At 40.3% G+C, this 138,363-nt stretch overlaps 1 protein-coding gene, 1 non-coding gene and 1 pseudogene across 14 annotated transcripts; all 3 read right to left on the bottom strand.

The window, feature by feature from the left end:
• Window positions 1-28,558: 28,558 nt before the first annotated feature.
• N4BP2 (NEDD4 binding protein 2) lies at window positions 28,559-134,581 on the bottom strand. Of its 13 annotated transcripts, none has more exons than XM_054553830.2 (19): window positions 117,940-118,032; window positions 105,657-105,789; window positions 95,762-95,841; window positions 93,805-94,147; window positions 88,138-89,281; window positions 84,620-84,744; window positions 79,411-79,499; window positions 78,054-78,130; window positions 73,464-73,619; window positions 69,194-71,571; window positions 68,291-68,376; window positions 67,286-67,331; window positions 65,198-65,394; window positions 59,545-59,663; window positions 54,958-55,096; window positions 50,822-51,010; window positions 48,884-49,052; window positions 42,398-42,521; window positions 28,559-41,108 (listed from the first exon to the last, which is right to left on the bottom strand). In XM_054553830.2, the coding sequence occupies exons 4-19, from the start codon at window positions 94,031-94,033 to the stop codon at window positions 41,063-41,065; spliced, it is 5,313 nt and encodes a 1,770-aa protein (XP_054409805.1). In that variant the 5' UTR covers window positions 94,034-94,147; window positions 95,762-95,841; window positions 105,657-105,789; window positions 117,940-118,032; the 3' UTR covers window positions 28,559-41,062. The 13 variants fall into 13 exon arrangements, with proteins under 13 accessions (XP_054409805.1, XP_054409806.1, XP_054409808.1 ...); XM_054553831.2 differs by lacking the exon at window positions 105,657-105,789 and adding an exon at window positions 99,659-99,777 and having other exon boundaries at window positions 117,940-118,020; XM_054553833.2 differs by lacking the exon at window positions 105,657-105,789 and adding an exon at window positions 99,527-99,615 and having other exon boundaries at window positions 117,940-118,018.
• On the bottom strand, window positions 108,506-108,631 carry LOC112133276 (small nucleolar RNA SNORA51). The gene has a single exon (XR_002914946.1). It is a non-coding gene; the product is annotated as a small nucleolar RNA SNORA51 (small nucleolar RNA).
• On the bottom strand, window positions 113,468-113,566 carry LOC112133208 (U6 spliceosomal RNA; annotated as a pseudogene).
• Window positions 134,582-138,363: the final 3,782 nt, after the last annotated feature.

Genomic DNA, 138,363 nt, shown 5'->3' with positions numbered 1-138,363 from the left:
CCTGAGCAACATAGCGAGACCCAGTCTCTAAAATAACAATAACAATAATAATAGGCCGAGTGCTATGGCTCACGCCTACAATCTTAAAACTTTGGGAGGCCGAGGAGGGCGGATCTCTTGAGGTCAGGAGTTCAAGACCAGCCTGGCCAACATGGTGAAACCTCGTCTCTACTAAAAATACAAAAATTAGCCGGGCACGGTAGCTCATGCCTGTAATCCCAGCTACTCGAGAGGTTGAGGCAGGATAATTGCTTGAACCCAGTAGGCAGAGGTTGTAGTGAGCCGAGATCACACCACTGCACTCCAGCCTGGGCAGCAGAGTGAGACTTCAACCTAAAAAACAACAATAATAATAATAATAATAAAGAAAAATGATTTCAGATATGCTTCAGAAAATTCAGGATAAAAAGTTTGTCTCATCCAAGTTTCTAAAAGATTTAAAGGGGCAAAGAGTTCAAAATTGGTTGCCCCTCCAACAAGAGATCCAGTGTCCTTTAAGGGGGACACTGTCTCCCCTTCAGAAAGCAGAGGAGTCAGACAAGGACAGCTGCCTGTATGGACAGACCCCCTCCATCTCCTAAGTAGAAGGGGAGATGAAGCTCTGCCGTTTGGGAAACAAAGCAAGAAACGCCACCAGCATGATTTATAACGAGCTACAGGCCTCAGGCCTTGTACTATTTTCTGCACGAAAGTGGAGACGTACTCCAGAGTCAGGATGGACTGGGTGTGTCCCACCCCATCCTGGAAAGGACTAGGAAGGGCATTGTCATACCGGGCTGCGAGACCCCTGTCCCTTTCACCCCCTGGCTGACCACCCTTCTGCTTCTGAAGAACTGGTTTTCTGTGCCTGGAATTGCCAGTTTTAGATGATCTGGTACAGTCCAGTGTTGGGTTTCCTCCTGCTCCTGACTTACACGCCTCTAATCTTCACACACTTTAATCTCAGAGAGGATTTTCTTAGGGGGAGGGGACAGGGGGTTGCTATCTAATTTTCTTCCTTCCTTGAAAATGTCTTTTTGGTGTTTCTCTCTTTCTCTCTCTCTCTCTCCCCACTCCCCTCCTCCCCCACACCACCCCTCCTCTCCTCTCTCTCTCTCTCTTGCTCTCGTTCTTTTAACAGACTTTTAACCGACAGGGGTAGTGGTGAGGGGAGGAAGCAAACGCTGAAAATACATGCAAACATTCACAGACACACAAGCACCCAAGCCCCAGGGCGTGTCCCTTCTGACACTGTGCAGTCTGTCCTTGGGATGGGGTCGGGGGAAATCCTGGGGACTTCAGAGTGGCAGGAGGAAGGAAACCATGGGTCCACAGTTCATAACTGGGAATCAGAGTCCCCCTCTGAACCATCTTCCAGGAAGCCATCTGTAGCCACCACCCACCTCCACTGCAAGCCCAGTGAGGTGCCCTCCCAAGGGCTCCATAGCACGTCGTGTTAACACGGCCGGAGCACTCACCAAATGGCCCTGCAGTGTTCACTTCAGAGGTTCCAGGGCTCAGAGTCCAGCCTTGCCCACTCAGAAATCCAAGGTACTGAACAACCACTTTCTGATCAATAGATTGATGCTCCCATCTCACAGCTTCACAGCTGCCCTTTATGGTAAACACTTTAAACCCTATTTTAACAGCCAAGGAAACAGAGACTTCAGCTGGTTAAATGATTTGCATAAGACCCTATGGCCTAAGAAAACCAGAACCAAGATTCACCCCATTCATCTGTCCTGGCTGTCACTCCCGCTGCCTCCCCACAGAGAGAACTGAACCACCGTGGGCAAGGAGGAGCAGCCAGAGCCCCAAGGCCCAAGGCCCATTTTCTTGGCCCTAAACATGCCCCCTCCAGGATTCCCTGTGCAAACGGTCTCCTTCAGGTCAAGGTGAAAAAGCAAAGACTTACTTTCTCAAAACCACCTTCATCAAAAATGTTCTCTGATATGGCAAAAGAACAGCTTACTTTTATTTTAATAGTCTCCTGTGAACAAAGACCTCTTTTACTGAGGTTTTTTAAATAATATGACAACTACTTGTGTACCCTGAACTCATGCATAAGTACTATGTTTGCTCATTGCAAAGGTGTTGTGCCACTTACGCCAGCAAAAACTCTTAATGACAATTGTAATTGTATGAATAGTAAATCTTAGAAACCTTGAGACTTGAACCATCTACTAAATTATTTCAACGCTGGGTTAGTAAGATGCCTTTCCCTCCCCCTTGCTATTAGCATATTAACTGAAATGATTTAGATTCAGTGGGTAGCTTTTAATGTTTACACAGACCCTCATTTATGCCACCTAATAAAATATTTCAGTGAGTTGTGAAGATAGGTAATAAGTACTAAAACCTTGTCTGAAGGCTTTGAATTTCAAACTCAGGCCGTTAGTCGTATTGCAATTATTCTCACCCAGCTCCCCACTGGATGATGAACAACTGTATTAAAACAAAATATCCTTTCTTTCTGATTGAGAGATTTCATGATGGGAACTATAAAATGTTAAGAGAATGATCTTAATTCTGATGTAACTTTTAGTGTAAAAATACATTCATATAAAATACTTTTTAAATTCTGAATATTGAAATAGCTTCAAAATGCCACAGGCTAGAAATCTCATGGGTGATTTCCTCTTTATGCATTTTAATTCATTATTAAAAAAAAAAAAAACAGCCTCCCTAACCAGATAATAGCATCTGAAACATCTTCTAGCTTCCCTCTTATTGCCACAACCATAAAAACATCATTTCCCCTGCTGTTATTCTCATCATTTATTTTCTCTTTAAATATGTTAATGTATCATAACATATTGCTTTTTGTTTCAGTGAATATTTGGTTCTCAGGATTCTTAACTGCCATGTTTATTCTGGTTTGTTTGCCCTGGATTACTGTGTTGATCTAGCAAACATTCACATCCTGGTTCCTTTTATTGCAGAGCCATAATTCATAAGAAGACAGGGTCTTGTTGCGGAAGATGATAACACCCAAAGTAATAATTCAAGCTGTGGCTCTAAAGTTATGATACAACTTTTTTTAAAAAGCCTGTCAGAGCAGAGCAAATGTAGTCAAATGACCGTTTCCCTTCAAAGCAGTCCCTCGATAGCTGATGCACTTTTGCAACATCACAGACATTAGTCAAAGTGCATTTAGACCCTTTTTACAATATCCTTGAGAGACAGCTTAATAAACTACAAAACAAAACCAATATCTGCATTCTGTTCACAACTTGTTTTTGACTCAAAATAGTACACGGCTTTTTAACCCACCTTATTCACTGGATGTAGCTCCGAATGGCTGTCTCCTAAAATCAAATCCACTCTATAAGGAAAAAGATTTTGCCATCGTTGACAAAGTTTTTAAAGATTGTGTGGCAGGCTCTGAGAGTGAGTCCAGAGGAGGAGTTTAAAATGTGGTGTTAGTAAGAGCGGTATCTTTGGGTCAAGGGCCCGAGCTCCTAGGGAATGACTGCAAAGCACAGGACATGCACAGTGATGTAGAAATTGATCAGCGTGAAGAGTGAAGAAGAAGGTCATCATTGCTTCTTCTCAAACTCTTGTCTTACTCGTTGCATTGATAGGGATCTTCAGTTTGAGCACAAACATCACAGGGTAACTGCAACCCAGCACATCTGCTCACAGCGGGCGTTGCAAACATTTCAGTTGTAAGGCAGGGCAGACCGAGTGTTAATTTGCCATCTTTTCAAAATAACAGATCTCCTCACTGTTCTGTAAGGAACAGGTTGAAGCTTACACTGAAAGGCAATCTGAAATTTTGGAGAAAGTATACATTTGGATTCAGACAAAGCAAGATTCGAATCCCGGCTCTGCTTATTACTAAGGATGAGGCCCTGGTCTGCCCAACTGCAAAACAGGTATAATATCTAACTTGGAAGAGTTCTATTTAAAAAAAAAAAAAAAAAAAAAAAAATCTGACTCGTGGTTGGAATACAGTGAGTGCTCAATACATAGTGGCTGTTATTAGCCACTCCTGTTTTGGATTTTTGCTTTCTGGAGTTTTTTCCCCCTCCATCCCTCTTTAAATAACAACTGTTGAATTGAAAAATTTGAGAAGCTTTGGCAGGGCCCGAATTCACGTGGAATAAAGTCACAGAAGCTCACATATCACTCAGAGGATTCTAATGTCATGTGTTTATTGTCACAATGAGTTAAAAGGATACAGAAAATTTAAAATCAAATTGTTAATGATATTTTATTCCTTTTGCATAATCTGAGCAATGCAGAATCTTCAGAGGTGCCTCCTGAAGCCATCTGGTTGCCCCATTACAAATGCCCTAAGATAAATGAGAATTTATCCTTTCATTCAACAAATATTTACTGAACACTTGCTATAATACTTATTGAGCACTGGGCTAGGTGCTAGGGAGATAGCAGCGAACAACAAGAACAAAAATAGCCTGCTCGCCTGAGTTTATATCTACGTATTAGGAAGACAAGCAATGAATACGAAACTCTAGTAGCAGAATATGTTACAGTGAGCTAATTACTAAGAAGAAAAGCAAAGTAAGGAAGGGGGATAGAAAACTTGGAGGGTGCATATTTAAAAAGGATGGTCAGGAACGTCCTTGATAGAAAGATGAAAAATGTGAAGTCTTTTAAAAAATATCCTAAAGCCATTTTAATGTTCAATGGTCTTATTTTTTGTGTGTGTGTGTGTGTGTGTATCTGTGTGTGTGTGTGTGTGTATGTGTGTTTGAGACAGACTCTCCCCCTGTCGCCCAGGCTGGAGTGCAGCGGCACAATCTCTGCTCACTGCAACCTCCACCTCCCGGGTTCAAGCGATTCTCCTGCCTCAGCCTCCTAAGTAGCTGGGATTACAGGGGCCTACCACCATGCCCCTGTAATTTTTGTATTTTTAGTAGAGATGGGGTTTCAGCATGTTGGCCAGACTGGTCTCAAACTCCTGACCTTAGGTGATCTGCCCCCCTTGGCCTCCCAAAGTGCTGGGATTACAGGCGTGAGCCACCGCGCCTGGCCTATTTATGTTTTTTGAGACGAAGTTTTTGCTCTGTTGCCCAGGCTGGAGTGCAGTGGTGCCATCTCAGCTCACTGCAACCCCTACCTCCCGGGTTCAAGCGATTCTCTTGCCTCAGCCTCCTGAGTAGCTGAGATTACAGGAGCCCGCCACTACGCTGGGCTAATTTTTATATTTTTAATAGAGACAGGGTTTCACCCTGTTGGCCAGGCTTGTCTGGAACTCCTGACCTCAGGTGATCCACCCCCCTCGCCCCCCCAAAGTGCTGGGATTACAGGTGTGAGCCACCACAGCCCGCCATAATGTTCAATGGTCTTTATCATCGGCATAAATCCGTAGGTTTAATGATCATCAGGTATCACCAAGTCCTGGCTCCTCCTTGCTGATGCACAGTCCACTTCCTGTTCTGCCCATACCTGCGAGCGGGAGAAGCTGACCATGCAGCTTTACCCGGGGGCCAAGTTGGTGCTCATCTTTCAGCCCCATTCCTCCACTTCACTGCTCAGTCTTCCACCTTTCTGAGTCCTTTCTGAGTCTCTTCTCTGAATCCTTGAAAGTCTTTTCCATCACAGACTGCCATGGAGAGAACTATAACCAGAGCCAAGTACCTAGTGGAAAATTCCAGGGTTGTAGGATTGTAGGAGCTTTTTCAAGACGCAGCACCACCATGCTGCCTTCTTCTTCAGCTTGTTATTCTCTGTTCCCTTGATGGTGTTTTGTTTTGTTTTGGTTTGGTTTGGTTTGGTTTTTGAGACGGAGTCCCGCTCTGGCGCCAGGCTGGAGTGCAGTGGCACGATCTTGGCTCACTGCAACCTCCGCCTCCCAGGTTCAAGCAATTCTCTTGCCTCAGCCTCCTGAGTAGCTGGAATTACAGGCACACACCACCATGCCCAGCTAATTTTTTTGTATTTTTAGTAGAGACGGGGTTTTGCCATATTGGCCAGGCTGGTCTCAAACTCCTGACCTCAGGTGATCCACCCACCTCGGCCTCCCAAAGTGCTGGGATTACAGGCATGAGCCACCGCACCCAGCCTCCCTTGATCTTTGTAATCAGGGCATACTGATAATTTCATAATAATGGTCACACTGGCTTACCATTTATTAGGCACTACATTAGTCAGTTAAGCACTTTTTTTTTTTTTTCTGAGACAGTCTCACTCTGTCACCCAGGCCCGAGTGCACTGGCGCCATCTCAGCTGACTGCAACCTGCGCCTCCCAGGCTCAGGTGATCCTCCCAACCTCAGCCTCCTGAGTAGCTGGGATCACAGGCACACACCACCCCGCCCAGCTAATTTTTGTACTTTTTGTAGACTGGGGTTTCCCTATATTGCCCAGGCTGGTCGGAAAATCCTGGGCTCAAGGGATCCACCTGCCTCAGCCTCCCAAAGTGCTGGGATTGCAGGCGTGAGCCACTGCATCCGGCCCAGTTAAGCACTTTATATGCATTTTCCCACTTAATCATCCCAATAATTATTGGGCAGGTACCATTGTTATCTCCATTTGCAAAGGAGGAAACTGAGGCACAGAGAGATTAAGTATCTTGTTCAGGGCCATATGGGCAATAAACAGCACAGCCTGATTCCATAGTCTACCTTTGCACATCTTCATGGTGGTAGCCAGTTGACTTCTGCCAATATCTTTGGTATCCTTGACTTCAGGCTGCAGCTACATCATTTAAATATTACTTGTTAGGTCTCTCCACTAAGTGAGTACCCCAACCACTCAAGCTAGTTTGCCTGATCCTGAATTCCAAATGGCTTATTGACAAAGATCAATTTTCAACTTCAAAGGCTACTATTATTCTCATCCAAAAGAGAAGAAACATTTTCTTTTGTTGTTGTTGTTGTTGTTTTTTCCTCCCTCCTCCAGAAGAAACATTTTCCTTTGCCCTCTCTCTGTTCCTTGCATTTTTAAAGAATGGTTCTTTGCCTCTTTTTGTCTTTTTATTCCTAAGATGCCTGTAATTTCCTGGGTTAGCGCAAGTTTTAGACATTCATTTTTAAATACCATTTTTATTAGCTATCACCATCATACAACTAAGCAAAAGGAATTCCACCCACTAACGCACAGTTTCTGCTGATAATGTGAACGACATGTGTGAGAATGGCTTTCATCTGCCCTCCTGAGTTTTGGAAGATGTTACAGACAAATGCTGATTTATAGATGAGATGTGTGATTGTCTTCTGAAAGTCACTCAAAACTAGAATTGATATGACTTGTCAATTCATAATCTGAACAGGTTAGCTCTCTTAAGTGAATAAAATGCATCTTAAGCTGGGCACAGTGGCTCACGCTTGTAATCCTAGTGCTTTGGGAGGCCAAGGTGGGAGGATCACTTGAGCCCAGGAGTTTGAGACCAGCCTGGGCAACATAGCAAGATCCCATCTCTGCAAAAAATAGAACAATTTTAAAAATAAATAAATAACTGCGTCATATAGTGACATATAACCAACACAAGGAAGTCAGGTATGTCCTGAGTTGGAAAGTAAATGACCAGTGTCATTTTAATTACACGTAGCCATTTAAATTTTTTTTGCACAAATGTCCAGAATGTGTACAGATTTTTGGTTTTGGGTGAATGTAGGTTTTGTTTGTTTGTTTTTGGAGATTCCATTTACAGTATTAAATTGGTTGAGAAAATCAGCTTACCAGAACACAGCACACTCCTTAAGTTTTCCTTACTTCAAGAGAAATTTTATATTTGACCTGTCGGCAAATCAGGAATAATCTGGCTAAAGCTTTGGGAAGCCAGATTCAGATTAGCATATCCCTTCTTCCTCACCAATTAATTTCTTGTCTTGGAGGTATTCCCTGCTCAAGATAAATGATAAATGTTGAGTCAGTTAAGTAAAATTGTGAATTTCATTCACTTTATTACTGATGCAATTATCATGAAAAGAACCAGCTTAAAATATCTGTGTGAAAATGCGTACTTATTTATAAATTGCAATTGGGCCCATAGATAAAAAACAACAACAATGACAACAACAAAATATGTCATCCAGATGAGACTTGACACCAGTTGGCATGACTTATCAGGAAAAATAGTCATGGGCTCAATGAAAGAGAGACAAGTATGGGCACGAGTCAACCATGTTCTTCTTGAAGGCAATGATTTCCTTTCTTTGCTCCTCGTGGCTCAGTCCCAGGAGGCAGACAATATCAGCTCACTGCAAATCAAAAAATCTTTAATGACATGGGAACATGCTCACAATATACTGTTAAGTGAAAAAAGCAGGTTACAAAACAAATTTGGATTCAACTTGTTACACACACACATGCCAGTGTTTATAGAGGCAACCTGTAGGTCAGGGGTCCCCAATCCTGGGGCTGCAGACCAGTACCCATCTGTGGCCTGTTAGGAACTGGGCCCCACAGAAGGAGGTGAGCTGTGGGCAAGCGAGTATTTCAGGCATGAGCCATGCTGCCCAGCCACATATTTCCCAAATGTTCTATAATGAGCATCTATCATTTAGATTAACCAGATGAAAAGTTGTTGTTCCTTTTTTATTTTTCTTAACTTCATTGAGCAAGTCTACCTAAGTTTTCTCTATAAACCCTTGTCATTGCTTCGGTCACAATGTTTTACATAATAATCAGTGATTTTTATAGCAGTTGATTCTCAGGGGAGAATCACTGAACCACAGCTAAGCATAGCAAAGTCATCTTCCTCATTACTCAGCTTACACAAGTTCATATTTAGAGGATTCCAACCCGATGCCAATTCAAACTTCCAGACAGACTCCAAAAACAAGGGATTCCAGAGGCTTTTGCATCAAACCTCTTAGAAGCCCTGTCTTAACTTTCCCTTAAAATGGAAATGATACCTGGGAAACACATCCTGGGCAATCTCAGTAGCTTTCTCTTCTCATGGGAAGATAAAGGAGTACTCAAAAATAAAAAAGTGAGGTTTCCGGGAAATTAACTCAGTGTCTGTGCTCAAAAAGAAAGAGGTAGTGGGAAATGCTTGAGGCTCATTAGAGGAAAACATGTTTGTGACAAGTGCAGTCAAGGATTGCAAGGTCTGGTTTCAAACTAAGCCTGCTGCGTTCTCATTATTATTATTATTACCTAAATTATTGTAGCTGTGCATTTTTTTAATCATTTAAAAGAAAAGGAAGTATTTTTGTAATTTCTCCTAAATGAGTACCTTCCTGCTTAAATGACATTTTAAATTATACATACAATTTCAAGATTCATCATAAACAAATGTTTTTTGCTTTTTTTAAAACCACATAAACCTTTTAAAAAGTAAAATTTCTATTAAAATGTTTTTTCCAAACAATAAATTTAAGTTCTCAAATGTTTACCAAAAACAAAACAAGCTTTACAATTTTGAGCAAACCTATCTCTATAGTATTTATTATTCGAAATAGAAAATAAAATTGTTTTTGTTCTCTAATTCTTGTCTTTTAATCTTCTAAATATAAAATAATGAGATCTCTAAAAATACTTTGAAAGGATATTCACATTACTAAGTTTTCTTTTAACTTTAAATTTTTGTCTTTCAAATTCAATTTACAATATCCTTTTATATTATCATTTATCACAAGAAAACCATAAAACAGCAAAAACCACTATTACTATTATTACAACATCTTCACTTTATAAATGAGAAAAGTGAAGTTCAGAAAGGTTAAGCAACTTACATAGGGCCACACAGCCAATGAGTAAGGGGACTCCCTGAATCAATTTACTTCTACAGTATTTCCCCTTACAGAAGACAAATTACTTTTCAAATTAATTCATTATAGTACAACAAGAGGTACACATCAAATGGAAGGGAAACATGCAAAAAATAGAGAACAACTGTTATTTTTAAAGGGACATAGATTTATTATTACAAAAGTAAGCTATAAAATTAAACTATCTGTACAGTGAAATCTCAATTTATTTTTTATTTTATTTATTTATTTATTTATTTTTTGAAACAGAGTCTCACTCTGTTGCCCAGGCTGGAGTGCAGTGGCAAAATCTCGGCTCACTGCAACCTCCACCTCCCAGGTTCAAGCGACTCTTATGCCTCAGCCTCCCGAGTAGCTGGGATTACAAGTGTGTGCCACCACGCCCAGATAATTTTTGTGTTTTCAGTACAGATGGGGTTTCGCCATGTTGGCCAGGCTAGTCTCGAACTCCTGATCTTAGATGATCCACCCGCCTCGGCCTCCCAAAGTGCTGGGATTACAGGCATGAGCCACCACGTCAGCCCAAATCCCAATTTAATATGAAACAAATTTTTCACATGTCTGAAAGGCAACAAATAATTAGACCCAATAGTAATAGTGACTGTCTCTGAATGGTAAAATTGGAGACAATTTTTTTCACTTTTTTCTTTAATTTTTTGTACTCTGCAGATTTTTAATGATCAGTAAGGATTAACTCTATAATCAGAAAAATAAACATTACAATCTATTTTTAATAAAGAGCTGTACTCATATAGTTTATTCTCTTCAGTGATTCTCTAATGCATTTGGTTTCACTTCAGTTTTTTGCTTTGCTGGGAATTTTTTATTTAAAAAAAAAAAGGCAGATGAAGTTTCATTGTAAAGAAAAAAAAAATAATGTGAAGTCCAGGGCTGCATTTTGAGGGCTTGTTTCTCCATTCTAGCCCATGCAGCAATACAGGGCAGATTCTGAGAACTTAATCTGAAAACCATTTTTGTGGTTTTCTTTGTCTCCACAGTAAGTCCCACGTTTAACATAGATGACTACCTGCCCGATAGTCATGTCTTCTTCCTTGCTAAAGAACCTCTATTTTGAGATAGACAAAATGTTCTGTTCCAGGGGATGAATCATGATGTCTAAGACTGAAAAAGAATCTTCTGATTCCTGCTTCTCAGCTTCCCCTGCAGCTATGAGTGGCTGTGTGACCCAGTCCTCATCAATGAAATGTTCGGGAAAGTCTTGCTTGCTCCTGGGAGAGGTGCTCCTCAACAGTTAGATTAAGTAGACACGGGCAGGAGCACCCGTCTTCCTTACATGCTTTGGGTGTAGTCGTGGGAGAATTAGATGCCTTGAGGGTTACAGCAGCCCTGAGGACAAGCAAAGAAACCCAAAAAACTGCAAAGAGACACAGCAGAAGCCTGGCATTGTTGACTCACTTACCACCTCTTACTTTTTATTATGTGAGATAAATGTCTTACCTAAGCCACGGTTCGTTACTCTAATACTTGAATGTCTTCTAATGATATAGTAACAAATAACAAAAAGCTTATGACATTGAAGCTATCAACCTCTTACAAAATGTAAAAAGTAGGCCAGTCACAGTGGCTCAAGCCTGTAATCCCAGCACTTTTGGGAGGCCAAGGCGGGCGGATCACGAGGTCAGGAGATTGAGACCATCCTGGCTAACATGGTGAAACCTCGTCTCTACTAAAAATACAAAAAAATTAGCCAGGCATGGTGGTGGGTGCCTGTAGTCCCAGCTACTCGGGAGGCTGAGGCAGGAGAATGGCGTGAACCCGGGAGGCGGAGCTTGCAGTGAGCAGAGATCGCGCCACTGCACTCCAGCCTGGGCAACAGAGCGAGACTCCGTCTCCAAAAAAATTAAAAAAGGTAAAAAGTAGTTTAGCCAATACCCAACCTAAATGGCCAAAAATCTAGAATACTGTATAGAAATGATTGGTAGATTATCTTACTGGGATGTTACACACGGTCATTTGAAAATAGTATTTGGGAAGATCATGTGACCACATAAGGAGATGCTCATGATACAAGGTTATGTGCAAAAAGAGAAACAGGACTTGGGATTGTATCTGTGCATTATGACTACAATAGTGTTTCCAAAGACTATGAGGAAACAAAGCCAAACCACTAACAGGAATTGTCTTGGGGTAACATGGTTGGTTTTATACATTCCTCTATTTTCTAAATGTTGGGACTTACACAATTTTTATATTAAAAAATATAAAATGGGGCCAGGCATGGTGGCTCATGCCTGTAATCCCAGCACATTGGGAGGCTGAGGTCGGTGGATCACCTGAGGTCAGAAGTTCAAGACAGCCTGGCCAACATGGTGAAACCCCATCTCTACTAAAAATGCAAACATTAGCTGGGCGTGGTGACAGGTACCTGTAATCCCAGCTACTTGGGAGGCTGAGACAGGAGAATCGCTTGACCCTGAGAGGCAGAGGTTCCATTGAGCTGAGATCCAACCACTACACTCCAGCCTGGGCAACAGAGCAAGACTCTGTCTCTCTATACATATGTATATATATAAAATGGACCAGCCTGGGCAACATGGTGAAACCCCGTCTCTACAAAAAAAAAAAAAAAAATTGGGGCACTGAGGTGGGAGGATCACTTGAGCCTGGGAGGTGGAGGCTGCAGTGAGCTGTGTTCCCGCCACTGCACTCCAGCCTGAGTGACAAAGTGAGACCCTGTCTCAAAATAAATAAGTAAAAAAAATGAACTCAGACAAGCTGTTAGCTTAAATCCCTGGAAGGATTTATACCAAATACAAGGTTCTATTTGGCTTCCTACTGCCTACAGGACAAAAGCAAACTTCTCAGCCTGACCCTCAAAGCCTTTCCTAACGTGGCATCTGCCTCTCTTTCTAGCCTGACCTTTCACCCATGTCCTGTTTGAGGCACATGAACACATTTTCCTGTCTCTGCACATGTTCTTGTACCAGCCTGAAAAGCCTTTCCTGTGTGCAAGGTAAAACACTGTTAGTTGTGTTAGAGACTGCTGACTATCCCCCAAAATCCGCTTCCTTAGCAACAGAACATAATTTTCAACTGAGCACTGTAGCCAATAATAAAGGTTATTTTTCCCAATCTTCTTTTCAGCTGAATGTAGTCATGTGGCTAAGTCCTGGCTAATGGGGTGTAAGCAACCTCCAGGCAATCCCAGGAACGTCTTTGATGGGAAGAAGTACTCTCTTCTTTGTCCCTTCTCTTTTTTTGGAGACAGAGTCTTGCTCTGTTGCACAGGCTAGAGTGCAGTAGCATGATCTCAGCTCACTGCAACCTCCGCCACCTGGGTTCAAGCGATTCTCATGCCTCAGCCTCCAGAGTAGTTGGGACTACTGATGTGTGCCACCATGCCCGGCTAATTTTTGTATTTTTTAGTAGAGACGGGGTTTCACCATGTTGGCCAGGCTGGTCTTGAACTCCTGACCTCAGGTGATCCGCCTGCGTCAGCCTCCCAAAGTGCTGGGACTAACAGGCGTGAGCCACCGCGCCCGGACTTCTTCTTTGTCTTTTCCTTCTTAGGGGCTTACTTAAGTTTGAACAGCCAACTTGAACTATGAAATGAAAGCCGCGAGTTGAGCTCGGAGGAAAAAGAGAGAAGAAAGCCGAGTGCCGGTGTCTTTGTGAAATACTCAGCCTTAGAAGCCAGTAGATCCTACTCTACATGTGAAGTAGGATCTACTCCCTTCAGTATGTGAGCATCAAGACCCTGATTCTGCAGTGGAGTCTGCAGTCCCCTGCTGTATCAGACTCATTCCCTCAAGGGAGAATGAATGGCCTTCAGTTTGTTATGTCACAATTGACACGTGTAGCACATTTGAGTACCTCTTTAGTTATTGACCTAGATTTATGTCCAATCATGTCAAGCTTGCTCGCCTGGGTGAATCACAAGGTCACATTCCCAGTGGGTCATTTGACTGTGTCACAAAAAAAAAAAAGCATTCATTTGTCATTACGTACCTCTCCTAAAGTTCACCTTTGATAGGCTAAAACATGGCCCACAAACAGCTTTAAGGGTGGTTTCTTAAATGTTTGTCTGTGGTTTACTAAAGTCCTATTACTCAAATGAAAAAAAAAAAAAAAAAGAAAGCCGAGTCCCTGAAGATGACATTGCTGCCATACCAGCCTTGGAGCACCTACCTCTCAGTTTCATTTGCACAGTAGGGAAAAATCAACTTCTATCTTGCACAGCCCACCATTGCTTGGGGGTTTTCTGTCACATACAGTTTAACCTAATCCTAATTGATATATTAATCTACAAGACGAGCTAGTATCGAAAATGTTTTGAGAAGAAGGGATGACAACAGTAGCACTGAATTGCTATCCGGAAGAAATGAACAGAAAGTTGGGGAAGTTTCAAGCTTGCTTGAAAAAGAAAACAGAGACAAGAAGAGACAGTGGGTTAGCAATATGGTGACAAGCTAGAGCCACCAATGACTATTTTAGGGGAGGGAACGAGGGCAAAGATTTGGCTAACATATATATATTTTTTTCTGAGACGGACTCTCGCTCTGTCACCCAGGCTGGAGTGTAATGGCGAGATCTCAGCTCAATGCAACCTCTGCCTCCCGGGTTCAAGCAATTCTCCTGTCTCAGCCTCCTGAGTAGCTGGGACTACAGGCACATGCCACCACGCCCGGCTAATTTTTGTATTTTTAGTACAGATGAGGTTTCACCATCTTGGTCAGGCTGGTCTCGGACTCCTGACCTCATGATCCACCCACCTCAGCCTCCCAAAGTGCTGGGATTACAGGTGTGAGCCACCGTGCCTGGCCTACAGTTTTTCTTTATCATGGTAGACATATTGTTTTGCAACTTATTTTTGTTTTGTTTTGACCAATCAATATAGCAAGGACAAGAAGTCTGGAAAATAGATTAACCTCACCCTTTAATAGCAACATAATATTCCATTGTATGGAAGTACCATAATTAATTTAACTAGCCCATCTTGATGTATTTCACTTTTTTGCTATTACCAACAGTGCTATACTTGTACAAAACGATGTAACACATGTTTTGTAATTATGAACTGAATTGATTGTACATGAATGAATTGTGCATGAGTAATTAAGTATTCCTGTGGAATAATGACAAGAACTGACTTTGCAGGTTTCAGACTAGATTTTTTTTTTATTGTAGTAGATATTGCCAAATCCACTCCAGGGAAGTCCACCAGTGATGTATGAGAGTGACTATCTGCCTGCATTATCACAAAACCAGATGTTAGAAATCTTTTTAGATTTTATTAGAAATTTTTTTAGTTTTTTAGTTGAAAAGTGGTGTCTTGCTAATTAATTATTATTGAGATTCAATATCTTTTCACATATTTACTGGCCATTTGTATTTCTCCTCTAAAATGGCATATTTATATCTTGTGCCCATTTTTTTCTATTGATTATTGTCATATCAGTTTAGAAAAGTTGTTTGTATATGAAAGATATCAATAATCTGTCTATATGTTACAGACATTGTCTCTCAGTCATTTTTCTTTTATTTATGGTGTCTTTTGCCATGCCCAAGTTTTTAAGTTTAGCAATTGCTTAGAAAGGTTTTACCACTCTAGGCCAGGCGCGGTGGCTCATGCCTGTAATCCCAGCACTTTGGGAGGCCAAGGTGGGCAGATCACCTGAGGTCAGGAGTTCAAGACCAGCCTGACCAACATGGAGAAACCCTGTCTCTACTAAAAATACAAGAGTAGCCGGGCGCGGTGGCGCATGCCTGTTAATTCCAGCTACTCGGGAGGCAGAGGCAGGAGAATGGCTTGAACCCAGGAGGTGGAGGTTGTGGTGAGCCCAGATCACGCCACTGCACTCCAGCCTGGGCAACAAGAGTGAAACTCCATCTCAAAAAAAAAAAAAAAAGAAAGGCTTTACCACTCTAAAATGTAAACAATATTTTCCTATAATTCATGATTTATCATTCTTTCAAAATTACACTGCAATAATATAATGGTTAAGAGCACAGTCTCTGGCACCAATCTGCCCGAGTTTAAATCTTGATTATGCTGTGTAACCTCAGGAAAATTATTTAATTTCCATGTGCCTCAGTTTCCTCAACTGTTAAATGGGGATAATAATAGCCTCTACACCTCTTATGGCTGTTGTGAGGATTAAATGAATTAGTACATACCAACTGCTTAGCACTCTCTTGCAACACAGAAGATTTCAATAAACATTAGCTACTATTAGTTTTGCTGTGACTCAATAGTAGTTTTCCAAAATGTTTTTCGTTTGTTTGTTTGTTTGTTTGTTTGTTGAGATGGAGTCTCACTCTGTCGCCCAGGCTGGAGTGCAGTGGCTCGATCTCGGCTCACTGCAAGCTCCGCCTCCCGGGTTCATGCCATTCTCCTGCCTCAGCCTCCCAAGTAGCTGGGACTACAGGCGTCAGCCACCACCCAGCTAATTTTTTTTGTACTTTTAGTAGAGTCGGGGTTTCACTATGTTAGCTAGGATGGTCTCGATCTCCTGACCTTGTGATCTGCCCGCCTCGGCCTCCCAAAGTGCTGGGATTACAGGCATGAGCCACTGCGCCCAGCCTCCAAAATGTTTTAATATCTACTAGGACCCATAAATAAATGCTCCACAAATACATCCATTCCTTATAATGGTCTTATGCTTTCTGCCACCTGCTGCTATCAATAAAAATGAAAATCGGCAACCACAAAGACAGAAAATGAGAAGGGCAGTGTCACACTGCAAATCAAATAGAAATACCAACTGCAAAAACTCAGCCAGCTTTAAGCAAATAGAAGAACATGAGGCAGGGAGTTTCAACTGTGAGTCTTGCCCTGACAGAGCTCTCCGACAGCAGCTGCACTAAGCATGTCTTATCCCATGGAAGGCAAATGTGTGCTCATATTCAAAGGAAGCTCATTCCCTACACATTTCGCATGTCTCAAGGAAACTGTGCAGGCAGAGTCTGTTCAAACCTTTCCAAATCTTTATTTTGTCCTGGGCAACTTATTTAGTTATCTAGAGAGCTGGATATTGTCCTTGTTAAGCATGGTAGCTGGAAGACCAAGAGTGGTGATTGTTTTTTACAATGATAAAGTATGCCCACGTTAATAATCATTGAAATCTACCAGAAAGGTACGTGCTGCCCCAGTACCACTAGTTACAATTCTTCAATCTCTTTCATATCTGTGAGTACCTTTCTTGTGCCTAAAGATGAATGTTTTTCTTTTCTGTTCTTTTTTTTTTTTTTTTTTTGGTGGCGGGGCGGGGGAGTAGTCTTGCCGGAGGTTTTCCTACAACATTTATATATCTTAAAGGAACAACTTTTGATTTTACTTGCTAACTCTTGCTATATCATTATTTTCCAATTTATTCATTTCTGATTCTATCCCATTTGTGTTGACACTGACAGTTAAGAGAAAGATAAAGATTGTTTTTAGATTGTACAGATTTCTGAGCAAAGAATTCATCCTACTGTTTTGTTTTGTTTTGTTGAGTTCTTTGTTTGTTTGTTTGTTAGACCCAGTCTCGCTCTGTCACCCAGGCTGAAGTGCAGTGGCATGATCTCGGCTCACTTTTTTTGTTTTCGTTTTTTTCTGGTTGCTTAAGTTAAATGCCTCATCTTTCTGTTTTCTGTTGCTCTCATTTCATAACAAAAGCATTTATTTGAGACAATTTTATTCAAAGGACAGAGTGACCCCATGCAAGCACCTGGGCTATGTAAGATTTGTGAAAATAAAGTTGCTCTCCCTTAAAGAGCCCTGCATGTGAGATGACTGCAGAGAAGATGGAAGAACATTAGAGCTGGGAGCAGCCGTAAGGAGAGCCAAAGCCTTACACTCTACAAATGAGGGATCTGACACTAGAAAATAAGAGCATTTGATACTGAAAACCAGGTATCCTCACACGGAGCCTGTGCTCTAGTTGAGGTAGAAGTCTTTATTTTTTTTCTTCTTATTTATTTTATTTTTTGAGACAGAGTCTTGCTCTGTCACCCAGGCTGGAGTGCAGTGGCTTGATCTCAGCTCACTGCAATCTCTGCCTCCGGGGTTTAAGCAATTCTCCTGCCTCATCCTCCAGAGTAGTTGGGATTACAGGCACCTGCCACCATGCCCAGCTAATTTTTGTATTTTTAGTAGAAACGGGGTTTCACCATGTTGGCCAAGCTAATCTCGAACTCCTGACCTCAGGTGATCCGCCTGCTTCGGCCTCCCAAAGTGCTGGTATTACAGGCGTTAGCCACCGTGCCGGGCCCAGGAAGAAGTATTTAAAAAGCAAAACAACTACAAATTCCCTTTCCCTCTCTTCCTTCCCTCTGCATGGTACCAGATCACCTGTTATCTCCCAAAGAACCTAGTTATCTGTTTCCTTTCATAACCAATAGAAACATGAAATACTGTGTGAATTCTGTGTTCAGAGTTGAGCTTTAGCTAGGCACGACCCCCTCCAGGTTGGTCATTGGAGGAAAGTTCTGGAAGACAGAGGAGCAGGCTAGCTTTCCACTGCTGTCTGCTGCAAAAATACTCTTGGTTAATGTTGCAGGACTTTTCCTTAATTCCGCTAAAGAGGGGGTTCTTGTCCGTCCCATAGCCATCAAAATGTAGGCTTGCAGACGGTTTAAAGGATGAGAAAAGGCTGTTACTGGATGAAAAGGGAAAAAAGCGGGGGAAACAGGGATCCCCCGAAAGGCCAGTCTCCTGCTAGAGCGCTTCCAGCCCGCAGTTTGAATCCCAGGTTCCACCCAGGAAGAGGAGGGGCCAGGTTCCTCCCCGCTGCAAACATCATGAACTTCCCGAGGCTCCACCTCAGTGGGCAGGTTGGGTGGAGTTTCTCCAGGGACCCTCTCCCACATGGCTGTCTCAGGGACATCTGCTTTGACTGTGAATTCTAGCACAGGGAGTTTGAATAATTAACTCGGTGAGAAAAGAGTATCACAATTATTCAGGCATTTGTTACGGTTACTGTTCTCGTGTTTTCTCCCAGTCGTCACAGAGTGACTTCAATGCCTTAATCCTACATTTCTTAACTGGAGTTGGGGGAGAGGGAGGTGTGCTTATCAGAATCACCTCGGGAGTATTTTTGTCAAAACTATACACTCTCCACTCCTTGGATAATGAACAATGATCTAATCAAAGAAAGGGAGATATAAGGGACAAAAATTAATCTAAGAATCTACTTTTGGAAATAAAAATAAGGATAGATGTTCATATTCTTAGTGATGAAGATTTTGATCAGCATAAATGTTCAACAACAGGAAAATAAATTATGTTATTATTATATGTTTGTAACTATTTCTTTTTAGAACATCAGAAAAGATGAATGGTTTAACTTTTTCATCTTGCAAAATCATTGCAAGATGAAAAATCATTTTTCATCATTGCAAAGATACATATTTATAAAATATGATCACAACTATTTAAATGTTTATATACACAGCAGAGAGGCTGGATAGGAAAATCACCAAAATGTTTTTTTTCTTTCTCTTTTTTTTTTTTTTGAGACGGAGCCTCGCTCTGCCGCCCAGGCTGGATTGCAGTGGCCCTATCTCAACTCACTGCAACCTCCGCCTCCCGGGTTCACGCCATTCTCCTGGCTCAGCCTCCCGAGTAGCTGGGACTACAGGCGCCCACCACCACACCCGGCTAGTTTTTTGTATTCTTAGTAGAGACGGGGTTTCACCGTGTTAGCCAAGATGGTCTCGATCTCCTGACCTCGTGATCCATCCACCTCGGCCTCCCAAAGTGCTGGGAATACAGGCCTTTTTTTTTTTTTTTTTTTTTTTCTTGAGACAGAGTCTCTGTTGCTCAGGCTGGAGTGCAGGGGTGCAATCTCGGCTCACTGCAACCTCCGTTACCTGAGTTTGAGAGCGATTCTCGTGCCTCAGCCTCCCGAGTGGCTGGGACCACAGGCGCCCGCTACCACATCCTGCTACTTTTTGTATTTTTTGGTAGAAACAGGGTTTTGCCTTGTTGCCCAGGCTGGTCTCAGGAGAGCCGCCCACCTTGGCCTCCCAAAGTGCTGGGATTACAGGCATGAGCCTCAGCAACGATGGGCCAGTTGTTTTTCTTTTGAATACAATACATTATTATTACCTACTGTTCTCATGTTTTGCATCAGATCTCTAGACTGGTTCATCCTAGGTATCTGCTACTTTGTATCCCCCCATCCTCTATCTCCCTACTTCCTACCTCCTGCCCTGCCCCAGGTAATCACTATTTTATTGTCTCTGTATATTCGGCTTTTTTTTTCTATATTTCACATACTCACTTTTTTTTCTATATTTCACACAGGTTTGTGGCTCATGCCTATAATCCTAGCACTTTGGGAAGCTGACGCACATATGGCCAGGAGTTCAAAACCTGCCTGGGTAACATGGGTAACACACCGAGACCGTCTTTACCATAAAAAAAAAAACTTAGCCAGGCACGGTGGCATGCGCCTATAGTCCCAGCTACTAGGGAGGCTGAGACAGAAGGATTGCTTGAGGCCAGGAATTCTAGGCTGCAGTGAGTTCTCATTGTGCCACTGCACTCCAGTTTGGGCAACAGAATGAGACTGTCTTTGAAAAAAGAAAAAACAAAAAAAATTTTCACATACAAGTGAGACCAAGCAGTATTTTTCTTTCTGTGACTGGCTTATTTTACTTAACATAATGTCCTTCAGGTTCACACATGTGGCAGCAAATGGCAGGATCTCCTTTTTTTTTTTTTTTTTTTAAGCTGAATAATATCCCAGAGTCTATCTATAGCACAGTTTCTTTTCTTTTTTTCCTCCCAAACTGCTGTGAACACTAAGCAGTTTTGTTTGTTTGTGACAGCGTCTCACTCTGTCACCCAGACTGGAGTGCAGTGGCGCAATCTCCACTCACTGCAACCTCTGCCTCCCAGGCTCAAGCGATTCGCCTGCCTCAGCCTCCCGACTAAGTGGGATTACAGGTGTGCACCACTACACCGGCTAATTTTTGCATTTTTAGTAGAGACAGGGTTTCACCATGTTGGCCAGGCTGGTCTCGAACTCCTGACCTCAAATGATCCACCCACCTCGGCCTCCCAAAGTTCTGGGATTACAGGCGTGAGCCACCGCACCTGGCCAGCACAGTTTTTTTAATCCATTCTTCCTTCAACACACACTTAGGTTGTTTCCACATCCTGGCTATTGTAAGTAACGCTGCAATGAACATGGAGTCCAGATATATTTATGAGGTGGTAATTTCATTTTCTTTGGGTATATGCCTAGAAGAGGGATTGCTGACTCATCTAGTAATTCTATTTTTAATTTCTTTAAATGATCACGGCTCACTGCAGCCTCCATCTCCTAGGCTCAAGTGATTCTCCTGCCTCAGCCTCCCAAGTAGCTGGGACTACAGGCATGCACTACCACACCAGGTTAATTTTTTTATTTTTTGTAGAGACAGTGTCTTGCTATGTTGCCCAGGCTGGTCTCGAACTCCTAGACTCAAGCAATCCTCCTGCCTCAGCCTCCCAAAGTGCTGGAATTAGGCATGAGCCACTGTACCCAGCCTCTCGTCTTTTTGATAATAGCTATCCAGTTGTTTGTTTCCAGTGAGATTAATAAAGGCTTCAAATTTCTTCTGCTTTATACCTTTTTTTTGTAGTTTTAGTGTTTTTTTTCTCACAAGCATTATTACTTTTATAATCAAAAATAAGCCCAGAAAAGTTTATGAGTAAAACTTCAAATCCGTACTTTCTATTTCTTGCCATCTGTTCAGGAAAAAGAAAAAAAGAAATGAGAAAAGAAAAGGGAGGTAAAAGGAGAGGACAGGGGAGCAGAGAGAGGAAAGAGAAAGTGATAACGCAGAGAAAAGGAAATACTAGTTTGCCAATAGAGGTGATATGCAAAATATTTAACAAGAGTTTGGCCCAGGCTCTCTGCAGTGAGAACACAGTTTGACTTTGACTGTGACTAACTGGTCCACTTGCACTGGTGTATATCCACTGACTCTCAGCCTGTTTTCAGGCTCACTTTACAAGGAAGGGTGTGTTTGGGAATACACTGTTAACCTTGCACAGAGCATATTTCCCTTCACCTCCATCCGATGCTCATCACCATGAACCTTACTTGGCTGCCCCAGTCAAAATGAACTTCTTCCTCTGTTCCCTCATACCTCTCACATAGTGTGTACTACAAACGCTGCCTCCTAGTATAGCAATGAGTGCCCTATTTTCTTTCCTGCTATTGTGTAAACCCTTGAGGACAGGGGTTGTATTCCCACAGCATCTAACTTGCCAGGGATCACATTCTCATCTTCATCCAATTATATTCAAGCAAAAACTATTTGTGATCATGGGGTGCTTTCCAGGGAGTTCCTGCATTTAGGGTAATCAGCTACCTTTTGCAATTTTGGGTGGCCAATTAGTCCATACCCAGGATCTGAGCAATTTGCTGAGGTGGGAGAACAGAGGTTTCCTAAACTAGCCCCTCTAAGGGCACACGGGGTTCAAGGGGAAGTTGGCCTGATGCGCAAGAGATGTCCTCTACTGATGGTGATAGTAGAGTTAGATGACCACAAAGATCCTTTTTTGTTCTGGGCTGGGGGTAGAGGGATGGGGACAATGGGAGGGGAAGTTAGGGGAGCAAACTGTCAACAGCAAGGCAGTGTCAACTGGACATAATTTCAAAGACACCTACAGGGAATACTGGGTGGTGCTTTTGCAAAAAAAAAGCAAAAAAGTTCGTAGATTCAATGTAACCATTCCTTTGTTTATTTAACAAACAGTAATATTACTTTAGCCAGGCATGTGCTGGAGATTCGGAGATTTTAAGATATCATAAAACACATTGTTGGGAAGATTGCAGTGAAATGGTCATTCACAGATTTAAACACGCTGCTGAGTTGAACTGATCCAACCTCACTGTATTAGTTTGCTAGGGCTACAGTAGCAAAGTGCCACAGAACGGGTGGCTTCAGAGAAATGTATCATCTCATAGTTCTGGAGGCTAAATTCCAAAATCAAAGTGTCAGCAGGACTAGTGCCTTCTGAGGGTTGTGAGGGAGGGAGCTGTTCCAGGCCTCTCTCCTTGCCTGTCTTCTTCTGGTGTTCCAGGCCTCTCTCCTTGCCTGTCTTCTTCTTGTGTCTCTTCACATCATCTTCCCTCTGTGGTTATCTCTGTGTCCAAATTTCTCCTTTTTATAAGGACACCAGTCACATTGGATTAGGGTCCACCCAAATTACCCCCATTTTAACTTGTGTGGTGGTTAATATTGAGTGTCAACTTGATTGGCTTGAAGGATGCAAAGTGTCGTTCCTGGGGGTGTCTGTGAGGATGTTGCCAAAGGAAATTAAAATTTGAGTCAGTGCACTGGGAAAGGCAGACTCACCCTCAATCTGGGTGGGCACAATCTAATCAGCTGCCAATCTAATCTGCCTGCCAGAATAAATGCAGGCAGAAGAATGTGAAAAGACTAGATTGTTGGCAGGGCTTGATGGCTCACACCAGTAATTCCAGCATTTGGGGAGGCCAAGGTGGGCGGATCACTTGAGGTCAGGAGTTCAAGACTGAGACTAGTCTGGCCAACATCATGAAACCCCATCTCTACTAAAAATACAAAAAATTAGCCAGGTGTGGTGGCGCATGCCTATAATCCCAGCTACTGAGGAGGCTGAGGCATGAGAATCACTTGAACCCAGGAGGTGGAGGTTGCAGTGAGCCAAGATCGTGCCTACTGCACTCCAGCCTGGGCGACAGAGCGAGACTCCATCTCAGAAAAAGACTAGACTGGCTTAGTCTCCCGGCCTCCATCTTTCTCCTGTGCTGGATGCTTCCTGCCCTCAAACATCAGACTCCATGTCCATCAGCTTTGGGACTCTTGGACCTTTGACTACAGACAGAAGGCTGCACTGTCGGCTTCCCTACTTTTGAGGTTTTGGAACTCGGACTGGCTTCCTTGTTCCTCAGCTTGCAGATGGCCTATTGTGGGACCTTACCTTGTGATCGTATGAGTCAATACTCCTTATAAACTCCCCTTTATGTATATATATGTATCCTATTAGTTCTGTCCCTCTAGAGAACCCTGACTAATGCAACTTGATTACTTCTGTAAAGACCTTACCTCCAATTAAGATCACATTCAGGAGTACTGGGGGTTAGGACTTCAACATATGAATTTTGGGGGAACATAATTCAAGCCATAACACCCAGCCACATCATAGGGGATGATCCAAAGCTGAACCTAAGTGTCATCAGACAACACTGAAATGCTTCTCTGGCCATGTTGCATGGGAATCACCACACAGCATTACCCTGGGAAGCAAAGGTAGCACCAACACCAGGCTCAACAGCAATAAGTAGAAAACAAGATGGCACTTTCTTTCTGCCAATGGTATTGGCAGCCTTCTCCTAGAGCTCGGCTCCTGGTTTCCTGGCTAGTTTTTGGCAGAAGGGATGGACAAACAATGAAAGTGACAGCATGCCCTGGCACTTCACACTGGAAGAAGTTGCAAAGGGCAGAAGATAGACTGAGAAAAGTGGAAGCCCAGTCCTTTAAATATGCAACCTAGCAAGATAGGCTAAATATACCTAAATGCCTTGACCAAACTCCAATATAACTGATACAATCATTAAACTGGGCATCCCTAAATAAAATATACACCAATCTGCTTTTGCTGAAATATTAAAACTGTATTCTCAAACAAGTTGCCAACAAAGTAAATAAATCTCTCAATCATAAACATGTAAAAGCCTTTTCCATATCACTTATCTCCTAGTTTCAGTCCCTTTCCAACATATCAAAGAGGAACCAAAATAGAAAATACATCATTGAGCAAAATGAGGATATGTGAAATACAATTGCACTGCCTTAAATGGCCCATGACATATTAACTCAATCATTTAAGTTAATGCATAAGCTGATAGAGCTATTGAACAGGAAATGATCTCATTTGGTAACATCTGGCCAAAAAGATACAGCTGAAAAAAGGTAGTCAACAATTTCCAATTAGAACACAAAAATGGATGAGGTCTGCTGAGCTCCTGCATGTGCTTTTTTTTGGGGACAGGGTCTCACTTGGTCACCCAGGATGGAGTTCAGTGGCACCACTTGGCTCACTGCAGCCTCAACCTCCCAGATTCAAGTGATCCTCCTGTCTCAGTGCCCCCCCAGGTAGAGCGGGACTGTGGTGGCGCATGGGACTAAAGGCACGCGCCACCACACCCGGCTAATTTTTGTATTTTTTGTAGAGACAGGGTGTCGTCATGTTGCTGAGGCTGGTCTTCAACTCCTAAACTCAAGTGATCTGCCTGCGTCAGTCTCCGAAAGTGCTGGCATTACAGGTGTGAGCCACCGCACCCGGCCATCCTGCATGTGCTCTTATTAGACAACTACCTAGTTCATTTTCTTTTTTATTTGTAATCTTTAAATATATTACCACAATGGACTCTTAAGTTGGGATGACCAGTGTACATAGTAAGTAGGCCCCCTAAAAAAACTGAATGATTGAGGGTATATATCTTGAAATTTATGTTTTTATTTCCATGAGAATTATGACAGAATTATTGAGTTAAATGTATATTTTATTTTTTAGAAGCTTTTTACCCTCAAGTTCATAAGATGTTTCTCTTTTTTCAGAGATTTTTTATCTTTTCTAAATTTCATTAATATGAGTCTTTTATTAATTTCGTCCTCTATTTTCTTTTATGGTTATTTTACTTTTTTTTTTTTTTTCGAGATTGAGTCTTGCTCTGTCACCCAGGCTGGAGTGCAATGGTGCAATCTCAGCTCACTGAAACCTCTGCCTCCCAGGTTCAAGCAATTCTCTGCCTCAGCCTCCCAAGTAGCTCAGATTACAGACGCCTGCCACCATGCCCAGCTAATTTTTGTATTTTCAGTAGAGATGGGGTTCACCATGTTGGTCACGCTGGTCTCGAACACCTGACCTCAGGTGATCCCACCTCGGCCTCCCAAAGTGCCGGGATTACAAGCGTGAGCCACCACACCCAGCTTCCTTTTTTTTGTTTGAGCACTGAATTTCCAATCTTTATGTACTTTATGTACAGCTCTTGCTGGGTTTTGTAGGTTTGGTTATGTGGAGTTTCCCTTTTTTCCTTTACAAAGTTTGTAATTTCAGTTTAGTTTCTAATTTGATCCAATGATTATTTAGGAGGGTGGTCTCAAATTTCAAATAATTATTTTTAAATCTTTTATATATTTCTAATTTCATTAATTTACTTCTAATTTCATCAAATAATGTGAAATTTAAAAATCTCTATTTTTTTTTTTTTTTGAGACAGAGCCTTGCTCTGTTTTGCTGGCTGGAGTGCAGTGGAGCGATCTCAGCTCACTGCAACCTCCGCCCGCTGGGTTCAAGCAATTCTCGTGCCTCAGACACCCAAGTAGCTGGGATTGTAGGTGTGCGCCACCACGCCAGGCTTTTTTTGGTATTTTTAGTAAAGGTGGGGTTTCTCTACGTTGGCCAGGCTAGTTTCAAACTCTTGACCTCAGATGATCCCCCTGCCTTGGCCTCCCAAAGTGCTAGGATTACAGGCGAGAGCCACCATGACCAGCCCTTTATTTTTTATTTTTGTGGCCAAGTTTATGATAAATTTTTGTAACTAGTTAGCAGCCATTTAGAAATATATATATATTTGGCCAGGCGCAGTGGCTTAAGCCTGTAATCCCAGCACTTTGGGAGGCAGAGGTGGGCGGATCACCTGAGGTCAGGAGTTCAAGACCAACCTGGCTAACATGGTGAAACCTCATCTCTACTAAAAATACAAAAAATTAGCCAGGTGTGGTGGTGCGCACTTGTAATCCCAGCTACTCGGGAGGCTGAGGCAGGAGAATCACTTGAACCCAGGAGGCGGAGGTTGCAGTGAGCCAAGATCGCATCATTGCACTCCAGCTTGGGCAACAAGAGCAAAACTCCATCTCAAAAAAAAAAAAAGAAGAAAAAAAGGAAAATACGTATTTATTCACTGACGAATGTATAATTCCTTATATATTTATTAAAGCAAGTGGGTCAGTTGGTTTCTCTATGGTCTTCTATTTTTTGTCTACTAGATCTGTCTAGTTCTGAAAAAGGTGTAGTAAAATCCACAAATTTCATTTTTATGATGTTATCCTTATATTTATAACAATCTTCTGATTTATATGTTTATGATATTGTTCAGTGCTTATCTTCATATATTGTCTTTTATAGGTACTGTTCTTCTCCCTGTTTAGTTCATTAATAGCTTGTCCCACCTTTTCTGATATTAATATTGCCTCTCCTAATTTTTAATTTCTTTATATATCTGTAGTATTGCTTTTCCAATTGCTTTAAATATTTCTTTATCACTCTAAGTGTGTTTCTTGTAAACAACATATTCACTGGGTTTGTTTTTAATCCATTCTGATAGTCTCTGTCTGTTGATAGGAAAATTGGGCTCATTTACATTTAATATAATCACTGATATTCTTCATTTTATTCCGTCTCTCTTGCTTATATTTACTATTAAACTTACCTCATTAATTTTCTTTTTTCCTTTTCTTTGTATATACTGGTATGATCAAGTTACAATTTATTCCTTTGTTTCCTCTTATAATTTCAAAATGACACTATGCTTTCCCACTCCACTAGTGGTTATGTTTTTTTAATACACATCCTCAAACACATATTTTATTACTATTATGTAAGAATATACTATTTCCCCACCAAGTTACTCTATTCTTTGATGCTTTCCCTCCACCCAATAAGATAAAACTTAGAATGTTTTCACTTTTTCCTCCCTTTCCTCCAATACCACCTCTTAGGTTTTGCTGAGAAAAATTGTAACTTTTACTCCCAGGCTCTAGTTAGATGAGTCTCATTTATCTTAAAGAGTCTTTATTTAACACATATATTACACATTTTCAGTCATTTCATCATCATCCAAGTACATTAACATACATACCCATGTATATTACAAGGCTTATTGTTCACTCATCATTTTCCCTTTCTACTTTACCTTCTCATTTCTTGAAGTCTCTATTCTCATTAATTTGTTATTTAGTTACAGTCCTCTTTTCAGTTTCTTCAGATGGGGATATGCAGATGATAGATTCTTGGAATCCTTTCTGCATCTTTTTCACTCTGGCAGGTGAATGATGCTTGGCTGGAAAGAGACTTCTTGGGTTACTTTCCTTTTCTCTTAACAGGTATACATATGATTCCACTGTCTGATACCAGTCCAATTCTATTCCCATTGCAAATCACTTCTTTCTGTCTGGAATCTTATATATATTTTTCTCTTTAACTTTGAGATTCAGGAATTCTGTCAGAGTATGTTTAGGTGTATGCCTTTTCTCATCAATCCTGCCTAGAATTTAGTGAACACTTTCAACCTGCAAATATAAGGCTTTATTCAGCTCAGGAAATTTACTTCTATTAAATCTGGCTTTTCTCTTGTATTTCACTCTGGAACTCCCATTATACACAAATTAGATCTCTTGGATCTGTCCTCCCTTCTTCCAGCAGTTGTATCAATTTAAGAGTTTAAAAAGGCAGATTAATGCTTTTCCTGATAATATCAGATCATCACAAACACCAGGTCAATTATCTGATTATAACATTTGGTACTAGAAGGCAGCCTAAAGAGAAACATATTAAAATACATATAATTTGTACACTGAATAATTCACTCTAATATCAAGTATGACATTTTCACTATGTTTAAAAATGTGAAAGTGTAGTTAGAATGAATAAGATCTAGTATTTAATAGCATAAAGGAGTGACTACAGTCAACAATGATTTAGTGTACATTTTAAAATAACTATAAACAACTGAATTGTTTGTAACACAAAGGATAAATGCTTGAGGGGATGGATATCCCATTTACCCTGATGTGATTAATATGCATTGCATGCATGTATCAAAAATATCTTATGTACCCCATAAATGTATACACCTACTATGTACCCACAAAATTTTAAAATAAAAAGTACATCTATTAATTATCTTTTTTTTTTTTTTTTTTTTTTTTTTTAGACAGAGTTTCACTGTTGTTGCCTAGGCTGGAGTGCAATGGCGTGATCTTGGCTCACCACAAACTCCGCCTCCTGGGTTCAAGTGATTCTCCTGCCTCAACCTCCCAAGTAGCTGGGATGACAGGCATGCACCACCATGCCCGGCTAATTTTGTATTTTTAGTAGAGACGGGGGTTTCTCCATGTTGGTCAGGCTGGTCTTGAACTCCCGACCTCAGGTGATCCACCTGCCGCAGCCTCCCAAAGTGCTGGGATTACAGACGTAAGCCACCGCGCCCAGCCAATTATCTCTATTTTTTAATGACTTTCTAATAGTAATATATACAGTTTTAAAACAAAAACAGTTCAGACAATGAAAGCAAAATCTCATTCTCCTACCTCTGACCCCACAGGCCTATCCTGCAAGATAACCTGCTGTTCAGTTTCTTACAGAATCCTTCAGAAATTCTTCATGTGAAACAGGGAAAAAACTTATTACTGTGGGGGTATTTGTAGTTTCCTTCCTCCTGCCTACTAACAAAGAAAAAAATTCCAATATTTGCATCCTGACCACTTCCCACTGGCTACACCCCCACCTTCCATTGTCTTATTGTGTAGATAAAATAAATGGGAGGGAGGTGTGTCCTATGAGAAGAACCAAGGAAGCTGAGATGAGAGATTTATATGCAAAAGGCCCAGAACTATTCACTAGGCAGAAGAAAATAGAAAGAAAATAGGAAGGGAGATAGATAAGGCCTAGTAGTGGTAGAGACATCAGGGAGGGTTTTGGTGAAAGGAGGAGAGGAAGAAATACAGAGACAGAGGCTTTGGGGTATCTACGGAATATGAGAATGGGATACAGAAAGAATATGAAGGGAAAACTAATTTCAACTTGTGCTATATAAAACACAAATGTTTCCTATAAGTTCTTTGGGGAACACTGACTTCTGAACATCACATCCTCTGAAACTGAGTCATAAGGGGCCCAGAATCTATTTTATTCACTCTATGTGTGGGTTTGCATTTATATATACATATACACACACACATATGTACATAGAGATGTATAGTATATCAGTGGATCTATCTACACATATCCTTTTAAAAAACACACTAATGGATCATCCTGTGAGTACCCTTTTGCACCTTGCTTCTTTTTCTCTTAAAAGTAGAGACAGTGGCTCACACCTGTAATCCCAGCACTTTGGGAGACCGAAGCAGGTAGATCACTTGAGGCCAGGAGTTCAAGCCCAGCCTGGCCAACATGGCAAAACCCCATCTCTACTACAAAAATTCGCCAGACATGGTGCCGCACACCTGTAGTTCTAGCTACTCAGGAGACTGCGGCACGAGGATTGCTTGAGCCCAGGAAGCAGAGGTTGCACTGGGCTGTGATTGCGTCACTGCATTCCAGCCTGGGTGACAGAGCAAGTCAAAAAAAAAATACAGATTGATTTTTATCCTATTTCCAAAAAAAGATTTGAGTTAGCTTACAATAAAATCACAGGAATACGACCTAAAACTATTAACATGACTCTAAGGACAGGAACCAAGAAATATAAGAGACAAGGAAGAAACTATATTCAGATATTCTAGCTAATGATTCCATGAAGGTAACATAAAATTAATACGGTACTTTAAAAATAGATTCCTATGTAATCCACTGCCAAAAATTATTTTTGAAAGAAAAAATTAATTTTATCTAAGAAAGGACAGAACAATGAAAAGAAAAATGTAGCCCAGAGCTTAAGAAGACAGTGAGCTCTTCTTACTCTACAGCTCAGCAAAGAGATCACCAGAGTCTTCAGAGTCTCAGCAAAGAGATCAGCAGAGTTGCCTGTAATTGTTTAAATAAATAGGGAAACCACAATAATCTGAAATAATGGGCAATATGTAAGCCTATTTTGTTGGTTTTCCTAAATTCAGATGGATTAAATAAATAGGCAAGAAGCAACTTCAAACAAAACAGTGAGGTCCCGCTGCAAAGAACTGTTTCAGAAAGACCTAGGAAACTCCATTTCTCATGACTCTCTCCTTTCAGCCCCTCCCAGTGACCCCATCTATCTCATCTCTCCAGTCTTGGCAAAGTAGCAGATTAAAACAGAATAATCCTTATAATTCTTTCTTCAACATGGGGCTGTGTTGAGTCAGATCCTATCCGTCTGAAGAATGGAGACCACGCAAATAAATAAAACATTTTCATTTCACCCAGACATCTAGCAGACTGGCTTTCAATCTTCCTCTCTACTGCACTGCCTGTCACTTTTCTAGGTAATATGTACACAAAGTGGATGATCCAGAAATTTGGTGTCAATTCTATGACCTTCTCCACTCCGACTGCCATCATCTCCACAAATCAAACTCCCTTAGGAACAAATACCCACATCCCAATCTCCCGAACTCTGAAGTTCTCTCCCTTCCTACAACTTCCTTCCACTTCCCCTCCCTCTCAAACTTTCTGAATCTGTTCTTTCCTCAACTATACCTTCACTGCTCACCTCCACTATTCCAGTCTATCAGCCCCCTCTGGATTCCACTTGACTCCTTACCAGCCTGTATCTCACAGTCAAGCTTTTCAACCTTACACATACAGCATCGTGAATTTTGTCTCCTTTCCTTCCCACACTGAACCCTTCCTATACCTGTCCGCCAATCACTACCTCTGCTGAAACCAACTGATGTCTGTTTCTCCTCTCTGATTCCTGAGAATTGCTGGAGAAAAGTCACTTAACTGATAAAAGACCAGGTGCTTAGAACATAGACATCTCAGTCTGAAACCCAGCTCTGCTATTATTAGCCGGGAAAGTTTTCGCAAATTCTATAATCTCTCTGAACATGTTTCCTAGTCTGTAAAACGGTGTATATCAAATCATTAGGATGCTTCCAGGTGTAACACAAAACCCAAACAAAGGTAGCTTATTGTCTCTCATAACAAGGCCACTAAAGGTCAGTTCCAGGGTTAGTTAATTCAGGGGCTCAATGACATCATCAAGAACAGAGGGTTTTTCTTCTCTACACTCGCCATCCTTAGCACATTGGCTTGGGCCTTAGGTTTGTCTCTTCATGGTTTCAAAAAGGCAACTGCAATTCCAGACATCACATACAGACACAAAGTCTTGCTGAACAAGAGTGCATTTCTTCCTATGTGTTTCTCCGTATTCGTGAGGAAAACCTTTCCTAGAACCAATCTAGCAGAATTCTTGTTGGTATGATCATATATCCATCCTCCAACTAATCACTGGCAAGGGGAAATGGCATTGCCACGATTGGCTTTTCCACCAATCAAAACTCACCTGCAGGAGCTACAGAGGGGTTGATCTTCCCTGAGCACACTGCCTGAACAAAAAGAGCTGTAATAGAAGGAATAACTATTGGGTAGGACAACAACGTCTGCCATGTGGGCAATAATACCTACCCCAGTGGGTGGTTATGATTATACTGGGTACATCTGCAAAGTACCTAGTGGTGCCTAGTTCATAGTAAACATAATGGCTTCCAAATACATACACAAATCCCTTGATATTGTATCCTTCAAAAGGTAGAGCTAATTCTCCTGTGCTTCCAAGTTAGCTGAATTTAATGGCTTGGTTCTAACAAACAGAATTTGGCAGATAACTGCAAAAAACTTCCAATACTAAGTCATAGAAGGTACTGCAGTTTCTGTTTTGCTCACTTGGATTACCCGTTCTGGGGAAACCAGCCACCATGTTGTAAGGACACTCAAGCAGCCTTTGGAGAGGCCCACATGGGGTCCTCTCCCCCTGGATTTTGAGAACTTCACACTTGGACTGAAAGATACCATCAGCTTCCCTGGCTCTGTGGCCTTCAGACTTGTACTGGGCCATGCTACTGGCTTCCCTGGTTCTCCTGCTTGCAGATGGCCTGGAATGGAACGTCTCAGCCTCCAGAATTACAAGAGCCAATTCTCCTGATAAATCCCCTATCTCCTATTCATTCTGGAGAACCTTAATACATATACCAATAAGCTACATTAAATAATAATGTGTATTATTTGCCATTGAGTAAAACCAATGCTCCTGAAATATATCCTAAGCTTATCCTGGACTTGGGGTACTCCGTGGCATACCTCTAAATATCCCAGTTGACATGCAATGCTTTTGTGACTAATATGTCAAGCCATTTTATCTCTATACCTGGTTAGACAAGTATCATCGGTGTAGCAAATATGAACATTTGATAGTCATCCTCCAGCTCTACTACTTCTTCTTTTTTGAGACAGAGTCTCGCTCTGTCACCCAGGATGGAGTGCAGTGGTGCTATCTTGGCTCACTGCAACCTCCACCTCCTGGTTTCGAGCAAGTCTCCTACCTCAGCCTCCTGAGTAGCTGAGATTACAGGCACATGCCACCACACCTGCTAATTTTTGTGTTTTTAGTAGAGACAGGGTTTCACTATGTTGGCCAGGCTGGTCTTGAACTCCCGACCTCAAGTGATCTGACTGCCTTGGCCCCCCAAAGTGTTGGGATTACAGGCATAAGCCCCCACACCCAGCCCCAGCTCTACTTCTAATGAGCCTTTCCGTAAAGTTTAAAACAACATTTCCCAGATCTTTTATGAAGGTAAAATTCTCTATATATTAGAATACAATAGTTTCTACCAATTAGATACACTCCAACGAGATTTGGGAGGCATAAGTAAGGTGGAGGCCATCTACCCACTGGTACGGCTCATTCTGCTCAAAAGGCAAATGATGGAGACCCTACAACACTTTTCTGGTGCCTAGTCACCAGCTTTGAGAATGGTTAAGAGACAGCTGTGGCAACAGTGCCATGGTGGCCTCCTGATTCCTCACCTTTAAATTACGGCAGAGGTAGTAGCTACTATGCAGGTTAATTCTGCAGCATTCTGGAATTCATCCCCAGAGCCAGGTCTAGAATCCACTTCTCCAGCTCTTCCACCAACTTTTTTAAAATGCTTTTTTATAGAGCTTTGAATATATTCAAAAGTAGACATTCTAGTATAATAAACATCTATCTTTCCCATTTACAAACTTATGGGCAATCTTGTTTCCTAAGTACCCACACCCACTTCCTCCATCTTATTTTGAAGTAAATTGCTAACATTCTATCATTTTACGTACATATTTCAGCATGTATCTCTTTTTTAAAAATAGAGATCCTTTCAAAAATACAACCACATCATTCCTGAAAAACAATTGTTCTTTAATTATCGAGTCAATGTTCACATTGCCAACTGTCGTGTGATTGTCAAGTTTTTCTGCTGAACCAGTACCCGAAAAAGGTCCAAAAATTGCAACTGGTATATGCCTCTTTTGTTTCAATGGGTAAGTTCTCCCTCCACCTGTGTGGTTTTATCTTCAACTTATTTAAAGAAATTGTGTTGTCAGTTTCCCAAAGTCTATCCTGGTAATTGCATCCCAATGGTGATGTCTCACATATTCCTCTGTCCTCTGTAACCCCTATAAATTGGTTGTTGGATCTACAGCCTTGATCAGATCTAATTCTCCAAGATGAGGGTGCATTCTCTCCGAGAAAATTTGCGTTTGCCTTTGTCAGGCAGCTAGTGGCGGCATTATCAGGCCAAGACCTCTACCAATTCAATTCTCGACTTGTCATTTTTTTTGACTACTCTAGGTGTTATGACTTCGGGCTGTTATTCTGTGAGGGCCAGTTGTGATTTTAACTTGTCAGGATTGATTGATTGATTTTTTGGTCTCTTCTGCTCATGCCAAGACAATATTCCTTGCAGTCCTTCTGGAGGTGGGAAGGAGGGCGAAATTGTTTTATTCATCCCCATCCCCACTGAGGATAAAGCTCTGTGGGGTGTTAGCTTTATGGAGTGTCTTAGTCTTTAAGTCTGCTGTCCTTTGTCATCTGTCCTTCCATCCCAAAACTGAAAACTAAAACTTAACATGCGTCAGGAGCAGAGGCACCTTTTGCAAAAGTGCTTCTAATATTCTCACTTAGATTTCTGACCTAAGCCCCTTTATCAACTATGCAGTGTTTTTAGTGTGTGTTTAGTATTTTCATCCAGAATCTTTTGTTTCCCCAACTCTCCCAGTTAGGGGGTCAGTCTGAGTTTTCTAACTAAGAAATGCACGTGAAATAAAGATGTTCCTCAACTTACAATGGGGTCACTTATGTAATAAACTCACTGTAAGTTGAAAATATTTTAAGTGAAAAATGCATCCAATACCCCTAAGCTACTGAACATCATAGCTTAGCCTAGCCTACCTTAAATGTGCTTAGGAAAGTTAACGTTAGCGTGGCTGACTAGGAGCTGCAGCTCGCTGCCACTGCCCAACATCACAGGAGAGTATTGCACCACATATCATTAGCCCATCACCAACACAAGAAAAATCAACATTCAAGCTTTGAAGGATGGTTTCTACTAAACGCATACGGCATTCACACCATCACAAAATCAAAAAGTAAGTCAAACCATCCTAAGTGGGAGACCATCTGTACATATATCCTATATTAAATAGGGCGGGCTAATGTAGCAATGCCAAAAACATGTTTTGACTAACATACTTCCTGCCATTAGCACTTATTAAGCTAGTCCGTGTCATTTAGTTTTTTCCTATTTGAGGCTAGAACAGGATCATATACAGCAATCCTCCCTGAATAAAATTCCCTGGCTGGGTGTGATTGTTCACACCTGTAATCCCAGCACTTTGGGAAGCTGAGGTGGGTGGATCACCTAATGTCAGGAATTCGAGACCAGCCTGGCCAACATGGTGAAACCCCGTCTCTACTAAAAATACAAAAATGAGCCAGGCATGGTGGTGGGTGCCTGTAATCACAGCTACTCGGGAGACTGCACTCCAGCCTGGGTGACAGAGTGAGAATCCATCTCAAAAAAAAAAACAAAAAAAAAACAAAAAAAAAACTGTGATTTCCTTTTTTTGATTCCTAACACTCAGAAGTCATCAATGTATCAAGAACTAATTTTTCACATTATTTGCATATAATGATAAAAAATGATGTGGCAGAGACTGCTATTCATTCTCCTAATATCCGTTCTCTTTCCTCCAAGAGAATACCAAATTTCAGCAGAACATGGCAGTCTGAAATAGAAAATTTCCCAGCCTCCCTTGCAGCTAGATATGACATGACTAGGTTCTGGCCAATAGGACGTAAGTAGAAGTGTCCTACGGCAGCTTCCAAAAACCATCTTTAAGACCACTGGCACTTGCCTTTTGCTCCCTTTTTCTTTGTCTTTCCTCCAGCAGAATACAGATGTGACAGTTAGAGAGGTAGCCACCCACCCTGGCCTAGGAAAATGAGGGCCATTATCTTGGGTATGGCAGAATGATGAACTTTCCTGGATTCCCAAAATCGTCAAGTAAAAGAAGATTCCCAGCAGTCCTGGAATTTTTATCCCTGGGATTTTACAGGAAGAAAGAAATAAACTTTTACCTTTTGCCATTAGTATTTTGGGTTTTTCCAAAGTACCAGCTTTCGTATAAAGGAAGAAGGCAGAATCATAAATGGCAGGTTTTCAAAGACATATACTGTGGAGCCACAACTCTCTGGAGAGAACAGTAGAATATTATCTCTTTATAAGTAACTATTCTCTCTTAGGACAAATGCAGCTGCTCCTTATTAGGAGTCAGAGAATGTGGTTCAAGTTATATGTCTGACATTAAACAGCAAACCAGTTAACTTCTGTAAGTCTATGTGGTTTTATTCATTAAATTGGGATAGCACTACCTATGTAATAAAATTCTCTTGAGATTTAAAATATAACATATACGAGAGTATCCCATAGTATAAGTCACTATATACATAGTAGTTGATAAGAATAATGATAACTCTGGATAAAAGCTCTATCGCATTTACACTGTAACCCCAGTAACAAGTGCTCTAAATATTTGTTAGATAAATGTTTTTAAGTCCTTGCAAAATGAGTGAATTCTGCTTTGGACTCAAATATAAAGTCCAAAGGTCATTAATATTATTTAAAGCATTACTTGAGTCTCTAAGAGATTCTTTTTTTTTTTTGGGATGGTCTCGCTCTGTTGCCCAGGCTGGAGCTCAGTGGCACAATCTCGCCTCATCACAACCTCCACCTCCCAGGCTCAAGCAATTCTCGTGCCTGAGATTACAGGCATGTGCCACCATGCCTGGCTAATTTTTTGTACTTTTTGTAGAGACAGAGTTTCACCATGTTGGCCAGGCTGGTCTCAAACTCCTGACCTCAAGCAACCTGACCGTCTCAGCCTCCTGAAGTGCTGGGATTACAAGCATAAGCCACCATGCCCGGCCTCAGTCAAAAGATACAGGGTGTGAGGAGAGAAACCATAGCTAATCCATTTATCTGGTTCAAAAGCAGACTCTTATTTGCTACAGAAAACTTAAACTAGAAGAAAAGTTGTGGTACAGAAATAAAATTTTTATGACACTTTCCCCCTGAAATTACAAAGTTAGACATAAAAATATGTTAAAATATTTAAACCACTAACCCTAATACATCAAATGAAGGATTTCCTCACACTGGACTGTGGCTAAAGTATTTTATTAAATTAAGTATGTAATTTGAAAATGGCTTCATAAGAAAATTTAAAAGCAAATTTAGAAAACATTTTCAATTTAAAAAGTACAGAGTTAACAGCAAAATTACATTTTCTTTACAGTACAAATAAAAACATTTTTCTGATATACTGTCTGAAAATTTTATAATATATTCTCCAACTGATAGCTGCAATATTGTATTTTAATGAGAAGCCTCACAGTTAATTCAATCATTTATTAATAATAAGTTCATCATTGGACCATAAAAGTCAATTGCTCAACTTTAAGGAAAATAATGAACTTTGTCATCATATAATATGAAGTTATAAACGGCTCTTCAGGATGTAGATGTGTTCTAGCCTTGTTTCTCTATTAAATTCTGTAAAGAAGCATTAAGTAATACTGTAAACTTGAATTACATTTTAAAAATAAGCACCATGAACATACATTCTACATAAACTTATTTTACCTTTTAAATGACACTTTTTGGCCACATAAACATTTAAATCTGTTTTCTTTACATGTAAATAAAATGAGCAATATTTAACTACTACACAGAAAAATTACCAAACTTCACCTCATTGCACAATGGAAAAGCACTTAGAAAAAGCACTTGGAAAAAACAGCACACGTTATTTTTGTCTTTTTTATACATTTAGTCAATTTTCTTAAATTGAGAGCAGTTAAAACATTGTCAGAGCAATTTCCTGAGTTTCGAAAGTTTCCAATTTCCAGCTCAGAAATAACCAATCTCGCTATTATACATGTCCACTTTCTAAGCATACAAAACACTTGAATTCAAAAAAGAAAAGACCTAAATAAAGGATGGAAACCATCCAGAAGAGCAGTATAGCTTTTCTTCTCAAAATATACTACTCAAGAGGATTTAAAGTCAAAATTTCTACTATATAATATGTCCTATACTTAAAGGCCATAAAATTGCAAATAGTATGGAAATACTAACAAATTGAAGAAACTGCAAATTAAAAATAATGTAGAGAAATATGAAGAGCCAATAAATGTGAAAAAAAAAATACTTCCATATCTCACATTGGAATAAAGAGATGGACAGACTGAAAATACTGTTAAGTGTCTAATATCTGCCTGGTCCAACTGGACACCCTCTGGGGTTTCCACATTAGTCCTCTTTTTCCATCTGAGAGAGAATGGTAAGAGACTACTGAATGAAAATAATTATTACTGAAACCTTCCAAACTACAGAAGTGCTGTACTTTTAAAATATTAAGTTTACAATGAATCATTCTAATGAGTCATGTATTAGCACAAATATACAGGTTGAGTGAGTATCCCCTACTTAAAATGCTTAGGACCAGAAGTGTTTTGGATTGCTGGGGTTTGGGGGGAAGTTTTAGAACATGTGCATTATATTTACTTGTTGAGCATCGCTAACCTACAAATGTAAAATACTCCATGAGTATTTCCTTTGAGCATCATGTCTGTGCTCGAAAAGTTTCAGATTTTGAAGCATTTCAGATTTTGAATTTTCTCATTAGGGATATTCAACCTACACCAATACATGAAAATTTTTATAATCTCCAAACTATCTTTGACATACAGGATTTAGAAATGGGTAATAGAGAAAACTTTTAAAATCCTCAAACTATCTTTACCGCGGGCATACAGGATTTAGAAATGGGCAAAAAAAAGAAAGGAGGGATTATAAACTTTTCTTTCAAAATTATGTGTTGCTTAAACTGTGCTAGATAGTGGGGTGGGAGGCAATTTGGAATTAAGCAGCTTCATAAAAATACATATGATGCTCAAACTTTGCCTGTATATTTATCAACAATGATTAAGATATACTATTTGATTTATCAAAATAAGGCATAATATTAACATTGATATAGTAAACAAGTAAACAATATAGCTTTTTTCATTTGACTTCTGCCCATGGAATACCACACCTCTACTTCTGACTGCTCCTTCATTAATCATAATTATAATATTGAAATAAGTCTAGCTGAAGTGCCCAAAAGTGATGATTTTTAAAACTAGGTAAGGAAATATAAAAACACAGAAAGTGAGTATGCAGCTGCACACATTCCAATAACTCCACATTTTAGCACTGTTTTTCATACTCTTAAATCATACTAATTTATACATAGGAATATCTTATTTCATTAACAATTATAGTTTTATAGTAAGTTGTTTAAAGGAACTGCTTTATTTTTAATGGTTATTTTTAACGTATAGAACTGTTCTAGAGATTACAAAAGTGTGCTAAACTGTTGGCATTCTTTAAATAAATTATTACAAACATAAGTGTGAATAATACTTCAATACCAGTCACTAACCATTTCTAAATAATAAACATGTATTTTCATTTTTATGGAACTAAAATTCAATGATAAGCCTCCTTATTTTAAAAGCATGCAATCATGATATATAAAAAAATGTTTTGGGGTTTTATTTTCATTGAAATGTCTGCTCTTTTGGAAAACCATTCTGTACTTCAGGATTCTTTTGGTACCAGCTCAATCCTATAATTTCTGATCCAAATATTTTTTTTAAGCTTAACAAAAAGCAACAAAACTGTTTGTTAAAATTATATATGTTGAAAACATTCTCCATCTCCAAAGGCAAATTTAAGCCATTGTCTCATATTGGAAAATTATATTTTACCACATTATAACCTCCTTTACACAGGTTTAACTTGCATACTAACAGAATTTATTAGCTAACCAAACAACAGAAGTTAATGAAAGCTTCTTTTGAGAAAGTTGGCTCTTTTTCAAAATAAAAGTGAAAATATTTTAAATTGTAAGGATTCTTCTTATGATTATAACCAAAATATTTTCTTTTTTTTTTCTTTTTTTGGAGACGGAGTCTTGCTCTGTCACCCAGGCTGAATGCAGTGGTGTGATCTCGATCTCGGGTCACTACAACCTCCGCCTCCCAGGTTTAAGCAGTTCTCCTGCCTCAGCCTCTCAAATAGCTGGGATTACAGGCACACGCCACCATACCCAGCTAATTTTTGTATTTTTAATACAGACAGGGATTCACCATGTTGGCCAGGCTGGTCTCGAACTTCTGACCTCGGTGATCACCTACCTTGGCCTCCCAAAGTGCTGGGATTACAGGCATGGGCCACCACACCAGGCCAATTATAACCAAAATATTTTCTATATTTAATAGAATTTTAAACTACTGCAGTTTTAAAATTACATGCCTCAAAAATAAAATATAAGTATTTAGTACTGTCTGAAATACCACTTATACAGACAGTTCTAGAAGCATTTCGATAAGGCAGCAACATCTGGAAGATATTTAACCATTTCTTTTTCTCTGAAAACTGTTCTGTCTATAGATAAAGTATAAAATCACAATATCATCTCAGACCCAACTTTCTTTCCATAAAATGCACACAGAAGAACAGAACAAAAGGTAAAAGATCAAGGTCATATACAAAGCAGAAGAAAGGGCAAAAGCATGTTTTCCTTCCTGTAGGATATGGCAAAATAAAGCATTTTATGTGTTTAGTTTTGAAAATAAAAAATATTCAAGTGTTTTTGTTAGATCTTTTTTTCTTTACTACCCACTACTATGTCCTTTTTCTTCTTTTAATACCACCCTTTGAGGGGCATGAATCAGGTCTCAAAGCACTTTAAATACCTCTCACAAAAGACTTTTAGGACATTACTAAATGTCACACAACAATTAATACAAAGGTAACCTTTTCTGAGAAACAATCAGAGCATTTTAAACTTTAAAACTGTAGCTGATAATTTTCTTACATATTTTGTAATCAATAAAATTTCTCTGTAATATCTTTAACAGGTAACATTTGCATTTGATTCAGTAAAAAAAAAAAAAATCAAACCTCACTTGGATTTTGAAAAACATCATAATTTTTTTGTTTCATAACTGAATATTATTTATAAGAAAACACATCTTTAGGGTAGAATTGACTGATTACTGCAAATAAAAGTAATTTTAACCTACAAACCTTCATACTTCTAATTCAAGGACGTTTATTTTACTTTAGCATGACTTTCAAGCACCCTGGTTTAATTTCAGAGAACCTGCAGAAATGAGAAAAGAGTTATTTTAAAGATGAAAATTTCAAATTAGCTAAGGAATATACCTTGTAATCAATTCCAAGTACCTACGCTTAATATAATATTTACTACCAAAGTATTGACCCTTATTAAGTCAATATCCAAGACCAACATCTAGGTTTATGTTCCTTTTACCTACGGTCAAAACAAATACAATCTTAAAGCTGGGGGTTGCTCTTGACTTAGTAGTTAGTATAACTTAAGATGTGTCAAAACCTGTGAGGCCTGAATTTTACCTTTATGAAAAAGAGTATGCTGTAGGAAGAATAAAGTCCTTGGTGTATCATGAAAGCACCAAGAAGAAATCTCTGATATATCAGGTCGATTAATCTGGCCATGCAATGCTTTCAACTCTATCCATAGAGAATTTAAAGGAAGACTAGTCTCTAAAATAGATAATTAATCTCAACATAATGTTACAGTCTAACTACTCCTTTTATAAAAATAACCCTGATGTCACCTGTTTTATGCTCATAACTTATGCTACCATTTTCGATAACGTAGCCAAATAACATCTTATTACATGGCATAAAATAAATATGCTACGCTGAAATTGATGGGTAGGAGTTAATGATACACATCTGCAGGAAATCTATCCATCAACAGATATTTCATCTTTGACTTTCTTGTCATTTTCTGTTATTAAATAATTATCACTTAATGAAAAAGAACATTTCATGTTTGTCAACACAGGTCATTAATGGCATTTAACTTATGAAAACACAAATAAATTCATATTAACTGGAACATTTCTGCTAAAGTTTAAACGTACCTAAATTATAACTACATTTCAACAGAAGCCACCCAGTTCCATCCAAAATCCACAAAGTTATTTCCTTTCAAAAGAATAATAGCAAATCTTAAAGTATGATACATATTACCTAATTATTTTGCATATTATCAAAGAAACAAATATATTTACTTTCTTTTAAAACTTTAACTTCATGATAGAAAGTTTTATCAGATGATTATTGGCAACAAACACATTTTTCCTTATTTCTGGTTTACCAGACAACAAAAATCCAGCAGGGAAAGTTATATCATAATTTAAGCATGAATCTGTGGCTGAAATCAGATGATTAAATTTAGTTAACTATTTTAACAGATTGTTCTGAGTATGCTATTAGTGTTTGTTTACCTAGCTATATTAGGGCTATTGCTATTATCAATAACAGAAATCTATACTCACAGAAATACCTGATATAGCTCTATATGGGCAGTTGCCATTATCAATAACAGAAATCTACACTCACCTGAAGCTATGGCTTATGAGGTACTTAATGACAGCTGGTTTGATGCGAGCAACTCCTCCCTGGCTGTGGTTTCCTCTCCCCGTAATCACAGACAAATAGGGCTTCCCACCATTCTGCTTAAATTCTGTTACAACAGAAATTAGGGGAGTTAAAATTCATTTATCTTACATTCTCAATAGAAAACATAAACCTTAACTACTCAAGCACATGAAATTGTTTTCATGAGGATTTTGGGGTTTGCTATCTCAAAACAGTAATAGTAAGATAGAGTTGCTATCTCAAAAAGCCCCCAAATTAATGTTTTAAGATGTATGTTTTAAAACACATAGCCTCATTGTAATCTATCCATCAAAAGATTTGATGGGTCTTCTTCCTTTATGGGGGAAGAGATTTCTGTGCACTACCAGAAGTTCTCCCTGAAATAATGATAATGGCAATAATAACATTAATGATACTTAACAATTACTATACAAAAGTAGTCAAGTACTGCTTTAAGTGGCTTATATTTATTAACTAAGAATCTTCACAACAACCCTGTTAATTAAATATTCTAAAGCCATCAAGCTTTGTTCTGAATCATAGCTCTGCCACTAAATGACTGTGTGACCATGGACAAGTTACTTAGTTTCTTTTGTGCCTATTTTCTCATCAGGAAAAAGGGATAATGATAGCAACTAGTTTATAGATTATCTTCCAGTAATAGCTATTAGCAAATCCACTAATCACAGCTGGATTGCAGTCTTACTATTAAAGATAATCAGTTGTTAACAAACTTTTCCTGATAGATAGTTCTTAAAACATCAAAGGAGTCTGAGCCTCCTAAAATACTGAAGTTCCATTTTGGAAATGACCTTGTGAAAATCAAGGGTATAAATCCTGAAAACTAATAAAAGCTGTAGCAGAATAACAACAACAAAAAAACCTATTAATGAGATGAATTAATAAATTTAAAACATACACAAAATATAAACATTCCACAGTCTGCTTATTAAATTGTCCTAATACTCCTAATAGAATACAAACAAATGGTTTTTCAAATATCATATCTCCAAGATGATATTCAGCCTGGAATTTTAAAAGAATATGTTGCTCTTCCATTTCTAATTACTTGTCTGTTTATGATCTCCATCTCTAATCCACATCCATTACTTCAAGCAATATGTTGCTCAAAATTCAACTGAGTGCTAGTTTCACAAAGGTATTCACAGTGCACAAAATTCTAGGTATATAGTGTAAAACCTTTTTATGAACTTTTTACAAAGTTTTTGCACTATATACCTATAATTTTGGGCACTGTTCTTTACATATGTTATATTACATATAAAAGTTTACTTTGGCCAGGCACAGTGGCTCACGCCTGTAATCTCAGCACTTTGGGAGGCTAAGGAAGGTGGACCACTTGAGCTCAGGAGTTCAAGACCAGCCTGGGCAACATGGCAAAACCCCATCTCTACTGAAAATACAAAAATTAGCTGGGCATGGTGAGGCGCACCTGTAGACCCAGCTACTTGGGAAGCTGAGGTAGGAGGATGGGTTGCACCTGGGAGGTGGAGGTTGCAGTGAACCGAGGTCACAACCAACTGCACTCCAGCCTGGGCAACAGAGCCAGACTCCCATCTCAAAAAGAAAAAGTTTACTTACAAAAAAAGCCCAACTAAATCTCTAACCATAACTCACGCTCTTCACTATGGCTCCCCTTATCACTTAGGTCAGTCATTTATACCATTATCACCTGCTAATAGTTCACTTATTGCTCTGAAAATATTCTCTAGTTGATTCACATGCCTCAAGTAAGAGTTCAAAGGATGTTTGCTGCATGAATTAATGTATATGTTTTGTTTCCCAAATACAGGCTGTTCTGGCTGTTTAACAACTTTGAAAGGACTGTTTAACTCATTTTTCAGCACACTCCAGATTTCTTATTTCAACTGCAAATATTTCAGTACATACCTCATAAAAGATAAGGACTCCTTTAAAAACCATAACTACAATGGCACCATCATACCTTATAAAATTAATAAAAGTTCCTTAATATCATTAGTTTCCAAAAATTTCCCCCAATTATCTCAAAAATATGTTTTTACAGTGATTTGTTGGTATCAAGATTGAAATAAGTCTTTACATTCTATTTGATTGATATATTCCTTAAGTAACAAGGTTTCCCCTCCCCTGGTGTTTTTCTTTACAATTTATTGAAAAAAATTGGATCATTTATCCTAGACTTCCTCTTTTTTTTTTCCTGAGACAGAGTCTCACTCTGTTGCCCAGGATGAAGTGCAGTGGGACAATCTCGGTTCACTGCAGCCTCTGACTCCTGGGTTCAAGCAATTCTTCTGCCTCAGTTTCCCAAGTGGATGGGATTACAGGCCTGAGACATCATGCCCAGCTAATATTTTTGTATTGTTAGTGGAGACGGGGTTTCACCATGTTGGCCAGGCTGGTCTCAAACTCCTGACTCAAGTGATCTGACTGCCTCGGCCTTCCAAAGTGCTGGAATTACAGGCATGAGCCATCACACCCAGCCTATCCTAGATTTTCACAATCTGAATTTTGCTGACTGTATCCCCATGGTGTTGTTTAACACGTTCCTCTGTCCCCTGTAAATCCCTATAAAATAGTAGTCAGTTCTAAAGGTTTGATCTGCTCCTAGTTTGATTTGGGGGCAAAAATGATTCATAGGTAACAGTGTATATTTCAACCAGAAGGGACATAAGGTCCAGATGTCTCTATTTTTTAAAAAATTCATCTCCGATTTTAACACTCCTTAATCTTATGACAAAAAGCAATGCAGGTTAGAGCCACAAATCTTCCACTGGATTCATTTCTATTCAACAATACTGCCACCTGGTGGTGACTGACAGTAACTACAGACTACCACAGGTGGTGCATGCACTAGAGATGGGCTTTGGCTTCCAGAAAAGATCTGCATCTTGGATCTTGACCAAGTGTTACCTTGGGCAAATTACTTAGCTCTTTTTTCTTTCCTTTTTTTTTTTTTTTGAGATGGAGTCTCGCTCTGTCACCCAGGCTGGAGTGCAGTGGCTCGATCTCGGCTCACTGCAAGCTTCGCCTCCCTGGTTCACAGCATTCTCCTGCCTCAGCCTCCCAAGTAGCTGGGACTACAGGCACCTGCCACCACACCCGGCTAATTTTTTTTGTATTTTTAGTAGAGACAGGGTTTCACTGTGTTAGCCAGGATGGTCTTGATCTCCTGACTTCGTGATCCGCCAGCCTTGGCCTACCAAAGTGCTGGGATTACAGGCGTGAGCCACCGCGCCTGGCCTCTTTTTTTCTTCTTACAATTTTTTTAATTGAGATAAAATTAACATAAAACTAACCATTTTAAAATATGCAATTAAGCGGTTTTTAGCATATTCATCATGTTGTGCAACCACCACCAATTCCAGAACATTCCATCATTTCACAAAGAAATTCTGTGCCTCATAGCAGTCACTGCCCATATTCTTGCCATTCCAGTCCCAGCAACCACTAATCAAATTTTTGTCTCTCTAGATTTACATACTCGGAACATTTGGTAAAAATGAAATCATACAACATAAGGCTTTTTATCTGCCTTCATCTTTCACAAAGAATAATGTTTACAAGGTCCATCCATGCTGTAGCATGTATCAGTACTTCATTTCTCTACATGGCTAAATTAAATTTCATTGTATAGATTTACCACATTTTGTTTCTCTATTCATCAGTTAATGAACTTTTAGGTTACTACCACTTTTTGGCTGTTGCAGACATTCATATTCAAGTTTCTGTAAAGACATATTGTGTTTTTATTTCTCTTGGGTACATAGTTAGGGGCAGAATTACTGAGTCATATGGTTAATTATATGTTTAACCTTTCAAAGAACTAGTGAAATTTTCCACAGTGGCTACACTAGCAATATATGAGGGCTCCAATTTATCCACATCCTTAACAATACTGATTACTTTCCATTTCATTTTTCTGTTTTTCAATTTTTCAATTTTTTTTTTTCTTAGAGAGTCTCACTCTGTCATCCAGGCTGCAGTGAAACAACCTAATTGTCCATCGATGGATAAATTGATTTAAAAAAATTTGACATAGACACAATGAGATATTACTCAACAATAAAAAGGCGACCAGGCACAGTGGCTCAGGCCAGGCGTGGTGGCTCACATCTGCAATCTCAGCACTTTGGAAGGCCAAGGTGGGAGGATCACTTGAGCCCAGGAGTTCGAGACCAATCTAGGCAACTCACTGACACCTCCTATTTCTTTTAAATGAAAATAAAAATAAAAATTTAATTAAAAATTTTTTTAAAGGGGAAAATCCTGCCATGTGCAACAATACAGATGTGGCTGGAGGGCATTATACTAAGTGAAATAAGCCAGACACAGAAAGACAAATCCTGTATGATCTCACTTATATGTGGAACCTAAAAAAGCCAAACACATAGAAACATAATAGAATGGTAGTTGCCAGGGGCCAGAATAGAGAGGAGGAAATGAAATGCTGGTCAAAGGGTACAAGCTTTTAGTTCTAAAAAGAATACATTCTGCTGAGCTAATGTGTAGCATGGTAATAATATTTAATAGCACTATATCATATACTTGAAATTTGCTATGAGCGTAAGTCATAGGTGTTCTCATCTCACACACACAAAATGGTAACAATAATAGGTGATGTATGTGCTAAAGTACTTCATTGTGGTAATCACTTTACAATGTGTACATTTATCAAATCATTACATTGCATACTTTCAATATAAACAATCTTATTTGTCAAAAAAAATAAGAGTAATACCTACCATTATTTAGCCATTTATTCAAAAACTTTTTGAGTGTTGAAGAAAAAGCATGATCATCACTGGCTCAATTCTTGGCCAAAAAGACAGATATTTAATAACCAATTATACAATAAGCTTTTTATAAACACTGTGAGAGGTAGGAGTTCTGTGAGAAGTTATTAACAGGGGGCCTAACTAGTATGGGGGTCAAGACTGACAGTGTAGTTAAATATACAGAAAAGGAGAAAAAAACACAGGATGAGACTGGAGAGGTAAGCAAGAGATATTATGCAGGGATTTTAGAATTTATCCTAAATACAACTTGTATTTTCTTGTTTTCTTTTATTTATTTATTTATTTATTTTTGAGAAAGAGTCTCGCTCTGTCACCCAGGCTGGAGGGCAGTGGCGTGATCTTGGCTCACTGCAATCTCCGCCACCAGGGTTCAAGTAATTCTCCCTGCCTCAGCCTCCCAAGTGGCTGGGATTACAGGTGCACGCCACCATCCTGGCTAATTTTTGTATTTTTAGTAGAGACGGGGTTTCACCATGTTGGCCAAGCTGGTCTCGAACTCCAGACCTCAGGTGATCCGCCCACCTCAGCCTCTGAAGTGCTGGGATTACCAGCATGAGCCACTACACCCGGCCACAACTTGTATTTTCTTATCACAATACTAATTACTTACGTAACTATTTGTTCACTGTTATCTACCCTACTAGATGGTATACCCCACCAGACAATAAACTCCAATAAAGGATTGTGTGTCTTTTTCACTACCTTATCCTTGATGCCTAGAATACAGAAGATAACCAAATATTTATTGAGTAAAACACTATTAATTCATCCTCTATAGAGAGAATATTTTCTCATAACACTTCTATATACTTGAAGAGTTTTCTTCTCTCTGGATTAAATAATAATGTATCTAAATGGCTCTTAAAGTTTCTCTTTTCTAATCTTTACTGTTTTCTAGATTTTCTGCAAGATTTCCAAAATTCCATTTAAAAACTACTGGGGTCAGGCTAGGTGCAGTAGCTCACTTTGGGAAGCCAAGGCTGGTGGATCGCTTGAGGCCAGGAGTTCAAGACCAGCCTGGCCAACATGGTAAAACCCTGTCTCCACTAAAAATACAAAAACTAGCTAGGCTTGGTGACACCCGCCTGTAATCCCAGCTACTTGGGAGGCTGAGGTACGAGAATGGCTTGAACCCAGGAGACAGAGGTTGCAGTGAACCGAGATGGCACCACTGCACTCCAGCCCGGGCAACAGAGTAAGATTATGTCTCAAAAAAAGAAACAACAACAAAAAACTACTGGAGTGGAAGAATCATATCACCTTATTTACTTCTGTATTTTATCAAACATCTACTGAAAAACTGAAATCCAAGAAATATCAATTAAGTTTAATAAACGTCTATTGGACAAAGATATGTAATATTCCTGAAAGGTCTCATTTATAAGTCACAGAGAGGATTCGCAGATTACACCATGCCCTCCCGTTAATAAATACAGCACAGGAATACAAACGAAGAAAATGTTAATTATCATACCAATGAGGATTCTTTCCCAAGAAGGTTCTCTTGAAGAATGAGTAACACAAACATTTACAAATGTTACATAGATATTCTCAGCCTGCATATTCAGACTCTCCTGAATTTGCAAGCTATACCAATATAAGCAAAGACATATATTCTATTGAAAACTTGTGATTACCACAGTCCTACCTTCAGTCTTCTTCTCTAAAACTCTCATCAAATGTTCTAGAGCTTCATCCACATGCAGCCCATGGAGGTCTAAAACATTCTGTGGCAGCAGCGAAGCATTGACTTTCTCAAAGATCTCTATGGCAGCAAGGTGATTGGCTTCTTTCATCTTCTGCTCATGAAGAGTACCCTAAATCATAAACATATCACCAAGGGACAGTTTTGCTATTTGCTACTTGGGTGATGAGGAAGTTAATAGTGCCCCAAATAAAAGGTAGGGGGAAAAAAGGGAATAATAAATCTAAAATCTTAAATAATGAAATGAGTTTAATATATAAGAATGCACCAAAATTTAGGTAAATTTCAGTGAATTAATAATGTAGTCCTTAAACTACTGAGTCATTCTTTCTAACATTTTCTGAACCAAAAGTCGTAAAAGTGGGAAACTTAACTAAATACGATCCTCACATGTGATGGTTAATTTTAGGTATCAATTTGACTGGACTGAGGGATACCTAGATGGCTGGTGAAGCATTGTTTCTGTGTGTGTCTGTTGAGGGTGTTTCCAGAGAAGACTGACCTGCATGTCAGTGGACAGAAAGAAGACCTCCCCTCCATGCAGGCAGGCACCAACCACGTGGGCAGCCGGGGGCTGGCTAAGACAAACAGGCAGATGTTCTCCTCCTGCCTTTGGAATTCAGACTCCACATTCTTCAGCTTTTAGACTGTGAGACCTGCACCAGCTGCCTCTCAGTGGCTCTTGAGCCTTTGACCCTGGACTGGGGTCTGCAGTCAGTATCCCTGGTCCTGAGGCTTTGAACTTCGACTGCGCTACACTCCTGGCTTTAAGCTATGCTATCGAATTCTTTGGTTCTCTAGCTTACAGCTGGCCTATTATGGGACTTCTCCACCTCTGTGACTGTGAGAGCCAATTCCCCCTAATAAATTGTCTTTCATATATCCTACTGGGCTGTCTCTCTAGAGAACTCTAATACACCATCTCAAGAAGGAACCACTGGTTTATTCTTTGTGTATCCTTTAATAATGCTGGGTCTCATCTTGGCGTTCACCTTCAACATTTTGTAGTTACCTACCCCAGAAGCTATCCCCCAAGGACTACTGTTAGGGCTCACAGGCCTATAGCAGTTTGATACTCTTCTCTGCTCAATCACAAAGAAGTAACCCATATGGAAACACAAACATAAAAAGTTAAGCAGATTCCTGGCCAGAAGTAGTACCTTGCACTTGTAATCCCAGCACTTTGGGAGGCTGAGATGCGAGGATTACTTGAGCTCAGGAGTTCACAACCAGCCTGGACAACATGGTAAGACCCCATACAAAAATTAGCTGGGCCTGCTGGCGCGTGCCTGTAGTCTCAGCTATTTGGGAAGCTGACGTGGGAGGATCACCTGAGCCTGGGAGGTCAAGGCTGCAGTGAGCCGAGATTGCACCACTATACTCCAGCCTGGGCAACAGAGCAAGACCTTATCTTTAAAAAAAAAAAAAAAAAAAAAAAAGCAAGTTCCTTATAATATGTTAAATGAGCCCAGGTAGAAATTTTACTTCCCTAAAAAAATTAGTTATTTTTCTACTATGAAAGTGATATATTACCAAAAATTCAAACATGATAGAAGGCACAAACCCCCTTTAATCTCACTCTGAGATGGCCAATATTAATATTCTGCTGCCAGAAATATGGACTGTCGAAATAAACTGTAATTCACATAAGCAGTAAATGCAAAAGCAACCACAGAAACTGAGCATTTCAAATGCTCAAAACAGCAGGAGATGAAATTCTCAGAACCATACATTCCTTAGGATACCTTATTTGTATCACTTATATAACTACTACATTCCCCAGAATAACTTAATCTAGTCACAATATGGGTGACTTATCTGCTTCAAGAGTATTTAGCTATTATAACTGACAAAAAATATATAATCAGTTTTCCACTTTACCTGCTGGGCATAAAAGGTGGCGACATTTTTTTTCCCTATCCGATAAGCTTCTTTGGCCTTGCTGTAGCACTCCATCCTCTTCTGTTGGTGAAGGAAAGCCTCTGCTCTGTAGTCGTCATAATCTGGGTACTCAAAGTCCTGGAAAGACAGTTCGCTTGGTGTTTCTTCAGTCTCTTTTAATTTCTTTGGCTATAAGATATTAAACAATAAGTAACACACACAGAAAGTTAAAAAAAACTCATGCCTTACACCTTCACAAAACGCACATGAAAACTGGGCTGTGGTATATTTTCATCTCTCTCCTCAGGAAACTCCGCAGCGTCTACCTTGTAAGTCAGGCATTTATCGACTATCATTAACTTTTCTATGCCGCTAAGGTTACCCTTTCTTTAACCACTCTTAGGAGATGTTGAAGAGTTCTCTAAAATTATCAAAATACAATTAGGGATATTGAACTCCAAGTTGGAAGAGGCGAGTCCAGTCTCAAAATGGAGGTAAAACCACCACCCGGTCACCCCCAGCCCAACTCCAGCCGTCACCACCACCACCAGGGAGAGGAGGGCCATGATCCAAAGGAACCAGAGCAGTTGAAAAGACTGTTCATTGGTGGTCTGGGTTTTGAAACTACAGATGATAATTTAAGAGAATAAGTGCAAAAATAATTTCCAGAATAATTTAAAGTTTACATTTTGGCCAAGGTTTACATAACTCACAAAAACTCTCTTTCTGATGACATTTCCAATCATCTCCCACTTTGAGCAAGCACACCTTCTTATCACCCCCATTACCATAATGACTCACAGTGCCTTGCATATTATCAGGAGGGAGAAGTAACTTTATTGCCAATTTGGCCCATAAGGTCTCATAATCATCTTGTGTACACTCACTGCATTTTTATAATATGCTGCATCTATCTATCCATGACAGCATGTTTTCTAGGTGGGCAGAGGCATCAGTGGTAGCACTAACAGATCATATGAAAATCAAAATTACCTAAGTCCTAAATACCAACTAACTGACAATGAAACATTCAAAGAAAAAAGGGAGCATATAATTTACCCGAGTGGTCTTATTAATAAGAATTGCAGGATGATAAGATTCTGTAAAATAAAATAAAATAATAAGGCTGGGCGTGGTGGCTCATGCCTGTAATCCCAGCACTTTGGGAGGCCGAGATGGATCACTTGAGCCCAGAAGTTCGAGACCAGCCTAGGCAACCAAAACCCTATCTCTAAAAAAATACAAAAATTAGCCAGGTGTGGTGGTTCATGCCTGTAGTCCCAGCTACTCAGGAGGGGGAGATGGGTGGATCACTTGAGCTGTGATCCTGCCACTGCACTCCAGCCTGAGCAACACAGTGAAATCCTGTCTCAAAAAAAAAAAAAAAGAAGAAAAAAATGTAAAAAAAAAAAAAAGCCTAATGCTACACCTGGCGCGGTGGCTCATGCCTGTAATCCCAGCACTTTGGGAAGTCAAGGTGGGTGGACCACGAGGTCAGGAGTTCAAGACCAGCCTGGCCAAGATGGTGAAACCCCGTCTCTACTAAAAATACAAAAAATTAGCTGGGCGCGGTGGCAGGCACCTGTAATCCCAGCTACCCGGGAGGCTGAGGCAGGAGAATCGCTTGAACTCAGAGGGCACAGGTTGCAGTGAGCCGAGATCGTGCCACTGCACTCCAGCCTGGGCGACAGAGTGAGTCTCTGTCTCAAAAAAAAAAAAAAAAGCCTAATGCTGATACAAAATTAATACAAAAAAACCCAACTGCATGTCTATGTATTTGTAATAAACAATCCAAAAATAAAATTAATGCATAATTCCAGGCCAGGTGAGGTGGCTCAAGCCTGTAATCCTAGCACTTTGGGAGGCTGAGGCGGGCGGATTGCTTGAGCCCAGGAGTTGAAACTAGTCTGGGCAACATAGCAAGACCCTCGTCTCTTTTCAATTTAAAAGTAATATCAAAAAATAAACTTTTAAAAAGGACATAATTCCAGACCAGAAAGAAACAAAACAAACAAAAGAAATAATTCCATTTACATTTACAATAGCATGAAAAAGAATAAAATACTGTATTTAGAAATAAACTTAACAAAAGATGTGTAAAATTTATACTCTGAAAACTATAGCTCATTGTTGAAGGAAATTAAAGAAGACCTAAATAAACTGAAAGATACTCCATTTCATGAATTGAAAATCTTAATATTGTTAATTGGCAATACTCCTCAAATTGGTCTACATATTCAACACGAACCGCATCAAAATTCTAGCTGGCTTCTTTGCAGAAATTCACAAACTAATCCTAAAATTCACATGGAAATCCAAGGGCACCAGAATAGCCAAAATCTCTTAAAATAAATAAATAAATAAAAAGAACATAGTTGGAAAACTCACACTTCCCAATTTCAAAACTTACTACAAAGCCACAGTAATCAAGACAAGTGGTACTGGCAATAGGATAGACATACAGATCAATGGAAGAGAATTAGGAGTCCAGCAATAAATCCTTACAACTATGGCCAATTCATTTTCAACAAGAGTGCCAAGAAAATTCAATGGGGAAAGAATAGTCTTTGCAACAAATGGTACAAGACAACTGGATATCCACATGCGAAAGAATCAACTTAAACTTCTATCTCACAACATATACAAAAATTAACTCAAAATGGATTAAAGACCTAAATGAAAGGCCTGAAACTATAAGACTCCTACAGAAAATACAGGAGGAAAGTTCATGACATTGGATTTGGCAATGAAGCACAGGCAACATAGCAAAAGTAGACAAACTAGACTACATCAAATTTAAAAGACTTCAGTGTCACAACAGAAACAACAGAGTGAAAAGGCAACCTATGGAAAGGACAGAATGTCTGCAAATCACATGTCTGATTGGGGACTTGTATCTAGAATATATAAAGAACACTTACAACTCAACAATAAAAACAAATAACCCAATTTAAAAACAGGCAAAGGATATGAACATTCTTCCAAAGATGTACAAATGACCAATAGCACATAAAAAGATGCTCAACATCAATAGTCATCAAGGAAATGCAAATCAAAACCACAATAAGACACCACTTCTGTATTAACCATGTCTTTTATTTTCTGTATTCTGGCACTGGCATTTTTGCAGCCTTCATGACACCAGAGAGGCTGCTCCCTCTGCCCCCTCATTCCATCCACTCTCACAACCCCCTCAGGTTTAGCTAATTCCTAGAGATAACAAACACCTGTCTGGGAGCACGCCTTTCATTTGGAAACCAACCAATCCAGAAACTATGCCTCCAACTTCCTCCTTTAATGGAGTTCTCCCACTCCAGGGCACTATCCACCTGCCCCCGAGTATCAGACAACCAGGGGAAGTCCCTATGCCCCAGAGCCTGCTGAAATTATTTAAACTAGCCAATCCTAAACCTGCTTACCCTGCCTTACCCACACCTTCCCATAGAAACCAAAATACAGGCTTTTGCCCACATTTCCCCCCTACTCCTTCTGCCTCCTGACCAATCCTGCTGGCTCCCCATGTGGCCTTGGGTAGCAAGCCATACCTCCTGTTTCCAGAACTCTGTGAGTATGATAAACTTCCTTCACGACACTTCCATGTCTGCACGTCTTACCATACCTGATTAAAACAAATCCTCGGTATTCTTAAAACAACTTTCCACTCACTACAATGGTTATAATAAAAAGACAGGTGTTAAATAATAATATATGTCCGTGAAGATGTGGAAAAATTGTAACCCTCATATAGTTCTAGTGGAAATATAAAATGGTAGAGCCACTTTGGGAAAAAATTTGGCACTTTCCCAAAAGCCTAAATATTTCTGCCCACATGTTTATATTTAAGACCCATCATATTACTGCTATTCAATTAAACCACATACTCTACTGTGTCAGAGTATACAGAAGTTGCAGAAATTCAAGTGTCTGTTTATCATGCACACGAAGAAAAAAATCAGCTATAAATTCATTATTTTGAGTGCACAGATATTATAAGCCAAATATGCCATTGGTGGTTAAATTTCCAGTCTAGTCAAAATGGTGAGAAATAATCATTAAATTATTATACTCAATGAACCAATTATATTTTTATGTGCAATTATCTACCCTTGTAGAAAAAAAAATTAGTAACTCCGTACCTTTTTCTCTTTAGCCTTCTGGCCAGTATGAGATGTGACATTCTCATTTTGGTGAACAAACTCTTGGGCTACAACTGTTTTTACAGGGTCCCCTTCAAGAACACAGTTAAGAAATTGTACTGTGTGTTCTAATGAATAGCTGTAGAAAATTTAAGTAGAAACATAATGTCAATAAATGAAAATAAGTTGTGTGGAGACATTAACACAAGCAATCTTCAAATATCTTACACGAATATGAAAAACTGGCTTACTTTTAAGTTTTCAACCTTGAAATTAAATGCTCATGGTATATCTAAAAAAAATCAAGAATAATCAGAAGGAAACTATCAAATAATAGGTTCTCAAAAGCTAATTTTCAAAAAATGAATGCCAAAAGATAGTATATTGGTAATTCAGCCAGGCACAGTAGCTCATGCCTGTAATCCCAGCACTTCGGGGGGCCGAGGTGGGTGGATCACTTGAGGTCAAGAGTTAAGAGACTAGCCTAGCCAACATGGTGAAACCCCGTCTCTACAAAAAATCCAAACATTAGCTGGGTGTGGTGACACACGCCTGTAATCCCAGCTACTCGGGAGGCTGAGAGGCATGAGAATCGCTTGAACCCGGAAGGCAGAGGTTGCAGTGGGCTGAGATAGTGCTACTGCACTCCAGCCTGGGCGACAGAGCAAGACTTTGTCTCAAAAAAAAGATGATGGATAGATAGATAGAGATTAGATAGATAGATGATAGATAGATTAGATAGATAGATAGATAGATTAGATAGATAGATGATAGACAGATTAGATAGATAGATTGATAGATAGATAGACAGATAGATAGATAGATAGATAGATAGATAGATAGATAGATAATTCAATTTCTAATCCTTTATTCCAGGCAGATTAGCCACAACAAATCTTTCTTTCATTTTATCACCTATTCTTCTTAAATCCTCTGTTGGATTTATACTTCATTTCCTTCAAACATCAAACACAGACAATAGACCTTTAAGCTGACATTTTTACTGTGTCAAATTCTACGTTTACTTTTACCATGGGATTTTAGTCAAATTCTAAGCGGGGATACAGAAAAGAAAAAGTTAAGCACTACCCTACCTCTCATCCCTGCATTACTCAGTCATATCTTGAGGTTGATACTATATTATCTGTAGAATGAAATTCTGCAAATCAACAAATGTCTGATACACTCACGTTCCAATATCTAAAGAAAATCATTCAAAAAGATTATATGCTGCTCAGTATTTCACACTATTTATGTCTCTCACCTCTTCCATTGACCAGATACTGAGGAACTGACCATATACGAATATTTTTTGAAATGTGGTTAACTAGGCCAGGCACGGTGGCTCAAGCCTGTAATCCCAACACTTTGGGAGGCCGAGGCAGGTGGATCACCTGAGGTCAGGAGTTCAAGATCAGCCTGGCCAACATGGTGAAACCCTGTCTCTACTAAAAATACAAAAATAAATTAGCCGGGCATGGTGGCGGGTGCCTGTAATCCTAACTACTTGGGAGGCTGAGGCAGAATTGCCTGAACCCAGGAGGCAGAGGTTGCGGTGAGCCGAGATGGTGCCACTGCACTCCAGCCTGAACAACAAGAGCAAAACTCTGTGAAAGAAAGAAAGAGAGAGAGAGAGAGAGAGAGAGAGAGAGAGAGAGAGAAAGAAAGAGGGAAAGAAATTTGGTAAACTATTTATCCAAAATAATGTGGTATTTTGCTATTCTTCAATTTATTAAAGACAACCCTTGAAGGGAAGCCATGTGCAACTACCAGTTCCACTTCCCCTCTCATCTTGCTGCCTCAGATATGCTCAACAAAAAGGATATCAGTATCAGGGGCTGGATGCTACCAACAATTATCCACATCCTTTCTAGGCCTTAAAATCACCCACCTGCTGGAAGTCAGTCTCCAGCCCTGATGTTGTTTGAGGCAAACAGCCCTAGAAGATTACACCTCAAGCACATACTGTAGTAACTGAGCCCACCTACCCTTCTTACCAGGATGAAGCTGAACCTACTGCTAGCTGAGAGAATCAGCCAACCGTTGGCAGACAAATGGAGGCAATCAGCCACCTAACATGAGGGGCCTGGCTGACCAATCACTGGCCATCCCCAGAAAGGACATACCCAGCCCCCTCCTTTGCCTGGGGAAGCACAACTCTGAGCTATTTCACCTCAGGCCTCTTGCCCTAGGTACTCATAGAACAGGAGTGGCCATATGCTAGCATCACCCTCTGGCATCTGGGAGATTTTAACACAAAACTCTCAGAAAATAGCAAGTTAGGTAGCAAAAATAAATAAGAAAATTAGGGATTGGAATACTACCTTTAAAGATTTGATTTAGGTGACATATTTAGAACTCAGCACACTCAGCAGAGAACAAATATTCTTAAGTATAGACTGGGCTGGGCACGGTGGTTCACACCTGTAATCCCAGAACTTTGGGAGGCCAAGAGAGGGAGAATCCCTTGAGCTCAGGAGTTCAAGACCAGCCTGGGCAACATGGTGAAACTCCATCTCTACAAAAAATATACAAAAACTAGCCAGGCGTGGTGGCACATGTCTATAGTCCCAGCTACTTGGGAGGCAGAGGTGGGAGGATCACTTGAGCTCAGGAGGTCAAGGCTGCAATGAGCCAAGATCATGCCACTGCACTCCAGCCTGAGCAACAGCAAGATCCTGTCTCACACAAACACACACACACAAAAAAAAGTATATGTTGACTACTCCTCATCTGAAACACTTGGAATCAGAAGTGGCTGAGATTTCAGATCTTTCCAAATTTTGGAATATCTGTATATACATAATGAGGTATCTTGGGAATGGGGGCCAAGTCTAAACATAAAATTCACTCATGTTTTTATATGCCTTAAAAATTGGCCAGGCAAGGTGGCTCACGCCTGTAATCCCAGCACTTTGGGAGGCCAAGGTGGGTGGATCAGCTGAGGTCAGGAGTTCGAGACCAGCCTGGCCAACATGGTGAAACCTTGTCTCTACTAAAAATACAAAAATTAGCCAGGCGTAGTGGTGTGCACCTGTAATCCCTGCTACTCAGGAGGCTGAGGCAGGAGAATCACTTGAACCCGGGAGGCGGAGGCTGCAGTGAGCCGCGATGGTACCACTGCACTCCAGCCTGGGAGACAAAGTGAGACTCTGTTTCAAAAAAAAAGAGAAAGAAATTCCAGGGTAAATAGAAAATCAAACTAAAATTTGAGATTTAGAAAATAATGAAAATTAAAATATGTATCAAAATCAAAACATATAGAGAAAAATTCATACCTTAAATGTATGTTATTAAAGACTGAAAGGAAATAAACTAACCAGAGTTGAAAATACACTAAAAATTTTAAGAGAAAGATATCAGTAAAAATAAATGATAAGACAGCATAAAATAGACTTTGACCAATAAACCAAGATTCTCTCTCTGAGAAGGTACAAGCCCAGAACCCTCAAAGTACTAAGTTCTTTAAACTTTCCATAGCAGAGGGAAAAATGGCGGGCTGCCAGTTTGTTTTATTAAGCCTGACACCAAATAAAACACTGAAACCAAAATCTGACAAAAATAGCCCAGGAACAGAAAAAAAATCACAGACCATCACCATTTCACTACTATTGTAAAAATCCCAATGAATTAGTCAATCAATTCCTACCTGCATTAAAGGAAAAAAAAAATCTGAAAGTAAAGTAGGTTTTATTCCAGAAATCCATTATTGTGATTGATATGAAATATATTAATAAACTAAAGATCAAAATCTATATTAGATTCTCAAAAGATTCTCAAAAAGTACCTATTTAAAACAAGCTCTTGTGAAGAATTTAAGAAAGATACATGATCAAAAGTATGTATTTTTCAAACCAGAGCATTCCTGATATAACTAACATAACACTACAATAATTAAAACAACATGGTGGCAACTCAGGATCTAACAAATAGCTCAATGGAATTAAAGTCCTCAAAATATATATTTGGGAATGTAGTATTACTGGTTATGTTTTATATAAGTGGGCAAAGATGATCCATTCATTTGGTTAGTCATTTGGAAAGACAAGTTAAATCTCTAGCTCATTTATAAATCTCTACCTCATACCACATACATAAAAAGGTAGACATTTAAAATAATAAAGAAAAACTTTTATAATATTAGGACATAACAGACTCCCTAAATAAAACATAAAACTCAGAAACAATAATGGTAAAGATTTTCTGTCCTGCAACCAATCTCCCAGATACTGAAGGACAACTGTATTTTGAGACACAGAGAGAGAGACCATGTTTACATAACTTATATTACAATATATTGTTATAATGGTTCTATTTTATTGTTAGTTATAGTTGTTAATTTTTTACTGTGCCTAATTTGTAAATCAATTCTTATTTACAGGAAAAAAACATAGTATATAGAGGGTATATATAGGGTTTAGTTATATTCATGGTCTCATGCATTCACTGTGGGTCTTGGAATAATACCCACAGATTAGGAGAGACTACTGTAGACTTAACATTATTTTTGTTATCAGAAAAATAAACATGGCATATGCTTTCAGTGACATCAGAGTAGAAACTACAGACAATCCTTCTAGCACTCACTTGTGGTCCTTGAAAATGTCCACCAGAAAATTTTGGTTAATGGCTGGAAATATCTTAAAGAGCTGCTTCTCCTTTAGTTTAGTAGCACAATCTTTTTCAAACATAAGGGTCTCCCTTTTCTAAAACAAAAACACAAAAATCATGTTCAAGATGAAATGTATAATACTAGAAACACTGACCAAAGGCATGGTTAACTTGTTGCAAAACTACTGATGATTTAAAAGCAATCACAGACTTTCTTTACTGATTAAAGGCTGAAATTAGTAATATGAGTACTCTTGCACTATTTATTTATATCCCATTTTTTGCAAAGTATTTGAAGTTGCTCATAAATATACACACACACACACAATCACATGTATACATGTATGTGTGGGCATCTGTATGTAAATATATATACACATACTGTCACACATGCATATCCAACACATTGAATCATTAAAAGGATGAAGATATAGAGGCATATATATACATACACACACATAAACAGGATATAAATAAATGAAGTCTGAGAAAATAAAGATAAAATATAAGATAAGGCTAGCAGTATTAGTATATAAATGCATGCCACAAAATCCTGTACAATTGCTAAAAGTAGGCCACAAATTTAGTTCTGAGACTCTTAGTGCCCAAAGCAAAGGGGAAAACAAAGATTCTCAGTGTCCATAAAATAAAAACAAACCAGTTGCTCAGGAAAAGTACAGCTTTTTCTGGTACTGAGACCTGAGAGAAATTTCCCCATGGGTCCTCATAAAAGTGACACTGTGTGATGCTGCGAACATCGTCCTCAAAACATATTCTCCTCAATGGGCAGAAACTAGTGTACAAACAAGCTGCAAATTCAGATTGACAGAAATCTTGGAATTCACAATTGTTTTTTCAGTTTTTCACAAATATATTTACTCCAAAATAACTGTATAAGAATTATATTATTACTCACATTTCATATTTGGATCTGCTCTAAACTGTCAGACCAAAAGAACTTTCCTAAAAACATGCTATTTTAATTCTAACCAAAGATGATAATAAATATTCTTAAAGTGGCAATTTGTCAACATTGTGATGCAACAAAATAATTTTGTTTGCTACAAAAATGCTGATGTCTGAAAAATAACTTCCTATACAATTTCAAAGGCAATAAAATGACTGAAAATTCCTAAATTTAAAAATTACAATAGCTGAGGTAGGAGGATTCCTTGAACCCAGGAGATCAAGACCAACCTGGCAACATAGCAAGACCCTATCTCTACATAAAATTGTTTTTTAAAAACTGGCCAGGTGTGATGGCAAGAGTCCCTGCTGGGGTGGGAGGATGGCTTGAGCCCAGGAGGTCAAGGCTAGAGTGAGCTCAGATCAAGTCACTGCACTCCAGGCTGGACAACAGAGTGATACCCTGTATCAAAAATAAATAAACAAAATAATCTGGGAAAATGCTAGAATTGTTATTTATTTTAAAGCTTAACCATACTTAGGCCATTTATAACACCAAACAGCAATAAAAGAGGAACCACAAGAGGTGACAATATGACTAAAAAGGAGTGATAAAGCTGAACATACAACAGGAGTGATGGAAACAAGCTACCTGAAGAATTTAAAATATTTCTGGCTGGGTGCAGTGGCTCATGTCTATAATCCTAGCACTTTGGAAGGCCAAGGTGGGCAGATTGCTTGAGCCCAGGAGTTCGAGACCAGCCTGGGCAACATGGCAAAACCCCATCTATACTAAAAATATATTTTATTTTTAGCCAGGCGTGGTGATGTGTGCTTCTGGTCCCAGCTACTTGAGGGGCTGAGGTGACAGAATTGCTTGAGCCCAGGAGACTGCGCCACTGCACATTCCAATATGGGCAACAGAGTGAAACCCAGTCTCAAAAAAAAAATTAATTAAAATATTTCACATTTTACTTAAGATATGCATGTAATCTAAACTTACTAAAAAATTCAATAATCAGATTTTCTACCAATCTATCGGGTCATAGTTTCTAAACTATAAATTCTGAGGTTTCATCAATGAACTAAAACCTTGTAACCTTAATCATCTTAAAATTAATTATTCTATTCATATATTATGTCTCAAGTTACATTTTTGCTTTAAAAAATATATACAAAGTATATTTCTCCTTTGGGGACAAAGAGTGAGGACAGCATTAGGCAATTATCTGGCTGAGTGCAGTGTCATTTACACTTACAATCCCAGCACTTTCAGAGGCCAAGGTAGAAGAACTGCTTGAAGCCAGGAGTTCGAGACCAGCCTGGGCAACATTGCAAGACCTCATCTCTATTCGAGAAAAAAAAGAAAGAAAAAAATTATCTTTCCGAGGCTGCATGTAAAGGTAAAGGTGGGTATCCTTGGGACAAAGCCAACCAGCTTCTATTATATTACCCAATCTATAGAAAAACAAGCAAAGGCCAGGTGTGGTAGCTCATACCTATAATCCCAGCACTTTGGGAGGCCGAGGCAGGTGAATTGCTTGAGCTCAGGAGTTTGAGAACAGCCTGGCCAACATGGTGAAACCCTATCTCTTCTAAAAATACAAAAATTAGCCAGGCGTGGTGGCAGACACCTGTAATTCCTGCTACTTGGGAGGCTGAGGCAGGAGAATCGCTTGAACCTGGGAAGTGGAGGTTGCGGTGAGCCAAGACTGTGCCACTGCACTCCAGCCTGGGCAACACAGCGAGACTCTGTCTCAAACAAAACAAAACAAAACAAAACAAAAACTAGCAGGGCATCATGACTCGCACCTGTAGTCCCAGCTACTTGGGAGGCTGAGGTGGGAGGATGGCTTGAGCCCAAAAGGCAAAGTTGCAGTGAGCTGAGATGGTGCCACCGCACTCCAGCCTGTAACAAAGCCAGACTGTGTCTCAAAAAAAAAAACAAAAAGAAAAACAAGCAAAAATCACTGATAGCAAAAAAAAGGAGTAAGTTGTGAAGTCAAAAGATGCTCATTTGTTCACCTATTACATCAAGATATTAAAGGGAGGGTAGAATTGTAAAGACAAGTTTTAATAGTGGAAAATGGCATTTCAATAGAAAGTATCACACTATTTAAGCCTAAGTGTTAGGCTTTCCTTATTTTATTTATTTATTTATTTATTTTAAGAAAATCCATTGCTGGCTGGGCGCTGTGGCTCATGCCTGTAATCCCAACACTCTGGGAGGCCGAATCACTTGAGGTCAGGAGTTCAAGACCAGCCTGGCCAACATGGTGAAACCCCATCTCTACTAAAATTACAAAAATTAGCTGGGTATGGTGGCACATGCCTGTAATCCCAGCTACTTGGGAAGCTGAGGTAGGAGAATCACTCGAACCCAGGAGGTGGAGGTTGTAGTGTGCCAAGAACGCACCACTGCACTCCAGCCTGGGTGACAGAACGAGACTCAAAAAAAAAAAAAACAAACAAAAAAAAAAACAGAAAGAAAAAAGAAAATTCATTGCCTCAAATTAATACATATATTACATATATTAATTGAAGAGGCTATTTGACAGGACACTAAAATTTTAAGATCTACTAAAGAGGTTATTCCTTGGATTGCGTTAGGATACAAAGATGGGAATGGCAGTATATTTCTAATTTAGTTAACCAAGATAAATTTAAAAAATAAATATGAAGGAATAGGAATCCCCATGCCTTAACTGGATGTATTACAGCCAAATATAAAGGTGCTCCTTTGTGCAGTCAAACGAATAAGAAAGTGTTAAAATGTTTTAAGAATACCATCTAAGAATTATTTTTTTCCCTTGAGAATTAGACTAAATAACCTCTAAGATGTTTTCCCTTTTGACCTGGAATTCTTTAATACTAATTTTCAGAATTCCAGAAAAGAGTAAGATGAAATCCAAACGAAATCTACTGCACGTATGGCTTCATATATTTAGATATTTTGAAATAAAGACCAAAAATAAAATTCAAAGTAAAGTGAAGGTTCTATTTGAAAAGGAAGAGTAATTTTTTTATTCAAACTCATACGTTTCTAAAATTTTTCTCTAAAAAATTTTGTTTTGGCCAGGCATGGTGGCTCACACCTGTAATCCCAGCACTCTGGGAGGCCGAGGCGGGTGGATCACAAGGTCAGGAGATCGAGACCATCCTGGCTAACACGGTGAAACTCGGTCTCTACTAAAAAATACAAAAAATTAGCTGGGCGTGGTGGCAGGCACCTGTAGTTCCAGCTACTCAGGAGGCTGAGGCAGGAGAATGGCATGAACCCGGGAGGCAGAGCTTGCAGTGAGCCAAGATCGCACCACTGCACTCCAGCCTGGGTGACACAGCGAGACTCCGTCTCAAAAAAAAAAAAAATTTTCTCAAAGATAGACATCTTTAATAGTAAGACAGACATTTCTTATTACTAATATATATAATTATCTTTAAATAAGATTTCTTTCCTGTTTTTTATAGAAATAAAAAAATAGAGGTAAATATTAAAAGCTGAAAAAGATGCAGCTGGCTGAGCGTGGTGGTTCGTGTTAGTAATCCCAGCACTTTGGGAAGCTGAGGCAGGAGGATCACTTGAGCCCAGGAGTGCAAGACCAGCTTGGGCAACATGGCAAGACCCCCTCTCTACAAAAATAAAAGTAGCCAGGCATGGTGGCACGTGCCTGTGGTTCCACCTACTTGAGAGGCTAAGACAGGAGGCTCACTTAAACCCAGGAGGTTGAGTTGAGGCTGCAGTGAGCCTTATTGTACCATTGTACCATTGCACTCCAGCCTGGGCAACAGAGCAAGACCCTGTTTCAAACAAATAAAATTAAAAAAAAAAAAAAGAAGAAGAAGATGCAGCTGGTCAGGCACAGTGGCTCATGCCTTTAATTCCAGCACTTTGGGAGGGCAAGGCAGGTGAATCACTGACCCCAGAACTCAAGACCAGGCTGGGCAACATGGCAAAATTGTCTCTATAATAAATTCAAAAATTCGCGGGCATGGTGGCTCATGCATGTAATCCCAGTACTTTAGGAGGCTGAGGCAGGTGGATCACTTGAGGTCAGGAGTTCGAGACCAGCCTGGCCAACATGGTGAAACCCCATCTCTACTAAAATTACTAAAAATTAGCCAGGAATGGTGGCACACATCTGTAGTCCCTGATTCTTGGGAGGCTGAGGCAGGAGAATCACTTGAACCCGAAAGATGGAGGTTGCAGTGAGCCAAGATTACACCACTGCACTCCAGCCTGGGCAACAGAGCGAGACTCCATCTCAAAAAAAAAAAAAAAAAAAAAAAAAAAATACCCAGGCATGGTAGTCCCTGTTACTCAGGAGGCTGAGGTAGGAGGATTGCTTGAGCCCTAGAGGTCAAGTCTTCCATGAGCTGTGATCACACCACTGTAGTCTAGTGTAGGCAACAGAGCCAAGACCATGTATCAAAAAAAAAAAAAAGGTAAAGAAAAAGAAAGATGCAGCTCAATCACCTATAAAGTTAAATCTAAAACAACACAAACTTAACATGGATGGCTTATAGTTGAGTATTAACTAATTTCCCTGAAGCAAAAACCTCCAGCTTCAAATTATACTTAAAATAGTTTTCAATTTTAACATTAAATTCCATCAGGTTAAATATGGATTCTAGACTAGAAAATACTTTGAAAAAAATCACAAAGTAAACATACACAATAAACCAGAATCAGAGACAGTAGCTTAATATTTATATTAATTCATACCAAATTATGTTTTTCCTGTAAGGCAATTTCTTCTGACATTATTTCTCTGAGTGATACTTTTTTAGTTTGAGTATTCCAATGATCCAATAAAGGTAGCATTTCAGATGCTGTTAAAGTCTTCAGTAATTTTTTGCCTGTTCTCTGAGATGATTTTTGTTCGGAATTATCAAGCCCAGTATGTCCAACCAAGGAAGGATCTACAAAGTAGTATAAATACTGTCATACTCTCAACAATAAATGTATAAATTAAACATTATTCACTCTGTTACATTTACCTCAGAGACCAAGGGAACAGTTTTTTAATTTTCAGTTTGTAAATATAACACAACTCTGAAATTGTAAAATACATCTTCGCGTCATTGCAAGAAATAGTATGTGTTAATGTAGCAATATTTTAAAAGAGTAATGATCTGTGTATAATTTTTTTTTTTTTTTTGAGACGGAGTCTTGCTCTATCGCCCAGGCTGGAGTGCAATGGCGCAATCTTGGCTCACTGCAACCTCTGCCTCCCAGGTTCAAGCGATTCTCCTGCCTCAGCCTCCCAAGTAGCTGGGATTACAGGCGCCCGCCACCATGCCCGGCTAATTTTTGTATTTTTAGTAGAGACGGGGTTTCACCATGTTGGCCAGGCTGGTCTTGAACTCCTGACCTCAGGTGATCCGCCCTCCTCGGCCTCCCAAAGTGCTGGGATTACAGGCGTGAGCCACCGCACCCAGCCAGTCTGTGTATAATTTTAAACTGACTCAATGCTTCCCACTCTTTTTCATATCATATCAACCCAAAATATAGTGACATGTATACAGGACACTGGTAAACAGAGGAAGTTATAGCCAGCTGGAAGTGAGCAACCATAACAGCTACAGTCAGCTCTGGCCACCCATTCTAAGGACCAAGAATATCGATTACTTTGGCAAACCTGTAACTCAGTGAAGGCACACAATAAAGAGTAGGCAAATGATATTCAAAATAAGGAACTGAACATTCTACGAAGTTCACAACAACAGAATTTAATGTGTAACATTTCAACTTCTCAGAGGAGTATCAACACATTCTGATACATTCCTCTGCTGTCCTAGAGAGTGAAGAAACAATAGATACTGGCATTTGCACACCATCCTTTCGGCACCTCTATCCCTACATCAGCTGTAGCTCTTGAGGCTATGACATGAGCACAGGTGTGGATCCTAAGAATCTTCAAGGTGGAACTCCTTGCCTTGGTCCCAGTGTGCAGTGGACAACAGAGGCCTGTGGAGGAACTCAGGCACAAAAGGAGGATGCTTAATAACAGGTCTGCCACCCTGCAACAGTCACTGAAGACAACACTATCTAAGAGAAGTCATCTGGAATCAAATATTTTCAAGTTGGCAGGATGTACCAAAAAGCAGGTTGGGTTTTGTGGTCTAACAATACTGACATCAATAAAAACTTTGAATAACCAAGTAATATTTCAATGATGTTCTTCATCAAACACATGAACACTCTATTGCTCTCAAACCAAAAGTTTTCTTTCATGCAGAGCAAAACCTCAACAGGAAATGTTTTGAGAGCATACCCTAGGTGTTCCACAGCACTCATGAAAGTTCAATATATATTATAGGGGCTTTTTTCCCCTTTAAGTTTTATTGTATTTCATATCAATAAAATACTAAATATTTTTAAAGAACTGGCTGGGCGTGGTGGCTCATGCCTGTAACCCCAGCACTTTGGGAGACCGAGGTGGGCGGATCACCTGAGGTCAGGAGTTCAAGACCAGCCTGACCAATATGGTGAAACCCCATCTCTACTAAAAATACAAAAATTAGCCAGCTGTGGTGGCGCGCACCTGTAGTCCCAGCTACTTGGAAGGCTGAGGCAGGAGAATTGCTTGAACCCAGGAGGCAGAGGTTGCAGTAAGACAAAATGGCACCACTGCACTCTAGCCTGGGCGACAGAGCAAGACTCCGTCTCTAAATAAATAAATAAAACTTTTATTTGCAAATCAAAATTTGTGGGTACCGTATTTTGTGGAAGTAATTTAGAATGAGTTAAAATTCAAACACACACCAAATTTCAACATTAAGACATTAGAAATAAAAACACGTGCTTTACCTTGCATAAACCTGCCACAAGACACCTCTTCTTGTCTTTGTCGCTCCTAAACACAAAAGCCAGGCAAGAGATTGGCAAACAGGGAGTGCATTAGTAAACAAGGATACAAGGTTATATTATTTTTCTCTAGAAATCATTTCTCCTTGTATAACTGTAAACCATTCTTACTCAATCTAAGTAAAACAATAAAGTTAGATAATAAAAATTATGTAGTATGACTACAGCTACATATTTTTTCCACTTCTAGAATGGTAAAAATACTGCATTTTTTAAAAAAATTTCTTGTTATGAAGAACGGTCTGAAAAAAAATTTTTAAATAAATTAAAAACTGTCTTTGAAATTTAACCAATCAGCATTGAAGTCTTTAATTCTGGGAGTGAAAAACTCACTGTTTATAATTTTTTTTCTTAAAAAAATAAACAGGTCAGGCACAGTGGCTCATGCCTATAATCCCAACACTTTGGGAGGCCAAGGCAGGAGGATCACTTAAAGCCAGGAATTCAAAACCAACCTGGGCAACATAGTGAGACCTCACCTCCACAAAGAAAAAAAAAAAAAAAAAAAAAGTTACCTAGGTCTGGTGGCAGGCACCTGTATAGTCCTACCTACTCTGGAGGCTAAGGCAGGAGGATCGTGTGCCCAGTAGTTCAAGGCTGCAGTGAGCTATGACTGTGCCACTGCACTCAACCAGGGCAACGGAGCTAGACACTGTCTCTAAAATAGAAAAAAGATTTTAAAAAATCAACAATCAAATGAGCTCCATTGCTAATTATATAATTTGGCTGTCTGGAAATATTTAAACTACTGAAAAGAGAGAAAAAAAAGACAGTAATCTGTTCAGTGGTACAAGTTCATTCTCTCTCAAAGTCGAAATTCAATAGAACTCTTCCATCTCAATGTCAAAATTCAATAGAACTCCTTAATATTATGTGGTAGATTTTACTGAAATTCAGAGGTTCAAAATGGACAAAAAAGGAGCTCTTTATAGAAAGAAGCCTACCAACCATTACAGATTCTTTCCATTTCTCATGAATCACTTTCGCCAGATTCAGATCTATATGAACCACACAATCTTCAACTGTTAGAGACCCTTGTGGGGGAAGGGGGAGGGAAGAAAATGTAATCATTACTCATTATATATTTGCAGAAAACATACTAAACCACCTCATGCATCACAAAACTAACTTGTATTATTAATTCCTAACTTATGCTTCTATTTACTAAATCTTAGAGTATTTTTATTTATGTTATATGCTATGTTACTGTCTTCACACTTCTTGACTACTGCAGTAATACAAAGCTTCACAGTAAATCTAAGTTATTCCTTTCCATGAGTCTAAATATGTTTACTTTATTCATTTCTATTCGTCAAGACTTTTCAATAAATATGTTCTAAAAAATTAATCTTGTCTTAAATGCATCTGGAGTAGCACCAAAGGATTTTAAAAGGTTCATCTGTACAATTAAGTGTGAAGTAAATACCAGAGAAAACGTTCAAACTATGTATGGGATAAATACAAACTCCATATAAATATTCTCTATTTCTTCCTATTGTATTTTTTAAAGTCCTCCAGAAATGTGTCAAAAATAAGGCACCATGTGAAGTTAGGCAACATAAAATTACTTTTGCATTTCAGTTAACATAGAATATAATTTTACAATCAAAATAGAACTCTCTAGCCAGGTATGGTGGCACATGCCTATAATCCCAGCTACTCTGGAGGCTGAGGCAGGAGAATCACTTGAGCCCGGGAGGCAGAGGTTGCAGTAAGCCGAGATTGAGGCACTGCACTCCAGCCTGGGCAACAGAGCGAGACTCCCCATCTCAGAAAAAAAAAAAACAAAATAGAACCCTCTGTAGTCTAGTCACACAAAGACACACACATGGTCATTTACTTTTTCCTTACCTGAATCAATACCAACAGGACCAAATAATTCATTAAGTTGAAAAGCCAGTTCAGGAGGTAATGCCAATTCCAGACAGTCTATGGTCAGAGATTTGGCCATCGCTGGAGTGGGATTCAATATCTCGGTTTTATCTTCCCCACTAACTCCAGCTGATAAACTACTTCCCGCCATTAGAATTTCCTTCATTTCCTTCTCATCTTCATTCATAAATTCTTCTTCATCTGAAAATTTCACATAATCCTTTGGAAAATTTTCATTTCTCTTTATTTCAAGAGAATCAGTAAAATAAATTTCTTCATTTAATTCAAGATTTGAAGTACTAGATACAAAGTTAAAAATATCAGAGAAATGTGAAGGAGAACGTATGTTGTCTCCAGTCTCTGTGACTACTAGGTTTTTTTCTGTTTCACTCATATCTTTAGGAGTAGTAGCTTTTACAATACCTGGAAAGGACTGCTTACTGCTATATAAAAGTTCTTCCTGGCTGTTAGGAAGTATGTCATTATTATTCTTTAGACCCACAGCAGCACTGGGAAATATACTTGTCATTGATTCATGGTTTTCAGGAGTGACAGCTCTCATTTCCGCCTGCTCTGAGTTTCTTCTTTCTGCATCACAAGTAGACTGTGAGTCAGCGTTACTAATGCCAATCCCATGGCTAAACTCTGGCACAGGAGAATTAGAATTCTCTAAAGTTCCTCTTTGGCTAATAATTTCTTTCAAATTCAACCCCAGAGAAAAAGGCCCTATTTGTGATCCATCACACGATTTTTGGAAATTCTCAAACTCTGTATCCTCACATAACTTAGTTTCAGAATCCAACAAAAGGCTTGTGGCCCAAATAATATCTTTATTACACCTCTCATATAAGTCTTTCAGGGCTTCTAATGAAAAGGATCCAAACAGTTTACAAAGAATGTTAAGATTTTCAGATTCATCTGCACTGGTAAGCTCACTTTCTTCAACAAACGTGCTTTTATCATACATTACTCTATATGGAATTGCTTCTTGAACGTCTGATTTTGTGTTAATATTGAAAACTTTTGGCTTAAATCCATCTAATCTTCCTGTTAATACTTTGATAGAATCTGAAATGCTAATTTTATTCTTTTCTATTTTCCATAAAAGAGCAAAATCCTGTGGTTCAGTCTGGGTGCACACGCCTACTTCTTTTCCAGGGTCTCTCTTAGGCATTTGCTCTTGACATTCAGCTAACGTTTGTGGTTCTACTACTCCAGAAACAGTTGGTGCACTATTGGTAAAAGTAAGAGGCAATGATGTGTGTTGCCCATGACTCTTTTTACTTAGACAAGTCTGACTCTCACAGGTCATTTCACTGAGTAGCATTTCAGAACTTCCTAGATTGGAGCTACCCAATGTCTTTAGTTTTTGAGAGCTTGTGCCCCAACAGGCCTCATGTGCTATAGATAAGGATATTTCATTCATTTTGTCATTTGTTCCAATTTCTAGGTTGGGCTCACTTAAACCAGTCTTTGGCATTCTTGATCTGTGTTCCCTCTGAGCTAAAGAATCAGATGAAGGCCAGTCACCCATAATGTTGAATGAGTTTTTTTCAATATTTTTATAAGCATCATATTTATAGCTATCGAGTGGCTCTGAAGCATCATCACACTGTGACTTTCTGCCATCCTCTACACTTTCATGTGGAGATCCTCGTTGCTGGACACAATCTATATTCACAGATACACTGTTAACTAATTTGTGTGACTGAGGGTAATTATACTTTTTGTCACTTTGTACGGATGAAGTTTTTTCAGTTTTTCTGTTCCTTTTTGTCCTCTGACCAATAGTCTTATCAACTGGCCAGTCACCAACAAAATTTGATAGCTCATGTCTTGGGAACTTTTCCAAAGTCGATCTGCTTTTTTGTTTCCCAAAGGCTTTTTTCTTTACTGTTGCTCTTTCTTCCACTATTTCACCAGGTGAGGATTTTTCATTTTGAAGTGGTCCAGTATTTGCAAGATCACAGTCTTCTTGATTATTTTCACTACAGCAAATACTAGGTGACACTCTCTCCATAGAACTATCTGTGTCAGTTTTACTATACCCTTTTACAGCCACCATTTCTATTTGCTCTTCTTCACTTTTGTCTGTTGCCTGTAGTTTGCTTTCAGAGTCAGAAAAATATATGTGTGGAGTTTCCAGAATAAAAGCACTTTGAATGCTAGGATTCGTATCACTTATTTCTTTTCTTCTTTTGTTTAAATCTGCATTAGAGAGATACGTAACATTCTCAGGTAACACTGTTTCTTTGGTTACATCAAGATTCTTCTCTTCAATGAACTCTAGATGCTTCAGAGATGAAGATAAAATATTTTCTTCTTTTTCAGAGATAATATCTTCATTGTCTCTTGGGCTGTAAGATTATTTTAAAGAGTATCATGAGAAAGTCTCTTAATGTTGCCATCAATACTATGATTTAAAGAAGCATTAATTGACAGACAGGGCACTTAACAGTTATTCTGAAAATTTTATAAATAAACTACATTAAAATTATAAAAGCTAATTCTGATCTTTCTCTAATACACTATGAACACATTACACTGTTGTAACCCCATTACCTAGCATGATGCTTGGCATATATGAAGCACTCAAACTTTTTTTTTAATTGAATAGTACATATGAGACTTTCAGTTTAGGTGTTAATTATGCATTAAAGTTAAAGCTCTGAATTTGTTCCCAGGAGAGGACACCACTTTCCTGGCTTCTTTCTGACCTTAGTTTTACATAGCTAAGCATATGTAAAATAGGTCTGATACAGAGGAAGCTTCATTTACAAAGTCACAAAGGGCCAACCAATGCTATTTGCCCGATTAAGAGAAATTAGAGAAAAAGAGCTTTCATTTGAAATGTCATTTGGTAAGATATTTTAAAGCCATATTTAATGTTAATTTCAGACTCAAAGCACTTGTGCAAATCATTATATTCTCAACTTTAGTTAATTTTTCCTGATTAAATTTGTCAACACATTTCCTTTTTTTTTTAACTTCAGGAGTGCTCGAAGTCCCAACTCTCGCAGGATGCCTTCCTAAGTGAAATCATACCTAACGCTGAGTTTTCTATGTGTTAGATGATGCTACTTTAAGTCCCTCGCATGTACTAATTCATAATCCTTATAAGATTTTTATGAGCAGTGTTATTACTGGCATTTTAGAAATGAAGAGCTGAAGTACAGAAAGATTTTGTAACTTGTCAGAGATTACAAAGCTTTGGGACTTTTTGAACCCAGAAAATATAGCTCAAGAGTCCATGCTCTTAACCACTTTGCAACACTGTTTCTCAATAAAAAAAAGCATTTATAAATTTTCTCTTCCCCATTCCCAACTCCTTTTTAACAGAGCCTCTCTATCCCTTACCATCATAACATATGGATAACTCAGACCTCTGGTTTCTTCTTTACTCTGTCAATTAATGCTGTTTTTATTTATTCAATTGTTTATGTGTCTTCGTTGCTAAACAGAATCAGTGCTACCTTGGATTGCAAACTGTCAGAAGGCCATGACTTGTATTACTTGGTAAAAGTGTACCGTTAATGATTTTTATAACAGTAGCTTGAAAGAGTATTTTCATTAAAACTTAAGGAAATTAAGAAGTGATTTGAGTGGATACAAAATAATAACAGCGAGAAGATAAGGGAAATACTGGATTAGCAGCGAGCGTCACATAAAACTGGCAGGAGAATTCATAGCATAATCATGGACTCACAAAACTGAGGACAATAAAAGAACTGTCATGTCATCTCTCATATGAACTTGTACTTCTCTTGATAACTACATATATCCCACCCCAGGTAAGACTATAAGTAAATCCTTAAAAATAACAAAAGTCCACCTTATTTATTTATTTTTTTATTTTTTGAGATAGAGTTTCGCTCTTGTTGCCAGGGTGGAATGCAATGGTGCGATCTCGGCTCACCGCAACCTCTGCCTCCCAGGTTCAAGCAATTCTCCTATCTCAGCCTCCCAAGCAGCTGAGATTACAGGCATGCACCACTAGCCCGGCTAATTTTGTACTTTTAGTGGAGACGGGTTTCTCCATGTTGGTCAGGCTGGTATCGAACTCCTGACCTCAGGTGATCCACCTCCCTCGGCCTCCCAAACTGCTGGGATTACAGGTGTGAGCCACCACACCCAGCCAAGTCCACCTTATTTTTAAAGTTTATCAGCAATGATTCCACAAGCTCCAAAATTATACTTTTTAAAAATTATATTTCAAATTGAATTTCATACATAAGGCATTTTAACCTACCTAGTGCTTCTATCCTCACAAGAATATGCACACAACTCAATACGTTCAATTTTCTCTGGAACCGAAGAACTCATAATAATTGGCACTGAAACAAAACGTTGATAATGTTCCAACATTCTTGTTATTTTTTCTTTGCTTACCCCATGAATGTTACGCCTGAAAATTCCAGGGGAGAAAAGGGTTGAAGGAATATTGATAATTAAGTTTTTAAAAATCAGAACATATGTCTAGAAAAACAATAATATATTTCTAATAGATAAGAATATCAAAGCTGCTTTATTGTGACCACAATATATACAATTTGATTCTAATTTTCATTTCATTAAGGATTTCTTAAATTATACACTTTAAGTTCAAACAAAGAAAAAAAATTCTAGTATTTGAAGTTTCTACATGTTCAAATATGAAGTTAGTTGTTTGTGTTTTCACTCATGGTGCCTTTTTCAAAAATGTTTTTTATTGTAAGCTCATATTTGGTTGAACTTAATATATGAGAATTCTGAGGCCTTCAACTCCGAGTACTTTCACACAGCATCTAGGTTTATACCTGCCAGGAGGCCAGATGTTATGCTTTAGCCCCTCAAAGGTTTGGTCTTAATGAAAACATCTCAATTGCAACTTTTCCTGTCTTGGGTTGAATTCAAGGCTTTGTGACTGGATCCCAGGGATAATATATGCATTTGCCAGTTGGGCAAATCTGGCTTTCATATTTACCTACCTCGATCTTGTCTGGTTTCAGATCACAGAGAAGCAAAGAGATAGAAAATATGAAAGAGAGGTTAAGAGTCATAAGAGCCAGAGCCAAAAGTTCTAGTAAACATCTAATCTAAGTCCCAGAAAGAGAAGAGAATGCATGGGACGGAAGCAATGTAAAGAAAAATGCTGAGAATTTTCCAGAAATGATGAAAAACACCAATTCCTTAATTTCAGAAGCCAACAAATGCCAGACAAGATAAAAAATAAGAAATCCATAACTAGAAACATAGTACTGAAATTGTCATTCACCAAAGACAAAGAGATCATATTAAAAGCAACCAGAAATTTTAAAAAATCATTTTAAAACTAGTTATCTACAAAGAAACAATTAGAATGACAGCTGACTTAACAACAATAATAATGTAAGTCAGAAGGGGGTCAAGTGTTATCTTCAACAACAGAAAATAACTGTCAGTATAGAATATACATATCCAGCAAAAGTATCTTACAAGAATGAGGGCAATAAAAAGATTTGCAGATTTTAAAAAAAGAATTTGACACCAAGCAGACCCTTACTGTAAACAAAATTCTCAAAGATGAACATCAGGCAGAAGGAAATTCCCAGATGAAAGGTATATGATGCAAGAAAAAAATGAAGCAGAAAGCAATAACTAGATGAATAAGTGAAAACAAACACTACCTGTATATTCTGGACAATGAGAGCATGTAAATTGAGAGGGAGGCAAGTGTCAGAATTAAAATGTTTTAAAGTCTTTGTATGCGTGAGGAGGAAAGCCAAGAAAATGCTCTGACTTTAGATTTAAAGTCTGCATGATAAAACTTGCAAGGTAACCACTAAAAGAACAAAAATAGTATATACGATTTTCAAATTAGTAGAGAAGAAAAAAATTTAATACAAAAATTTGGGAACAATTTTTAAAATTTTAAATAAGGCATGATAGGAAAAAAATCCAACTACATCATTTTCTATAATAGAAGAACAATCACAGAAAAGGTGAGATGAACAAAAAGCACAGAATGAGACAAGATCAATTATATGAATAATTGTAAGAAACAAGATCAATTATATGAATAACCAAAATAGCCATAAAAGAACTAAGTTTATCAGTTAAAAGTCAAGGTGGACAGAGTGGATTTCGAAAAATCCAGCCATCAAGCTTACAAGAGATACATCGAACATAAAAATACTCAAAGTAAAAGTATGAAAAAAGAAATAACAAATACTAACTAAAAGGAAGCTGATGTAGGTCTATCAATATTAGATAAATTACACTTTACAACAAAAATCACTACTAAAGACAAAAGAAAATCACTAGAAAATAATAAAAGGTTCAATTAATTAGGGTAATATAAAAATCTTAAGCTTGTATACATTTCAAAAACTACCCTCCAAATATATAAAGCAAACATAGGCAGAATTATAAGGAGAAACCACAAGTTCAACATAATAAAGGGAGATTTCAACATTCATCTCTCAAATACAGGAGATATGAGTAACAATAAGCATGATTTAATGGATATATTAACACATTGTAATCATGTACATTCTTATCAAGCAAATGTGAAATGTATTAAAAATCAACACTTAACTAGGCCAAAAAAATCTTAAAAATATCAGTGAATTAGTATCATACAAACTACACCACCTGACCTACTGTAGTTAAGTTGAAAACCAATTTTTATAAAAGACAAAACACTCATCTGTTCAGAAATTTAAAAACACAGTACTAAATAACCCAAGAGTTAAAGAACGAAATTAATCATAATGCAAACTAGAAAATAACTAAAAAAGACAAAAAATAAAGTATTATATATTAAAATTCTGAGAGCAGCTAAAATAATACATAGGAAAATTTTATTTTACTGGGAGACAGAGTCTCACTCTGTTGCCCAGGCTGGAGTGCAAATGGCACCATCACAGCTCATCACAGCCTCGACCTCCCAGGCTACAGCAATCCTGCCACCTCAGCATCTGAGTACCTGGGACCACAGGCGCACGCCACCATACCCAGCTAATTTTTTTATTTTTTGTAGAGTCAGGGTCCCACTCTGTTGCCCAGACTAGTCTCAAACTCCTGGGCTCAAGAAATCCTCCTGCTTCAGCCTCCCAAAGTACTGAGATCACAGGCAGGAGCCACCACACCTGGCATACATAGGGAAATTTTAACATCAAATGTCATATTAGAAAATGACCTAAACCTTCAAGTAGAGAAGTTTAAAACACAAGAGAATAAAAAAAGCAAAATTGATTTTTTAAAGCAATAAAGGTAGAATAATGAGAAGCAGAAATTAATTAAACATTAAAAAACTTACAATGGAGTTCAAATAAAGCTGAGACTTGTTTATCTGAAAAGGCTAATTAAAAAATCTGATCTCTGATGAGAATAATAAAGAAAAAAGAAGGAAGATAATATAAACATACTAAGATTGCAGGAGGGAACTTAACTGCTAACACAGTAGATGTGTAAACAGTAAGAGACTACTATAATTGCTTTAATAAAGTCTTAATAAATTTGGAAATGTTGCTATAATGGAAAAATTCCAACTAAACATTCTCACAAAGAAAACATCAGATCCAAAGAATTTTTAAAGTAAATTCTAACATTCAAACTAGATAAACCTAGAAAAGAAGAAAAGAGAAGATACTTCCCAATTAATTTCATGATCCTAAAACTATGATATCACAGTCAGGCAAGACAAGTTAAGGAATAAAAAAACTGTAGGTCAATCTCATTTATTTATAAAGATGCAAAAATTCTAAATGAAATATCAGAAAACCAAACTCAGTAATCTATCAAAAGGAAATGAAAAGGAAATAGTGACACATGCTACAACATGGATGAGCCTTAAAAACATTATGCTAAGTGAAAAGATTCCAGACACAAACAGCCACATATTGTATGTTCCATTTATATGCAGTATACACAACAGGAAAACCCATAAATACAGAACACACATTAGTGGTTCCCAAGAGGAGGGGGGAACCGGAGTAACTGCTTGTAGGTATAGGGCTTCTTTGGAGGAAATGGAAAAGTTCTGAAATTACATAGGGGTGATGATCACACAACACTGTGAATACACTAAAATTAGGTTGTCCTTTAGTACTAAAATTAGTTGAAATTGCCAAGAAAAAAAAAATAGCCTAACCAAAATGAAGTTAGGGCTATCTCTATGGAAGTACAGAACACAAAGCAAAACACAGTGTATGTTCATGCCTTGACTAACATTTTTATTCAAGTCAAGCAACTGAATAAAGAAAAAAGTATAGCCATAGTGGGAGGCAGGCATGGAGTGAGATATCTGGACAGCTGGATAATTTGCTACCTTTGCCATCTCTATATCTGTACTACCTTCCAGTGCTCTAAATCACTAAGCAGTTACAACAATCCGCCCCTCCCAGTAGCACATAGTTCAGGTGTGCCAAATCCTAGGGTCTGTTCTAGTTTTAGATATTAACATATGATTCAAAGTAATAAAGTACAGGCTGGGCATGGTGGCTCACACCTGTGGTCCCAGCACTTTGGGAGGCAGAGGCAGGAGGATCACTTGAGGCCAGGAGTTCAAGACCAGCCTGGGTAACATGGCAAGACCCTGTCTCTATATTTAAATAAATAAACAAATAAATAAATAAATAAAACTCAAAAAAGGTAATAAGATACTGAGTATATAATACAAGGGGAATTTTTACTGTAAATTAACTCAATTTTAGAAAGACAAAGAAACTCTTCATAAAACTGGACAAAAAGCTGTAAGCAATAGAAATTAAGTTACAATCTAATCAATTCATTCATCATTTACAAGGGGAAAAATCTAGACGGACCTTGTCTGTCTGCCGTTATATAAAAAGCATGTTAGGTAGCCTCCAAGTTTTACCTTGCAAGTTCCTTTGGTTTAAACTTCCACCATGTGTCTGGTTCCCGAAAAAGGACTTTATATTTGTGTTTCTGAGACTACATACAACAAAGACAAAAACATTTTAAAATAGGTATTTCCAAGAAATTAAAATTATTGTTTCCAAATTTATAGCATATAAAATGTAAAGATTATCTAATCTTGATGAGTGTGTTAAAATGGCAAAATATACAATCACTTTAACCCAGCAATTAACTATTAGAAATTTATGCTACTGATAAATACTTATATAAGAGCATTTATTTATATAATACATACATTAGATATATGCCAGGATAGCCAGTTTTCCAGTATTTGTAACAGCAAAAGAATACAAATAACTACGTGGCTATTAATATAGAACTGACTAAATAAGTGAAGGTATAACCACAAGATGAAAATACTACACAGTAATTTTTTAAATTCTACATGTGCTAATGACAATGTTCTTAAAAAAAAATGTTAAGAAAGGAAGATAAAGAATTTTCGGCCAGACATGGTGGCTCACGCCTGTAATCCCAACACTTTTAGAGGCGGAGGTGGGTGGATTAACTGAGGTCAGGAGTTCGAGACCAGCCTGGCCACCATGGTGAAATCCTGTCTATACTAAAAATATAAACAATTAGCTGGGCATGGTGGCGGGCACCTGTAATCCCAGTTTCTCAGTTTCTGAGGCAGGAGAATTGCTTGAACCCAGGAGGCGGAGGTTGCAGTAAGCCGAGATCACACCATTGCACTCCAGCCTGGGCAACAAGAGCGAAACTCCATCTCAAAAAAAAAAAAAAAAAAAAAAAAAAGAAAGAAAAAAAAAGGTGGACAAAAAAGAGCAAGAAGGGCAAGAGGATTAGGTATAGGTCAGGTAAAGGGAAAGGACTTAAACATTAAAAGAAATCTGGCAAATTCAAAGAAAATAGCTGAGTTTACAGAATGCTGAATTTCTCAGAACAGCAAAATTTCAAAAGAAATTTGGGGAAAAACAAAGGACCAACAAATTTTGATTCTGCCAAGTATGAGGAAAAGGAAATAAATATATATAACATATGTAAAAACAAAAAAATAAAATTATAATTTAGTACCACTACCTTTTCATAAAAGACCCCAAAAAACAAAACAATCTTAGAGTTCAAAAATTGAATTTCAGAATTTAAAACTCTACCTTTATGGAAAAACTCAGCTAAATGGCCTAATTTCCTCATTTTGCTGAAGACCATCGAAAGCTCATTTACAGACTATCCAAGGTTCTGAGATTCTTAAGTGCTTCAGATTCACTTTCATAATTAATGTTCCCCAATAATTGCATACAAACTGTTAGAAACTTATGACAACTTATGGTACTAACCAAAGCAACATATGGTTTCATTTCCCATGCCTGTAGGTTTGTATTATCTATAATTATAGGAGATATCTTCTTCTCAAACGCTTCTTTTGCTGAAAAACATAACATAATTAAAAATCATTTTTTAAACAACAATATTAAGTATTATGATTTTCAAAAAATCTGATCTTTTCATAATTTGAAAAACACAATGTGCTTTTACTCACTGCTCAACTTCTAAATATCCCTTTGAGGACATAAAAATTAAGTAAGTATGGGTTGGCTGGGCATGGTGGCTCATGCCCATAATCCCAGCACTCTGGGAAGCCAAAGCAGGCAGATCACTTGAGGCCAGGAGTTTGAGACCAGCCTGGCCAACATGGTGAAATCCCGTCTCTACTAAAAATACAAAAATTATTTGGGCGTGGTGGTACCCACCTGTAGTCCCAGCTACTCAGGAGGCTGAGATAAGAGAATCACTTGAAACCAGGAGGCAGATGTTGCAGTGAGCCAAGATCAGGCCACTGCACTCCAGCCTGGGCAACAGAGTGAGACTCTGCCTAAAAAATACAAAACAAGGCCAGGAGCGATGGCTCACGCCTGTAATCCCAGCACTTTGGGAGGCCAAGGCAGGCGGATCATGAGGTCAGCAGTTCGAGACCAACCTGGCCAACATATTGAAACCCTGTCTCTACTAAAAATACAAAAATTAGCCAGGTGTGGTGGCACACGCCTGTAGTCCCAACTACTTAGGAGACTGAGGCGGGAGAATCACTTGAACCCGGTATGCAGAGGTTGCAGTGAGCTGAGACGATGCCATTGCACTCCAGCCTGGGTGACAGAGTAAGACTCCATCTCAAAAAAACCCCCACATATTAAGACTGTCAAGCAAGAGAGAAAGACCTTGAGTAGAAAAATTAAAATCAAACTATAGTCTTGAGTTTAGTTAGTAACAATAAAACAATTTCTTAGTTTTGACAAATGTATCCTCGTTATATTAGATGTTAACACGAAGGATAAATGAGTGAAGGGTATACAGAAGCTTTCCATAGTATCTCTGCAACTTTTCCATAAATCTAATATTCAAAAATAAAGTTTAAAAACAAACAACAAAAACAAATGGACAAATATACACACACACAATGTAATGATCTGAAATAAAGAAAACATAATACACCATTGCACAAGGGATTGTCTTACCTTTCTTCCAAAGGAATTAGACCATACAGGAAATTAATGATGTACCACAACAAGTAAGTCTTACAAGTAATTTATTTGGAAGTTTTCAAAGTTCTGCCCAGTCTCTAACAACTCACTAATGAAGAAACAAAGAACCAATTTAAAAATGGGCAAAGGAGGCTGGGCACAGTACCTCACACCTATGATCTCAGCACTTTGGGATACTGAGGCAGGCAGATCACCTGAGGTCAGGAGCTCGAGACCATCCCGGCCAACACAGTGAAACCCCGTCTCTACTAAAAATACAAAAATTAGCCAGGCGTAGTGGCCTGCACCTGTAATCTCAGCTACTTGGGAGGCTGAGGCACGAGAATCACTTGAACCAAGGAGGCGGAGGTTGCAATGAGCCAAGATCGTGCCACTGCACTCCAGTCTAAGTGACGGAGCAAATATGAATAGACATTTCTCCAGAGAAGACATACAAACGGTCAATAAACACACAAAAAGATGTTCCACATCATTAGCCATCAGAGAAAAGCAAATTGAAACCACAATGAGATACCACTTCACACCTACCAGAATAGGAATAATCAAAAAAACGGACAATAACAAGTGTTGGTGAGGATGTAGAAAAGTTGAAACCCTCATAAATTATTAGAGGAAACATAAAAAGGTGTGATTGCTTTGGAAAACAGCATGGCAGTTCCTAAAAAGGTTAGACATAAACATGTGTGTTTGTTTATAGCAGCACTGTTCTTAATAGCCAAAAAGTGAAAACAACTCAAATGTCTATTAACTGATGAATAGATTAATAAAATGTGATATATCCACCCAATGGAATCTTACTCATCCATAAAAAGGAATGAAACACATGCTACAACATGGATGAAGATTGAAAACATTATACTAAGTGAAAGAAGACAATCACAAAAGTCCACATGTTGTAGGAAATATCCAGAACAGGCAAATTATCTATAGGGACAAAACACAGACTGGAGAGAAATGAAGAGTGACTGCTAATAGGTACAGAATCTTTCTGAGACGACAAAAATGTTCTAAAATTTAGCGTGTTCTAAAAGTTGCAGCAAAGCCAAATTAAATAGAGTGTATTAACGAATGCACAGCCCTGAATATTAAGTTCTAAAAACTATTGAATTATACAATTTAAATGGATTATTTGTATGGCACATGAATTTTGTCTTAACAAAGCAGTTTTAAAATGAATTCTGCCTATTAACATATATTATTGTTGCTGTTGTAAGGGCATGCTGAACCATGCTAACACTTTTTTTTTTTTTTTTTTTTTTTTTTTGAGACAGTCTTGCCCTGTCACCCAGGCTGGAGTGCAGTGGTGGGATCTTGGCTCACTGAAATCTCCACCTCCCAGGTTCAAGCAATTCTCCTGCCTCAGCCTCCCAAGTAGCTGGGACTACAGGTGTGCACCACCATGCCCGGTTAATTTTTGTATTTTTAGTAGAGATGGGGTAACGCCATGTTAGCCAGGGTGGTCTCAAACTCCTGACCTCAGGTGATCCATCTGCCTAAGCCTCCCAAAGTGCTGGAATTACAGGCACGAGCCACCGTGCCCAGCCAATGTTAACACTTTTTACCTTCATTTAACTTTCACAACAATCCTGGGAGTTAAGTATTATTATTCCCTTTTACAAAGGGGACACTAGGACTTGGAAAGTATAAATAACTTGCACAAGATCATATAGCTAGTAACTGGTGAATCCAAGGGTGATCTTCATCACCAAATCATACTGCCTCCTTTGGTTTTAGTTATGTTGGCATTTTCAGATTCCTGAATTCTTAATCTCTAGTTCAAAAAAGAATATATAAAAATTTAACAATGTCTGAAGATGGCAAACCCAAGAATCACCTTTACAGTACACTTATCATAAAAGACTGAGAGCCAGGTGCAGTGGCTCATGCCTGTAATCCCAGCACTTTGGGAGGCCGAGATAGACGGATCACGAAGTCAAGAGATCGAGATCATCCTGGCCAACATGCTGAAACCCTGTCTCTACTAAAAATGCAAAAATCAGCTGGGCGTGGTGGCATATGCCTGTAGTCCCAGCTACTCAGGAGGCTGAGGCAGGAGAATCGCTTAAACCCAGAAGGCAGACATTGCAGTGAGCCGCGATCGCGCCACTGCACTCCAGCCTGGCGACAGAGCAGGACTCTGTCTCCAAAAAAAAAAAAAAAAAAAAAAAAAACCTGAGGAAAATACAGTCCCTATATCTTAATAAATTTCTCCATAGAAAATTCAAACTATGCAAATAAACATTTAATGATAAAACTATCTTCACTGAATAGACAGTTATGCTAGCCAGGAAACTAAATTTTTACCTATGATGTCCCCACAGATTCAGTTTAGAGAGTCGTTTTTATTCTCACACTATCTTCCATAAAAAAGTAAACCAATCGCCAGGCGTAGTGGCTCATGCCTGTAATCCCAGCACTTTGGGAGGCCAAGGCAGATGAATCACAAGGTCAGGTGTTCAAGACCAGCCTGGCCAACATGGTGAAATCCCGTCTCTACTAAAAATACAAAAATTAGCCAGGCATGGTGGCACGCGCCTGTAATCCCAGCTACTCAGGAGGAGGCTGAGGCAGGAGAATCGCTTGAACCCAGGAGGCAGAGGTTGCACGGAGCCGAGATCGCGCCACTGCACTCCAGCAGCCTGGGCAACAGAGCAAGACTTCATCTCAAAAAAAAAAAAAAAAAAAAAAAAAAGAGTAAACCAATCTAAGGAAAACCAGTGGTTAACTGGTCAAATTCCATTTCTTGTGGTTCAAATTCCATTTTAGAAAGCAGTAACCAGGCTGGGCATGGTGGCTCAAACCTGTAATCCCAGGACTTTCGGAGGCCGAGGTAGGCAGACCACTTCAGGCCAAGAGTTTGAGACAAGCCTGGCCCTGGCCAATGTGGCAAAACCCCATCGCTACTAAAAATACAAAAATTAGCCCGGCATGGTGTCACACGCCTATAGTCCCAACTACTCAGGCTGGGAGGCTGAGGCATGAGAATCCCCTGAACGTGGGAGACGGAGGTTGCAGTGAGCCGAGATCACACCACTGCACTGCAGCCAGGGTGACAGAGCAAGATACTGTGTCAAAAAAAAAAAAAAAAAAAAAAAAAAAAAGACACATAGGAAACAACTGCAATTTCCTTACAGCTATTCTGAGACCCAAGCAGAAAATTAGATTTATTTCTCAAAAGATCCCTACTGATAACTTAAATATGCCACACAATATTCTAACTACCTTACAAAAATTAACTCTTTGAATCCTTATAACAACCCTGTAAGACAAACTCACCTCTAACTATGTAACATAAGAATTAATGTTAATGATAGTTAAAATTTTATATATACTATACAGTTATAGGCCACGCACGGTGGCTCACACCTGTAATCTCAGCACTTTGGGAGGCCAAGGCAGGCGGATCACCTAAGGTCAGGAGTTCGAGACCAGCCTGGCCAACATGGGGAAACCCCGTCTCTACAAAAAATACAAATATTAGCCAGGTGTGGTGGCATGCACCTGTAATCCCAGCTACTCAGGAAGCTGAGGCAGGAGAATCACTTGAACCCAGGAGGCAGAGGTTGCAGTGAACCCAGATTGCACCACTGTACTACAGCCTGGGCGCAAAGTGAGACTCCATCTCGAAAAAAAAAAAAAAATACTAAGCCAATTTAACTGGGCACAGTGGCTCACTTCTGCAAATTCAGCACTTTGGGAGGTTGAGAGAGGCAGATTGCTTGAGCCCAGAAGTTCAAGACCAGGCTGGACAACAAAAAATACAAAAATTAGCCAGGCATGGTGGCACATCTGTGGTCCCAGCCACTTGGGAGGCTAAGGTGGGAGGATCACCTGAACCCAGAAGTCAAGGCTGCAGTGAGCCAAGATCATGCCACTGCACTGTAGCCTGTGCAACATAGCGAGACCCTGTCTCAAAAAACAAAAACAAACACACAAACAAATACTAAGTGAATTTTTTCTTTATATTACTCATAACGTTACCCAGAATCTGACTATCTGTTCTTACCACGATTCTGGTTCCATTCATGTGCTTCTCCTAAGTACTTTATATCAAACTGGTACTGTCCATTTATATAAAAATAATCATCAGTACTAAGAATGACTCCACTTGGATTATCCTCTTGCAAAGTCCTGTGAAAGACAAATGAAACAATTTTCATTATTTTTTCTTCTAAATTTTCTCTCCTAATTTTTCCAAAGTCATAAACAAAATAAATTATTCAAGTACTATCATTTTGCGGATCACTTGAGGCCAGGAGTTCAAGGCCAGCCTGGCCAACATGGTAAAACCCCATCTCTACTAAACATACAAAAATTAGCCAGGTATGGTGGCATGCGCCTATAGTCTCAGCTACTAGGGAGGCTGAGGCATGAGAATTGCTAGAACCCAGGAGGCAGAGGTTGCAGTGAGCTGAGATTGCGCCACTGTACTCCAGCCTGGGCAACAGAGCGAGACTGTGTCTCAAAAAAATAAATAAATAAAATAAAAGAGTAAAAATCAGCCTCGGCAACATAGCAAGAACCCAACTATACAAAAAAGACAAAAATTAGGCAGGTGTGGTAGTGTGCACCTACAGTCCCAGCTGCTTGGGAAGCTAAGTTGAGAGGATCACTCGAACCCAGGAGGTTTAGGTTACAGTGAGCCAAGGTTGCACCACTGCACTCCTGCCTGGGTGACAGAATAAGACCCTCTCTCAAAAAAAAAAAAAAGAAAAAAAATTAAACACAAATAGATAAATAAAAGAATAAACATATTGTAATATTCAAACAGATCATACTGCAAATACTCTAAGCAGAAGTTTAATTCCAAAAAAAATCTGACCTAAGGCAGGTCTATTTTGCTTTATGTAAATTAATATTCAGAAACTTGTTTTTAATGTTACAAAGACCTTTTATCCTTAACTATAAAATCTTTATAAGGGTTAGAAGATTAACAAATTTTTAATTATCCTTTTCTGAAAATATATGTCCCTTTCTGTAGCATCTGTTAAGTGCCAGGCACTGTTTTAAGCACTGAGCATACATCAATGAACAAAAAAAGACAAAAAAGCTTGCACTCATGGAGCTTACATTCTAGTGAATGCTCATTTGATCCCAATTCCTATGTTTATCCTCTTCTCTTTGTAGCTTTCCCTTCTCTGACACTTCCTTTCTTACCATTAAACATGTATATATCTCAGCTATCTTTAAAAATTCTAACTAGGCTGGGTATGGTAGCTCATGCCTATAGTCCCAGCACTTTGGGAGGCTGAGGTGGGAAGACTGCTTGAGCCCAGGAGTTTGAGATGAGCCTGGGCAAGCTGGCAAGACTGTCTCTACAAAAAATTTAAAAATGAGCAGGTGTGGTGGCCCATGCCTGTAGTCCTAGCTACTCGGGAGGTCAAGGCAGGAGGATTGCTTGAACCCAGGAATTCAAGGCAACAATGAGCTATGAACATGCCACTGCACTCCAGCCTGGGTGACAAAGCAAGACCGTCTCTTTAAAAAAAAAAAAAAAAAAAAAAAAGTTTGAGACCAGCCTGGCCAACACGGTGAAACCCTGTCTCTACTAAAAATATAAAAATTAGCTGGGGGTGGCAGCAGGTACCTGTAATCCCAGCTACTCAGGAGACTGAGGCTGGAGAATCTCATAAACCTGGGAAAGTGGAGGTTGCAGTAAGCTGAGATCACACCACTCCACAAGAGCCTGGGCAACAGAGTCAGACTCTGACCAAAAAAAAAAAATTGTAACTACACTTTGGGACCCCTTTCAACTACTACCCAACTTCTCTCCTTCCTTTAACTCCATCATCAGAGCTTGTTAAACCCTTTTGTCCTTACAGGACAACAAAATTGTTTCTCAGATATCCATTCATGACCTTCTTTCCAATAAATTGAAAAGGCTTTTTGCATCCATCGTTTTCCTTTGGTTTGAATACTAGACCATTCTCTTCAAGACAACGCAGGTTCTATGTCTCAACACTCGCCCTGTTATTTCTCTCTCTTCATTCAAAAAATATTAAGTTTCTACCTTGTGAAAAGCACATTTTTCTTTACCCACACTGTAGCTGCCTCTGATTCTAAAGGCCCCTGAAACCTAGTTCTTCAAACTTGTCTCACAGCTCAACTGCCTTCTAAGGTACCACCTTTCAGTCCAATCTCTTTCATGAAACACACTGCCATGACTGACAGTAACATCTATAATATTAAATTGTTTTATGTTGTTGTTGCTATTAAGTCAGTTAGAAAAGCCTACATGTCTACTGAAAAATATGCTTATAAGCGTATCAGCAGAATATGTGGAAATTTACCAGCAGAGAAACCCAGACACAGAAAAGATATCAAAAAAAACTAAAAATAAGTTTATGAAGGACATTCTCCAGTTATCTATGCATATTCATTAAGACTAGACTAGATACACCCAGGATCAAATAGAGACCCAACTGATAATGTTAGAAGGCTAATGGTTAAAATTTGGAAGAAGAAAAAGAAAAAGAACTAGCAGGCCGGGCGCGGTGGCTCATGCCTGTAATCCCAGCACTTAGGGAGGCCGAGGCGGGTGGATCACGAGGTCAGGAGATCGAGACCATCCTGGCCAACACAGTGAAACCCCGTCTCTATTAAAAATACAAAAAAGTAGCTGGGCGTGGTGGTGGGCGCCTGTAGTCCCAGCTGCTCGGGAAGCTGAGGCAGGAGAATGGCATGAACCTGGGAGGCGGAGGTTGCAGTGAGCCGAGATCGTGCCACTGCATTCCAGCCTGGGCAACAGAGCAAGACTCCGTCTCAAAAAAAAAAAAAAGAACTAGCATATAAAATAGATTAGGTGAAATCTTCTGGAATTTAAAGGTTAAGCAGGGATAGAGAGGGACTATGAAAACAATACTCTTCAAGGAGTGCCACTGAAACCATTACAAAGCTGCCTCTAACACTGACTCCTGTCTCCCAGATTAAGGCACTCACAGCCTACCTTAACTACGGAAGGGATAAAGGTGTATATATGAGATCAAATAACTGATGGTACTCTATTTTGGAACAGAAAAGTCCCTGAAAACTTGAAGTTCTCTGACTACCAGTTGTCATCCTATACTTTCTTCCTTCAAATCACACATTTCTAAAAGCATTATTTAACAACATTCTATAATCCTGAATTTCCAACTACCAGTAAAATTAATGTATTTAAGACTTCCATTCCATGAAATCAAGATCAATGATATCTCTTTAACTCTGTGATCAAAGCTGAACTCATCTTTCTCCCACTCAAATTAGCTCTCTTCTACTACATCAATGGCTCACAATTTTGGAATTGTCTTTAATTTTTTCTTCTGTCTTTCAAAGAGATATTCCAAGATGAAGGGATTCAATAAAAAAAACTTCCAGAGAAAACAGTGTTATTAGCTACACAAAGTTAGGAAACCTTAGTAAAAAGAAAACATTTTAGGGGTTACTAAAGATCTCTACTAAGCAAAGCATTTTGCCTATTTATTCACACTTGTGTTCAAATTCAGACATTATACTATTTTTTTAAAACCCAATTAAACCTCATACCTTGCCAAAAAAGATTTTCCAGATCCCGGAAGACCTCTCAGAAGAACAAGAACTAGTCCAACGTAAGATGTCTTCTTTCTTACAACCTGAGAAACTGGGGTTTCTTGTACTTGATAAGCACTTGTTCCATCTTTATTTCTCCATACTTTTGTTGGGGAAGTGTGAGAAATAACTGAGGGTGGAAATGTGTAGTTGACAGATCTCCAGTGTGCAGCTGTGGTTACAACAGGAGCTACAAAGCCATGATTTCCTTGGAAGAGGTCAAAAGCAGGAATCATTGGATTCCACATCGGTGGAGGTGGCGGAGGAGGCAACAGTAAGGGGAGAGGAGCAAGTACCGGGCAGTAACTCACATCCTTCCCCTTAGTTGGCAGTTCAGGATGTTTGTGTGGCTTGAAGTTGAACCCTTCGGAAGGTAGAAACAGATCAGAGACCCGAGTAGATTTCTGATCCCCACCTGTACCTGGTAAATCAAGCCCTTGAAGGTTTAAACAAGCCTGAGGTTCACTGGCATCCAAATCTACAGGAGCTTCAGAGAATTGAGCCTCAACGCACTCAGATTCTAAAAGTTCTTTCTGTTTTCGATTGAGACTGCTACAACCTGTGATGGAGTCACTTGCTACATTTAAAGAACTACTGAGAAGAGAATCTTCTGGGTAGTTACTTTCCAAAGCCAATGTGTTATCCTTTATAAAACACTTGGACTCGTTCAAAGCTGAATGTGAAGGTAATGGGTTTAAACTTAAAGTAGAACCAGAATTCTCTAAATTTTCACTGTTCAAATTCATATTTTGTGTAGAAAAAATGGGAGTCATATTACTTGAATCGGGATTTATAAACTCACTCGAGTCATTAAAACTATTAACATCTTGTGAAGGCAAAAATGAGTATACTTGGTCATCAGGAGAAGAGTTCAATTTCTCAAAAGCATTCTGTATTAAGGAATCCAGGTCTTCAGTTAGCTGCATGTCCAAAAATGAATCCATTTTTGAATCTTCACTCTCTTCTTCAGGACGTTTTTCCATTATTTCACTTTCTGCTGCACCTACTTGGTTCTCAGAAGCAACGAAACTTTGTGAAGATGATTCGTCTATCTTGGTATCAGTGGCAGATAATTCTAATAGACAATCCATAGCATTTTCAACTGTACAACAACAAGAATAATAACAACAACAAAAATATAGACAGAGAAAACAGACTTAATAATTTTATTAAAATCCAGCTAAAATTATATTGGATTTTGCATTGAACAGAATTTAAATGTACAATATTCATGTTATTTTTTAAAAATTAATATTTTACTAACATACCAAAGTCTGTAGTAGCAAAAAGTCTGAATGATGGAGACATGCAATCCTATTCTTTCAGGAAAACAGTAATAAACCAAGCTAATAAACTGTCATCAAATAAATATTATTTGCTGAATTGAGTAAATACATAAATATCTGTAATTGGACATATTAGGCTTATTTATAAAAGTCCTAAAGCCTGTTGTTTAACAACTACTTACCTATTACATGCATGCTTTTAAATATTAAGTATTTTATGTATTTTCTTAGTAAATCTAACTTATTTACATGATCCACGCTATGAATTTCACTTACTACAAAGAATATTTGAGCATGTACTGCATATCAGAAATATTTTGTAAAAAAAAATCTTTAATATGCTCAAAGAACTTTGCAATCTAATAGAGATTTAAAACAATTATATTAGAGACAATTACATTGTAATATAATACAGATTAAATAATGCACACTTTTTGGCGCGGTGGCTCATGCCTGTAATCCCAGCACTTTGGGAGGCTGAGGCAGGTGGATCACCTGAGGTCAGGAGTTAGAGACCAGCCTAGCCAACGTGGCGAAACCCCATCTCTACTAAAAATATAAAAATTAGCTGGGCATAGTGGTGGCGCACGCCTGTAATCCCAGCTACTCAGGAGCCTGAGGTGAGAGAATCTCTTGAACCCGGGAGGCAGAGGTGGTAGTGAGCAGAGATTGCGCCACTGCACTCCAGCCTTGGTGACAGAGCGAGACTCCCTCTCAACAATAAATAAAAAAATAAATAATGCACACTTTTGATAATGTACAAATGCCATAGAAGCACAAAGGAGAATAAGAAAAGATTTCACATAAGGTGATATGTGAACTGGGACTTGAAGATTAAAAAGTAACTTGCCAGACACAAGAGAAAAAAGGGTAAACCCAGGCTTGGCTCTCCCTAGAGGGAGGTTGATTGGGCGAAATTGGGAGGAGTCCTGTATGTCATGTTAAGAAATATTAATTTCATTTTCGAAGGGAACTTGAAGGAAACTACTAGTCATAGCATTTGAGCTAGAAGTTTTATACACATCACCTCACTGAATCCTCAAATACTACCATGAGGTATATTATTCCTAGCAAACAGATGAAGAAATGAAGTTAAAAAGTACATTAACTTGACCCAAGTCACACAGATAGTGACAGAGCCAGGACTGGTGTATCTGACTCCAATGCTGAGCTCTTTCTGTTATAACACAAATAGGGAGCCATTAGAAATTTTAAGGCTAGGTGTGGCAGCTCATGCCTATAATCCTAACATTTTGGAAGGCTGAGGCAGGTAGATCGCTTGAGCCCAGGAGTTCGAGACCAGCCTGGGCAACATGGAAAAACCCTGTCTCTACAAAAATTAGCCAGTGTGGTAGCATGTGCGTATAGTACCAGCCACACAGGAGGCTGAGGTAGGAGAATCACTTCAGCCCATGAGGTCAAGGCCACAGTGAGCCTCTAGTGAAAGTGATTACTGCGCTCCAGCCTGGGTGACTGAGTGAGGCCCTATCTCAAAAAAAAAGGAAACTAAAAAACAAAAACAAAATAAGAATTTTCAAGCATCTGAAGTTTGGAGGGAGGCGTTGTTTATTTTGTGTTTTGTCTTGCTGTTTTAAGAAAGATAAGTCTGGAAACAGCACAGCAGAGTAGGTAACAGCTCTGGTCTAGAGTCAGAACACCAACATTTAAATCTCTACTGCTGGCTATGACACTTTCAACAAGTTAACTTTCCTAAACCTCGATTTTCTCATTTGTAATATGGGGATAATAAAAGCACCTACCTCATAGGTTGTTGTGAGGATTAAATGAGATAATCCATGAAAAAGTGCTGTGCACAAGAACTGGCACCTAGTAAGCACCCAATTAATGTTCCCTTAAGAAGAAAAACAAAGAGGGATTGGAGGGGGCAAGCCTGGCAGAGACCAATTAGGAGATCATAGCAATACTACAAAGGACAGAAAACCTAAAAATGGAAGAAAAAAAAAAAGGTGGGGGGGGGGGGGGGCAGGGATGGGGGAAAAAAAAGAAAGCAAACATAAGGAGTATTTCTATGAAAAAAATCTACATGACAGTAAAGTGACAGTAAAACCAGAAAAGATCAACTAAAAATTTAATGTCTATACAATGAAAAATTACACTAAGTAAAAGTAAATTAAAGATCAAGATGGATAGGTACTTATCACATAAAAAAAAAAGTCCTTATACAGATTGCTGGGAAAAATTAAAACCATGGTATAAAAAAAATTTTTTTTCAATGAATGAACAATTTACACAACAATACAAGAATAAACAAACGTACAAAAATGTTCGACATTCCTCTTTATTAAAAAAACACAAATTAAGAAAAATGCAATTTTATTCCTATTAAAATCTTAAAACACGGGCCGGGTGCGATGGCTCACGCCTGTAATCCTAGCACTTTGGGAGGCTGAGGCACGTGGATCACCTGAGGTCAGGAGTTCGAGACCAGCCTGGCCAACATGATGAAACCCCATTCTCTACTAAAAATACAAAAAAAAAAATTAGCCGGGCACGGTGGCGGACGCCTGTAATCCCAGCTACTTCAGAGCCTGAGGCAGGAGAATCACTTTAACGCGGGAGGCCGAGGTTGCCATGAGCCAAGATGGCACCACCGCACTCCAGCCTGGGCAGCAAGAGCGAAACTCCGTCTCAAAAAAAAAAATCTTAAAACACTACTACACAATGTTGAAAAGGCTGAAGTGAAACCACTACACTTATGCAAGCCTGGTGGAATTACAAGTCAGCACACCTCATTGGTAGACAATTCAGCAGTATGCTTCCAAGAGCCAAAGCAGTTCTTACCCTGTGACGCAAGAAAATAAAATTTTGGAACTAAGAAAAAAAGCCAAAAGAAAGAAAAATATATTTTTACCAAGATGTTTTCTGCAATATTAATTGTTCACGAAAAACGTAGATATAATTAAATAAACTATAGCACAACTCAGTAGAATATTAGAAACCCATTAAAAATATAGATTACAGCAACATAGACAAATGCTTATGTTAAGTTAAAAATGCATAATAAAATTCCACCACTCAAATCTCAAATGCTTATGAACAAGGTCTATAGAAGATTCTGGAAAACAAAAAAGTTGTTTTGTATGGTATAGGATGATGTGGATTTCTTGTAATTCCTCATTGCTGTATTAGTTTATATGCAACAATTAAATTTTAAACACATCAAAATTAGGAAATGTCAAAGTAACTTACAAAACTCAATATACTATCATTTCTGAGCATCATGCATTGCTGACAACCGGTTTTCTGCATGCATAACTGGACAAGATATGCTCACATCACAGACCACACGATGACTGAAACTGGAAGTTTATAACACATTACCAAAACTTCCCAAATCCAGAATAATTTTATCTTATACTAATCATGGCTAGTAACAATACTAAGCATCAACATTTAATTTACTCATCTAGCCAACTTATATAAACTCCCTTCTGTCTACATACTTCTAAACAATGTATAACAAGTTATTAATAACCTACCATACTGAAGACTTTACCAAAAACAAAAAACTAAAACTCAATCCTCACCAAAAAAAAGTCCTATGAGGCACATACTGTTATATTTCTGCCTAACAGATTAGAAAACTGAGACTCAGAGAGATTAAGTGGCAGAGCTGGAAATCCAACCCACATTTCTTGACTCCAAAGTCAATGTTTTGAAATTATACTATTCTGCTAGCCTCAACTCTTAATCAGCTCTTATTTGCATAATTATAATTACCTAGTTGCTTAAGAGATATTTACTCAGCTCCTATTATGAGTCAGTTGCTATGTTATGGGCTGAAGACACAGGAGTAAAACAAAGTTTTTAAAAACTCTGTCTTTATGGAGCTTACATTCTAGGAGAGTGGTTCTCAACCAGGTACAATTTTGCCTTCCAAGGGACAAATGACAATACATGGAGACATTTTTTATTGTCACAACTGGGTGGTAAGGAGCTATTGGCATCTTGTGTGTACAGGCCAGGGATGCTGCTAAACCTACAACGCATAGGAGAGCCACTCAAAATAAAGGATTATGTAGCCTAAAGTGTCAATAGTGCCAGTCTGTTCTAGAGTGAAGATGAAAGAGATAGAATATGCTATCTATACAAATACCTTACACCTAGAACTGCACATTTCTTAAGAGCAGAAAATATGTTTTATTCTTCATATCCCAAATACCAACTCAAATACCAACCTTAGTAACTTGCCAACAGCAGATGATTAATAAATGAATAAAATAGAAACAAGACATTTTTCTATATTACTATTAATCATGGCATAGTACACAAAGTCTTCTTATAAGACGGACAGGGTTCAAACTAAACTTTTTCTCACCTTTGAAATCACATTCAGAAAGCATCAAATACACTACATCAGGATCCAGATCAGAAAATATCTCTGAGATACTGGTGAAGAGTTCTTCCTGATCAACTTTTGTCTCACCCATGGAAGGCAGAGTAGTGGTTGGCTCCTCACGACTAGCAACACTGGATACGACAACTTCCTTAGGGTTTGCAGTCTTCCGAAAAGGATTTCCCCCAAGATTTTTCCTTCTCCTTGGCATTCTGACTTCCAAAACTAAAATGTTTCCCTTTTCTTAGTTAAGATGTTTGATATTTAAGTCATAATTCAAACAAAATAGGGTTAAATATCTTGCACAATCCAGCAGTAAAAAGACCTAAAATAGAAAGCAATTAAAAATACTCAGACTATATATATTTCCATTTCTAAAATCGGAATGACATCTTTATTTAGCTCTAAGAAAGTACCATCAACTCTAACAGCAGAGCTAAAAAGTAGTCAATTTCTCTCTCTTCAAAATATGCAGGTTTTGCCAGGATTGAACATGTTAAAAATTAAGATGCTAACAATATATATTTCAGAACAATGAATACACTATTTCAATACATTTTTTCATTTTTAAAAATATGAAAGTCTTCATAAATATAATTAGAATGCGTACTGAACACCTACACTCAGATGTCCAATAGGCATTGTAAATTTAACATGTCCAAAACAGCTCCTCATCACCCCCTTCAAACCTGCTTTTCCCAGTCTTTCCCATCTCAGCGCAACTATATCCTTCCAATGACTCGGGCCAAAATCTTAGAATAATCCTTGACTCCTCTCATCCCACATCCAACTGGTAAGCCAATTTTGTCAGTGCAACTCCCAAAACATATCCAGAATACTATCATTCCTCACTGCCACCACCTAGACTTAGCTACCACAGCCTCTTGCCTGAATTACTATAAGTCTCCTATCTCTTGGTTTCCACCCTTGCCGCTTCAGTCTATTTGGCACCAAAGCCAGCGTGACTCAATTAAACCACATGTTGGATCATGCCTTTCTTCTACTAAACTATTCACTAGCTCCCTAACTCAGGATAAAAGCCAGAGCCCTTAAAATGGCCCATAACCTGGACACTAGTTACCTCTGTACTGTCCTTTCCCTTAGCCACACTTAAGTCTCCTCGCTCTTCTTCAAACACACCAGCAATGTTCTCCCCTGGGAAACTTTACACCTTGGTTCCCTCTACTGAACCACTTTTCTCCAAGTATCTCCTTATCACCTTCTTATCATTATTCAAATGTTACCTTCTCAGGACCTCAGAGCCCCAACACCATTTATCCCACTTTCCTACTTGAATTTTCTCCATAGGACTTATTGTTTTCTTACATAGCATATGTTTTACATACGTATTGTATTTACCACCCATATTCCAATAAAGTGTAAGCTCCACAAGGGCAGGGACTCATACCTGGAATAGAACTACAGGCAGTCTACTTGTTTTCTCTGCTTGAATATATCTAATAAACATTTCAAACTTAACATATCTAAAACTAAATGTCTAATATATTTCCCAAAATCTGCTCTAATCATTGGGTCTGACACCTGTCATCTTTCACCCATATTCCGACCTCCTACCTGTTCTCCCTGTTTGCACCTTGTCCCCCGATAGTCTATTTTCAATATACCAGCCAGACTGAGCTTTATACGATGTAAAAAGGGTCTGATCTAAATCCCTATATGTTCTCCATATCACTCAGAGAAAAAACTAAAGTTCTTACAATGGCCTATCTCTCTGCTAGCCCTTGATATACTCTTCCTCAAGATATCTGCATGGCTAACTCCTGTACTCCTTCAAATTTTTGTTCAAGTGTCACATTCAATGATTTCTCTCTTGATTATCCAACTGAAAATCATATACCCTGCTCCCTCTGCCCCAATCTCCCCTTTCCTGCTAACTATCCATTGCCCTTATCATCTTCTATTGTGTTATAAAATTTACCTTTTAATTAAATTTGTATCATAGCTCTCTCCACCTTCCAGAACTGCATTGTCAATATGGCAGCCACCAGCCACATGTTCCTATTTAAATTTAAATTAATTATAATTAAATAAAAGTACATTTATATATTAATATCAGACATAAGCAGAATTCAGAGCAAAGAAAATTATCACAGACAAAGAAAGGCACTATATAATGATAAAGGATCAGGCCACCAAAAAGATATAGCGGGCTGGGCGCCATGGCTCACGCCTGTAATCCCAGCACTTTGGGAGGTCAAGGTGGGTGGATCACCTGAGGTCAGGAGTTTGAGACCAGCCTGGCCAACATGGTGAAACTCTGTCTCTACTAAAATACAAAAATTAGCCAGGCGTGGTGGCATGGGCCTGTAATCCCAGCTACTCAGGAGGCTGAAGCAGAGCTGCTTGAACCCGGGAGGCAGGGGTTGCAGTGAGCCAAGATAGCGCCATTACACTCCAGCCTGGGCAACAAGAGCAAAACTCCATCTCAAAAAAAAAAAAAAAAAAAGATAAAGTAACCCTGGCCAGACTCAGGGGCTCGCGACTGTAATCCCAGCACGTTGGACGATGGGCAGGAGGATCACTTAAGGTGAGGAGTTTGAGACCAACCTGGCCAAAATGGCAAAACTCTGTCTCTACTAAGAATATAAAAAGAACTAACCTGTAGTCCTGGCTACTCGAGAGGCTAAGGCAGGAGAATCGCTTGAACCCAGGAGACACAGGTGCAGTGAGCCAAGATCACGCCACTGCACTCCAGCCTGGGGGTCAGTGAGACTCTGTCTCAAAAAAAAAAAAAAAAAAGGCCAGGCGCTGTGGCTCACGCCTGTAATCCCAACGCTTTGGGAGGTAGAGGCGGGCGGATCACCTAAAGTCAGGAGTTTGAGACCAGCCTGACCAACATGGAGAAACCCCATCTCTACTAAAAATACAAAATTAGCCAGGCATGATGGTGCATGCCTGTAATCCCAGCTACTCGAGAGGCTAAGGCAGGAGAATTGCTTGAACCCACAAGGCAGAGGTTGTGATATTCCTATTTAAATTTAATTTTAAATTTAACGGTGTGAGCTGAGATCACACCGTTGCACTCCAGCCTGGGCAACAAGAGCGAAACTCCATCTCAAAAATAAATAAATAAATAAATAAAAATAAAAAAGATATAGCAACCCTAAATGTATTGTGCACTAAAAAGAGCTACAAAATAAGTGAAGCTAAAACTGAAAGGAGAAATAGACAAATTCACAATTATAGTTGGAGACTTCAACACCGCTCTATCAACAATGGACAGAATAAACTAGACAGTAAATCAGCAAATATATAGAACTCAACACCACCAATAATTAAGGATCTAATCAACATTTACAGAACACTCCACCCAACAACAGCAAAATACACACTCTTTTCAAGTATTAACAGAACACCATACCAAGATAGATCATATCCCAAGCTAAAACCAAACCACAACAAATTTAAAACAATTGATATCACACAGGTATGTTTTCCAACCACAATGGAATCAAACTAGAAATCAATAATATAAAAATTTCCAAGCAATATATATACATCTAAATAATCCATGGGTCAATGATGAAGTCTTGAAGAAAATTTTAAAAATATAATAAACTGAATGCCAATGAAAATATACCATATCAAAATTTGTAGGCCAGATGTGGTGGCTCACGCCTACAATCCCAGCACCCTGGGAGGCTGAGGTGGGCAGACCACTCTGAGCTCAGGAGATCAAGACCATCCTGTGCAATATGGTAAAACCCCATCTCTACTAAAAGTACAAAAATTAGCTGGGCGCAGTGGCTCACGCCTGTAATTGCAGCACTTTGGGAGGCCGAGGTGGGTGGATTGCCTGAGGTCAGGAGTTCAAGACCAGCCTGGCCAACATGGTAAAACCCCATCTCTACTAATACAAAAATTAGCCAGGAACGCTGGCACGCGCACTGAAGAAACAGAAGCAGGAGAATCGTTTGAACCCAGGAAGCAAAGGTTACAGTGAGCCAAGATAGTGCCATTGCACTCCAGCCTGGGTGACAAGAGCAAAACTCTGTCTCCAAAAGTAAATAAATAAATAAATAATACAAATACAAATACAAAAATTAGCCACGCAAGGTGGCACACAACTATAATCCCAGCTATTCGGGAGGCTGAGGCAGGAGAATCACTTCAACCCGGGAAGCGAAGGTTGCAGTGAGCTAAGATCGAGCCACTGCACTCCAGCCTGGGTGACAGGGCGAGACTCTGTCTCAAAAAAAAAATTGTAGAACATGGCTAAAGCAGTGATTACAGGAAAATCTATAGCACTAAATGCATACATTAGAAAAGAAGTCTCAAATGAATAATCTAAGCCCCCACCATAAGAACCTAGAAAATGAAGGGCAAAATAAACTCAAACCCAGCAGAAAGAAGAAAATAATAAAGAGTAGGCCGGGGCCAGGCATGGTGGCTCATGCCTGTAATCTCAGCACTTTGGGAGGCTGAGGCGGGTGGATCACCTGAGGTCAGGAGTTCAAGACCAGCCTAGCCAACATGGTGAAACCCCTTCTCTACTAAAAATACAAAAATTAGCTGGGCATGGTGGCAGGCGCCTGTAATCCTAGCTGCTCTGGAGACTGAGGCAGGAGAATCGTTTGAACCCAGGAGGCAGAGGTTGCAGTGAACTGAAATTGTGCCATTGCATTCCAGCCTGGGTGACAAAAGCAAGACTCCATCTTTAAAAAAAAAAAAAAAAAAAAAGAGCAGGCCGGGCACTTTGGGAGGCCGAGGTGGGTGGATCACCTGAGGTCAGGAGTTCGAGACCAGCCTACCCAATATGGTGAAACCCCGTCTCTACTAAAAATACAAAAATAAGCTGGGCGTGGTGGTGCACGCCAGTAGTCCCAGCTACTTGGGAGGCTGAGACAAGAGAATCGTTTGAACCCAGGAGGTGGAGGCTGCAGTGAGCCGAGACTGTATCACTGCACTCCAGCCTGGGCAACAGAGTAAGACTCTGTCTCAAAAAAAAAAAAAAAGGAAATAATAAATAGCAGATAACAAATATTGGAAACAGAAAACAATGAGAAAACTCAATGAAATAAATTGCTGCTTTACCAAAATGATCTATAAAACTGAAAGACTAGCAAGACTGACAAAGAAAAAAGAAGACAGAAATTACCAATATCAGGAATGAAAAAGGGATATTACTACAGACCTTGCAGATATCAAAAGGCTAATAAAGTAAACTATGAACACACAAAAGTTTGACAATTTATATGAAATGGACCAATGTCTCAAAAACCACAAAGTATCAAAACTCATCCAATAAGACATAGATAAAATCACTATAATTTATAAAGAAATTTAATTCATAATTTTAAAACTCAAAAAAAAAAAATTTCCAGGGCCAAATAGCTTCAATGGAAAATTCTATCAAACATTTTTAGGAAAAAATACTACTAATCCTACATAATCTCTTCCAGAAAATAAGAAAACACTTCCAATCCATTTTATGATGCTAGTATCATCCTGATACCAAAAGCAGACAAAGCCAGTACAAAAAAACTACAGACCAATACTCCTCATGACTACAGACACAAAAATCCTTAACAAAATACTAGCAAATAAAATTCAGCAATATATATTTCATTTTTTTTAAATTTTTGACACAAGGTCTTGCTCTATCACCCAGGCTGGAGTGCAGTGGATATAATTGTTTTTATATATTGTTGAATTTTGGCGGGGCATAGTAGTTCACACTTACAATCCCGGAACTTTAGGAGGCTGAGTTGGGAGGATTGCTTGAGCCCAGGAGTTCAGGACCAGCCTTGGCAACACAGTGAGACCTCAACTCTACAAAAAAAATTTAAAATTAGCCAAGCATGGTGGTACGTACCTGTGGTCCCAGGTACTGGCAGGCAGGGTGAAGTGAAAGGATCACTTAGGCCCAGGTGGTCGAGGCTTCAGTGAGCCATGATCACACCACTACGCTCCAGCCTGGGCAACAGTAAGACCCTGTCTCAAAAAAAAAAAAAAAAAAAAGGATTGTATACTATAATGAAATGGGGTTTATTCCAGGAAGGCAAGGCTAGTTCCATATTCAAAAATCAGTATAATCCACCATCTCAATGGGTGAAAGAATCATATCAATCAATGCAGAAAATAATGACAAAATTCAACACCATTCATGGTAACTACCAGAAAAATAGGAACAAAGATATTCTCAACCTGATAAAAGCACCTACAAAAACCTACAGCTGACATTGTATTTGTAATGAAATACTAAACGCTTTCCTCCTAACATCAGGAAAAAGGCAAGATATCTACTCTCACCAATTTTATTCAAAATAATGCTGGAAGTTCTAGCTCATGAAATAAGAGAAAAAAAGAAAATAAAACGCATATAGATTAGGGAAGAAGAAATAAAAGTGTCCCTATTTGCAGATAACATGGTTATCTACGTATTATAGAAAATCCCAAGTAAGCTATAAAATCTCCAACAAGAAAGTGAGTTTAACAAGGGTGCAAGATACAAGATAAACATACAAAAGCAACTGTATTTATACATACTAGCAAAAAACACATGGACACTGAAATTAAAGAAACAGTACCCTTCACAATTGAAAAAAAAAAAAAACAGAGAAATACACTAATTCCTCACTTATTAACATCAATAGGATCTTGTAAACTACAACTTTTTTTTTTTTTTTTTTGAGACTGAGTCTCGCTCTGTCACCCAGGCTGGAGTGCAATGGCGTGATCTTGGCTCACTGCAACCTTCACCTCCTGGGTTCAAGTGATTCTCCTGCCTCAGCCTCCTGAGTAGCTGGGTTTACAGGCACATGCCACCACACCCAGCTAATTTTTGTATTTTTAGTAGAGATGGGGTTTCACGATGTTGACCAGGCTGGTCTCGAACTCCTGACCTCAGGTGATCGGCCTGCCTCAGCCTCCCGAAGTGCTGGGATTACAGGTGTGACTCACCATGACTGGCTGTAAACTACAACTTTAAGCAAAACAATACATAACCAATTTTTTTCCTCATCAACATTATAACAGAATGACGAACGAAAGTATGTTGTTCAAGGACCTGATACATGTCATTTCACTTAAAATCACAGTTTCCAAGAACCTATTGATGATGTTATATGAGGACTTCCTATATTTCAGTACATAGGTATAAATCTAAGAAAACAAGTACAAAACTTAATATGCTGAAAACTGTGAAAGAAATGTTCAAAGACGGGAAGACAACACAATAAATGTCAATTCTTCCCCAAATTGATATACACGTTTAAGAAAATGCCTACCAGAACCCAAGCAAGATTTTTTTATAGATATAGATAAAATTATTCTAAAATTGATAAGACAAAGGAACTAAAATAGGTAAAACAGCTTTAAAAAAGAACAAAGCAGGAGGAATCGTCAACCTGATTTCAAGGGTTGCTGTATAGCTACACTAATCAAAACTATGTAGCATCAGTGGAGGGACAGAAATACAGACCTGATAACAGATTATAGATCTGGGAACAAGACAGAAAATCTAGCAACATAAGTATGCCTGACTGATTTTTGACTATGGTGCAAAAGCAATTAAATAGAGAAAAGACTACCTTTTCAACAAATGATACTGGAACAAGTGGACATCGATCAGTAAAAAATAAACCTTGACCTAAGTCTCATGCTTACCCTTTAGTATTCTTGGAAATTTACAGAAATATTTACAGAAATATTAACTCACAATGGACCACAGATTTAAATGTTTAAGACATAAAGCTATAAAATTTTCAGGAAAAAAGGGGAAAATCTCTCCTTGTGGGAACTAAAAAAAAAGGAGAGAGAGAGAAAATCTTCAGAATCTAAGGCTAGGCAAAAACACAAAAGCATGGCCATAAAAGGAAAAACTGATAGTGGCTGGGTGCAGTGGCTCACGTCTGTAATCCCAGCACTTTGGGAGGCTGAGGCATGAGGATCACTTGAGCTCAAGAGTTCAAGACCAGCCTGGCCAACATGGCGAAACCCCGTCTCTACTAAAAATACAAAAATTGGCCAGGTGTGGCGGCATGTGCCTGTAATCCCAGCTACTTGGGAGGCTCAGGCAAGAGAATGGTTTGAACCCAGGAGGCAGAGGCTGTAGGGAGCCAAGATGGCACTACTGCACTACAGCCTGGGTGACAGAGCAAGACTATGACTCAAAAACAAAAAAAAAAAAAGGCAAAACTGATAAATTATAGTTAATCAAATCAAAACTTTTGTTTGATGAAAGACCTGGCTAAAAGGATGAAAAGACAAGCTACAGACTATGAGAAAATACTTGCATACCACATTCAGGACAAGGACTAATATCTAAAATGTATTAACAACCTATCAAAACTCAACAGTGTGCCAGGCATGGTGGCTCATGCCTGTAAACCTAGCACTTTGGGAGCCCAACAGGGGCTGAAGAGGGGAGGAATCCCTTAAGCCCAGGAGTTCAAGACCAGCCTAGACAAAATAGTGAGACCCTGTCTCTACGAAAAAATAGAAAAAAATCAGCCAGGCGTGGTGGCACGTGCCTCTAATCCCAGTTACTCAGGAGACTAAGGTGGAAGGATCGTTTGCAGCTGGGAGGTTGAGGCTGCAGTGAGCTATGATCATGCCATTGCACTCCATCCTAGGTGACAGAGAGAGACCCTTTGTGGTTTTGTGTTCAAAAAAACACAAAAAAACAAAAAATAAAAACCAAACAATTGGAAAATCAGCAAAAAAGGAGAAAAAGCACTACACAAAAGAGGAGATACAGGTGGCAAATAAGTACATAAAAGGAGGTTCAACATCACTAACCATTAAGTAAGTGCAAATTAAAACTCTAATGAGGTTAGGCGTGGTGGCTCATGCCTGTAATCCCAGCATTTTGGGAGGCCAAGGCCGGCAGATCACTTGAGGTCAGGAATTCGAGACCAGCCTGACCAACAAGGAGAAACCCCGTTTCTAGTAAAAATACAAAATTAGCCGGGCATAGTGGTGCATGCCTGTAATCCCAGCTACTTAGGAGGCTGAGGCAGGAGAACCACTTGAACCCGGGAGGCAGAGGCTGCAGTGAGCCGAGATCACACCATTGCCCTCCAGCCTAGGCAACAAGAGCGAAACCCCATTGCAAAAAAAACAAAAACAAAAACAAAAAAAAACTATAATGAGATATTACTTACCTATCAAATTGACTAAAATAAAAAACAGGTACAACACCAAATGATGGCAAGACTTCAAAGAAACAACATCACTTATAGTTGCTGATGGGAATGTAAAATGGTACAGTCACTCTGAAAAATATTTTAAAGTTTCTTAAAAAAACTAAATATACAACTACCATACAACTCAGCAATTGCACTTCTGGGCATTTATCAGGACTGAAAAATTATATTCATCTAAAAACCTGTAAACAAATGTTTACAGCAGCTTTATTCATAATAACCAAAAACTGGAAACAACTCATATCCTCCAGTAGATAAATGGTTAAACGAACTGTGGTACATCCATTCCATGAAATACTAGTCAGCAATAAAAACATATTACTGATGCATACAACAACCTGGATGAAATTCCAGAGTATTATGCTCAGTAAAAAAAGCCAGTCATAGCCGGGCATGGTGGCTCCCGTCTGTAATCCCAGCACTTTGGGAGGCCAAGGTGGGCGGATCACCTGAGGTCAGGAGTTCGAGACCAGCCTGGGCAGCATAGTGAGACCAGCCTGGCCAACGTGGCAAAACCCGCCTCTACTAAAAATACAAAAATTAGCCGGGCATGGTGGCGCATGCTTGTAATCCCAGCTACTTGAGAGGCTGAGGCAGGAGAATCACTTAGAACCCAGGAGACAGAGGTTGCAGTAAGCCAAGATCGAGCCATTCAGCCTGGGCAACAGAGAGACACTCTTGTCTCAAAAAATAAAAAAATTTTTAAAAAAGCCAGTCCTAAAAGGTTATATTGAATTATTCCACTTACACAACATTCCTTTTTTATGGGGGGGGCGGGGGGATGCACATGGAGTGGGGGAAGGTGGCTCATGCCTGTAATCCCAAAACTTTGGGAGGCCAAGGTGGGCAGATCATTTGAGGCCAGAGTTCAAGACCAGCCTACACAACATGGCAAAACCCAGTCTCTACTAAAAATACAAAAAATTAGCTGGGTGTGGTGGCACATGCCTGTAATCTCAGCTACTCCAGAGGCTGAGAAACGAAAATTGTTTGAATCCCGGAGGTAGAGGTTGCAGTGAACCAAGCTCAAGCCACTGCTCTCCAGCCTAGGTGACAGAGCAAGACTCAGCCTCAAAAAAAACTTAATTTTTTAGTTTTGAAAAAAGTATGTAAAATTCAAACAAAACTGCCCTCTCTGTAACCATTAACACAAGAAGTTTCCCCCACTTCAAAAAAAAATTTTTTTTTAAGGAGGGGAAGGGGGAAAGGAAAGAAACACAGAGGAAGAGAGAAAGGGGTAAGGAAGAAGGGGTGAAACAGTAAGAACACAGAAGATTTGATCTGTGCAATAAATATAACTTGACTCCATATCTATAGAACATTGAACCCAATAGCCACAAAACACAATTTACTTTCAAGTGCACATGGAATTATACCAGAAATCAGTAGCAAAAAATGTAATTACACCAGGCACGATGGCTTACACCTATAATGCCAGCACTTTAGGAGGCTGAGGTGGGAGGATCACTTGAGCCCAGGATCTCGAAAGCAGCCTGGGCACCATAGTCAGACTCCCATCTCTACAAAAAATCTTTTAAAAACTTAGTCAGGCATGATGGCATTCACCTGTGGTCCCAGCTACTCAGGAGGCTGAGATGGGAGGATCACTTCAGCCCAGGAGGTCAAGGCTGCAGTGAGCTCTGATCGCACCACTACATTCCAGCATGAGCAACAAAGCAAAACCTTGTCTCAAAAGTATAAATAAATAAATTTTTTAAATCTATATAATATATATAATTAGAATCCAAATTTCTTGAAAATTAAGAAATATACTTTCCATAAGTCTTTTTCTTATGTTCTTCTTTTTAAATTTTTTTTATTTGGTCGGGCCCGGTGGCTCATGCCTGTGATTGCACTTTGGGAGGCCGAGGCAGGTAGATTACTTGAGGTCAGGCATTCAAAACCAGCCTGACCAACACGGTGAAACCTCATCTCTACTACAAATACAAAAATTAGCTGGGCATGGCAGCGCACACCTGTAATCCCAGGTACTCGGGAGGCTGAGGCAGGAGAATCAATTGAAGCCGCCAGGCAGAGGTTGCAATGAGCCAAGATCATGCCATTGCACTCCAGCCTGGGTGACAGGGTAAGACTTCGTCTCAAAAACAAAAAATAAATAAATAATTTTTTAAAATTTTTCTTATTTTTGTAGAGACAGTGTCTCGCTATGTTGTCCAGGCTGGTCTCAAACTCCTGGACTTGCCCAGGTATGGTGGTTCACGCCTGTAATCCAGGTTGGTCTGGCATTCGAGACCAGACCTGGACAGCATGGCGAAACCCTGTATCTACTAAAAATACAAAAATTAGCACAAAAAAAAAAATTAGCCGGGCATGTTGGCAGGCCTGTAATCCCAGCTACTCAGGAGCTGAGACAGGAGGATCGCTTGAATCCAGCAGGCAGAGGTTGCAGTGAGCTAAGATCGACCCATTGCACTCCAGCCTGGGTGACAAGAGCAAAACTCCGTCTCAAAAAAAACAAAAAAACAAAAAAACTCCTGGCCTCAAATATTCCTCCTGCTTCAGCCTCCCAAAGTGCTGGGATTACAGGTGTGAGCAGCACACTCAGCTAGATTATATCTCTTTATACCAACAACTAGAAAATAAAATTAAATCAAATGATCAGTTCTCAGTTCTTGTCTTTCTAGACCTATAAACAGCACTTACACAGCTGATCAATCTCTCCCCCAAGAACCAGCTTTCTTCTCCCGAGGACACTGCCACTCTCGAGATTTTCACCTCTCAACTTCGAAACAATGGAGTGTTCCAGAGCTCAGTCCTAGGGCCTGTTCTTTTCCCTCTACAAAAAATTTAAAAATTAGCCAGGCATGGTGGTGTGCCTGTAATTCCAGCACCTCTGGAAGCTCAGGCAGGAGGATCACTTGGCTCCAGGAGTTGGAGGCTGCACTGAGCTATGATTGTGCCACTGCACTCCAGCCTGGGTGACAGAGTAAGACCCCATCTCTTAAGAAAAATAATAAAAAATAAATCCTATCAACATGCTAACAAATTTACATCTTCAGCCAGCAACTCTTCTCTGACTCTAGACCCACATCAAACTATTCATCGAACATCTCTACTTTGTGTATCTAAAAAACATCTCAGGCTGGGTGCAGTGACTCAGGCCTATAATCCTAGCACTTTGGGAGGCTGAGGCGGGCAGATTGCCTGAGGTCAAGACCAGCCTGGTCAACATGGTGAAACCCCGTCTCTACTAAAAATATAAATTGGCCGGGTGTGGTAGCTCACACTTGTAATCCCAGCACTTTGGGAGGCCAAGGCAGGTGGATCACGAGGTCAGAAGTTCGAGACCAGCCTGGCCAACACAGTGAAGCCCCGTCTCTACTAAATATATAAAAATTAGCTGGGCGTGGTAGTGGGCGCCTGTAATCCCAGCTACTTGGGAGGCTGAGGCAGGAGAATCGCTTGAACCTAGGAGGCGGAGGTGGCAGTGAGCTGAAATCGCACCACTGCATTCCAGCCTGGGCGACATAGCAAGACTCCATTTCAAAAAAAAAAAAAAAAAAAAAACGCCGGGCGCTGTGGCTCACACCTGTAATCCCAGCACTTTGGGAGGCCAAGGCGGGCAGATCACCTGAGGTCGGGAGTTCGAGATGAGCCTGACCAATATGGAGAAACCCCGTCTCTACCAAAAATACAAAATTAGTCGGGCATGGTGGCCCAGCCACTCAGGAGGCTGAGGCAGGAGAATCACTTGAACCCGGGAGGCAGAGGTTGCAGTGAGCCGAGATCATGCCACTGCACTCCAGCCTGGTGACAGAGAGAAATTCTGTCTTAAAAAAATATATATATATATACACGCATATATCTATATACGCATATATATATGCCTATATATATGCGTGTATATATATGCGTGTATATATGTGTATATATATGTGTATATATGTGTATATATGTGTATATATGTGTATATATGTGTATATATATATGTGTGTATATATGTGTGTATATATGTGTGTATATATGTGTATATAATATATATATACACACACACACACACAAAATTTAGCTGGGCGTGGAGGCGCATGCCTGTAATCCCAGCCACTTGTGAGGCTGAGCCGGGAGAATCGCTTAAACCTGGGAGACAGAGGTTGCAGTGAGCTGAGATCGTGCCACTGCACTCCAGTCTGGACAAAACCAAGACTCCATCTCGGAGGAAAAAAAAAAATCTCAAACCAGGCATATCTAAAAATGACCTGATTCTCCTCTGCCACCCTGCCCTATCTATAGTAATTGCAATCTCAGCTAATGGCAACTTCTACTTGTTGAAGCCAAAAACTAAGTCATTTTTGCCTATTCTTTCCCTCACACCTAATCATTCAGCAAATCCTGCCAGTTGTAAATTCAAAATAAGCTGGGTGCGGTGGCTCACGCCTGTAATCCCAGTACTTTGAGAGGCCAAGGCGGGTGGATTACCTGAGGTCAGGGGTTCAAGACCAGCCTGGACAACATGCCGAAACCCCGTCTCTACTAAAAGTACAAAAATTAGTTGGGAGTGGTGGCGCCTGCCTGTAATCCCAGCTATTCAGGAGGCTGAGGCAGGAGAACCCAGGAGGGGGAGGCTGCAGTGAGCAGAGATCACGCCACTGCACTCCAGCCTGGGTGACAGAGTGAGACTCCATCTGAATGAATGAATGAATAATAAATTCAAAATACATTTAAAATCATCACCTTCACCACTACCATCTGTATCAAAGGTAGCGTCGTGGATTGGTTTTAAGTATGGGAGCTCCCAAATTTCTATTTATACCAGCTTTATTAAAATATAATATATAAACCATAAAATCTGCCATTTCAAAGTGTACAATTCAGTGGTTTCCAGTACATTCAGAGTTGTACAACCATCACCACTAATTTCAGAACATTTCTATTACCTCAAGAAGAAACCCCACAACCCATTAGCAACCATTCCCATTCCTCCCTCTCCTATCCCCTGGCAACCACGAATCTACTTTTGTCTCTATAGGTTTACCTATTCTAGGTATTTATATGAACAGAATTGTATAATATAAAACATGGCCTTTTGTGACTGGCTCCTTTCGCTTGGCACGTTTTCCAGCTTCGTCCATGTTGTAGCCTGTGTTGGTACTTCACTGATACTGCTAGAAAATATTGCATGGTACGGATATAACACATTTTATGTATATATGCATCAAGTGATGGACATTTGGGTTGTTTCTACTTTTTGGCTATGGTGAATAATGTTGCTAAGAACATTTGTATAAGAGTTTGGTGTGGACATGTTTTCATATCTCTTAAGTATATATCTAAGAGTGGAATTGCTAGTTCATATGGTAACTCCATGTTTAACCTTTTGAGGAACTGCCAAACGGTTTTCCAAAGCAGATGCACCAATTTCAGCTTCCACCAGCAATGTGTGAGGGCTCTGATTTCTCTAATCCTCACCAACGCCGTTACTGTCCATTGTTTTGTTTTGGGTTTGTTTTTTTTTTTCTTTTTGTTTTTTCCTTTTTCTATGTCCACACCGCCCCCCAACCCAGCTTCATAATACAGAACAGGCACAGGGCGTGGGCTGAAGTATATATGGGGTAGGTTTACTCTATCTCCTCTTTCTATACAGTCAGTGTAAGAATACAGCCCGGCCGGGTGCGGTGGCTCACGCCTGTAATCCCAGCACTTTGGGAGGCCGAGACAGGCAGATCACGAGGTCAGGAGATCGAGACCATCCTGGATAAAACGATGAAACCCTGTCTCTACTAAAAAAAACAAAAAATTAGCCAGGCATGGTAGCGGGTGCCTGTAGTCCCAGCTACTCGGGAGGCTGAGGCAGGAGAATGGCGTGAACCCGGGCGGCAGAGCTTGCAGTGAGCTGAGATTGAGCCACTGCACTCCAGCCTGGGGGACAGAGCAAGACTCTGTCTCAAAAAAAAAAAAAAAAAAGAATACAGCCTGTGGTAAGCACCAGGAAGTGTTGGGTTTGTTTGGTTAGGCTTTTTGGTTGTTTTTTTTTTCTGGAGACAGAGTCTCACTCTGTTGCACACGCTGGTCTCGAAGTCCTGGGCTTAAGGAACTAACTCTTCCACGTAATGCTAGTGGTATCTAGCTGTGGTTTTGATTTGCATTTTCCTAAGGACAAATGTTGTTGACCATCTTTACATGTTCTTATTGGCATTTATATACTTCTTTGAATAAATGTGTTTGGATTCTTTTGCCCATTTGTAAATTGGGTTGTTTCTATTATTAAGCTGAACCTAGGATTGTTAGATTACTGAATACAACATCTCTTTAGATTGATAAAATGGAAATTCAGACAGCCATTTAAAGACTATGTTTTGAATAATTTTTTTTTTTTTTTTTTTTTTTTTTGAGACAGGGTCTCGCTCTGTCACCCAGGCTGGAGTGCAGTGGCGCCATCTCGGCTCACTGCAGCCTCCACCTCTTGGGTTCAAGCAATTCCCCTGCCTCAGCTTTCCAATTTGCTGGGACTACAGGCACTCACTACCACACCCAGTTTACTTTGTTATTTTTTTTGAGATGGAGTTTCGCTCTTGTTGCCCAAGCTAGAGTGCAATGGCGCAACCTTGGCTCACCGCAACCCCCGCCTCCCAGATTCAAGCAAGTCTCCTGTCTCAGCCTCCCGAATAGCTGGGATTACAGGCATGCGCCACCACACCCGGCTAATTTTGTATTTTTAGTAGAGACGGGGTTTCTCCATGTTGGTCAGGCTGGTCTCAAACTCCTGACCTCAGCTAATCCACCCATCTCAGCCACCCAAAATGCTGGGATTAAAGGCATGAGCCACTGTGCCCAGCCTGATTTGAATAATATTTAACTGTAGTTTTTTGTTTTTGTTTTTTCTTTTTGAGACAGAGTCTCACACTGTCACCCAGGCTGGAGTGCAACTGCACAATCTCGGCTCACTGCAACCTCCAGCTCCCACGTTCAAGCAATCCTCCTGCCTCAGCCTCCCTAGTAGCTGGGATTACAGGCATGCGGCACCACGCCCTGCTAATTTTTGTATATTTAGTAGAGACAGGGTTTCACCATGTTGGTCAGATTGGTCTTGAACTCCTGACCTCAGGTAATCTGCCTACCTCAGCCTCCCAAAGTGCTGGGATTACAGGTGTGAGCAACCTCGCCCGGCCTTCACTGTAGTTTTTTAAAAGAGAATGTTAGAAATGAAAGCAAGACACTCAACTACCCAGACACCCAAAAGGGACTGAATTAAATTAGACTGGAAAAGAAATCTCTGGATAACAGAATCATAAGTGATTTTTTTTAATATACTTTCTTATATGCTACTTTTGCATTTTCCACATAATCCGTAATAAATGCATTTTTTCCATAATCAGGAAAAAATCATTATTATAAATTAAAGGTGAATCATGGACTTCCCTCTGTACTTCCTCCAGTTTGCAAGCTATATATCCCTTCCATTCCCTTTTTTTCACTGTGTCTATTTATATGTAAAAAGATCTAAACATATAGGCAGTTTTAGTGTCCAAATAATGTTTAGTGTATTAAAGAAAATTCTGGCCAGGCACAGTGGCTCATGCCTGTAATCCCAGCACTTTGGGAGGCCAAGGCGGGCGGATCACGAGATCAGGAGATCGAGACCACCCTGGCTAAAATGGTGAAACCCCATCTCTACTAATAATACAAAAAAAAAAAAAAATTAGCCAGGAGTGGTGGCAAGCGCCTGTAGTCCCAGCTACTTGGGAGGCTGAGGCAGGAGAATGGCATGAACTCGGGAGGTGGAGCTTGCAGTGAGCCAAGATCACGCCACTGCACTCCAGCCTGGTGAGACTCCATCTCAAAAAATAAATAAATAAATAAGAAAATTCTGATGTATAAAAACATACATAGGCCAGGCATGGTGGCTCACGCCTGTAATCCCAGCACTTTGGGAGGCCGAGGCAGGCGAGTCACTAGGTCAGGAGATCAAGACCAGCCTGGCCAACATGGTGAAACCCTGTCTCTACTAAAACACAAAAAATTGGCTGGGCGTGGTGGCGCGTGCCTGTAGTCCCAGACGGAGGCAGGGGAATTGCTTGAACCTAGGAGACGGAGGTTGCAGTGACCGAGATGGCGCCACTGCACTCCACCCTGGCAACAGAGCAAGACTCCACCTCAAAAAAAAAATTATATACATACACATATACATTATTTATATATATATATATATATATAGCTGACACTATCTCCCAATCACCTGTTCTACTTATAAATCCAGTTTATCTCAGTCCCACATATTCCACTGTAAGTGATGCTCAGGTTTAACTATTTTATCATCTAATCTTACGTACCTTCCTTTTTTCATGAGAGCCTCCTTATTAATACATTAAACAACCTTGTATAGCTTCTTCATATACATACCTGACCTAAACAGAGACTGTATTTGAAAAGGATGCAGAAAATAAGAATGCATAAATAAAGTTTGATATATTATGGAGAAATGTGAATGGACTGGCTCAAATGAACAATGTAAAAACAAATATATTCCCCCCTCCCATCCTCAAAACAAATAATGATATACAATACCATGAATATATGCATTTTTCAAATTCTTCTACCTCTATTATATAATTTTAACCTGATGTAAGATCTAATCAATACTTGCTCACTGATTATCATCATAATATTCCAACATGGTAAGCAGAGGTCTTATCAACTCTAGATTTTTGTTTTTGTTTTTGAGACAGTCTCCCTTTGTCACCCAGGCTGAGCTGCAGTGGCATGATCTCAGCTCACCACAGCCTCAACTGCCCATGCTTAAGCAATCTTCCTGCCTCAACCTCCCAAGCAGTGAGGGCTATGGGCACATGTCACTCAGCTAATTCTAGTTTTTTGTTTTTCTTTTAATAAGGACATATGTTCATTCAAGCAGTTTTTTAAAATTCAGGGTGAACATGAAATCTACAAATAGTAATAGAATGAACAAACATGATCTCTAATAGTGTTATGGCAACGGTCAATACTGACATTATTTGCCTGTGGTTTTCCTACACTGAAAAAAAAATACTGCCATTAAAGTAGATACACCAATAAACACTTCAAAAAAAAAAAAAAAAACCATCCAGGGTGGGCACAGTGGCTCACACCTGTAATCCCAGCATTTTGGGAGGCCGAGGCAGGAGGATCATTTGAGCTCAGGAATTCAAGACCATCCTGGGCAACACAGCAAGAGCCTATCTCTAAATAAATAAATAAACAAAAACTACAAAACCTTCCCACTGAAAACCACATCATCAATACAAAAAAAGCACCATATCAGGCCAGGCACAGTGATTTATGCGTATAATCCCAAAACTTTGGGAGGCCGAGGCAGGAGGATCACTTGAGGTCAGGAGTTCAAGACCAGCCTGGCCAACATGATAAAACCCCGTCTCTACAAAAAATACAAAAACTAGCTGAGTGTGGTGGTGCACACTTGTAATCCCAACTACTCAGGAGGCTGAGGTTGGAGAATCACTTGAGATCGCGCCACTGCATTCCAGCCTGGGCAACAGAGTGAGACTCCACTCTAAACAACTAAAAAAATGAAAATAAAAATTAAAAAGCACCATATCATTTTTCAAGATACACAATTTTATTACAGATTTTCTTAAAAAAACAAAATGCAGTATCCTAAAAATCCCAAACTTTACTATTGATACTAATTCTGAGGCCAAGCGTAGGTGGCTTATCCCTGTAATCCCAGCACTTTGGGAGGCCAAGGTGGACGAACTGCTTGACCCCAGGAGTCCAAGACCAGCCAGGGAAACTTTATAAAACCTGTCTCAACAAAAAAATACAAAACAATTAGCTGGGCATAATGGTGCACACCTGTAGTCCCAGCTACTTGGGAAGCTAAGGTGAGAGGATCAGTTGAGCCAAGGAAGTCAAGGCTGCAGTGAGCCACGAGCGTGCCACTGTACTCCAGCCTGGGCGATAGAGCAAGATCCTGACTCAAAGAAAAAAGTAAAAAAAAAAAAAAAAAGATAGTAATTCCACGTTTGCTATGCCACCACACACAAGTCAAGAAACTTAAAAAACCATTAAATATTTAGGAATATTGGGCTGGACACGGTGGCTCACATCTGTAATCCCAGCACTTTGGGTGGCCGAGGCAGGCGCATCACCTAGGCCAGGAGTTCAAGACCTGCCTGGCCAACATGGTGAAACCCTGTCTCTACTAAAGATACAAAAAGTATACGGTCATGGTGGCACATGACTGTAGTCCCGGCCACTCGGGACACTGAAGCATGAGAATCTCTTGAAATCAGGAGGCTGAAATCCTGCCACTGCATTCCAGCCTGGGCAACACAAGACTGTCTCAAAAAATAATAATAAAAAATACACACACACACACACACACACATATTTAGAAATATTCAACATCAGAACCTTTAAAATCCAATTCAAAAAGGTACAAGCTGCATTTTTTTAAGTATTTTCTCTAAAAAGACCCTTATCAGCTATACAAATATCTGTACAGTTTTTATACTGAAGCTAAAAATATGGAACACTTCACAAATCTGCGTGTCATATCCCTGCACAGAGGCCATGCTCATCTTCTCTGTATCACTCCAATTTTAGGAAATGTGCTGCACTCCGTATCATTTTATAAATAAATCTTTTATATGTAGTATATGACAAGGACAATTAAATTTGAATAACTTACCTCAGTGGAACAATATCCAGAAAATAACAGATCTCTATAACAATCAAAAAACATATTCTGGCTGAGTGCAGTGGCTCACGCCTATAATCCTAGCACTTTGGGAGGCTGAGGTAGACGGATCACTTGAGGTCAGAAGTTCAAGACTAGCCTGGTCAACATAGTGAAACCCCGTCTATACTAAAAATACAAAAATTAGTTGAGTGTGGTGGCCGGTGCCTGTAATTCCAGCTACTCAGATGGCTGAGGCAGGAGAATCGCTTGAATCCGGGAGGCAGAGGTTGCAGTGAGCCAAGATCGTGCCACTGCACTCTGGCCTGGGCGACAGAGCGAGACTCGGTCTCAAAAAAAAAAAAAGATACTCTGGCCAGACACAGTAGCTCACACCTGTAATCCCAGCACTTTGGGAGGCCGAGGCAGGCAGATCACTTGAGGTTGGGAGTTCAAGACCGGCCTGAGCAACATGGTAAAACCCTGTCTCTACTAAAAATACAAAAAATAGCTGGGCATGGTGGTACACACCTGTAGTCCCAACTACTCAGGAGAATTGCTTGAACCCAGGAGGCAGAGGTTGCAGTGAGCTGAGATTACGCCACTGCACTCCAGCATGGGCAACAGAGCAAGACTCTCTCAAAAACAAAAACAAAAATATACACACACACACACACGCACACACACACACACACACACACACATATATATTCTAAATAATATTCAATATCGACCAACTAGGAATAATAGGCCTAAGAAAACTGATATTAAGAACCAAATATTTAGCTCCTTAAGACCATCAAAAAAGAAACAAACAAAAAAATCTCTCTATATGTAATGTATAGGGAAGTTACAGGACCCAAACATAGCATGTTCCCAAATATGATCAGCAAACAACTTCCTCAGAAAGAGAAGCTACCAAAAACCAGTATCATCAATGTCTTTCCCAAGGATTAAGTTACCTACAAGATGATTTCAAAATACTACTGTGATAAGAAAAAGGTAGATGCTAAAATCTCATGAGATAGCAAAAGTATGTCACTAAAAAAGATATTTTTGGGCCGGGCGCGGTGGCTCACATCTGTAATCCCAGCACTTTGGGAGCCCAAGGCGGGCGGATCACGAGGTCAGGAGATTAAGACCATCCTGGCTAACACGGTGAAACCCCGTCTCTACTAAAAATACAAAAAATTAGCCAGGCGTGGTGGCAGGAGCCTGTAGTCCCAGCTACTCGGGAGGCTGAGGCAGGAGAATGGCGTGAACCAGGGAAGCGGAGCTTGCAGTGAGCCGAGATCGCGCCACTGCACCCAGCCTGGGTGACAGAGCAAGACTCAGTCTCAAAAAAAAAAAAAAAGATATTTTTGGGTTTTTTTTTTGACACAAAGTCTCCCTCTGTCACCTAAGCTGGAGTGCAGTGACAGACAGGATCTGAGCTCAATGCTACCTCTGCCTCCCAAGTTCAAGTGATTTTCCTGCCTCAGCCTCCCAAGTAGCTGGGACCACAGGTGTGCACCACCACACCTGGCTAATTTTTGTACTTTTAGTAGAGACAGAGTTTCACCACGATGGCCAGGCTGGCCTCGAACTCTTGACCTCAAGTGATCCTCCTGCCTCAGTGTCTCTAAGTACTGGGATTACAGGCAGGAGCCACCGCACCTGGCCAAAAAATACTTTTTATAGGAAATGTAGCCAAATTAAAGTAACCAATCATCTTTAAATATATCTATCAGGGGCAGGCATGACGGCTCACACCTCTAATTCTAACACTTTGGGAAGCCAAAGGAGGAGGACTGCTTAAGCCCAGGAGTTCAATACAAGCCCGGGCAACATAGGGAGAACATATCTCTGTGAAAAATTTAAAATTAGCTAGGCCTGGTGGCACATGCCTGTAGTCCCAGCTGCTCAGGAGGCTGAGGTAGGAGAATTGTTTGGGCCTGAGAGGCCAAGACTGCAGTAGGCAGTAATCAAAGCACTGCACTCCAGCCTGGGTCACAAAGCAAAACCCTGTCTCAAACAAACAAACAAAAAAACAAATATGTATCTATCTGTTGTAACACCCTAAACACTTAGGAAAACAGTATAGATTATGGCAGAAATCATCCTTTGGAATACGATGCAGTAATAAAAAAAATAGGTGGAATATAGAAATAAGATGTGTAGGCCTGGCACGGTGGCTCATGCCTGTAACCCCAGCACTTTGGGAGGCCGAGGCAGGCGAATCATAAGGTCAGGAGTTCCAGACCAGCCTGGCCAATATGGTAAAACCCCATCTCTACGAAAAATACAAAAATTAGCCAGGCATGGTGGCATGCACCTGTAGTCCCAGCTACTGAGGAGGCTGAGGCAGAAGAATCACTTTAACCGGGAGACAGAGGTTGCAGTGAGCTAAGATCACGCCACTGCACTCCAGTCTAGGCGACAGAGTGAGACTCCATCTCAAAAAAATAAATAAATAAAAGAAAAGCTGTGTAAAAACTAGATAGACCTCTGAGACATGTTGTTAAACGTTAAAGCCAGTTGCTGAAAAATATATACCTTTAATTCCAAGTGTATTTCTGTATAATACATCAACACTGTCTATAATCCTTAACTACTTATTGCAGTACTAGTCTTGCTTAATTTAGAGTCAGTCGGTGTTACTGACTTATTATATTTCCATCTATATGTGTTTATATCTACAACTAACAATGTTTCTTGAGAACATGGATCATGATATATACTCCAAAATGGTACTATGCATAGTACCACACATAAAACAGGTGCACAAATATTTATGGATGGCTAACAATATGTAAAATATGAAGAAGCAAGATTGGCCTATTTTTTATTTATTTACTTTTTTTTTTTTTTTTTTTTAACAGAGTCTCACTCTGTCGCCCAGGCTGGAGTGCAGTGGCAAGAGCTCAGCTCACTGCAGCCTCTGCCTCCCAGGCTCAAGCAATGCTCATGTCTCAGCCTCCCAAGTAGCTGGGATTACAGGTGCATGCCAACATGTCCCACTAATTTTTGTATTTTTAGTAGAGACAGGGTTTTGCCATGTTGGCCAGGCTGGTCTCAAACTCCTGGCCTCAACTGATCTGCCTGCCACAGCCTCCCAAAGTGCTGGGATTACAGGCGTGAGGCGCCATGCCCAGCCAAGATTGGCCTTTAAGAAGCAGAGAAATGAAAACACTCATTAAATAGAAAAACTAACACCACAATTCAGTTATTTATGCTTCCTCAGTCAACATGTCTTATACCACCATAAGCTCTTTTGAAAATTCTACTAACAAAATCTGTGGTTGTATTTTCCTTCTCATGAGGTGTTTTTTTAGTCCCTCAAATATATAAGTAAAAGCTTAGAAACCTGTGTAGGCCAGGCGTGGTGGCTCACACCTGTTGTCCCAGCACTTTGGGAGGCCGAGGCAGGCGGATCACTTGAACCGAGGAGTTTGAGACCAGCCTGGGCAACATGACAAAACGCCATCTCTCGGCCGGACACGGTGGCTCATGCCTGTAATTCCAGCACTTTGGGAGGTCAAAGTGGGTGGATCACTTGAGGTCAGGAGTTGAGACTAGCCTGACCAATATGCTGAAACCCCATCACTACTAAAAATACAAAAATTAGCTGGGCATGGTGGCACACATCTGTATTCCCACCTACTTGGGAGGCTGAAGCAGAAGAATTGCATGAACCCAGGAGACGTAGGTTGCAGTGAGCCAAGATCGTGCCACTGCACTCCAGCCTAAGCAATAGAGCAACACTCCATCTCAAAAAAAAAGCAAAAACAAGCAGGGCTCGGTGGCTCACGCCTGTAATCCCAGCACTTTGGGAGGCTGAGGCGGGCGGATCACCTGAGGTTGGGAGTTTGAGACCAGCCTGACCAACATGGAGAAAACTTGTCTGTACTAAAAATAAAAAACTAGCTGGACGTGGTGGCATGCGCCTGTAATCCCAGCTACTCCGGAGGCTGAGGCAGGAGAATCGCTTAAACCTGGGAAGCAGAGGTTGCAGTGAGCCAAGATCATGCCATTGCACTACAGCCTGGGTAACAAGAACGAAACTCCATCTCAAAAAAACAAAACAAAAACAAAAACCATCTCTACCAAAAAATACAAAAATTAGCTGGGTGTGGTGGCATGCACCCGTAGTCCCAGCTACTCAGGAGGCTGAGGTGAGAGAATTGCTTGAGCCTAGCAGTTTGAGGCTGAAGTGAGTCAAGATCGCGCCACTGCACTCCAGCCTAGGTGATAGAGCGAGACTCAATTTCAAAAAAAAAAAAAAAAAAAAAAACGTGTAAAATATTCATACTCTACAACTTTAATAACACTTACTGTCTAGCATCGATGCTGTCAACACGCTCATTAAGGCCACAGTTGATATATGCAAACTCTACACCTCTTCTTGTTATCCAACATGTCTTCTTACTATGAAAGGAAAGTTATATATTAAAGTCAAATTCACATCAAACTATAATCACAAAAGAAATCAAAGTCAAAAATGTCTATAATATTTATAATACATATGATATTCCAAAGAGAAAGTGACAAAAGAGAAAAGACAAGAAAGACTGCACTTATTGCCACTGGAGGGACTATTGCACTCTGAAAATGTCTGTATAAAAGACAGTAACTAAGCATCTATTCTGCCTTTAAGTAGAACACTAATTCCAGGTAACAAAATAGCCTTAGTTGATGAGAGAAACATTATCTTTATAGGAGGTGGCTAGCTACTAAATGTAAAAGGAACAACAGAACCCAAAACTAATTACCATTTTTAAACCTATAATTAAATAGCTAATCAAGAATCATCAATGAATGCTAAAATCATTAGGTGAAAAGTTGGTAAAGAAATTGACCTGGCCAGGTGTGGTGGCTCACACCTGTAATCCCAGCACTTTGGAGGCCAAGGTGAGTGGATCACTTGAGGTCAGGAGTTTGAGACCAGCCTGGTCAACATGGTGAGACCCCGTCTCTGCTAAAAATAAAAATTAGCTGGGCATGGTGGTGCACACCTGTAATCCCAGCTACTCAGGAGGGAGGCTGAGACAGGAGAATCACTTGGGAGGTGGAGGTTGCAGTGAGCCGAGATGGCACCACTGCAGTCCAGCGTGGGCGACAGAGAAAGGCTCTGTCCCAAAAAAAAAAAAAAGTCCCACAAAAATAACAGAAAGAAATTTATCTGGGGCCGGGCGTGGTAGCTCACGAGTGTAGTCCTATTACTTTGGGAGGCCTGGGGGAGTTCAGGGAGGGATTGCCTGAGCTCAGGAGTTGGAGACCAGCCAGGGCAACATAGTAAAACCTCATCTCTACTAAAATTACAAAAATCAGCCAGGTGGGCCGAGCGCGGTGGCTCACGCCTGTAATCCCAGCACGTTGGGAGGCCGAGGCGGGTGGATCACGAGGTCAGGAGATCAAGACCATCCTGGCCAACACGGTGAAACCCTGTCTCTACTAAAAATACAAAAATTTGCTGGGTGTGGTGGCGTGTGCCTATAATCCCAGCTACTCGGGAGGCTGAGGCAGGAGAATTGCTTGAACCAGGGAGTCGAAGGTTGCAGTGAGCCAAGATCACACCGCCGAACTCCAGCCTGGTGACAGAGTGAGACTCCATCTCAAAAAAAAAAAAAAAAAAATTAGCCAGGCATAGTGGCACACGCCCGTAGTCCCAGCTTACTCAGGAGGCTGACGCACAAGAATCACTTGAACCCAGAAGGCGGAGATTGCAGTGAGCTGAGATTGTGCCACTGCACTCCAGCTTGGGTGACAGAGGGAGACTCCATCTCAAAAAAGAAAAAAAAAAATTAGCCAGGCATAGTGGCACATGCCTGTAGTCCCACCTTACTCAGGAGGCTGACGCATGAGAATCGCTTGAACCTGGAAGGCAGAGGTTGCAGTGAGCTGAGATTGTGCCACTGCACTCCAGCCTGGGCGAAAGAGTGAGTCTCTGCCTCCAAAAAGTTAAAAAATAAAATAAAATAAAATAAAAATGTTTTTTAAAAAAAGAAATTTGAAGCCGGGGGTGGTGGCTCACGCCTATAATCCCAGCACTTTGGGAGGCTAAAGCAGGAGGATCACCTGAGGTCAGGAGTTCAAGACCAGTCTGGCCAATATGGTGAAACTTCATCTCTACTAAAAATACAAAATTAGCCAGGCGTGGTGGCGGGATCCTGTAGTCCCAGCTACTTGGGAAGCTGAGGCAGGAGAATCACCTGAACCCAAGAAGCAGAGGTTGCAGTGAGCCGAGATCACACCATTGCAACTCCAGCCTGGGCAACAAGAGCAAAACTCCGTCTCAAAAAAATAAAAAATAAAAATAAAAAAATTTACCTGATGTCAAAGTACCACCCTATAGATTACTACTTGCTAGAAGCAAAAAGAAAACCATAACTTTATAATGAAATGATCAGGTTCTCATCATATTAGCTTGGTGATCAAATACAGCATCAAAATAGTGGGACCTGACATTATATGCCTCTTAACTAGAAACAATAGGAAGTGCACAGCATTACTAAATGAGGTACTCTTCCAAAACTGTTTAACCTAAGTCTACTCACACCTTTAGATCTAACTCCCAGTTTACAGGAAATAAATATAGGGGATAGAGGAAGAAGTAATACTATGCCATGAGGAAACAAGCAGCAATACCAAATGTAATCATCTCAACAGACCTAACGGGTCAATACCACAGGGAAAGAGAGGCAGAGTAGGGAAGGAGAGGCAGAGTAGAGAAGGAGGTGGATGGGTAGAAGAGACAGTTCTACCTATATATTTTAAAAGACTCAAGAGATTACAACCAAATGCAACTGGTAGTTCTTGATTGAAATCTGGCATTAAAAAAAAAAAAAAAAATCAGCCTGGCCAACATGGTGAAACCCCATCTCCACTAAAAATACACAAATTAGCCAGGCATGGTGGCAGACACCTGTAATCCCAGCTATTTAGGAGGCTGAGGCAAGAGAACTGCTTGAACTCAGGAGGAGGATGTTGCAGTGAGCGAAGATCACGCCACTGCACTCCAGCCTGGGTGTCAGAGTGAGACTTCCTCTCAAAAAAAAAAAAAAAGAAGAAAAAACACCACACAGCAATAAAAAACATTTTTGGAACAACTCGGGAAATCTGAATATAGTATAAGTAGCAAGTATCAGGGAATCAGGCCACATGCCTGTAAATCCCAGCACTTTGCGAGGCAAGGCAGGAGGATCACTTGAGCCTACAAGTTTAAGACCAGCCTGGGCAACACAGCAAGACCACATTTCTACAAAAAATACAAAAATTAGCCAGGCATGGTGGTATGTGCCTGTAGTCCCCAGCCACTCCAGGAGGCTGAGGCAGGAGAATGACTTGAGCCTGGGAGGTCAAGGCTGCAGTAAGCCATGAACGTGCTGCTGCACTCTAGTCTGGGCAACAGAGCAAGACCCTATCTCAAAAAAAATCAAAAAGTAGTATAATACTAGGGAATTATTGGTAATTTTGCTAGGAATGATAATGGTTTTATGGCTATATAGGGAGAATGTCCTCCTTTTCCTTGGAGAGATCTGAAGATATATGTCTTCTTATAATCTTTTAAAAGAGCAAATATCAATCTAAATCTTTAAATGTCAAAGTCCAAAATACATACATTTATAATACAATCATATGATACTTAAAAGGGAAAACTGAAAAAAAACTTATTTGCCACGCTTAGTTTATTTTTAAACGGTTCAGGAAATTTATATATGTAGATAAAACAAATATGGCAAAATGGTAACAACTGTTGAATCAAGGAGGTGGGTACCTGTGGTTTCAATGTATCATACTACTTTTCTATATCTCTATTTTCCTAATAAAAGTTTTTAAAATGTACCATGCTTCAAGCAAACTGGTTTGCTTCTAAGATGTTTGAAAAGATAAAACCATATTTAATCCACCAAAAGAATACCTCTACAAAGCAAAGAAAGAGTTTTTGGGGGTTGTGTTTGTTTTTTGTTTTTCTCACTCTGCCTGCCACCCAGGCTGGAGTGCAGTGGTACAACACTACAGCTTTGAACTCCTGGGCTCAAGTAATACTCTTGCATCAGCTTCCCAAAGCTGGGACCACATGCATGCACCATTCCACCCGGCTAATTTTTTGTTGTTGCTTCTTTTATTTTGTTTTGTAGAGACAGGGTCTCGCTTTGCTGCCCACACTGGTCTCCAACTCCTGGCTTCAAGCAATCCTCTTCCCTCAGCCTCCCACAGTGCTGGGAATACAGGAATGGGCAACTGTGCCTGGCCAAAATCCTTTTTTAATTCAAATATCAACTCTTAATATGAAACATGTAATTCAAAAATGCCAAGTTTTTATAAAGCAGGGCACACTCCATATTTCAAAGGTTATGTATAGGTTATCTGTCCTTACATGTCGAGAAGAAAAAAGAAAAATTCAATCATGCTATAAGTGAGTTTAAAATGAAAGGAAGGGAAAAAAATGAAAGGGAATTTTTTTTTTTTTTTTGGAAACAGTCTCGCTCTTTCATGCAGTGGTGCAATCTTGGCTCACTGCAACCTCCACCTCCCAGGTTCAAGTGATTCTCCTGCCTCAGCCTCCAAGTAGCTGGGATTACAGGCAAGAACTACTAAGCCCAGCTAATTTTTGCATTTTTTTGTAGAGACGGCGTTTCACCATGTTGGCCACGCTGGTCTTGAACTCCTGACCTCAAGTGATGTGCCCGCCTCAGCCTCCCAAAGGGCTGGGATTACAGGCATGAGTCACTGTGCCCGGCTGGGAATTTTTTTGTTGTTTTTTGTTTTTGTTTGTTTTTGAGATGGAGTCTCGCTCTGTCACTCAGTGGAGTGCAGTGCTGCCTCCCAGGTTCAAGCGATTCTCCTGCCTCAGCCTCCCGAGGAGCTAGGATTACAGGCGCCTGCCACCATGCCTGGCTAATTTTTGTATTTTTAGTAGAGACAGGGGTTTCGCAATGTTGTCCAGGCTGGTCTTGAACCACTGACCTCAAGGGATCCACCTGCCTCGGTTTCCCAAAGTGCTGAGATTACAGACGTGAGCCACCGTGCCCAGCCTGGGAACTTTTAAAAGGATAAAAATTATGAGAAGGATCCCAAATAATTAAAACAAACTTGAGAAAGAAAAACAAAGCTGGAGGCCTCATACTTCCTATTTCAAAACACCTTACATTACAGAGCTACAGTAATCAACACAGTATGGTAGGGCTTAAAGATAGACATAAGACTAATGGAATAGAATAGAAAGCCCAGAAATAAATACTCACATATGTGATCAAATGATCTTCAACAAGGGTACCAAGGCCACACAATGGGAAAAGGAGAGTCTCTTCAACAAATGATATAGGAAAAACTGGGTATCCACATGCAAAAGAATGAAGCTGGAATCTTATGTTACATTGAATACAAAAGGTAATTCAAAATGGACTAAAGACCTAAATCTAAGACCTTAAACTTAAAACTCGTAGAAGAAAACGGGGAGAAAGCTTCATGACATCGGATTTGGCAATGATTTCTTGAAGATGACACCAAAGGCATAGGCAACAAAAGCAAAAATAGACAAAATGGACATCAAACTTAAAGAATTCTGTGTCACAAAGGAAACAACAGAATAATAAGGCAACCTATGGAATGACAGAAAATATTTACAAACTGTACATCTGATAAGTTGGTAATATCTAGAATACATAAAGAACTCCTACAACTCAACAAACAAAATCCAAATAACCCAACTTAAAAATGGGCAAAGGACTTGCACAGATGTTTCTCCAAAGAAGGTATACACATGGCCAACAAGTATACGAAAAGATACTTATCACTAATCAGAGAAATACAAATTAAAACCACAATGAGATAGATATCACCTTACACCTATTGAGATGGCCACTATCAACAAACAAGTTAAAAAACAGGCTGGGTGCAGTGGTTCATGCCTGTAATCCCAGCACTTTAGGAGGTCAAGGCAGGTGGATCACCTGAGGTCAGGGGTTCAAGACCAACTTGGCCAACATGGTAAAACGCCATCTCTACTAAAACTACAAGAATTAGCCTGTAGTCTCAGCTACTCGGGAGGCTGAGACAGGAGAATCACTTGAACCCGGGATGCAGAGGTTACAGTGAGCCAAGATCATGCCACTGTACTCCACCCTGGGTGACGGAGTGAGAATCTGTCTCAAAAAATAAAAAAATAAAAAATAAAAATGTTGGCAAAGATGTAGAGAAACTGGAACCCTTGTGTACTACTGGTAGGAACATAAAATGGCTCAGCTACTAAGCAAAGGGTATGGCGGTTCCTCAAAAAATTAAAAACAATTATCAGAATTATCATATGATCCAGCAATTCCACTTCAGGGTACATATCCAAAATAATTAATAATAGGATCTCCAAGAGATACTTGCACATGCATGTTTATCACAGCGTTATTCACAATAGTCAAGAGGTGGAAGCAACCTAAATGTCCATCAACAGGTGAATGGATTAAAAAAAAAAATGTGGTACATACATACAATGGAATATTATTCAGCCTTAAAAAAAAAAAAAGAGGCCAGGCACAGTGGCTCACGCATGCAATCCCAGCATTTTGGAAGGCCAAGGCTAACTGATCACTTGAGCCCAGGAGTTCAAGACCAGTCTGGGCAACATGGCAAAACCTCATGTCTACAAAAATTATCTAGGTGTGGTGGTGCACACCTGTGGTTCCAGCTACTCAGAAGGCTGAGGTGGGAGGATGGCTTGAGTCTGGGGAGGTCAAGGCTGCAGTGAGCCATGATCACACCCCTGCACTCCAGCCTGGGTGACAGAGCAAGACCCTGTCTCAAAAAAAAAAAAAAAAAAAAAGGAAATTAGGTCATATGCTGCAACATGGAAGAATCTTGAGGACATTATGCTAAGTGAAATAAGCCAGTCACCCCAAAAACAGCAATAACAATGACAAAAAGCTGCATGTTTCTACTTATATGGGGTATCTACAAGTAGTCAAACTCTAGACACAGAAAGTAGAATCGAGGTTGCCAAGGGCTAGGAAGGAGAAAACGGGTTCACTGGGTACAGAGTTTCAGTTTGGCAAGATGGAAAAAACTGCACAACAATGTGCATAGTTAACACTACTGTTCTGTTCTCTTAAAAGTGGTTAAGATAATAAATACGTTGTACTTTTTTCCCCAACTAAAAAAACTATGAGTCGCTTAACTACAAAGAAAAAAATTGAGAGAAGGTGATTTAGCAGAGAAAGAGAAAGTTCACTCAAGAGAGACAGACTCAAAAACAGACCAGGGCTAGGCACGGTGGCTCACACCTGTAATCCCAGCACTTTGGGAGGCCAAGGCAGGTGGATCACTTGAGGTCAGGAGTTCGAGACCAGCCTGGCCAACATGGTGTAACCTCATCTCTACTAAAAAAATACAAAAATTAGCTGTGTGTGGTGGCACATGCCTGTAGTCCCAGGTACTTGGGAGACTGAGGCAAGAGAATTGCTTGAACCTGGGAGGTAGAGGCTGCAATGAGCCGAGATCGTGCCACTGCACTTCAGCCTGAGCAACAGAGTGAGACACTGTCTCAAAAAAAAAAAAAAAAAAAAACAGAAGGGAATATCACAAATAGAAATCCTGAGAAATGAACTAAATTTAATTACAACTACATAATCAATAATTAACTCTGGGTCCCCTGAAAAAAATGGGCCGGACATGGTGGCTCACACCTGTAATCCCTACACACTGGGAGGCCGAGGCGGGCAGATCACAAGGTCAAGGGATTGAGACAATCCTGGCCAACATGGTGAAACCTCATCTCTACTAAAAATACAAAAATTAGCTGGGTGTGGTGGCGTGTGCCTGTAGTCCCAGCTACTCAGGAGACTGAGGCAGGAGAATCGCTTGAACCCAGGAGGCGGAGGTTGCAGTGAGCCGAGATCGCACCACTGCACTCCAGCCTGGCGACAGATCTAGACTCCACCACAAAGAAAAAAAAAATGCTTTACTGGATCTTTATAGGTCCAGAAACTATGTGCAAAATACTCTACTAGGTACTTGTACTCCCCAGTGACTGTGCATGTATCATATCTATGCCCCCGGTCAACCACTTCTTACCTCCCAAACACCGCCAAAAAAGCCTCTATCCGCTCCTACCTGACCTTAAAAATGCTAAAAAATTCAAATCCCTGCATTGGAAGAACTGTCTAGAAATTTTATTTTCTCTGTGCACACAGAATTGATAATGATCAGACTAACCAAACTCCTATTATTTCCTATACGGTTTCAGTTTCTTAAATGAAAGTAGTTTATATTTGTTGTTTCAACTTTTTTCTGTTGACTCCTTGACCCAATACAATCCACCCTCCCATCCCAAGCAGCATTTACTGGTTTTTTTCTGTCTGCCCCTTCTTGGTCTCTGTCATGGATTTCCTTCCTGCCTTCTGCTCACTTTTTTCAGTGTCATTGCTCGCTAAGGTTCTGTTCCTAATCTTTTGTTCAATTTACCTCTTCTAGGTCCATTCAAACCCACGGTTTCAATGCCTATAAGTGTGACTCCAGTCAATAATTTTCTCCCAAACCCCAATATAGTTAACTGCTTGACAGACATATCCACCTGAATATTCCGTGGGTACTTCAAACCTGAGAGTTCCAGCTTAAATTTCCTTCAGTGACTCTCTATAGCTTTCAAGATCAAGTTCCAACTCTGTGATAAAGCACTCAAGGACTTCTATGACATGATCCCTTATCTACCTTTGGCCTCCTCTTCTTCTATGTCTCGTCAGGTACTCTCTAATCCACCTGTATCTAGTTATTTGTTTCCCACACAAAGTAGCCCATTTCACAGCTCTGTGCCTTATACATTCTCTGCCTGAAAGCCCCTCTAACCCCAGCCAGGCACAGTGGCTCACGCTTGTAATCCCAACACTTTGGGAGGCTGAGGTGGGCAGATCAGGAGGTCAGGAGTTCGAGACCAGTCTGGGCAACATGGTAAAACCCCATCTCTACTAAAAATACAAAAATTAGCGAGTGTGGTAGTGCGTACCTGTAAACCCAGCTACTCAGGAGGCTGAGACAGGAGAATCGCTTGAACCCGGGAGGCGGAGGTTGCAGTGAGCTGAGATCACGCCATTGCACTCCAGCCTGGGCAACAGAGCAAGACTCCGTCTCTACCCCACCACACCCAACCCATATTTCTTGGTTCAATTTACTTTCCTTTGGAAAGTTTCCCACTATCTCAAAGCATGATTTAGCCACAGCTCCCAATGCACCCTAGACATCTCTCTATCTTAGCACCTTTGTATTTACTTGTTGAGACTACTAGCCTGTAAGCATCTTGCAGATAAGTGTTTTATTTAGCAAACAAGAGCTCAATAAATACTTGTTATTGCCAGGCGCGGTGGCTCACGCCTGTAACCCCAGCACTTTGGGAGGCCGAGGCAGGCGGATCACGAGGTCAGGAGTTTGAGACCAGCCTGACCAACACGGCAAAACCCCGTCTCTACTAAAAATACGAAAATTAGCCAGGCGTGGTGGTGCACGCTTGTAGTCCCAGCTACTCAGGAGGCTGAGACAGGAGAATCGCTTGAACCCATGAGGCAGAGGTTGCAGTGAGTCAAGATCACGCCACTGCACTCCAGCCTGGGCAACAGAGCGAGACTCTGTCTCAAAAAAATAAATAAATAAATAAATACTTGTTATAAGCTAGCATAAGCCAAAAGGCCAACTTCTTTAACATGTTGGACTTACCATTTTAGTACCTGGAATACACAGGTCCATATTACAGGGCATCTCTTTACCACAAATAAAGTACCAATGAAAATAAATTCATAATCAGAAAGGTGGTTAAGAATTACAGTGAATAAGGCCAGGTACAGTGGTTCATAGGTGGTCCCGGCACCTTGGGAGGCTGAGGCAGGAGGATCACTTGAGTTCAGGAGTTCGAGACTAGCCTAGGCAACATAGTGAGACCCCCCCATCTCTCTAAATAAATAAATAAAATTGGCCAGCACGGTGGCTCACAACTGTAGTCCCAGCACTTTGGGAGGCCGACGCAGGAGGATCATCTGAGGTCAGGAGTTCAAGACCAACCTGGCCAACATGGTGAAACGCTGTCTCTACTAAAAAGACAAAAAATTAGCTGGGTGTGGTGTTGCACACCTGTAATCCCAGCTACTCGGGAGGCTGAGACAGGAGAATCGCTTGAACAGGGGAGGTAGAGGTTGTAGTAAGCCGAGATCACGCCACTGAACTCCAGCCCGGGCAACAAGAGCAAAACTCCGTCTCAAAAAAATTAATTAATTAATTAATTAAATTAAAAATAAAGCAATCAATAAAACTATAAAGAATTAAGGTAGATATTCTTTATGTCTGCCCAGAACTCCATCCCCTCCCCTACTCAAGGTCTGCTCTGCTTTTTGCTAACAGATCCCTGGCCATGTAAGTGAGCATATCACACAACCTAGAATGAACTAAGCATAGTACTTCATCCCCTCAAATGCTAGATTTGGTCAAGGTTCTAGTTGATACCCCTGTGCTGCCAGGAACCAGGTTTACCATGTGAAGAAACATATTTGCAGTAAAAGGAATGAAGCCAGTATGCACAGAGTATTATTATGGAAAGGTCCCAACCATGGGAAAGTTCCCACCCTAGCTCTTCATGACCATCCTTATTCACACAATGTCTATTATATGGTCATATGAACCAATAACTTTTTCCCCTACAGGCTACTTCAAGCTGTATTTCTGTTACTTGAACTCCAAAAAGTCCTAACTAATAAAATAGAGAAACTAAATTGATAAAAATTAGATATCAAAGGATATTTTTCATTCAGGCTATAAAAGGGCCTGGTATGCCTTCTTTGGCTTAGAAAACTTTCATCTATCAAATATAATGTCCCTTTCCTCTCCCTATTAGATAAACCCCAAAATTACTATTTCATTCTCTTTCAATACACTCTATGCAAATCACATCATTTTTTAAGACAGTCCATTTACCGCTATGTGGTGAGATGACAAATAAGCAAGCAATCACAATGTAATAAAAGAACACGGAGTGCTAAGGACACAAAGAGGAGGCCCATGTAACTCAGACTTGAAGTATCCGAGGGCTTTCTCCTAGAGCTACCACCTAGGCTGAGACCTGAAAGACAAGCCTGAGTTAACAAAACAAAAGTGAGGGTAAGGAGCAAACTAGGAAAGGTATTCCAGACAGATAGAGGCTTCTGAACTCAAGCGCAGATTTAAGAACTCTGATCCCTTCAGGGAGAAATACAAGGAACTTAATAGGGCCAGCACACTGACAGCCAAGTGTCAATAAGGATCCAAACAATGAGGATCCTGAAAGCCAAGTGAAGTTCAGAAGTCTCAAAAAAAAAAAAAGAAGTTCAAAAGTTATCCTAAAGGCCATGAAAAGTCACAAAGAAGTTTTAAGCAGAGGAGTTACATGCTTAAATGTGTTAGACAGATTACTCTAGCTACAGTGGGAAAAACGCATTGGAAGACTGAAAGCAGGGATGAGCTGTTAGGAGGCTCGTGCAACAACCCAGGTGAGAGATAATACTAACCATGGAGTAGGAGGGCAGTAGTGAGGATAGGGAAAAGGAACAGATTCAAGAGATGTTAAAGAGAGGAGGATCACGAGGTCAGGAGATCAAGACTATCCTGGCTAACACGGTGAAACCCCATCTCTACTAAAAATACAAAAAATTAGCCAGGCGTGGTGGCGGGCACCTGTAGTCCCGGCTACTCAGGAGACTGAGGCAGGAGAATCGCTTGAACCCGGGAGGCGGAGATTGCAGCAAGCCAAGATCGCACCACTGCACTCCAGCCTCGGTGACAGAGCGAGACTCCGTCTCAAAAAAAAAAAAAAAAAAAGTAACCAAAAAATGAAGCAGTAAAAACAAAACAAAAATAAATAAATAAAACCAAAAAATAAATAAATAAAGCAGCAAATTAATGAAAATATTTTCAAGAAAAAAAGACACTAATGGCCAGGCATGGTGGTTCACACCTGTAATCCCAGCACTTTGGGAGGCCGAGGCAGGCAGATCACCGAGGTCAGGAGTTCCAGACTACCCTGGCCAACATGGCGAAAACCCATCTCTACTAAACATACAAAAATTAGCCAAGCGTGGTGGCAGGTGCCTGTAATCTCAGCTACTCAGGAGGCTGAGGCAGGAGAATCACTTGAACGTGGTAGGCGGAAGTTGCAGTGAGCCGAGATCACGCCACTGCACTCCAACTTGGGCAACAAGAGCGAAACTCCACCCAAAAAAAAAAAAAAAAAAATACGCCAGGCGCAGTGGCTCAAGCCTGTAATCCCAGCACTTTGGGAGGCTGAGGCGGGCGGATCACCTGAAGTTAGGAGTTCGAGACCAGCCTGGCCAACATGGTGAAACCCCATCTCTACTAAAAATACAAAAATTAGCTGGGCGTGGTGGTGCGTGTCTGTAATCCCAGCTACCTGGGAGGCTGAGGCAGAAGAATCACTTGAACCCAGGAGGCGGAGGTTGCAGTGAGCTGGGATCATGCCATGACACTCCAGACTGGGCAACAAGAGCGAGACTCCATCTCAAAAATAAATAAATAAATAAATAAAATGAAATAAAAATATGAAAATTAGCCGAACATGGCAGTGGGCACCTGTAATCCCAGCTACTCAGGAGGCTGAGGCAGGAGAATCGCTTGAACCTGGGAGGCAGAGGTTGCAGTGAGCCAAGATTATGCCACTGCACTCCAGCCTGGGCAACATAGTGAGACTCCACCACAAAAAAATAATAATAATAAAGACACTAATAACCTTAAATCTGGTGCTTGCATAAAGTTTTAAGAAAAACAGCCAGCTGAGATGGTGGCTCACACCTGTAATTCTAGGGCTTTAGGAGGCCAAGGTGGAAGGATCGCTTGAGCCCAGAAGTTTGAGGCCAGCCTGGGCAATATGGCAACACCCCGTCTCAATTTGAATTTTAAAAAAAGAAGAAGAAAAGAAAAGAAAAGCAGCTAATACATGATCAAAGGATATGGTCACACAATCCACATTTAGAAAAACAGGCCAAGCATGATGGCTCGGGCCCATATTCCCAGCAACTTGGGAAGTTGAAGTGAGAAGACTGCTTGAGCCCACAAATTTGTGACCAGCCTAGGCAACACAGCGAGACCCTGTCTCTACAAAAAAATTTTAAAAATGAGCCAGGCATGGTGGTATGTGCCTATACTCCCAGCTACTCGGGAGGCTGTTGCAAGAGGATCCCTTGAGCCCAGGAATTCAAGGCTACAGTGAGCTATAATCGTGCCACTGCACTCCAACCTGGGCAACAGAGGGAGACCCTGTCTTTAAAAAAAAAAAAAAAAAAATCTAGCTACTTAGCCACATAAATTTATTAAAGCCTCTTTTAATTTTTAAAGTATGTGCAGCCGGGCACAGTGGCTCATGCCTGTAATCCCAGCACTTTGGGATGGGAAGGTGGGTGGATCACCTGAGGTCAGGAGTTCGAGACCAGCCTGACCAACAAGGTGTAACCCCGTCACTACTCAAAATAAAAATATTAGCCAGGCGTGGTCGTGTGCACCTGTAATCCTAGCTACTTGGGAGGCTGAGGCAAGAGAATTGCTTGAACCTGGGAGGCAGAGGTTGCAGTGAGCCAAGATGGCACCATCGCACTCCAGCCTGGGCAACAGAGCGAGACTCCATCTCAAAAAAAATAAATAACGTATGAGAGCTCAGATAGAATTGATTAACCACAATCTAGATGTACAGTTCTAATAAAATAATTTCTGGAGGGCAATGCTGAGATTCAAGCTCTCAGGTAAGAAAGTAAAATACTCTTCCCAAGGCGCAGGCACAGTGGCTCACGCCTGTAATCTCAGCGCCTTGAGAGGCTGAGGCAGAAGGATTGCTTGAGCCCAGGAGTTCGAGAGCAGCCTGAGCAACCTAGTGATACCGTCTCTTTAAAAAAAGAAAAAAAAAAAAAAAAAAGAATAAGGTTTTGGGTCACAAAGATCTAAGTTTGACTGAAACCTACCTGATACATATATAACACTCCTACACACTAGTCGGGTAACTTTCAGCAACTTTCTTAATATTTCTCAGTCTCTGTCTCCTCCTCTGTAAGAATAGTGCAAATCTCAGAGTTGTAAGAATTAAATACAATCACATATGCAAAGTGCTTAAAACAGCACCTGGTGTGCATGTGTGTATATATACATGTACGCCACTTCATTACTATGAGGACGAGGGCAATGAGGTTGATAATGATACATGGCTTGATGTATGCTTACCCATTATCAGGCAAGGTAGGTATCAAAAAAGTGTTCAATCTAAGGCCAGGCGGGGTGGCTCATGTCTGTAATCCTAGCACTTTGGGAGGCCAAGTCAGGCGGATCACTTGAGGCCAGGAGTTACAGACCAGCCTCACCAACATGGCAAAAACCCATCCCTACTAAAAATACAGAAGTTAGCCAGCTGTGGTGTTGAGCACCTGTAATCCCAGCTACTCCAGAGGCTGAGACAAGATAGCGCCACTGCACTCCAGCCTGGGCGACAGAGTGAGACTCTGTCTCAAAATACATACATACATACATACATAAAAAATGCTCAATCTCTTCTTAAATTCCTAACATAAACTACTTCTAAAGGCATTTAATAGACAACTGATTCTTCCCAAGACTTACAATATGATTTTGCATATAAAAAGCTGAAAGGAAAGCGAAGAAGGTAGGTAGCTAGCTATTTTTCTGAAATTCATTGACTAATAAATGGTTGCTGCTTTGCATATCAAAAAACATGCATAATCATGATGAAAAGAGAGATTTTAAAAGGAAAATAATCAGCATTTTAAAACGGCCGGGCAGGCGTGGTGGTCACTCCTGTAATCCCAGCACTTTGGGAGGCTGAGGCAGGTGGATCGCTTGAGCTCAGGGGTTTGAGACCAGCCTAGGCAACATGGTGAAACCTCCTCTCTACAAAAAATACAAAAATTAGCCAGGCGTAGTGGCTTTCGCCTCTAGTCCCAGCTACTCTAGGGGACGAGGTGGGAGGATGGCTTGAGCCCAGGAGGCAGACGTTGCAGTGAGCTGAGATAGTGCCACTGCACTCCAGACTTGGCGATATGGCCAGACCTTGTCTCAAAAAATAAATAAATAAAATAAGATGCAACTATGTAACAGTATTTAGATTTAAAATAAATATTAAAAAAAAAAAACATGCAACTACAGTGATAATATTTAGCTTCTACTGTGTACATACAAGATACTATGCCTACTTTAATATAGTTTAATGAAGGAAAAAACATGCCTCTACCATAACTTAAGCCCACTTTTTCTATGAAATACAGTACTTCTATCTCCCCTTCAAATCAACTAAAGTCAACAAGTACACAAACTGGCATTCGTACGTACTGCGTGCTGATTTCTACTGCTTTATTCTTTATTGTTTTACAGGTTAGTCTTTTTTCATTAACTAAATTGTAGCCTCCTTGCAAAAGAGCAGCCATTTATTTCCTATTCTTCCCACCATGTCCACCACTACAGCCCCTTGCTCCAACCCCCCATCCTAGCACGGCACTTAAATACTAAAGGTCCTGGCAGCGAAACTCAAAACTGTTTATTTCTGACGTTTAGCAATAAACAATGTTAGAAAGGCAGATGGAACCACGTTTATCAAAACACAGAACGCACGATGTTTACATTTCCTAAAGCGCGTAAGTCTTTTAGTTAAAGTTGAAGGATGAGAGTTAAAACGAGTTACAAAAGACAGCTGGTGTTTGAAAGAAAAACACTGGAAGTAATAAAAACGGAGTGAAAAGGCTGCTGTTGGGATTAAAAGAAAACATGTTTTTAATACAGCTGCAAATCAGTCATTGTTTTCTGAGAGGCTAGGTTCATCTCCAGGATTTTCTTCTAGGAGCTCAACCAATCGCCACCGTTACTGAGTTAACCAGTCTCCAGGCAAGCAGCCCTTGCTGATTGGCTCAAAGATGTCGAGTAGAAAAAGCAGCCAATCCTGCCTTCAAGCCAGAACTGTGCCATGGAGACATTACAACCACGCATGGCGAGAATGTGTACAAACCTGTCCGTGCCACAAATATCAGATTCTAGTTACAAAGACTGCCGCCGAAAGAAGAGCCTTTGAAGCCAACACTGACACTGACCTGTTATCTGCATTCTATTACTCTAGCTCTCTTTCGGAGGGGAAAAAAAAAAAAACTATTTAAACCAAAAGCGCATGAGGGATAAACCGTGCCCCCGCTAAGATGACTCACTCTATTGAGAATGAATTTCCAAACGGACGGCTTAGAGAGGGTCCCGATGAGAGAGGGGCTCTAGAAGGGTCCCAGTGAGGGTCAAAGTTGCAGATGGGGGCAGGGGAGGCGGGACGAGGGCCAAAGACACACATATGCCGGGGAGGGGAAAGTCTCCCCGCAGTCTCCAAAATCCGAACGTGTGAGTGGCTGTGTCTGGACTTGAAGTGAGTAAATAAACGGCTCTGCTAGGACTATGTGCTCGGGAAGGTGGCCTGAAGTTCCCAGAAGGCTCCGCCTGGCAAACACCTAAGGCGCCTGGAGGGGCGCAAGGTCAGGTCCTGGCGGGAACAGATCTGGGAGGAAACCTCGGGGGGTCGAGAGGGGTGTGTCTAGGGCCTGGAGGCCCGCCAGGCACTCTGAGGCCAAGGAAGCGGCCGCGGCCCCCGCCTTCGCCCGGCCTCGGGCTGAGAGCCAGGGCCCGCCTCTCGCCGACGCCTCACTTCCCTTCCGTCCGGGCAGTCGGGCCCGCGGGTCGGATCGGAGGCGGCCCGCGCCGGGCCCCATATTCAGGGCTTGGGGGTTCACTCGCCGCGCCGCCCGCCGCTGCTTCAGGCCCTCCGCTTCGGCTCGGCGCCCCGGGACCCCTAACCTCCAGTGCCCTCACCTCGGACCCGCCTCCCTGCCTCCCACCCGCCGCCTTTACCTGCTTCTGGAGCGGGCAGAGGGCGTCGAAGCCGGGGCCGCGTCGTCGAACGCACAACGCGGCGCCGCAGGTCCGCAACCCTTTCCCGCCGGCGCCACTGCGCTCTCCCGCGCCGCGCAGGGCTAGCAAGCAGCTGCGGCCGCGGGGGAGACGCGGCGAGCGCGCCCGGCGGGGAGACACTGCCGCTCTCCGTCCGGCCGAGGAAGAGCAGCCGCGCAGAAGCCCGCCGCGAGAGGGCGGGTGGGCGGCCGGGTGGGGAGGGGTCTCGAGGCGTCGGCAATGGCTGCCACGTCGCCCAGGTGGATCGCCGCCCACCGCCCCCCCCAAGCCCTCCGGCTGTCCGCCACGACCTCTGCTTCGTCCCCGAGCTCCGCCTCGGCGCGGCGGCCCGGGGGACTTGAGCCCGCGGGCGCTCCCACCTCTCCCGCTCCCGTTGGAGAGCAAGCCCTGCCCGGCCGGTTCGGCGGCTTCCGGTCGCCCACCCCCCAAGACTCTCCCGAGAGCCAGCCGTGGTCCCCACTTTTATTATCAGGGGGTCCCTGGAGGAGCAAGCCCCACTTCGAGTGTCGGGTTCTGCTGGGGGGGAAGGCGGGAGCTGTTTGGCGCTGGGGAACATTGCAACAGGCCCGGAATTTTTGCCAAAATAAGCGGCACAGTAAACCACAGCTGTTTCTGGCCCTCGGTAGTCTCCCGAGCCCCAAAAAATAAAACAAACAAGGTCGGCCTCGCGGGGTGAGGGGAGAGAGGAAAGCAGAGCTGGGGCGAGCCCTGACGCGCGCGGGGTCCGGGCTGCAAGTTGGGAGAGACGGCGAGGCGAGCGACCGGCCTCGGCATTGCCTGACTGGGGCTGTGGCCGCTGCGGCGAGCACGGGAACCCGCCTTCTCTCGCGCGGCCCTCCCGCGGGGGGCTTCCGGGCGCGCGGCCTCGGAGCCCCACGGGGAGACAAAGGGGTCGGCGACTGCCACGGGGTGGAGGGAGGCCGCCCAGCCCCATCGGCCTTGCCAGCGTGCGGTCTGAGCTCGAGGAATGTGTGCGCCTTAGCCGGTGGAACCGCAGCCGCTGGCCTTTGCCCCCAGTTCGAGCTTCAGTTTTCGGGTGCCAAGAAAAAGCAAAGACTCTTCCCTCTTGCGACCGCTGTAGTATGAGTCCGTCCTCAAGCATGCACCATTTTTTTTTTCTCTCAACTCTGCTTTCCCTGGTTTATTTGTTCTGGGTTCTGATGTGAAATGTTTAGTGTTTTCAGGGTGCGCAAATTTTTCACCTTTGCTTTCTGGTTGGTGGTGGTGGTGATGGTAGTGGTTGTGGGTTTGCCTGTTTTTTACTTCCTCCGTCCCCTCCCTTTGCAATTACTTTTCATTCCACGTGCAGTGGTTTTTTCCAGAATAGAGAAGCGAAATAACCTCATGACAAAGTGTCCCTTTGCATCGAAGAGACATTGTTGGTTGTTATGGCAGTTGCTTTAAACAGAGTGTAAATTTGGGGCAAGTGCAAGTGGTTTTTGTCGTTTAGGTCTAACTGGAACACTTATTCACAATGAGAACTTTCTAGTGCTTTTTCAAGAAACCAGTAATATATAAGGAGAGAACTCAAGATGGTAAATTTTCTGATGAAACCATCCACATAGAAAAATAGGGGAATTTTTCCTTTTGTATGAATTTTGTATTTATAAGAGGTCTCGAGTCCCAGTGTTAAATCACAGACTTCATGTTGATCCTTAAAAAAAAATCTCTATACAAAAACCCCTTAATGCTTTTATTAAATTTCAAAAACAAAAAATTGTAGTAACCCAGAATCTCAAGAGATAAATAGCTGTTGCTGAGAACCTAACATTAACTCTGCCTCTAAACAGCCATTATGAGACTAAAAACTGTAATATATGCCACTTTAGAAATGAAAGAACCGTAGTAATTATAAACTTGAAAGATGTCGAGGAAATTAATATTTTGTTTTTGAAATATGTTCACCATGATAATAAAAACTAGCATTTAAATTATTTTCCTTTGAACATCTGTTAAGGATTCATCAAATCTTAAGTCAGAACAATAAGAAATAAACTCTTCTTAACATTGGAAAATATATTTCAAGCCACAAAGACAACACCCAAGCTGAATGTTTTTAAAGTTTGTTTACTGTGGCAATAAGAAGAACATCAATACCATAAAGTTCTGAAAGTGAGACCGGAATGAAGAACAAAGCAATCTTCACTCAACATTCGCAGTATCAGCCTTCGGTTGTGAATATTTATAAAGATTTCCTCCTTTCTTATTGGTTCAAATTCTAAGCCAATGGGAAAAGTACAACACGTCTTTTAAAGGGTGAAGCATCAATCAGCATTAGATTAGTATCTGGGATAAAGGTTTTGTTTATCATGCTCGTTCTCATTGAAGTTCATGTCCCTTTAAATTTCTTTGTTTTTTGGGGGGGGGCGGGGGGGGTGACTAGAGTTGCTCTGTTGCCCAGGCTGGAGTGCGGTGGCACAATCTCAGCTCACTTCGACTTAACGCCTCCCGGGTTCAAGCGATTCTCGTACCTCAGCCCCCCGAATAGCTGGAATTGCAGGCGTCCGCCACCAAACCCAGCAAATTTTTGTATTTTTAGTAGAGGAAGGGTTTCTCTATGTTGTCCAGGCTGGCCTCTAACTCCTGACCTCAGGTGATCCTCCCACCTCGGCCTCCCGAAGTGCTGGAATTACAGGCGTGAGCCACCGCGCCGGGCCGTGACTCTTTAAATTTCAAAGACATGTAAGAATTAGGGCCTGGCACAATGGCTCACGCCTATAATCCCAGCACTTTGGGAGGCCGAGGCAGGCAGATGGGATCACGAGGTCAGGAAATTGAGACCATCCTGGCCAACATAGTGAAACCCCGTCTCTACTAAAAATACAAAAAGTAGCTGGGCGTGGTGGCGTACACCTATGGTCCCAGCTACTCGGGAGGCTGAGGCAAGAGAATCGCTTGAACCGGGGAGGCTGAGGTTGCAGTGAGCCGAGATTGCACTCCAGCCTGGGCAACAGAGCAAGACTCCATCTCAAAAAAAGAATTATTGACTATCTTGTGCGTGCCACTCCTGCTCACACTCTTCAGTCTTCCAGTTGGTTTTATTACAATTGGCCTTGTTAGAATTATGTGACAATATATCTAAAATGCCAAGTAAATCTGAGGAATGGTAAAATGTCTACTACTTAATACGTTAAAGTGAAACCTGGTATTTTAGATTAAAAACTTACCTTTAAGGAAAGACTAAAGTTCATATTTTGGGCCGGGCGCGGTGGCTCACGCCTGTAATCCCAGCACTTTGGGAGGGCGAGGCAGGCGGATCACGAAGTCAGGAGATCGAGACCATCCTGGCTAACACGGTGAAACCCCGTCTCTACTAAAAATACAAAAACTTAACTGGGTGTGGTGGCGGGTGCCTGTAGTCCCAGCTACTCGGGAGGCTGAGGCAGGAGAATGGCGTGAACCCGGGAGGCGGAGCTTGCAGTGAGCTGAGATTGTGTCACTGCACTCCAGCCTGGGCTACAAAGCCGGATTCCGTCTCAAAAAAAAAAAAAAAGTTTATATTTTGGGAAATGTCTTGGATTTTTGTTTAAAAAAAAAAAAAAACTGCCAAGTCGTCAAAAGTAAACCTTTTATATTTACCTAAGTCCAACTTTGGTCTATGTAACAGCTAAATTCTAAACATGATTGTCTGTGTTTATGTTTAGAACATAGGTATGATTTCCTTCCAACCAAAAGTATTAACAATCTGTGCCACCTTTGTATTCCTATACTTGGATTATGACTTGAAGCATTCCGCTTAATTATTCATGTGTTTATAATCTCCCTTACTAGGTCATCAATGCCTTGAAGTTTCCCATTCAGCCT

The sequence above is a fragment of the Pongo abelii genome, chromosome 3, assembly GCF_028885655.2.
Source record: "Pongo abelii isolate AG06213 chromosome 3, NHGRI_mPonAbe1-v2.0_pri, whole genome shotgun sequence".
Taxonomy (NCBI): domain Eukaryota; kingdom Metazoa; phylum Chordata; class Mammalia; order Primates; family Hominidae; genus Pongo; species Pongo abelii.
Note: the sequence above shows the minus strand (reverse complement) of the source record. Positions and strands in the feature narration are given on the sequence as shown.

Excerpts from the sequence above, each read along its gene's own strand:
- N4BP2 (XM_054553836.2), bottom strand. The coding sequence starts at position 94,033 with ATGCCAAGGAGAAGGAAAAATCTTGGGGGAAATCCTTTTCGGAAGACT. Across the intron at positions 78,131-79,410 it reads TGAAACCATATGTTGCTTTG|TCTCAGAAACACAAATATAA; the intron begins GTTAGTACCATA and ends TGTTGTATGTAG. Across the intron at positions 68,377-69,193 it reads TCCTGTTGGTATTGATTCAG|GGTCTCTAACAGTTGAAGAT; the intron begins GTAAGGAAAAAG and ends TTCCCCCACAAG.